Source organism: Nerophis lumbriciformis, linkage group LG33 (genome assembly GCF_033978685.3).
Source record: "Nerophis lumbriciformis linkage group LG33, RoL_Nlum_v2.1, whole genome shotgun sequence".
Taxonomy (NCBI): domain Eukaryota; kingdom Metazoa; phylum Chordata; class Actinopteri; order Syngnathiformes; family Syngnathidae; genus Nerophis; species Nerophis lumbriciformis.
Genome location: NC_084580.2, coordinates 18,471,944 through 18,585,000, shown reverse-complemented (window position 1 = coordinate 18,585,000; position 113,057 = coordinate 18,471,944). Strand labels below are relative to the sequence as shown.

Here is a 113,057-nt window from a genome sequence, read left to right as displayed (position 1 = left end):
TCACTGCACGTAAGCAGCTAAGCCCGTGACCTTCGATCCCTCAGGCTGTACTGCATCAACAAGCGACATCAGTGTGTAAAGGATGTCACCACATGGGCTCAGGAAAACTTCAGAAACCCACTGTCAGTAACTACAGTTGGTCACTACATCTGTAAGTGCAAGTTAGAACTCTCCTATGCAAGGCGAAAACCGTTTATCAACAACACCCAGAAACGCCGTCGGCTTCGCTGGGCCTGAGCTCATCTAAGATGGACTGATACAAAGTGGAAAAGTGTTCTGTGGTCTGACGAGTCCACATTTCAAATTGTTTTTGGAAACTGTGGAGGTCGTGTCCTCCAAAGAGGAAAAGAACCATCCGGATTGTTTTAGGTGCAAAGTTGAAAAGCCAGCATCTGTGATGGTATGGGGGTGTATTAGTGCCCAAGACATGGGTAACTTACACATCTGTGAAGGCGCCATTAATGTTGAAAGGTACATACAGGTTTTGGAGCAACAAATGTTGCCATCCAAGCAACGTTACTATGGACGCCCCTGCTTATTTCAGCAAGACAATGCCAAGCCACGTGTTACATCAACGTGGCTTCATAGTAAAAGAGTGCGGGTACTAGACTGGCCTGCCTGTAGTCCAGACCTGTCTCCCATTGAAAATGTGTGGCGCATTATGAAGCCTAAAATACCACAACAGAGACCCCCGGACTGTTGAACAACTTAAGCTGTACATCAAGCAAGAATGGGAAAGAATTCCACCTGAGAAGATTAAAAAATGTGTCTCCTCAGTTCCCAAACATTTACTGGGTGTTGTTAAAAGGAAAGGCCATGTAACACAGTGGTGAACATGCCCTTTCCCAACTTATTTGGCACGTGTCGCAGCCATGAAATTCTAAGTTAATGATTATTTGCAGAAAAAAAAAAAAAAGTTTATGAGTTTGAACATCAAATATCTTGCCTTTGTAGTGCATTCAATTGAATGTGGGTTGAAAAGGATTTGCAAATCATTGTATTCCGTTTATATTTACATCTAACACAATTTCCCAACTCATATGGAAACGGGGTTTGTACATATTCAAGTGGAAATGTGAGATTTGAAACCTGGCTTATGCTTATCGCTCAATGTATGCTTTGCTCTTTAACATTTTTGATGAATGGGAAATGAAAAACAAACAATTGGTTTATTTGAATTTTATTTTGAGAAAATAAGAAAATAACATTGAAAAACAAAGTGTTTTTTTTAGTGTCAAAAAGCAATAGCCAGATTTGTTTTAAAACTGTTTGATTTTTATTTCATAATTTGTATAACAAAAATAATCAGTCAGTAGAAATGCAGAAACGGACCAAAAACAGATGCTTTTTTTTCATGTTCTGACAGCGGAATCATAAGTTGCTATTCAAGCCAAGACCTGGAACTGGTCCACAGATATGAATACATAGATGCTGCTTCCCACACTGCTGTCCTTTGGAACCATGCATCATCTTGAGCAGGAGTAAGCCCGTCTATTTACTGCATTAGTCAATTGACACACAAGTCTATCAATCATTAAAATCACCTTAACTCAATCAACATTTATTTTCAATAGACCAACATTTTATGTATCGTTTTTATCAGACGCTAGAAAGGTAACTTCCTGTCTGTCTAATGGTACGTCCCTGGGTCTAATCAACACTTTACTTGTCTGTCTAATGGTACGTCCCTGGGTCTGATCAACACTTGACTTGTCTGTCTAATGGTACGTCCCTGGGTCTGATCAACACTACTTGTCTGTCTAATGGTACGTCCCTGGGTCTGATCAACACTTGACTTGTCTGTCTAATGGTACGTCCCTGGGTCTAATCAACACTTTACTTGTCTGTCTAATGGTACGTCCCTGGGTCTGATCAACACTTGACTTGTCTGTCTAATGGTACGTCCCTGGGTCTAATCAACACTTTACTTGTCTGTCTAATGGTACGTCCCTGGGTCTGATCAACACTTGACTTGTCTGTCTAATGGTACGTCCCTGGGTCTAATCAACACTTTACTTGTCTGTCTAATGGTACGTCCCTGGGTCTGATCAACACTTTACTTGTCTGTCTAATGGTACGTCCCTGGGTCTAATCAACACTTTACTTGTCTGTCTAATGGTACGTCCCTGGGTCTGATCAACACTTGACTTGTCTGTCTAATGGTACGTCCCTGGGTCTAATCAACACTTTACTTGTCTGTCTAATGGTACGTCCCTGGGTCTGATCAACACTTTACTTGTCTGTCTAATGGTACGTCCCTGGGTCTAATCAACACTTTACTTGTCTGTCTAATGGTACGTCCCTGGGTCTGATCAACACTTGACTTGTCTGTCTAATGGTACGTCCCTGGGTCTAATCAACACTTGTCTGTCTAATGGTACGTCCCTGGGTCTGATCAACACTTTACTTGTCTGTCTAATGGTACGTGCCTGGGTCTGATCAACACTTGACTTGTCTGTCTAATGGTACGTCCCTGGGTCTGATCAACACTTTACTTGTCTGTCTAATGGTACGTCCCTGGGTCTGATCAACACTTTACTTGTCTATCTAATGGTACGTCCCTGGGTCTGATCAACACATTACTTGTCTGTCTCATGGTACATCCCTGGGTCTGATCAACACTTTACTTGTCTGTCTAATGGTACGTCCCTGGGTCTGATCAACACTTTACTTGTCTGTCTAATGGTACGTCCCTGGGTCTGATCAACACTTGACTTGTCTGTCGAATGGTACGTCCCTGGGTCTGATCAACACTTTACTTGTCTGTCTAATGGTACGTCCCTGGGTCTGATCAACACTTTACTTGTCTGTCTAATGGTACGTCCCTGGGTCTGATCAACACATTACTTGTCTGTCTCATGGTACATCCCTGGGTCTGATCAACACTTTACTTGTCTGTCTAATAGTACGTCCCTGGGTCTGATCAACACTTTACTCGTCTGTCTAATGTTACGTCCCTGGGTCTGATCAACACTTTACTTGTCTGTCTAATGGTACGTCCCTGGGTCAACACTTTACTTGTCTGTCTAATGGTACGTCCCTGGGTCTGATCAACACTTTACTTGTCTGTCTAATAGTACGTCCCTGGGTCTGATCAACACTTTACTTGTCTGTCTAATGGTACGTCCCGGGTCTGATCAACACTTTATTTGTCTGTCTAATAGTACGTCCCTGGGTCAACACTTTACTTGTCTGTCTAATGGTACGTCCCTGGGTCTGATCAACAATTTCTTTGTCTGTCTAATGGTACGTCCCGGGTCTGATCAACACTTTACTTGTCTGTCTAATGGTACGCCCCTGGGTCTGATCAACACTTTACTTGTCTGTCTAATGGTACGTCCCTGGGTCTGATCAACACTTTACTTGTCTGTCTAATGGTACGTCCCTGGGTCTCATCAACACTTTACTTGTCTGTCTAATGGTACGTCCCTGGGTCTGATCAACACTTTACTTGTCTGTCTAATGGTACGCCCCTGGGTCTGATCAACACTTTACTTGTCTGTCTAATGGTACATCCCTGGGTCTGATCAACACTTTACTTGTCTGTGTAATGGTACGTCCCTGGGTCTGATCAACACTTACTTGTCTGTCTAATGGTGCGTCCCTGGGTCTGATCAACACTTTACTTGTCTGTCTAATGGTACGTCCCTGGGTCTGATCAACACTTTACTTGTCTGTCTAATGGTACGTCCCTGGGTCTGATCAACACTTTACACCTAACTTGTCGTCGTGCTGCAAACGTGACTTGTGGTGAGCACGCAAGAGGAGAGCAAACACATATTTTTGCTCAGGAAAATGAGAAAAATAGTAACGCACCGTGACTTTGGATAAGTGACTTTAATCTGATTACTGTTTTGGAATTAGTAACATGTTAGATTACCGGTTTAGTGAGTAAATTAGGCAAGTTCCTCAGTAGCGTGTTACTGGTATGACTGATCAGCAGCATGGGAGGCCCCTTTAGCCCATGAAAAGTCCCCTTGGGAGACACTGATGTGTATTTCTGCTCTTGTCGCCCTCTCCCGGGCAGAAGGGCAACACGGCTGTGCAGCTGGAGCGGTTAGAGTGTCCGCCCTGAGATCGGTAGGTTGTGAGTTCAAAACCCCGGCCGAGTCATACCAAAGACTATAAAAATGGGGGTCATTACCTCCCTGCTTGTCACTCTGCATCAAGGGTTGGAATTGGGGGTAAATCACCAAAAATGATTCCCGGGCGCAGCACCGCTGCTGCCCACTGCTCCCCTCACCTCCCAGGGGGTGAACAAGGGGATGGGTCAAATGCAGAGGACAAATTTCACCACACCGAGTGTGTGTGTGACTATCTTTGCTACTTTAACTTTAACTTTACTGAGCTAAAAATTGCTTTATTACACGCGAGTGTCATTATTCAGGGCTGCAGCACCCAGAGGAGGTCAGGTCAAAAGATGAGGCACTCCTCCCTTGGAGAAGCCAAACCATCAGTTGTATATTCCTACCCCCTGTCTGCATGTGTGTGCTGGGTCAGGAGTGTACATCCTCACCATAAAAGAAGGGTTTGTGTGTAAGTGGCTGAAAAACAATAGTTGCAGATCGTATCTTAGATGTTTACATCAAGCTAAACATTTAGTCCAGGGGTGTCAAGATGGGGGGGCCACATGGAGAAAAATCTACTCCCAAGTGGGCCGGACTGGTAAAATCACGGCACGATAACTTAAAAATAAAGACAACTGCAGATTGTTTTCTTTGTTTAAAAATAGAACAAGCACATTCTGAAAATGTACAAATCATAATGTTGTTGGGGTTTTTTTTACACTTACATGTTGCGGTTAATAGTATTCTATCTTTATTTGTCCTTATTTATACTTTCTGAATAAATTATGTGATAATGTTCATCAGTCAACTCATTGGTGTTCATTTTCAATTTATCAAGATAAAAAAATAATATAAAAATCAATTTACAGGATGTTATTTATGTAGTTTGCTCATTGTCCTTGACTGGTGCAGTAACATGTGGTTTATTTTTTTTTTACATATGTAGCATCATCTACAAGTGGGGTGTCCAAATGTTTTCCACTGAGGGCCGCACACTGACAAATCAAAGCAAGCGGGGGGCCATTTTGATATTTGTTATTTTAAAAACCAATACAATATATGTATAACAAATATACATTTAGGCCTCCACTCAGGCTTGGTTTTGGTCAAAAAAATATTAAAAATGTGTCATTATTCTGTATTATTATTTTTATTATTTTTCAAGTTTTAAATCTCTAGATCAACATTAGGTCTATCTGTCAATATAATGTTTTTAAAGATTTAAGTTTTATGCTCTTTTTGTGAAAGAAAACCCTGTTTTTTATGGAAAAAATACAAAATATGCAATATTTTCACCCAAAACATTTTTTTAAGTGGAATATTTGAGATTATATAATAATTTGAGCCTTAAAAAAGTCAATAACTCATAACACCATTGATTTTAATTCATTATTATTTTTTGAGCAATGACACAAATCACACTAAAATTATTGGGGATCCAAAAGGTTCCAACTCATTAAAATGTTAAAAAAATAAATTATAATTTTTTTTTACTGTTTACATTTAACACAATAATCTCGAGATCAACTTCAGATCCATCCGTCAATTATAAGTTTTATTGCTGTTTATGTTTTTGTTTGTTCGTTTTAGGCCTTTCTTTTTTTTAAAAAACAGCTCAGTTTTTTTATATGACAAACACAAAATATGCTACATTTTCCCCAAAAAATATCTCAAAGTGGAATATTTAACGTGACGTAATTGGAGCCTATAATAGGTCAATAATTCATAACGACATTGATTTTGATTCATTATTATTTTTTAAAGAAAGAAACAGCCTGCATGGCAGCTTTGTGTTATTAAGAGTAAACATTGCAACATTTTCTTGTTACATTTCACCTGTTTGCTCTTTTATACCACTTTTTACATTTAAACATTTTTTAAATCGTATTTTTAAAATGTGCCGTGGGGCCGTTAAAACATGACCTGCGGGCCGCAAATGGCCCCCGGGCCGCACTTTGGACACCCCTGATCTACAAAGATACAAATAATTGCTATTGTGACATCTAGTGCACACATTTAGAACTGCAGTTTATTTCTTACAAAAATTTCGGCTCATTTTTATACTTAGCAAACTCATCCCAGGATAAAACCTGCTTGTGGCCAAACGTTTGACACATCTGATTTAGTCTCTTCTCACGGCTAGGGCCACCATTTTTGGTTGTTATCATCAGTCTTCAACAAATGAGAACAGAGAAATGGATATTGAAACAGTGTAGGTCTGATTTGGTAGGATATGTACAGCAAGTAGTGGACATAGAGAGAGAGATCAGAAGGCATAAGAAAAATATCTGCATTTGATTGTTTACATTTGATTATTAACAATCCGGGGAGGGTTTTAGTTTAGGGTTAAAGTTGCCTGGAGGTGTACTTTTATTGTGGTTTTGAAGGAGGATAGAGATGCCCTTTCTTTTATACCTGTTGGGAGCGCATTCCACATTGATGTGGCATAGAAAGAGAATGAGTTAAGACCTTTGTTAGATCGTAATCTGGGTTTAACGTGGTTAGTGGAGCTCCCCCTGGTGTTGTGGTTATGGCGGTTAAGGAAGTAGTTTGACATGTACTTCGGTATCAGGGAGGTGTAGCAGATTTTATAGACTAGGCTCAGTGCAAGTTGTTTTACTCTGTCGTCCACCCTGAGCCAGCCCACTTTGGAGAAGTGGGTAGGAGTGAGGTGGGATCTGGGGTCGAGGTCTAGAAGTAATCTGACTAGCTTGTTCTGGGATGTTTGGAGTTTAGATTTGAGGGTTTTGGAGGTGCTAGGGTACCAGGAGGTGCATGCGTAATCAAAAAAGTGTTGAACGAGAGTTCCCGCTAGAATCCTCATGGTGCTTTTGTTGACCAGAGAGGAGATTCTATAGAGAAATCTCGTTCGTTGGTTGACCTTTTTGATTACCTTGGTTGCCATTTTATCACAGGAAAGATTAGCCTCTAGAATGGAACCTAGGTAGGTGACCTCATCCTTCCTGGTGATAACAATGTCACCCACTTTTGTAGTGAAGTCATTGACTTTCTTAAGGTTGATGTGGGACCCAAACAGGATGGATTCTGTTTTACCCAAGTGTATGGATAGCTAGATAGAAAGGTGCAGAGAGAGTAGAGAGAGAGTGTAGCCAACAGGGTTTTGGAGTTGGTGTCCAACATGGCCCCCTGTAGTCACGTGAAGGGTTTTTAACCAATCATTTGGGAGAATGTCTGGCCATACTCTCTACAGAGCACCTTGTTAGACACCGACTCCTAACCCGGTTTGGCCAAACTCTCTCTCTACACGACTCTGGAAAGGAGCACACATCAGTGATCTCACGAGGACGACACCAGTGAATACACAACATTGTTACTACGTCTTACATTGTTGTGTTCATATATGTTTATATTGTTCACAAAATGAAAGTCAAAATCATTTAATGATCTTGAAAACTTTCCCTGGGTGGTGTGATCAATACCAACATGTACAGTAACGCCCACAAACACTTGCACTTTGTCAGCAAAGTTCTTGTAAAAAAGAAAAGAAAAGAAGAATGTTGCTGAGCTAATGCCCCGCCTATCCTCCCCCGAGCCACTAACCACTTCATCTGGGACACAAAGGACAAGACAAAAAGTGAAAGACAGCTTTAAGGACTTCAACACAAAATGTATGCATCCTTTCTAACGGCCACTGGGGGGCGGTAGAGGTAACTATTCCAGCAAGGTTTTACAAAGTGTTCTACAAAGTCTGACTCAAATTGCCTACCTGGTCTGTGTGACTACACTCTGCAGGCAACCCATGTTGTCTGATATAGTCCTCAAACATACATTTTGCTGCTGTAAATCCAATCCAATCCACTTTATTTATATAGCACATTTAAACAACAAAAATGTTTCCAAAGTGCGGCATAACAATATTAAAAACAATATTAAAAACAATATTCAAATATTATCCTTAGCTCCACCAATGACTGACTAAAAACAAAAAATAAATATAAAACCAATATAAAAACAATACAAAATAAATATGATTAAAAACGATTTTAAAGGGTAAAACCAATTAAAACAGTAAATAGAAATAAACATGTATAAAAAAACACACACAGGACAACAGAGGACAGAGGACCACACAACTCACGTAGTGTTAAAAGCCAAAGAATAAAAGTGGGTCTTAAGACGAGACTTAAAACACTCCACTTTGGGAGCAGTTTGAACATGGAGGGGCAGAGTGTTCTGGAGCTTAGGGCCGACCACAGAGAAGAGCCTGTCTCCCCTGGATTTAAAGGCACGCTGGAAAAGGTTGACATAGCGTGTAAAGTACTCTATGACCACAAATACACACCTGTTGCCCTGAGATGTAACAGGTAGCTCATTAATATTCATAGCGGCAGATCCTATCATGTTGAAATGTACCATCTTTATCTTTCATGATGGTCACTGCGGTTAAGCGGCTTGGATCAAGCGTCCAGTCAATGTTTGGCTTTACCGTGTCTAATTTCACATTTCACTTTCCTTTTCTTGGATGCTTTGCCACCAGAAGATTCAGCCTCATGCTTTTCCCCTCCTCCCACTTTTAGCACTTTGGCCACAGCGAGTCAATCACATTAATTGTTTCAGCTTTAGTTTTTACTTCCTGATCCAACCCTGGCTTGGAATTGAACCCTGGCTTGGAATCTGACCCATGCGAGGCAGAACTGCCAAATGTGATTAACTATCATTAACAGAAATAAAACTATAAAATGGGTGAAGTCAGCACAAAGCGTCAGATGGACAGAACAACTGTGCCAAGAGCCAAGGTCAAAGATTTTCTTCTGCTTGGAGATGGCACATATCTAACATTAACATACACACCTTGATGAGTTACCCACTAGATTTCTAAAGTCTGTGCTGAGCAGTTTGTCACCACAATTCCTTCATCTAGTTAACGTTTCACTTCAGACTGGAACATTTCCAAAGGTCTTAAAGGGGCTGTTTGCAACATTTACACAGATGTCTAGAGGGCGCTAACTTTCCAATTGATTTCCCACAGCATATCCCTCCTTTCTTTCGGCTTCTAGGCCGTAATGATGTAACTACATACGTACGTAACTCATGCATTAGCTTTGGGTGTTGTTAGCTAATAATAGCGACTTGAATAGTTAGCGTTAGCTGTCATTGAATGTAAATCTTATCTTAACAATAACATTATTGCAAATGGTTTGTTGCCTCTCTCGGACTGCTTTTCTACGTGTGCACCTGCCTCTGCATGTACGTGTTGACGAGACAGGGCGAGTGACCGCCGTAAACACCAATCATTTCATACGGTCAACTTCACGGACAAAATATGGACTTCACAGCATAAAAACAACGGCAGACATGAATTGTAGATGAGACTAATTTTTGTAGCAGGAAATCAACTGCAAACAAACGTATCCTTTTCCTCATTAGCGTCACGATCTCAGCAGCAGAACTATATCCAACTTTGTCTTTCACGGATGAATGTTTAATTAGTGGAGCCCTCAGATGTAAAGACATTGGTGCATCTAATGGTTTCTTCTCTAAATCCTTGTGAGTGTCAAATGAAGTGAGGTCGCAGCGAGCAGTAACATCTTGCTGATGATAAATGCTTTCAATCTTTAAAAACAATATTTTTATTAAGAGTGTAAAAATCCACTCCATCCCATTTTAAATATCTTTTTTTGAATGATCGCTTTTATATTTGCCGCTAAACCTTTCTGCACGGATTCAGGTAAATAAACAGTAGCCTAATGGGACTCTAGACCAGGCCTGGGCAATTATTTTGACTCGGGGGCCACATTTGGAGAAAACAATGTGTCTGGGGGCCGGTATATCTATTTTTAGGAACACTAATACAAAACCTCACAATAATGTCTGATTGAATGCTAAAAACGTTATGACAGACCGCCTTAAAAAACATAATGGAATTTTAATTTTTTCTATGAAGGATAAAACACTGAATATTGACAAAATATGAACGTCACACCCCCTTTCGATCGACATATTTTACAATCAAGTGAAACGCAACAAAAATGCGACAAACAGTGAAATATGAACGCGGAGGGTACAAAATAAACCCACCGACAATCTGATATATCGCTAAGCTTTAGAACTTTGTTGTGAAAATCTCCTTCCGCGTCTGTGGAAACGCTTCCCGCCCACACTGCCTGGTGCCTCGTCTGAGCTGCTGTGACATAGATTACCATAGTAACTAGTTAGATGACCATAGTAACTAGTTAGATGACCATAGTAACTAATTAGATGACCATAGTAACTAATTAGATGACCATAGTAACTAATTAGATTACCATTGTAACTAATTAGACTACCATGGTAACTGGTATATCATCCCAAAGCGCAGATTCCAACCATTGAAATACTTAGTATAGTTGAAGACTTACGGTCATTAGAAAACATGAGTGCACATCATAATGGCAGCAACACTTTACATCTTAAACATCTAAACAAATGATGTGGGAATGTCCGGCGGGCCAGATTGAAAAACTCAAGGGGCCGCATGTGGCCCCCGGGCCTTAATTTGCCCAGATCTGCTCTAGACCATGGTCTGAGCCCGGAAGTGGCCAGATATGTGCCTCTAGGTCACGTGATTGCAAGCCAGCTATAGGACATTTTGTGCTCAAACTCTACACTCACTCTCACTTGTTTTAGTTCTACGCTCCAGCTGCTTGACCATCGTGTCAATTAAGCCACGAAGAAGAACAAACGGTATGACGTCATATGCAACCCGGCTCATGCGAGCTAGATTTTTCATACACAAAAGTCGCTTTCTTCAAGTGAAACCCAATTTCCTACATTAAAATATTAATTAAATCTTGTAAAATGGTAAAAAGTAGAAACAGCCTTAAATTAATGTCTTTATTGGATAAATTAAAGTTGCTTTAAACAAGCCCAATTTTTATTTTATTTTATTTACTTATACACATTTTTATTGTAATCTCATTTGTATTGTGTCTTATTTTTCAAGGTGTGGTTGGTATGAGCATTGTATTTAATTTGATGTATTTAATATTCCTATGTAATTGTTTAACTTGCTATAAAATATTGAATCGTATTGTGTTGAAAGTGCCTTGATATGTGTGTGCATTGTATATGTATGTTCAATTCTTCAGTTATTACAAAAATACAAACAATTAAAAATCAAATAAAAGTGTTAGGTAATTGTTTTTTGTCCTTTTAAAAGAGTGTTTTAAACGCTTAGGCGCTACAATATGACTTATGTAAAATGTTCATCTTGTTCCTATAAAGTTTGTGTGTATTTTAATAAAGCTGCTTCAAAAAACATGACGTCACCTCCGACGCGCCCCTCGCTAGATTCACTTTTATTCTTGTAATGATGATATGACTTTTATTTTGTTAATATTCATGTGTTAGCTGCGTTGCTGTCAAATATTTGTCTCCTCCTCCAGAAAGTTCTTTCAAGTCACGTGATTTCCCCGGAATCCAGCCAGCAGTTAGCATATGTGTGTCTAGCAAACAAGCTTACCTGGTGACAAGTGACGTGTCAAATTCTCATTGGCTCAGGGGAGATTTTATAGAAGCTCGTTTCCGCCTTGGCGTCCATTTCATGTTTACTCGTCAAGCAAGTTGTCGTCGCCGCCTTGCTTTTCTCTGAGGATTAAAACTAGAAACTTTTTTTATTGACTTCGGCACTTGTGACATTTAATGATGAACTTGCTTTTCTTCTTTCTCCTAGTTGTACAAACACACAGCGTGACGCCTGGTAAGTCCACTTTCTTTACAACTTTATACACCTCATTCCTACATGCTCATTTCATCCAAAATACTCTCATTTATTTCTTCTCATTATTATTGACGCTCTTCTCTTTTCACCAACATCAATCAGTGAATAGTTTGCATCTTTATTTGTTGCTCAAACTTTTAATGAGTCAAACTTGTTCAAGTTGTCTCACTTTAACAGTAAAATACATCAAACTTTTTACTTTAGCAATCCTGGAAACGTTGGTTTCACTTGTAAATAGGAAAATACAAATAATTAATCCAGGAAACAATCAGTAGTATCAGTTATAAGATGAGATGTAGATCAGAATAATTTAATGTACACAAAAATAAATGAAATAATGGATATAATTGACCCCGAAAGGGACAAGCGGTAGAAAAAATGGATGGATGAATTATTGTTTATTGAGGATCCCCATTAGCCGACGCACAAACGCCAGGCTAGTCTTCCTGGGGTCCTTTTCAAAAGTTCAAAGTAAAATAATAATGCACAGATCCAGTTACAAATAAAAGAAAGGAAAAAGAAAATTCTCCAAATAATTAAATAAAATAAGAGTACACAGATCCAGTTACAGAACATACGCACATCCAGTTACAATAAAAGAAAGGAAAAAGGGAAAGAGAGAAAGAAAAAAGTTCTCAAACTGATGACATGAAAGATTAACTCTTAAGTCTAAAAAGTGACTTTACATGTTTCTTAAATGCTTTTTTACTGGGAATAGTCCTAATATTTAAATGAAGAGTATTCTAATATTGTTGTTGTATTCCATTGTAAACATTCCATAAGGCGCTGCTATATTTCCATGCTTTGGCAGTGACATCACTAGTTTGAACTTCCCCTCACCTAGAAAAACTACTTTGACTTCTCTGCTAGCAATAATGTCATATATTTATTTGACACTTACGGTTGTAGAAGGAAATAAGTCAAGTTATTCATGTGTGTGGTCTTAAAGTGAGGTATAAATATGAAGTCAAAGACAAACGCTGTTATTGTCTCTTAGAACAGGAAGTGATTGTTTACTGTGAGAAGCAGCAGTGTTTGAAGTTGAAATGAAGACAGCATCATTTCAAATAGGAATTGTTCAACATGAAACTAAAGAATCAAATGTTGTTTTTATGCCTTTTGTCTTTCAGTGATTCATTCACTCAAGTATTTCCACACTGCATCCTCTCAAGTTCCAAACTTCCCAGAGTTTGTGAGTGTTGGTTATGTTGATGAAGTTGAGATTAGTTACTATGACAGCAACATCAGGAAAGCAGAATCCAAACAGGACTGGATGAACAAAATCACAGCAGAGGATCCAAACTACTGGCAGAGACAAACAGATTACTACATTGTTGTTGAACATGTCTTCAAAACCAACATTGAAATAGCCATGAAGCGTTTCAACCAAACTGGAGGTTTGTTTATGTTGAACTTTCTACTATTCTAATATATTTGATATGTTTATACTGTAATAAAAACACACATTACTGCACTGATATACCTTGTCTCTGTCCATCCCATAATAACCTACAACAAAGACATGTTGTGTGTTAGTTTCACTCTGCTTTACAACACTTTGTGTCTCTCAGGTGTTCACATTGTCCAGGTGATGACAGGATGTGAATGGAATGATGAGACTGATGAGGTTAAAGGTTGGAAGCAGATCAGTTATGATGGAGAAGATTTCATATCGTTGGACATGAAGACATGGACATTTACTGCAGCAAAACAACAAGCTTTCCCCTCCAAACTCAAGTGGGACCAAGACATATTTATACTAGACGACCATAAGTATTATTTCACTGAGGAATGTCCTTCTTACTTGAAGAAGTATGTGGAGTATGGGAAGAAGGTCCTAATGAGAACAGGTAGAAGCACACCTTGTACTTTCACCTTTTAACATGTTAGCACTCCCCCTATAGGAACATTACTGACATTACACTCTGTCTCTTTATACTCTTTTCTCTTCACCTCCTTTTCTCTCCATCTTTATCTCCATTCTCTCCTTTTCTTTTCATATTTACCTCCATTCTCTCCTTTTCTCTCCATCTTGACCCCCATTCTCTCATTTTCTCTCCATCTTTACCTCAAATTTCTCCTTTTTTCTGCATCTTTTCCTTCTTTTCTCTCATCTTTCCCTTCATTTTTTCCTTTTCTCTCCATCTTTATCTCCATTCTCTCCTTTTCTCACAATCTTTATCTTTTATTCTCACCTTTTCTTTCCATATTTACCTTCCTTTACTCCATTGTTACTTCATTCTCGCCTTTTCTCTTTCTTTACCTACATTCTCTCCTTTTCTCTCCATCTTGACCTTCATTATCTCCTTTTCTTTTCATATTTACCTTCATTCTCTCCTTTTCTCTCCATCTTTACCTCCAATCTCTCCTTTTCTCTCCATCTTGACCTCCATTATCTCCTTTTCTCTCCACTTTACCTCCATTCTCTCCTTTTCTCTCCATCTTGACCTTCATTCTCTCCTTTTCTCTCCATCTTTACCTCCAATCTCTCATTTTCTCTTCATCTTGACCTCTATTCTCTCCTTTTCTCTCCATTTTACCTCCATTCTCTCCTTTTCTCTCCATCTTGACCTCCATTCTCTCCATCTTTACCTCAATTTTCTTCTTTTTTCTGCATCTTTTCCTTCTTTTCTCTCATCTTTCCCTTCATCTTTTCCTTTTCTCTCCATCTTTACCTCAATTCTCTCCTTTTATCACAATCTTTATCTTTTATTCTCACCTTTTCTTTCCATCTTTACCTTCATCTACTCCATCGTTACTTCATTCTCGCCTTTTCTCTTTCTTTACCTACATTTTCTCCTTTTTTCTCCATCTTTACCTCCATTTTGTCCGTTTATCGCCATCTTTACAATCATTGTCTCCATTTCTCTCCAACTTGAACTTTTATTCTCTCCTTTTCTCTCCATCTTTACCTTCATTCTCTCCTTTTCTCTCCATCTTTACCTCAAATGTTCTCCTTTTTTCTGCATCTTTGCCTTCTTTTCGCTAATCTTTCCCTTCATTTTCTCCTTTTCTCTCCATCTTTACCTCCATTCTCTTCTTTTATCACCATCTTTAAATTTTAATCTCACATTTTCTCTCCATCTTTACCTCCATTCTCTCCATTTCTCTTTATCTTCATTCTCTCCTTCTCTCTCCATCTTTACCTCCTTTCTCTCTATCTTTACCTCCATTCTCTCTTTTTCTCTTCATCTTTATCTTCATTCTCTCCTTTTCGCTCCATCTTTACCTCAATTTTCTCCTTTTTTCTGCATCTTTTCCTTCTTTTCTCTCATCTTTCCCTTCATTTTTTCCTTTTCTCTCCATCTTTATCTCCATTCTCTTCTTTTATCACAATCTTTAATTCTCACCTTTTCTTTCCATCATTACCTTCATTTACTCCATCGTTACTTCATTCTCGCCTTTTCTCTCCATCTTTACCTTCATTTTCTCCTTTTCTCTCCATCTTTACCTCAAATGTTCTCCTTTTTTCTGCATCTTTGCCTTCTTTTCTCTAATCTTTCCCTTCATTTTCTCATTTTCTCTGTATCTTTACCTCCATTCTCTCCTTTTATCACCATTTTTACATTTTATTCTCACATTTTCTCTCCATCTTTACCTTCATTTTCTCCTTTTCTCTCCATCTTTACCTCAAATGTTCTCCTTTTTTCTGCATCTTTGCCTTCTTTTCTCTAATCTTTCCCTTCATTTTCTCATTTTCTCTGTATCTTTACCTCCATTCTCTCCTTTTATCACCATCTTTACCTTTTATTCTCACATTTTCTCTCCATCTTTACATTCATTCTCTCCTCTCTCCACCTTTACCTCCATTCTCTCTTTTTCTCTCTATCTTGACCTTCATTCTCTCCTTTTCTCTTCATCTTTACCTTCATTCTCTCCTTTTCCCTCCATCTTTACCTCAATTTTCTCCTTTTTTCTGCATCTTTGCCTTCTTTTCTCTCATCTTTCCCTTCATTTTCTCCTTTTCCCTTTAATCTTTACCTCCATTCTCTCCTTTTATCACCATATTTACCTTTTATTCTCACCTTTTCTCTCCATCTTTACCTTCATTCTCGCCTTTTCTCTCTCTCTTTACCTACATTTTCTCCTTTTCTTCATATCTTTACCTCCATTTCGTCCATTTATCTCTATCTTTAACTTAATTGTCTCCTTTTCTCTCCATCTTTACCTTTATTCTCTCTCTTTCACTCCATCTTTACCTCCATCTTCTCTCCACGTCATCCTCCATTCACACGTCACTTCCTGTGCAGAGCTTCCAGAGGTGTTCCTCCTCCAGAAGACGCCATCCTCTCCGGTCACCTGCATGGCGACAGGTTTCTACCCCGACCTAGCCGACTTGTTTTGGAGGAAAGACGGCGAGCAGATCTTCGAGGACGTGGAGCACGGAGAGCTGCTCCCCAACCACGACGGAACCTTCCAGATGTCGGTGGAGCTGAAAGTGGAGGTGACGGCCGAGGTGGAGGGCAAGTACGAATGTGTGTTCCAGCTGTCTGGCGTCAAGGAGGACCTGGTCACCAAGCTGGAGAGAAGAAGCATCCTGAGCAACGCAAGCCATGAAGGTGAGAAAGACACATCTAGGACATGTTGAATAGTGTCAATGTAACCACCTGATGTTCCTTCATGTGACTTATGAAGCAGCTGTCAAACAAATAAACCATACCATACCAACAGGCAACGTGAGCGTCACTGCCACGCTGGCGGTCCTCGCTGTGGTGGTCCTCCTGGCGGCCGGCATCTTCATCATCATCTTCATCATCAAGCGTCGCCGAAGCAGACAAGGTGAGGGACACAAATGTTTCCTCTTTCAGGAAGACGCGAAAAAGTCTCTGCCTTCATTCATGAGATGTGAATTTCACCTGCTTTCTCTTTCATTTCAGCCGAATACGATCCAGCTGGTAAGTAAAACATCTTCTCTTTCTTGGAAACCATAACAATAAACAAAGCAGTGGTGAAGCATCACTCACACACTTTGTAAGTTTACCCCCACAAAGATTGAAGTTATTAATATCATTTATTACATATTCATCTTTGTTATACACCTTTATGTCAGGTATATTCCATATAATATTGACTTTCTGTTTCTGTTACCATCAACATTCTGGATTGTTGGTATCTTTGTAAGGGTCAACTTGCAAACTTCCTGTTTTAAGGTGTGATGTAGACACGTGTTACAAGTTCAGCAGGAAAATAAAAGCTTCCCTCCATTAGGAGTAGCTTGATACTCGTGTAAGCGCACGCAATAGAAAGTATCACAGCCAACTTTTGATGAGTCGTCATGATAACGAACATTAAGGGCCTGATCTACTAAAGGTTTGTGTGTATTAAAATATGTGCAAACCTGATCTAATTAATTTGTGTGCAGAGTCTCTGAAATGAGCAAAATAGAGAGCGCAATCCATTAAGCGTGTCTGTCTTCATGTGTGTGCAGAATATATGCTGATTATCAATCCCCCACAATAGTAGGAGGAGGAGATACAAATGTAACTAAATGAGGCAATTCCTGGAGGAATTGCGTGTGAATGCTCCAATGCTGAAGTTGAACTGAAATGCAGACAGAATGTAGTATGAATGTAAGAATAGAAGAAAGTTTGAATGTTGAAGAGTTTGAATTCCCAGGAAAACCGGAATTTGGTTTGAAACTTGGGAAAGTGTTGAAGGTGGAATGGTTTAAATAGGTAGAAAAATGTGGAAACGGTGGGAGTTTGAAAAATGGCCAATTCATTCGGAATGGGAAAAATGTCCCGGAAAATCTGGAATTCTGGGAAATCTGGGAATTTTTGGAATTTGTCAAGAGAAAGCCCGCGATTCCCGAATAGGCTGAACAGTTTGAAGTTGGAACGGTTTGATTCGGGTGAAAAATATGGAAGGTAGAACGCGCCAAAATCTTAACAAGAAGAAGTTTAATAATAAATAGATGAATTTTGGTGTAGAAAACCATATTAGTGAATGTTTGGAGCATTCACACAATTATTTAGCATCTCACACAGAACAGACTCAAGAATAAAGATCAAGAAGCCAGTAAAAAAGAAGAAGATGAAATGGGCAAAGTGAAAGGAAACAGAGGCATGGCACTAAGCTATCCATACACTTGGGTAAAACTGAATCCATCCTGTTTGGGTCCCACATCAACCTTAAGAAAGTCAATGACTTCACTATAAAAGTGGGTGACATTGTTATCACCAGGAAGGATGAGGTCACCTACCTAGGTTCCATTCTAGAGGCTGATCTTTCCTGTGATAAAATGGCAACCAAGGTAATCAAAAAGGTCAACCAACGAACGAGATTTCTCTCTAGAATCTACGACTACCGCAACCTACTAATAAAAGTCTCAATCAATCAATCAATCAATCAATAATGGGACACTTAGGTGACTAAGACACTGGAGGGCTGGTTGCACATGAGCCTTGAAGCCAAGCTTAACCTGTTTGGAGACTTAGTCTTAGACTAGTCAGGAAGTAGAAGAGCAGAATTCTGCTTCTTGATGCTTCTGATTGAATTGACAGCTGCAAAGATGTGATATGAGTGAAGATGCACCTTCTGGATGGACTTCCTTCACCAGAGTGAGGTGTTGGCTCTGCATGAGCAGCGTAATCAGCTCACGGTGCGTTTTGTGCTCCCACAGCTGGTGACGCTGGTAACGAGCTCTCAGAGAGACGTGAAGGCTGAAGGCTGAGTGAGACACAGTGAGGACTTTTCTTTTTCATGCACCTCCAAATGTTCTTCTGACTTTGTGTGAAGATGATGTTCAACTTGGCTCTCACTCTGCCACATGCTAACATCTGCACTTGGATTCACCTGCTTTTGTTGGGAATGTGCTGAGTCATCTTCTTCCTCCAGGATGCTTTGTGCACTGGAACACAGAGAGATGTCTCCATCGCTGAGGGACCTCATCACACTTGGACATTTCTTTCACATCTGCACTAATTGCTCCTCATCTCATCCATCATGTCTTCTTTGGGTGTTTATGGCTGAGAAAACACCTTCAATCTGCATTTGTCAACAATATTTTGCCAGTGAATCATGTTGATGTTGATCTTTGTGTCCATGTAGTTGTGATGTCATCATTTGGGGCTCACGTGTCATCACATTGACAAGGATGTCTTCTTTCCTTTTCAAACCAATAGACAGCTGCTTATCAGTGAATATCACCTTGTGTCACATGTCATCATTATTTTACAAATATTGTGGAACAATAGCACAATTTTTCGATACTTTTTTATGTTAATGTTAATTGTTTGATAATCAATTTTTTGTTGTAACATTTAAGAATGATGATTATGAGAACTGCTGTCCAGTTGTTATATCTTGTTTTCTGGTTACATTAGTCTCCTTTGTAATGCAGTTGCACTTCCAAGACCATTAGATGGCAGCACTGTATAACTATTCATGCTATGTTGTCAAACTAGAAAGTAGCTTTTTTTCAGGAAGATGAGTTTGTTAGGTTGCGCCCTACAAAGTGTCAATACTGTAAGTACTGTCCTCATTGCACAAAACTGTAAAATTCTAATTATATTATTAGTTATCGTTTCCTTTACCAAATCAAAGGTGTTGAAATCGCCATGTAAAATCGCTCATGCTAGTAGTCGCCTGTCTATGGCTAATCCTATGTAAATTAGCATTAAGCTAGCGCATTTTGAAAGGGTGTAGCATTACTTTAGGTTTGAGCGTATTTTTTAGTAAGCACACTTTGTTGGTGTTGAAAATGGCAAGGTGACTTAGAGGGAGTTTGGCTGAGTCCGGCCTGAGTGCTGCTTGAGTGATTGTTTACGTGTTTAGTCTGAAACCAGACATGACCAGTCTGAAACCGGACATGACGTCACATGCAACAAAGGTATCGAACTACGGCACCGTTTGATTTTACGTGAATTGATAGTACCGAGGGAATTCGGTCATTACCTACAAAAGTACTGAATTGGGTAGCCAACCCTACCAGTTAGTGTGACGGAGGGGGACAGTGACACAAGATTTTTATGACAAAGCGTTGTAAAATGTTTATATTTTTTTAAACAATTTGCCGTTTTTTCCTTTCCTTTTTGCTTAGTCATATTTTTGCTTGATTGCCAAACATGCCGAGGATGTCATTTGGGAAGTAAACAAGGTAGGCCGTTCATAATCTCTTGATATTCAGTGTTTTATGTGTACTATGTTTCATGTACATTCTGGGTGTTTTATTCAGTAAAACTTGTCAAATGCAATTCTGTGTTGGAGGTGGTTTGTCATTACACACATGATAACACTTTCAGCTTGCAGTCATGCAAAACAAGTGTCAAATGTCTCAAGTATTCCTGTCAAAAAGACACAAGCACATACAGCAGATTGTGAGACACTTTTACAGATAAAATACGATATTTTTTCCAGCTGTTTGAATTATTTTGTGTGAATTTAGTGTTGCCAACCGTCTCTTGAAAAAACATAATTAGAATGAGAAAAACAAAAGTATGTGTTACGTAATGAGCCTAAAAGGGGCGAACTTTGTCTCGTGTTATTGCCGTTCAGTTTCAGTTCAGTTTATGTGGAACATGCATACGATACATGTAATGCATCACATATTTCCAGTTGTTTCATGACAGCACGTCCGAAAAGGAGTAGGAAGAAGCAGAGCTTACTTAATCCTACCCCTTTTCATATCATAGCAATTGTATCCCATTTCCTTGTTCTCTGTAACAGAACAGTGAATAAATAATTAATATACCATAGTAAGTCAACAAATATTAAATACATAAATAATCCTTATCTAAAAAAAAAAAGGTTGAAGATGTTCATCATATTTGTTCTTCTTTGTACGTTTTGAACAGTTTCTTAAACTGGATCATATTGGTTTCTTATGTTAATCCATTCCATCATTTAATTCCACATACAGATAGATATGCTAAAGGTTTTAAGTGTTATAAGTGCATACAAATGTTTTCAATTAGATTTTTCTCTGAGGTTATATTTCTCCTCTTTTGTAGAGAATACTTGTACATTCTTGGGTAGCAGGTTATAGTTTGCTTTGTACACCATTTTATCTGTTTGCAAATTGCACCAAATCGTTGAATTTCAGTATTTGTGATTCAATAAATAAAGTGTTTGCATGTTCTCTATATCCAACATTATGTATTATTATAACTGATCTTTTTTGGTTACCGTATTTTTCGGACTATGAGTCGCAGTTTTTTTCATAGTTTGCCAGTGCAACTTATATGTTTTTTCCCTTCTTTATTATACATTTTCGGCCGGTGCGACTTATACTCCGAAAAATACGGTACTTTCTTTTGTAATTTTGATTTAAAAAGAGTAAACAAAGTTGTCTGCCAATAAATAGCTTCACACAACCATTAAGTATGAGTGGAAGAAAGGTTTTTGTGTTATCATTCATATTCTCTGAAGAATGGCCAAGAAATATATATATGTATATATATATTTATATATATATATATATATATATATATATATATATATATATATATATAATGTATATATATATATATATATATAATGTATATATACATATATATATATAATGTATATATACATATATATATATATATAATGTATATATACATATATATATAATGTATATATACATATGTATATATATATGTATATATATATATATACATATATACATATGTATATGTATATATACATTATATATATATATATATATATATATATATGTATATATACATTTTATATATATATATATATATATATATATATATATATATATATATATTTTGGCTTTACCCTAACACCTTTTCTAGATCAAACACTCTGAAAAACGTCTTCTAGTCCACAGGTTTATTGACAGTAAAAAGGGTAAAACTGAAAGCATACAAGCAGAAGGATGCTTACATTACAGACATGCACACACAGCCAATTACACACACAAGCATACTACAATAAAACATACATTGTGCTGTGTATTGAACTTAAATGGATAAATAAATGCCACAAAATATGTAATTTAAGTGCTCTACAACAAACTAGCTTACTATGCTAACATTCACTTCACTGTATGAATTACGAAAATTAGCATGACTGACTTTTGGCCATAAAACGTCCCAAATTACATGACAACCAACAAATAATACAACTCCATCAAATATTAGCATACTACTTGACAATACATACCGGTGATACTTTGTTTGGCATGAGATTCGAGCAGATGAAAACGTTTGCAATCGTCACCGAACTAGCTTAAAGTAGACCTGAAAGGAACTCCTTGTTGAGCCCTGTTAACATGGACATTACTGTAAACTAGGCTATGCTGCCTCCTGCTGTCTAAAGGAGGAAATGCACCTCACTGTTGAATTCCAAAGTGAACTTAAACACTGATTTTACATATATTATTAATAAATTCAACAAACAAGACAGAACACTCCCCGCCTGGCGGATTAAGCCGCCACTACCAAACTGTCCCAAAGGATACTTTGGCTTCTCTGGTGCCATAAGCAGGATTGTCTCTGTGACTGGCCGCAGGAACACTTTGGTCCCATCCTTTCTGGAGACTTTTATCTCCACTTTGCGAACTCTGCCATCTTTGCTTGGGAAGACTTGTGTAATTAGTCCTAAAGGCCAATGGTTTCTCTTCAGTTGGTCATCTTTGAGGAGCACTACACTTCCAGGCAGGAGGTTAGGGTGGGGTGAATGCCACTTCCTTTGTGGCTGATGTGTGGCTAGGTATTGCTTCTTCCATTTGTCCCAAAAGGTTTGAGCCAAATGCTGGACTTGACGCCACTGTTGCTGGTGGAGATCTTTCACCCAGTCGCCTACGGGAGCAGTTGAGGGACTGACCTTTTGTGTGAGGAGTGTTGCTGGTGAGAATATTTGGGGGTCATCTGGGTCGGTGGACACTGGTACAAGAGGTCTGGCATTGATGATATAACCAAGAACGACCTTGCTGTCGCTGTAGAAAGTGATGTCAACCTCCATGTCCATCTCTGAGGTGAGGAGCTCGGCAAGCTCAACCGCTAATACTCAGAGGTGTGGACTCGAGTCACATGACTTGGACTCGAGTCAGACTCGAGTCATGAATTTGATGACTTTAGACTCGACTTGACAAAATGTAAAAAGACTTGCAACTCGACTTAGACTTTAACATCAATGACTTGTGACTTCACTTGGACTTGAGCCTTTTGAATTGACATGACTTGACATGACTTGCTACTTTCCCCAAAACCCAAAGATGAAAAAGTTATTCGGGAGCGCTCCGTATTTTTCATTGTGTACTTGTCTATCAGCGTTGCGTGTGTCAGCTGGTGTGCTCTCAGTACAACAGCCAATCAAATTAGATCTACTTTGTTTTCATCACACAGCATTCATCCAATCAAATTGCAGGACAACCAACGAAGAAGACATGTCCAAACCACACGTCAGTGAACAAAAAATGATGCCTAAAATAATTTCGTTTGGGTATAAAAATTACGAGGTGGTCAACACAAAACGGTTTGCAGTATGCAACACATGCGGTTCGAAAATGACTGATGGAGAGGCAACAACTTGCAACTTCGTCCGGCATTTGAAGTTGCACAAAGAAGGGTAAGTTTTGAATGTAAGATAACGTTTATTGGCTAAGTAACGTGACTTTTATTTGCTGTGTAGTTAAATCAGTGAGGCTGTAAACTCACTGCTAACGTTATAACGTTATTGCAAACACGGGAATCTGTTGCAGTTCACTACCTTATTCATACTTTTTGTTCAGTGATTTTTTTTAAGCAGGGTTACGTTAGTCAATATATCACACGTAACGTTAGACGGCGGTCAGCAGCACCGCGTATTTTAGCCACCTAAAAAAAAGACAAAAATAGTAAAATAAAGGTCAGTTAAAATGTATACTATATTATGAATATGTGTACCATTTTAGCTAGCTTTCTGACATACTGTTGGTTGTTTACCTCAGTGGTCCCCAACCACCGGGCCGCGGCCCGGTACTGGTCCGTGGATTGATTGGTATCGGGCCGCACAAGAAATATATATATATATATATATTTTTTTTTTTTTTATTAAATCAACATAAAAAACACAAGATACACTTACAAGTAGTGCACCAACCCAAAAAAACTCTCTCCCCCTTTTGTTCTGGGCATTGAACATGAAGACTCTTCCTTCACTGTTCCGAGTGGCCATGAGAGTCTTGGCAGTGCCTGCCTCCAGTGCTCCAGTGGAGCGAGTTTTCAGCCATGGTGGCATCATACTACGCCCCCATCGTGCACAAATGACTGACAGACTCTTGGCTAATTTGGTCTTTTGCAAATGCAATGCAGCATAGGGCCCTGACATATAAAAAGTACAACTTTTTTGTTATGTTCACGTATATGTCATGTTTTTTCAATGTTAACACTTTTGTACAAATAAGTACATTTGCACTTTATTTTTCAATGTGTTTGTTCTGTAAAGGAATGAGTTAATGTTTAAAATGACTGGTTAATAGTGCTATTATAAAGTGCAATGTCAGCACAATTTTCTTTCCTGCAATTTAAAATGCACTTGTTTTAATAAATAAATACAGCATTTGAAAAGCATACACAATCTGTGTTAATATATTAGTCTGTGGTTAAAAGGACTTGAAAGGACTCGAAACTCAAAATGCAGGACTTAGGACTTGACTTGAGACTTTCCAGTCTTGACTTTGGACTTGACTCGGGGCTTGCCTGTCTTGACTCGGGACTTGACTCGGACTTGAGGGCAAAGACTTGAGACTTACTTGTGACTTGCAAAACAATGACTTGGTCCCACCTCTGCTAATACTGCAGAACAAAGCTCAAGTCTAGGGATAGTTTGTTTTGCCAAGGGTGTAAGCTTGGCCATTCCCATGAGAAATCCCACGTGGTTGGTTCCATTTTTCTCTGTTAGTTTTAAGTGTGCAACTGCTGCAATTGTCTTTGTGGAAGCGTCACAAAAGATGACTATCTCTCTTTTTGACAGCGCTGTAGGAGAGGCCTGTGTGTAAACTCTTGGGATCTGGAGATTGCTGAGATCTTTCAATGAGCATCGCCACATTGACCATGTCTCTTCCATTTCTTGAGGAAGAGGTGCATCCCAATCTCCGTTGTTCTGCATGAACTCACGCAGGATCAGCTTGCCTTGTATGGTGACAGGGGCAAGAAATCCTAGGGGATCATAGATGCTGTTGACAGTTGACAAGACACCTCTGCGGGTGAAAGGCTTTTGCTCATCAGCTACTTGAAAGGTAAATGTGTCTGACATTAGATCCCAGTTAAGTCCCAGACTACGTTGCATGGGCAAGATATCTGAAGTGAAATCCAGGTCCTTTAAGTTGATGGCATGGTCCTGAGATGGGAATGCGTTCATAACTTCTCCTTTTTTTGAGGCGATTTTGTGAAGCCTCAAGTTTGAGTCTGACAGAACCTCTTGGGTCCTCTTGAGCAGCTTCACTGCAGCTTCGACGGAGGGAAGTGACGTTAGCCCGTCATCTACATAAAAGTCGCGGTTGACAAACTGCTTTACAACGGGCTCTGCATTTTTCACTGACTGTCTTAAACAGTAGATGGCCACTGCGGGAGAGGGACCATTTCCAAAGACATGGACCTTCATTCTGTATTGCATGATGTCTTCAGAAGAGTTGTTGTTTCTGAACCATAAAAACCTGAGATAATTGCGGTCCTCTTCTCTGACTAAGAAACAGTGGTACATCTGCTGAACGTCTGCTGTTATGGCTACAGCTTCTTTGCAAAACCTGAGGAGTACCCCTATAAGGGTGTTGTTGAGGTCGGGTCCAGTTAACAGCACGTCATTTAGTGATACACCATAGTATTGGGCGCTGGAGTCAAACACCACACGGATGTTCCCAGGTTTCTTCGGATGGTAGACACCAAAGGCCGGTAAATACCATCTTTCTTCATTAGATGTGAGTGGGGGAGCTATTTCAGCGTGTTCATTTTGAATGATATTTTCCATGAAGTTAAAAAAGTGCTCTTTCATCACTGGTTTTCTTTCGAAGTTGCGTCTCAGAGAGGAAAAAGGATTAGTTTTTGTTGTTGTCAGAAAGCTTGGGCTAGGAGTCTTAAATGACAGCGGAGCTGCCCAGCTGTTGGTTATGTCCTTTTTCAAACCCCTCTCCATGATTTGCAGGAAGGCGATGTCATCAATGAATGGACCGACTTTGTTGTCATCTTTAGTCTGCTGAAACAATGTAGAGCCCACGTCATCTTGCTTACATTTCTTTGTGAAGGTTACCTTTGAGTTTTCAGGGCTTTGAAACTGGCCATGTCTCTCCTTGACTTGAAATACGTTAGGACAAGGTTTAAAGACTGTGGTACGCCTTTGTTCAGTCGTAATGGTGTTGAAGTTATTCACTGTGGTCGGCTTGTGAACATCTACCAAGCCTACATTTCCAACGATCACCCATCCAAGGTCAAGTTTTTGAGCATAGGGACCATCACGTGGCCCATCAACCTGTTTGCACACTTTGTGGACAGGGATGATGTCTCTCCCAAGGAGAAGCATGATGGACGCGTTAGGATCCAGCTACTCTGGGATGAGGTTAGCAACTGATTTGAGGTGAGTATGGTTGGCTGCAGCATTAGGTGTTGAGATTTCTGATCTGTTGTTAGGTAGATCATCACAATCCAGGAGGCTTGGTAAGGAGAGGCACACTTTTCCATCCATGGATTCAATTTTGTAGCCTGAAGCTCTTCTCCCAGTGGTTTCCGTCACTCCAGAGCAGGTTAGGAGTGTGTATGGAGATGAAGGATTTTGAATGTTGAAGATCTCAAAGAACTCTGAACGAGCAAGGGACTTGTTACTCTGCTCGTCGATGATTGCATAAACTTTCAGGGATTTCTCAGGACGGCCGTTAGGATATATTTTAACAAGGCAGATCTTTGAGCAGGATTTGTAGCTTTGATCACACCACATACGTCTGTACATCGAGCACTGACCTCAGTTGAAGGTTCTGAGTCTTGCTCCCCGCCAAGCTTCGTCAAGGGGGTTGGGACCTGGATCCATGGTGCAGGTCCAGGATGAAGTGCAGAAATGTGCTTTGCGCTCTCACACTCAGTGCACTTAGTAATACATTTGCAGTTTTTTGCTATGTGTTGAGTGGATGTGCAACACTTAAAACATATGCCATTCTCTTTCAGGAATTCTTGCTTTGGTCCAACGGCATTGTACGGAAGGCCCGACATTTCTGGAGCATGTGAGGCTTTTTATGAATAGGGCATTGTTTCTCGGGATCATCCTCTTCAAAGTGTTGCTTGTCATTAATAGGAGGGGCAGTAGACTGGAAATCGATTTTATGAACTGAGACTTTTCTATTTTGGATCTGCTTCCATTGGACTTTGTCTGCTTTTGAGGTGTCAATTTGACCTGCAAACTTGAAGCCTGGGTCATTCCTAGTTATAGCTTGTTTTCCAATGAAGTCAACAAAAACATAAAAGGGGGGAAATGTTACATTGTGTTGTAATTTATAGTTTGTGCCAACGTTGAGCCACTTTTCTTGAAGGTTGAATGGTAACTTTTGAACTAATGGGTTTATCCCACGCGCTGTGTCCAAATATGCAAGGCCAGGCAGGTCTCCATCTTCCTTGGCTGCCTCCAATTCTATGAGAAAATCACTCAACTCATGGAGCTTTGAATAGTCTCTGTTGATGGTTTTAGGGAAGCCGTGGATCCGTTCAAACAGTGAATCCCCAACCATTTCAGGTGCGCTGTAACAGGTTTCCAGTCTGTCCCATATCCTTTTTAGGCCTTTGTCTGGGGAGTTGACATGGACAGCCCTGATGCGTTTTGCGTGCTTAGCTGACTCCTTGCCTAGCCACGTGACCAACAAATCCATTTCTTCACTGGACGTTATGTTGAGGCCTCTGACTGTGTTCACAAAGGACTGTTTCCATGCTCTGTAACTGCATGGCTGGTCGCTGAACTTTATCAGGCTCGTTGTGACTAGCTCACGGTGAGCTAGATATCTTGCAAAGTCTGCCACATTCCCTTGATTGTAGACAGGCTGACAAGGTGTACGGCTGGACCTTGGATGCAAAGGAGAACTGTAGCTTGACTTGTAATCTTGGTGATTGTCTCGTATGTTGTTTGAAGATGGACTGGTGACTGATGTGACTTCTGGCCGTGAAGGTGTCGTCCTTTGTTGTAGGGTAGAAACAAAGCCAACTCTGTGTTCATTGTGCTCTGTCTGGAGATGTGAGTGTTGAATGGAGCTCACATCTGGTGGTTTATAATGTTGTGTTTCATTCCATGATGATGGCTGATTGTGTGGTGATTCAACTTTTATTTGACTTTTCTCTTGGGCCTGAGTGGCTATGTGTTCTTTTGTGCGCTCTAATGTGTCAACTGAATGTTCAAACAACTGCTTGATGGGAAAATAGGAGCTGCTTCGATCACTGAATTACGAAAATTAGCATGACTGACTTTTGGCCATAAAACGTCCCAAATTACATCACAGCAAACAAAAAAATACAACTCAAATTAAAAATTAGCATACTACTCAACGATACATACCGATGATACTTTGTTTGGCATGAGATTCGAACAGATGAAAATGTTTGCGATCGTCACCGAACTAGCTTAAAGTAGACTTGAAAGGAACTCCTTGTTGAGCCCTGTTAATGAATGTATGAAAGTGCAGTCGTCCATACCTCATTAGGGAGACCATCACCCATTTATTTTTTCCCATGCTCTCTTAATAGATAGTGCCAACTCAAGCTCTTTACTAAAACAGAATGTAAAATTAGAGAGATTTTTTTGTTCAGAGAAATCAAAAATAATTCCAAGAGAGCATGTCCTTTCTCTTTGGTTTCAAATGAGGGATGTTCTCGCTTACAAAATGTCTAAGTTGCATATATCTGAAAAAATGAGTTAGATAAACTATACTTTTCTTGTAATTGGCCAAAGGAAGCAACATTTCCATCAATTTTGAAATCATGTAGACATTTTAGCCCCTTCCTGTGCCATGCTGCACATGTCTTGTCCAATAATGCTGTGGTAAAGACAAAATTATGGCAGACTGGTGTATGGATCCATATATTTGGAACTTTATAAATGTTTTTTTTATTTGCATTAAGATCCTAAGAGAATTTCTTACAACAAAACTATGACTTACTGACTTGATAGATGAAGCCTGAGTAAAAAATAAAGATGTCAAGGAGGCATATGGCTTTATTAGGGACATCAATTCAAATTGTATTCACAAAGGGACATAGTTGAATAATTCATAGTCTGATGACCACCATTGCCAGTATGCCGATGACCACCATTGCCAGTATGTTAATGACCACCATTGCCAGTATGTCAATGGCCACCATTGCCAGTATGTTAATGACCACCATTGCCAGTATGCCGATGACCACCACTGCCAGTATGCCGATGACCACCATTGCCAGTATGCCAATGACCACCATTGCCAGTATGCCAATGACCACCATTGCCAGTATGTTAATGACCACCATTGCCAGTATGCCAATGACCACCATTGCCAGTATGTTAATGACCACCATTGCCAGTATGCCAATGACCACCATTGCCAGTATGTTAATGACCACCATTGCCAGTATGTCAATGGCCACCATTGCCAGTATGTCAATGACCACCATTGCCAGTATGCCGATGACCACCATTGCCAGTATGCCGATGCCCGAGCATTTGCTGCCCAATAACAATGTTTGAATATCGGAAGACCCAAACCACCACGGGTAGATCTGAATATAGATTTTTTTAGATAATCTATGTTTTTTATACCCCCCAAAAAAATCCAAAATGTTTGTATCTGTTTTCTTAAAGTAATAATTTGATATAAAAATTGGTAGATTTTGGAAGAAGTACGAAAATGTTGGTAGGGATACCATCTTTATGGCATTTACTCATAGATAGTGGTAGGGTTCTCCAGTATTCTATGTTGGATTTCAGTTTGTCTCTGGAAGGTTTAATTTTAACAATGATTTAGGACTTTTAGATATTTTGAGTCCGAGATATATAATATAATACGTTACAATTTTCACTGGACAGTTCTGCAAGTCAATATTTTCACCAATAAAAATAAAATCACTTTTGGCCCAATTTATGGTATAGCCATAAATTTTACCAAAAGAGCTAATATATTGAAAAAGGTTAGGGATGTCCTGCTTGGGATTCATTAGAGTGACAATTAAATCATCTGCGTACAAGCTGGCGAGAGCTTCTGATGCACCAACTGGAATGGCTCTAATACTAGGGTGATTCCTTATTCCTATTGGCTAGGGTTCTAGTGCTATCTTAAATAGCACGGGAGACAGACAGTCTCCTTGACGTACTCCTCGGTGTTGACTAAATGGCCCTGATTTCATGTTATTTGTGATAACAGCGGATTTAGGAGAGTGATAAATCATTTTAATCCAATTTACAAAAGTTTCCCCAATATCAAACCTCCTCATAACTTTAAATAAATATGGCCATTCAATAGAATCAAAGGCTTTCTGGGCGTCCAGTGACAGGACAGCTCCATTGGCATAGTCCCTCTTGTCAGAATACAAAATGTTTACCTAGCGTCACACATTAAAAAAAAGAATGCCTACCAGCTGTAAAGCCAACTTGATCTGCATGAATAATTGTTTCTATGGGTTTGTTTAATCTAGTGGCTAGTACCTTTGTAAAAATGTTGTGGTCAAGGTTGAGCAGAGAGATAGGCCTATATTTAGATGGATTGCTCTATCAATACAACACAGATGTTTGCCTCATAAAGAGACAGTGGAAATGTTTTATTTGTTCTGGAATCATTGATCGTCCTAAGTAATAGAGCCACAAGGGACAACAACCCTTTCCACAGACTACACACACACACACCAAAAACACAAATCTCAGAAGCCTACAACAATATATTTGAAGAAGACTTTAGGATTAAAAGTGAAGATGTGAGGTGAAAAAAGTACAAATGCAGCAACAAAAACAACCAACTCCACTCACGATGGCTCTAAAGTTTAGTTATGTGTTGCTAACTTTAGCCTTTTTCTTCTTTGTTGATGTTTTGCAGTAGTTAACATCCATGATGTAACAATGCTGCTAATCTACCAGAGTCCACATTTTGTTAACCATTTTATTCATTCATACTTTTAATTGGATAATAACATCAATAAAATGCAATCGAAAAAATGTGTGATTTTATAAGACACAATTTAAATAAGATGCCCTCTCTTTAAATAATGAGAAAATAAAATACAATAGTAGCTACATATATAATATTCAATACATGCACACAACTTAAAAAGTAACTACAGGACAACATATAAGACTAGAAGATGAGAAGCACTACATACAACATCAAATATACATTCATATTAAACATGCTGTGTTTTTAAAGTATCATTTAGCACAATCACTGTTTAAGTGTTTTTAAATCCCTGCAGCTTCCATGACTGTTACACACTTGTGTCTACTGACCTGATTCTTAAACCTGAACATCTTATCACACACACAGTGCAACTAAACAGTTTCTGTCCAGTGTGTGTTCTCATGTGTGCGGTCATGGTTTGCTTTGTGGAGAAACTCTTCTTACAAACAGAGCAAGTAAAAGCTTTCTCACCTGTGTGTGTTCTCACGTGCAATATAATTTCCTTCTTAGTGTTGAATCTTTAAGCACAAGCTGAGCAAGCAAAAGGTTTCTCTCAAATGTGTGTTCTCATGTGTCTGATCATGCTTTGCTTTCTGGAGAAACTCTTCTTACAAACAGGGCAAGTAAAAGGTTTCTCACCTGTGTGTGTTCTCATGTGCAATATAATTTCCTGTTTAGTGTTGAATCTTTTAGTACAAGTTGAGCAAGCAAAAGGTTTCTCTCCAGTGTGTGTTCTCATGTGTGTGGTCATGCGTTCCTTTCTGGAGAAACTCTTCTTACAAACAGAGCAAGTAAAAGGTTTCTCACCTGTGTGTGTTCTCATGTGTGTGGTAATGTCATTCTTAGTGTTGAATCTTTTAGCACAAGCTGAGCAAGCAAAAGGTTTCTCTCCAGTGTGTGTTCTCATGTGTGTGGTCATGTCACCCTTTTTGGAAAAACTCTTCTTACAAACGGAGCAAGTAAAAGGTTTCTCTCCAGTGTGTAATCTCATGTGTGTGGTAATGTTACGCTTTCTGGAGAAACTCTTCTTACAAACGGAGCAAGTAAAGGGTTTCTCTCCAGTGTGTGTTCTCATGTGTGTGGTCATGTAATGTTTTGTGGAGAAACTCTTCTTACAAACAGAGCAGGTAAAAGGTTTCTCTCCAGTATGTATTTTCATGTGAACTGTAAAATGACTCTTCCGTCTAAATGATTTCCCACATTCAGAGCAGCCAAAGTGTTTGTTGTTAGTGTGATGTCTCGTATCACTTTTAGAGTCCTTTTTACTCTCCAAAGGTTTTTGGATGTGGTCACTGTGATCAGAAGAGTGTGACATCATGTGGTCCATGTCTGACAGTGGAGCAAAGAGGCTGTCTGGTTCTGACTTTATATCTTCACAATGCTCTCCATCAGCTTCTGTGATGTGTTGACTTACAAGCTCCGCCCCTCTGTTCTCCTCACTTTGACTGTGATGAAGCTGTAAGGACTGAGCTTCATCTTCATCATGAAGCTGCTCCTCTTTAATGTGGGAGGGGGCCTGTAGCTCCTTCTGTCCCACACTGGTGTGCCACTCCTCTTCATGACTCTCCGCTGACAAAATGAAAATTGCAAAAGTCGTACCAATTTATTAGAATGGAGACATAATCAATCAATCAATCAATCAATTCCTTTATTGTCATTGTCATAATAACACTTAAGTCATACACGAACAACAAGATTTTGTTTGAGCTTTACTAACTACAGACCAGTTTCATTACTTCCACCATTCTCCAAAATCATGGAAAAACTATTCCATAGCCGATTAGATATATTTATCAACAAAAGTGGGACGCTCGTGGAGAACCAATATGGATTCCCAGCAAATATCTCAACATCTGGTCAACATATGTAATAACAAGTGTATGTAAGATATTGAAATGAATCAAAACAATGTATGTGTATATATATATATATATAGATAGATAGATAGATAGATAGATAGATAGATAGATAGATAGATAGATAGATACAAACCCCGTTTCCATATGAGTTGGGAAATTGTGTTAGATGTAAATATTAACGGAATACAATCATTTGCAAATCCTTTTCAACCCATATTCAATTGAATGCACTACAAAGACAAGATATTTGATGTTCAAACTCATAAACTTTTTTTTTTTTTTTTGCAAATAATAATTAACTTAGAATTTCATGGCTGCAACACGTGCCAAAGTAGTTGGGAAAGGGCATGTTCACCACTGTGTTACATCACCTTTTCTTTTAACAACACTCAAACGATTGGGAACTGAGGAAAGTAATTGTTGAAGCTTTGAAAGTGGAATTCTTTCCAATTCTTGTTTAATGTAGAGCTTCAGTCGTACAACAGTCCGGGGTTTCCGCTGTCGTATTTTACGCTTCATAATGCGCCACACATTTTCAATGGGAGACAGGTCTGGACTGCAGGCGGGCCAGGAAAGGACCCGCACTCTTTTTTTACGAAGCCACGCTGTTGTAACACGTGCTGAATGAGGCTTGGCATTGTCTTGCTGAAATAAGCAGGGGCGTCCATGAAAAAGACGGCGCTTAGATGGCAGCATATGTTGTTCCAGAACCTGTATGTACCTTTCAGCATTAATGGTGCCTTCACAGATGTGTAAGTTACCCATGCTTTGGGCACTAATGCACCCCCATACCATCACAGATGCTGGCTTTTGAACTTTGCGTCGATAACAGTCTGGATGGTTCGCTTCCCCTTTGGTCCGGATGACACGATGTCGAATATTTCCAAAAACAATTTGAAATGTGGACTCGTCAGACCACAGAACACTTTTCCACTTTGCATGAGTCAATCTTAGATGATCTCGGGCCCAGAGAAGCCGGCGGCATTTCTGGATGTTGTTGATAAATGGCTTTCGCTTTGCATAGTAGAGCTTTAACTTGCACTTACAGATGTAGCGACCAACTGTATTTAGTGACAGTGGTTTTCTGAAGTGTTCCTGAGCCCATGTGGTGATATCCTTTAGAGATTGATGTCGGTTATTGATACAGTGCCGTCTGAGGGATCTAAGGTCACGGTCATTCAGTGTTGGTTTCCGGCCATGCCGCTTACGTGGAGTGATTTCTCCAGATTCTCTGAACCTTTTGATGATATTATGGACTGTAAATTTCTTGCAATTGCACTTTGAGAAACGTTGTTTTTAAACTGTTTGACTATTTGCTCACACAGTTGTGGACAAAGGGGTGTACCTCGCCCCATCCTTTCTTGTGAAAGACTGAGCATTTTTTGGGAAGCTGTTTTTACACCCAATCATGGCACCCACCTGTTCCCAATTAGCCTGCACATCTGTGGGATGTTCCAAATAAGTGTTTGATGAGCATTCCTCAACTTTATCAGTATTTATTGCCACCTTTCCCAACTTCTTTGTCACGTGTTGCTGGCATCAAATTCTAAAGTTAATGATTGTTTGCAAAAAAAAATGTTTATCAGTCTGAACATCAAATATGTTGTCTTTGTAGCATATTCAACTGAATATGGGTTGAAAAGGATTTGCAAATCATTGTATTCCGTTTATATTTACATCTAACACAATTTCCCAACTCATATGGAAACGGGGTTTGTAGATAGATAGATAGAGATAGAGAGAGAGAGAGAGAGAGAGAGAGAGAGAGATCGTAATAACTTGAAGTAAATAATGAAGATTGAAAACCAATTACAAAAAACTAAGTGAGTGTGTGTGTGTGTGTGTGTGTGTGTGTGTGTGTGTGTGTGTGTGTGTGTGTGTGTGTGTGTGTGTGTGTGTGTGTGTGTGTGTGTGTGCCCTAGAAGACACTCTCCCTCCTGAGCGGTCCACACTTCCTCCTCTTCCTCTTTAATGTGGGGGGGCTGTGGATCATCCTCTTCCTCTTTAATGTGAGGGGGCTGCTGGACGTCTGTTGGGTAAATAAGTAAATAAGATAAAGAGAGAATAGAAATAGTTTTGGATTGACACTGTTACCACAATGACATTTATTAACACAATTAATGTTTTGTGTGTTGTGTTAAAAGTGTGTAGCAAAACAACCAATAAAAATGCGGGAAATTCCTTTTGTCCCAGCCACTAAAATTAATTCAAAAGTGAGTACAAAAACAGACTTGGCAATTTGATGGGGGGGCAATTTGAAAAGTTTTTACAAGTACGAGGCAGCATTGATTGAGGCATTCTTAACTTTACACTCACTGATGTAAAGTGTGTAAATATTTTATTCTGTATACGGTCTATGACACCTAAACTTTATCTCTAAACTTAACCATAACCTTTTAATGACATAGTCATTCCCATAACTTCAATATCATGGAAATAAAAAATTTGATTCCAAAATCACTTTTAAATGGTATGTTTTTGTCATCATGCAAAATACTTTTTGTGGTCATTTTGTTGGCTGGGCCAAAAGGAACTTTTACCAAAAACATGTTTTACTATGTGCTGTTTTATGGAGTGTCTCCATCAACAATTTATTTTTAGGAATTGGAGACCATCTACGACACGCTGAAGGAAAGTCAGTCACCTTTATGTGACTGACTAAATCAAGTGTTGACTACTTTGGCTACTGAAAATAAATGTTTACGTTCACTTATTGATGCATGTAAGTCAGAATCAGGAAGTAAAATAACAACCTAAATTAGATTTGATTACAGTATAAAATGTATTTGGTGACTGTGTGAGTTTGGCGATTTGGCGATCTAGTCTGAGACGTCATTTCCGGTTTGTAGCGTTTCTGCGTAATATGGGCTCTTGTGTAAACAGCATTGTGTGCGTTCCTGACTAAAATGTAAGTATACGTCGAATATAGCACGGTTATTAATGCAAAAATGCCTATAATGTGTTAGATGTAGCCTTAAACGAGTGTTTGTTTGCAACAATGTTTCTGCTTGACGACATAATTCGCCAGCTCAACTTTCGCCCTGTTAATACTTCTTCTTACACAGTAGTTACCCTATTCTACCACTAGATGGCGACACAGACCACGTTTAAAGCACTGTCTAAATCAACAGTGCTTATTCCCCATTCATCTCTAATGGACTGCTTTAATAGTCCATGTACATTTGTTTGTATATTAGTTTCATAACACATTGTAGAGTATATTATATTATAGATAATATTATACATATCCTGTTGTTTTATTGCATATTATATTGCCTAAATGTATCCTAATCATTCTTTGTATGTGTTCCCTTTAGACCACACTTCACACACACCTATACTACAATTGTTCAACTTCATCATTAAAGAGTGCCTGAAAGCCTCTCTGTGCCCTACTCTCTGACCAGAGTCCTTGTCCTAAGAAGATATCAGACCAGCATTCCGCATCCAGAGTAACCTACTCTATCACAGGGAATATACAAAGTCTTTTGCTTTTATTTTCCTGCAGTATTGTTGTCTTTTAAATGCTACTTTCTGTATATGTTGTGTTCTATCTGTGTGAGATAAACAAATATTTCAACTGAAACCATCTCAGGCTTTCTTGTAGCAGTGAATGTGTATCGTGATGAAACTGTACCCTTTCCTATGCAAACTTCTCATAACTCCTTCAATCAATCAATCACACATTGTTACAAACTGAGAGGAACATCAACCTCAAACTGTCTCGTTTTCATGAAGAATCTAAATCAAAGCATTGCATCATCCCCACAAGACAAACAATCTTCCTATTGAAGAAAAGTGTTAATAATGAAATATAAAGTTAGTAAAGATGTGAGAGTAAGAAGTAAACAAACCTGTTCTGTGTAACACAACTTGATGTTTCTTGAAAACAGCGTCCAGTAGTTGATGTTGTCGCTCCTTCTCCTCTTTTGTTGGACAAAGTTCCTCCTCATACTTTGCTATCGTTCTTTCGCACATTTTCACACAATCACAACACTTGACACTCACATTTGATCTCTACTTAGCGATGTGTTGATAACGTCCGCGTCTCTTTGTTAGCAGCTAACAAGCTAAGCTAGCTAGCTAAACTAGCGACCACGATAAGCTTCTCACTCACCGAGACGTTTTTTTTTTCCTGAAATAGAGACTCAAATATGTATTTTATACGATGTACATTGTTACAAACTGAAGAACAAATAATAACACTGAATTATTAGCGTCCTTCTCCCTTATTTCTGCGTAATTTCTTCTTCTTTTTTGTTTTTATGGCGGTTGGCAAGCAACCTTGTGGTGTGCATTACCGCCACCTACTGTAATGGAGTGTGGATCGAGGTGGATCCCTACTCTATATTCTTTTATTTAACCCAGTATTTTTTAAATATGTGCATATTGCTTTATAACCTATGTGTTCTGAGTGCATTCCTAATATATCTTCCACTGCTAACCTAATATTCTCTTTCGCTAACTTACTTTCCAGTATTTCCCTTTCTCTATTATATTTCCTACAATGTATTAAAACATGTCCTACACTTTCTAGCTGTTGGCAAGAATCACACAGTCCTGTAGTATGTTTCCCTATCAATTTTAATGAACTATTTAGATATGTATGTCCTAATGTCATTCTAGTAATAATGTCTTCTTCCTTCCTATTTCTATTGCCTCCTCTCATTACACCTACTCTCCTCTGGACTTTGTAATACTCTCTACCTTTTGTTTCCTTATTCCAATTATCCTGCCACTTTTTATTGTGTTCCATCTTAATTATGTTCTTCACTTCCTCTTTACTGTGCTTAATCTCCATGTTGACTTCTGTTTTAGTGGTTGCTTGTTTTGCGTACTTATCCGCTAATTCGTTCCTCTCAACTCCTACATGAGCAGGAACCCAAAGAAATGTTACCACACCTCCCGCTTTATTTATTCTGTAATTTGCCTGAACTATTTTATAAACTAAATCTTGTCTTGTTTCTGATGCTATGTTTTTTATGCTCATCAATGCACTGCTGGAGTCCGAGCACACGACTGCTTTTCTTGCTTTATTTTCTTCTATCCAATGAATTGCCATATAAATTGCTACCAATTCTCCCGTAAAAACAGATAACTTATCACTAATTCTTTTATTTAATACTATGTTTCCTTGTGGGATAACAGCTGCTGCTCCTACCCACTATCATCATAATACAGTCATCACACAAGATAATAATCAGGGTGTATACATTGAATTATTTACAATTCGGGGTGTGGAGGGGGGGCGGGGGGGGTAGGTTTGGTTGTTATCATCAGTCATCAACAATTGAGAACAGAGAAATGGATATTGAATCAGTGTAGGTCTGATTTGGTAGGTTATGTACAGCAAGTAGTGGACATAGAGAGAGAGATCAGAAGGCATAAGAAAAATATCTGTATTTGATTGTTTACATTTGATTATTAACAATCCGGGGAGGGTGTTAGTTTAGGGTTCAAGTTGCCTGGAGGTGTACTTTTATTGTGGTTTTGAAGGAGGATAGAGATGCCCTTTCTTTTATACCTTTTAGGAGCGCATTCCACATTGATGTGGCATAGAAAGAGAATGAGTTAAGACCTTTGTTAGATCGGAATCTGGGTTTAACGTGGTTAGTGGAGCTCCCCCTGGTGTGGTTATGGCGGTCATTTACGTTAAGGAAGTAGTTTGACATGTACTTGGGTATCAGGGAGGTGTAGCGGATTTTATAGACTAGGCTCAGTGCAAGTTGTTTTACTCTGTCCTCCACCCTGAGCCAGCCCACTTTGGAGAAGTGGGTAGGAGTGAGGTGGGATCTGGGGTGGAGGTCTAGAAGTAATCTGACTAGCTTGTTCTGGGATGTTTGGAGTTTAGATTTGAGGGTTTTGGAGGTGCTAGGGTACCAGGAGGTGCATGCGTAATCAAAAAAGGGTTGAACGAGAGTTCCCGCTAGAATCCTCATGGTGCTTTTGTTGACCAGAGAGGAGATTCTATAGAGAAATCTCGTTCGTTGGTTGACCTTTTTGATTACCTTGGTTGCCATTTTATCACAGGAAAGCTCAGCCTCTAGAATGGAACCTAGGTAGGTGACCTCATCCTTCCTGGTGATAACAATGTCACACACTTTTGTAGTGAAGTCATTGACTTTCTTAAGGTTGATGTGGGAACCAAACAGGATGGATTCCGTTTTACCCAAGTGTATGGATAGCTAGATAGAAAGGTGCAGATAGAGTAGAGAGAGAGTATAGCCAACAGGGTTTTGGAGTTGGTGTCCAACATGGCCCCCTGTAGTCACGTGAAGGGTTTTTAACCAATCATTTGGGAGACTGTCTGGCCATACTCTCTACAGAGCACCTTGTTAGACACCGACTCCTAACCCGGTTTGGCCAAACTCTCTCTCTACACGACTCTGGAAAGGAGCACACATCAGTGACCTCTCGAGGAATACACAACATTGTTACTACGTCTTACATTGTTGTGTTCATATATGTTTATATTGTTCACAAAATGAAAGTCAAAATCATTTAATGATCTTGAAAACTTTCCCTGGGTGGTGTGATCAATACCAACATGTACAATAACGCCCACAAACACTTGCACTTTGTCAGCAAAGTTCTTGTAAAAAAGAAAAGAAAAGAAGAATGTTGCTGAGCTAATGCCCCGCCTATCCTCCCCCGAGCCACTAACCACTTCATCTGGGACACAAAGGACAAGACGAAAAGTGAGAGACAGCTTTAAGGACTTCAACACAAAATGTATGCATCCTTTCTAACGGCCACTGGGGGGCAGTAGAGGTAACTATTCCAGCAAGGTTTTACAAAGTGTTCTACAAGGTCTGACTCAAATTGCCTACCTGGTCTGTGTGACTACACTCTGGCAACCCATGTTGTCTGATATAGTCCTCAAACATACATTTTGCTGCTGTAAATCCAATCCAATCCACTTTATTTATATAGCAAATTTAAACAACAAAAATGTTTCCAAAGTGCGGCACAACAATATTAAAAACAATATCAAAAACAATATTAAAAACAATATTCAAATATTATCCTGAGCTCCACCAATGACTGAATAAAAACAAAAAATAAATAAATATAAAACCAATATAAAAACAATACAAAAATAAATATGATTAAAAACGATTTTAAAGGGTAAAACCAATTAAAACAGTAAATAGAAAGAAAAATGTATAAAAAAAACACACAGGACAACAGAGGACAAAGGACCACACAACTCACGTAGTGTTAAAAGTCAAAGAATAAAAGTGGGTCTTAAGACGAGACTTAAAACACTCCACTGTGGGAGCAGTTTGAACATGGAGGGGCAGAGTGTTCTAGAGCTTAGGGCCGACCACAGAGAAGGCCCTGTCTCCCCTGGATTTAAAGGCACGCTGGAAAAGGTTGACATAGCGTGTAAAGTAGTCCATGTCCACAAGTACACACCTGTTGCCCTGAGATGTAACAGGTAGCTCATTAATATTCATAGCGGCAGATCCTATCATGCTGAAATGTACCATCTTTATCTTTCATGATGGTCACTGCGGTTAAGCGGCTTGGATCAAGCGTCCAGTCAATGTTTGGCTTTACCGTGTCTAATTTCACATTTCACTTTCCTTTTCTTGGATGCTTTGCCACCAGAAGATTCAGCCTCATGCTTTTCCCCTCCTCCCACTTTTAGCACTTTGGCCACAGCGAGTCAATCACATGAATTGTTTCAGCTTTAGTTTTTACTTCCTGATCCAACCCTGGCTTGGAATTGAACCCATGCGAGGCAGAACTGCCAAATGTGATCAACTATCATTAACAGAAATAAAACTATAACATCGGTGAAGTCAGCACAAAGCGTCAGATGGACAGAACAACTGTGCCAAGAGCCATAAGGTCAAAGTTTTCTTCTGCTTAGAGACGACACATATCTAACATTAACATACACACCTTGATGAGTTACCCACTAGATTTCTAAAGTCTGTGCTGAGCAGTTTGTCACCACAATTCCTTCATCTAGTTAACGTCTCACTTCAGACTGGAACATTTCCAAAGGTCTTAAAGGGGCTGTTTGCAACATTTACACAGATGTCTAGAGGGCGCTAACTTTCCAATTGATTTCACACAGCATATCCCTCCTTTCTTTCGGCTTCTAGGCCGTAATGATGTAACTACATACGTACGTAACACATGCATTAGCTTTAAGTGTTGTTAGCTAATAATAGCAACTTGAATAGTTAGCGTTAGCTGTCATTGAATGTAAATCCTATCTTAACAATAACATTATTGCAAATTGTTTGTTGCCTCTCTTGGACTGCTTTTGTACGTGTGCACGCCTTCTCTGCACGTACGTGTTGACCAGACAGGGTGAGTGACCGCCGTAAACACCAATCATTTTATACTGGTAACATTTTTTATTGAATTCAATTCAAATGTTATACACTGATATTAATTGTTGAGTAGCTCTAGACTAGATTCATCTACATTTGATGTCAAAAGAGGAATAAGACAAAGCTGTGGAAGATCACCTTTACTATTTATAATGGTGGCAGAAATGTTAGCTATTTTCATGAAGAACTCTTTTATAGAAGGCATTCAAGTGATGGGAAATGAGATATTGATAAGTCAACTTGCTGATGAAGCCACACTTTTTTTTGAAAATCATCATCAAATCCCTTTGGCCCTACAAGCTATTGATTTGTTTTCTAAAGCTTCTGGACTGGACTTCAACATGGACAAGTGTGAAATCCTCACCTTACACCATTGTCCAAGCACAACATTGCACAATATCAAAGTGAAAGATGAGGGTAAATATTTAGGCATTGTTTAATGTCACAAATAAGATCAGAGCAGATAAGGTCAACTTGGAAAAGCGTATATTGATGGCTTTAAATCAATCCTAGACAGGTGGCTTCAGCGGGACTTATCCATCTTTGGAAGAATCTTGCTGACTAAAATGGATAGCATGTCCAGACTTATCTACTCGGCTTGTTCCCTGCCTACTACAACCAAGATTGTCACAACTATTGAGGACGTCAACCTAAAATTCATGTGGAAAAGCAAATGTCATTATATAAGAAAAGCAGCAATGATTAAATGTGTTGAAGAGGGTTTTAATATGATTGACTTGAATCTAATGATTGGAGTCTTAAAAGTAAAATGGTTAAATATTATCTTGTGAATTCACATTCAATATGGTGTATAATTCCAAATGCCGTATTCCAGAGATTGGGAGGTATACGTTTTCTGTTGTGACTTTCATGTAAATTCATTACCACTCAAACTGTTTAATTTCCACCTACAGACCCTACTTTACTGGAAACTATTGTTTAAACACTATTTTTATCCCCTCAATACACCTATATGGAATTAGTGTTACATTCGAGTTCATAGAAAATCCATAAACCTGTAAATAGAAGAATGTAACTCTACAGGAATGTGGGCTATGTCATGTGTGTGTCTGTGTATATATAAATATATATCATTTTTTTATTTGTACATTATATCAATATCTATATATTACATTAATAATAATAAGTCCACCATTGTTTATTCATTTTAATAAGTGGTATGACCGTGTGAGAACTTCTGTAACTAAGACAAATCTACATGTGTGACACGTTAGCCTGGTGAGAATGTTTCTTACCACCCAGCCACCAATGTATGTGACACGGTTGTTAGGTAAGGGACAGTTCTGAGGTGGTGTCCAGTTGGCATAGTCATGCTGGACAAGAACTCTTGGCACCACCTCAAAGGCATCTGGAATGCTGTCCTCCGAGTCCTTCGTCATAGGGAGGATCTTAGTGTTGTCTTGTGCTGTGGCATTTCCAGTTTTGCTGGGTTCAATGCCACAGTGTACAGCCAGCTTGGCCTAGATTGAGTGGAATTGCTGTGTGTTGGCATTGTTGTTGCAATAATAAGAGAAGTTAAGTTAAAGTTAAAGTACCAACAATAGTCACACACACACACTAGGTGTGGGGAAATTTGTCCTCTGCATTTGACCCATCCCCTTGTTCACCCCCTGGGAGGTGAGGGGAGCAGTGAGCAGCAGCGGGAATCATTTTTGGTGGTTTAACCCCCAATTCCAACCCTTGATGCTGAGTGCCAAGCAAGGAGGTAATGGGTCCCATTTTTTAAGTCTTTGGTATGACTCGGCCAGGGTTTGAACTCTCCACCTTCCAGTCTCAGGGCAGACACTCTAACCACAAGGCCACTGAGCAAGTCTAATGACCCGTTTACTGCACACCAAATCTGATTATTTTTCTGCCCTCAAGTGACGAAGATTTGATTTTTTTTGACAGTCCAAACGCGCCAAAGTCCTTCACATCTGATCTTTTGGCATCAGATTGAGGCCACATCAGGAGGTAGTCCTGGATCCCATTGGATTCTTAACTTTTTAAGTGTGACTTCGGTCTAAACGCAATGCGACCTGAATGTGAATTTCTCATCAGCTTTGGACGAGCTACGTCATTCGTGTGCTCCGTAAAAGACTCAGTCACCAGCAGAAGTGGATATTTCAACCACAACATCCGGTTTTGGTGAGCAAAGTCTATTTAAGACCGCCACATTTTTGGTGCATCACTTGTCAGTAGTGCACAAATAATAAGCTATATGTAATATATTATTTACTTGGATTCCAAAGAAATAACAGCTGTTGAAGGAACATAATTCACTTTGTGGTGAGTGGAAAAATAAAGCTCCTGTAGATCCACGCTGATGTTTGTGTCTCCTCTACTTAAAAGCCATTAAAAGATCACAACCCTCCCAAATATATTACACTATATACATCCATTCATACATTATATTACTTTACTTTACTTTCACCTAAAAAAACACTCATTTTAAAGGACTTGTATTTTATTTTGTGGTAGTAGCGACTTCCTCCCGGTCAACTTCACAGACAAAATATGAACTTCACAGCATAAAAACAACGGCAGACATGAATTGCAGATGAGACTAATATTTGTAACAGGAAATCAACTGCAAACAAACTTATCCTTTACTTAAACTTAATGTTTAATTAGGGGAGCCCTCAGATGTAAAGACATTGGTGCATCTAATGGTTTCTTCTCTAAATCCTTGTGAGTGTCAAATGAAGTGAGGTCAGTAACGTCTTGCTGATGATAAATGCTTTCAATCTTTAAAAACTATATTTTTGAAATCCACTCCATCCCATTTTAAATATCTTTTTGTAATGATGGCTTTTATATTTGCTGCTAAATCTTTCTGCAAGGATTCAGGTAAATAAACAGTAGCCTAATGGGACTCTAGACCATGGTCTGAAACCCGGGAGTGGCCAGATGTGCCTCTAGGTCACGTGATTGCAAGCCAGCTATAGGACATTTTGTGCTCAAACTCTACACTCACTCTCACTTGTTTTAGTTCTACGCTCCAGCTGCTTGACCATCGTGTCAATTAAGCCACGAAGAAGAACAAACGGTATGACGTCATATGCAACCCGGCTCATGCGAGCTACATTTTTCATACACAAAAGTCGCTTTCTTAAAGTGAAACCCAATCTCCTACATTAAAATATTAATTACATATTGGAAAATGGTAAGAAGTAAAAACAGCCTTAAATTTAAATATTTATTGGAGAAATTTAAGTTTTTTTAATAAGCCCAATTTTAATTTATTATATTTACTTATATATGTTTTATTTTAATCTCATTTGTATTGTGTCTTATTTTTCAAGGTGTGGTTGGTATGAGCATTGTATTTAATTTGATTTATTTTATATTCCTATGTAATTGTTTAACTTGCTATAACATATTGAATATTGAAAGTGCCTTGATATGTGTGTGCATTGTATATGTATGTTCAATTCTTCAATTATTACACACATACAAACAGTTACAAATAAAATAGTTTTTTGTCCTTTTAAAAGAGTGTTTTAAACGCTTAGACCAGGGGTGTCCAAACTTTTTCCACTCAGGGCCACAGACTGAAAAATCAAAGCATGCGGGGGCCATTTTTATATTTTTCCTTTTTTAAAACCAATACAATATATAGTTTTTTGTTTTTTTTAACCTTTATGGCTTTCCTCAAGTTTGGTCCCGGGTACCCGGAAGGGTCTCAGTCATAAAAAATGTTAGAAATAAGTCATAAATTATTTTTTCATTTAACGCTTGAATCTCGATATCAACCTCAGGTCTGTCTGTCGTTATAACGTTTTTTTAAATGTTGTTTTTATGTTTATGCCCTTTATGTCAAAATCCTTATTTATATGGCAAACACACAAACTATGCAACATTTCCCCCCAAAATATTTCAACGTGGAATATTTGATGTGAAGTAATTGGAACCTTAAATAGGTCAATAATTCATAACAATAAAAAAATAAAAAGAATAAGTGTTGAAAATAAGCCAAATTTCTATTTTTGTTTTTACTTTTAATGCTTAAGTCTGTAGATCTGTTGATTATAAGATTTTATAATTCTTTCAATTGTTGTTTGTTTGTTTGTTTGATGCCCTTTTTGTGAAAGAAAACTATGTTCCTCACAAAATATGCAATATTTTCCCCCCAAAATATTTCAAAGTGGAATTGTTCCAGTGAAGTAATTGGAGCCTTCAATAGGTCAATAACAGTCCACATGGCAGCTTTGTGTTATTAGTGTCAACATTGCCACTTTTTCTTGTTACATTTCACCTGTTTACTCTTTTATTACACTTTTTCATGTTTGACATTTTTATTGTAGTATTTTCAGAATGTGCCGGGGGGGCCGTTAACAAATTAGCTGGGGGCCACAAATGGCCCTCGGGCCGCCCTTTGGACATGCCTGGCTTAGACGCTACAATATGACTTATGTAAAAGGTTCATCTTGTTGTTGTGTATTGTTCCTATAAAGTGTGTGTGTGTATTATAGTAAAGCTGCTTCAAAAAACATGACGTCACCCTCGCTAGAATCACTTGTATTCTTGTAATGATGATATGACTTTTATTTTGTTAATATTCATGTGTTAGCTGCGTTGCTGTCAAATATTTGTCTCCTCCTCCAGAAAGTTCTTTCAAGTCACGTGATTTTATAGAAGCTCGTTTCCGCCTTGGCGTCCATTTCATGTTTACTCGTCAAGCAAGTTGTCGTCGCCTTGCTTTTCTCTGAGGATTAAAACTAGAAACTTTTTTTATTGACTTCGGCACTTGTGACATTTAATGATGAACTTGCTTTTCTTCTTTCTCCTAGTTGTACAAACACACAGCGTGACGCCTGGTAAGTCCACTTTCTTTACAACTTTATACACCTCATTCCTACATGCTCATTTCATAAAAGAAAGGAAAGAGAAAAAGAAAAAAGTTCTCAAACTGATAACATGAAAGATTAACTCTTAAGTCTAAAAAGTGACTTTACATGTTTCTTAAATGCTTTTTCACTGGGAATAGTCCTAATATTTAAATGAAGAGTATTCTAATATTGTTGTTGTATTCCATTGTAAACATTCCATAAGGCGCTGCTATATTTCCATGCTTTGGCAGTGACATCACTAGTTTGAACTTCCCCTCACCTAGAAAAACTACTTTTACTTCTCTGCTAGCAATAATGTCATATATTTATTTGACACTTACGGTTGTAGAAGGAAATAAGTCAAGTTATTCATGTGTGTGGTCTTAAAGTGAGGTATAAATATGAAGTCAAAGACAAACGCTGTTATTGTCTCTTAGAACAGGAAGTGATTGTTTACTGTGAGAAGCAGCAGTGTTTGAAGTTGAAATGAAGACAGCATCATTTCAAATAGGAATTGTTCAACATGAAACTAAAGAATCAAATGTTGTTTTTCTGCCTTTTGTCTTTCAGTGATTCATTCACTCAAGTATTTCCTCACTGCATCCTCTCAAGTTCCAAACTTCCCAGAGTATGTGGAGGTTGGTTATGTTGATGAAGTTGAGATTAGTTACTATGACAGCAACATCAGGAAAGCAGAATCCAAACAGGACTGGATGAACAAAATCACAGCAGAGGATCCAAACTACTGGCAGAGACAAACAGAGTACAATGTTGTTAGAGAACATGTCTTCAAAACCAACATTGAAACACTTAAGAAGCGTTTCAACCAAACTGGAGGTTTGTTTATGTTGAACTTTCTACTATTCTAATATATTTGATATGTTTATACTGTATTAAAAACACACATTACTGCACTGATATACCTTGTCTCTGTCCATCCCATAATAACCTACAACAAAGACATGTTGTGTGTTAGTTTCACTCTGCTTTACAACACTTTGTGTCTCTCAGGTGTTCACACTTTCCAGATGATGACAGGATGTGAATGGAATGATGAGACTGATGAGGTTAAAGGTTGGAAGCAGTTCAGTTATGATGGAGAAGATTTCATATCGTTGGACATGAAGACATGGACATTTACTGCAGCAAAACAACAAGCTTTCCCCTCCAAACTCAAGTTGGACCAAGACATATTTGGACTAGACCATGATAAGTATTATTACACTGAGCATTGTCCTTCTTACTTGAAGAAGTATGTGGAGTATGGGAAGAAGGTCCTAATGAGAACAGGTAGAAGCACACCTTGTACTTTCACCTTTTAACATGTTAGCACTCCCCCTATAGGAACATTACTGACATTACACTCTGTCTCTTTATACTCTTCTTTTCACCTCCTTTTCTCTCCATCTTGACCTCCATTCTCTCCTTTTCTCTCCATCTTTACCTCAAATTTCTCCTTTTTTTTGCATCTTTTCCTTCTTTTCTCTCATCTTTCCCTTCATTTTTTCTTTTTCTCTCCATTCTCTCCTTTTATCACAATCTTAATCTTTTATTCTCACCTTTTCTTTCCATATTTACCTTCATTTACTCCATTGTTACTTCATTCTCGCCTTTTCTCTTTCTTTACCTACATTCTCTCCTTTTCTCTCCATCTTGACCTTCATTCTCTCCTTTTCTCTCCATCTTCACCTTCATTCTCTCCTTTTCTCTCCATCTTGACCTCCATTCTCTCATTTTCTTTTCATCTTGACCTCCATTGTCTCCTTTTCTCTCCATTTCTACCTCCATTCTCCTTTTCTCTCCATTTTGACCTTCATTCTCTCCTATTCTCTCCATCTTTACCTCAATTTTCTCCTTTTTTCTGCATCTTTTCCTTCTTTTCTCTCATCTTTCCCTTCATTTTTTCCTTTTCACTCCATCTTTACCTCAATTCTCTCCTTTTATCACCATCTTTACATTTTAATCTCACATGTTCTCTCCATATTTACCTCCATTCGCTCTATTTCTCTTTATATTCATTCTCTCCTTCTCTCTCCATCTTTACCTTCTTTCTCTCTATCTTTACCTCCATTCTCTTTTTCTCTCCATCTTTATCTTCATCCTCTCCTTTTCGCTCCATCTTTTCCTCAATTTTCTCCTTTTTTCTGCATCTTTTCCTTCTTTTCTCTCATCTTTCCCTTCATTTTTTCCTTTTCTCTCCATCTTTACCTCCATTTTCTCCTTTTATCACAATCTTTATCTTTTATTCTCACCTTTTCTTTCCATCTTTACCTTCATTTACTCCATCGTTACTTCATTCTCGCCTTTTCTCTTTCTTTACCTACATTTTCTCCTTTTTTCTCCATCTTTACCTCCATTTTGTCCGTTTATCGCCATCTTTACCTTCATTGTCTCCATTTCTCTCCAACTTGACCTTTTATTCTCTCCTTTTCTCTCCATCTTTACCTTCATTCTCTCCTTTTCTCTCCATCTTTACCTCAAATGTTCTAATTTTTTCTGCATCTTTGCCTTCTTTTCGCTAATCTTTCCCTTCATTTTCTCCTTTTCTCTCCATCTTTACCTCCATTCTCTCCTTTTATCACCATCTTTACATTTTAATCTCACATTTTCTCTCCATCTTTACCTCCATTCTCTCCCTTTCTCTTTATCTTCATTCTCTCCTTCTCTCTCCATCTTTACCTCCTTTCTCTCCATCTTTACCTCCATTCTCTCTTTTTCTCTCCATCTTTACCTCACTTTTCTCCTTTTTTCTGCATCGTTGCCTTCTTTTCTCTCATCTTCCCCTTCATTTTCTCCTTTTCTCTCAATATTTACCTCCATTCTCTCCTTTTATCACCATATTTACCTTTTATTGTCACCTTTTCTCTCCATCTTTACCTTCATTCTCTCCTTTTCTCTCTCTCTTTACCTACATTTTCTCTTTTTTTTTCTATCTTTACCTCCATTTTGTCCGTTTATCGCCATCTTTACCTTCATTGTCTCCATTTCTCTCCAACTTGACCTTTTATTCTCTCCTTTTCTCTCCATCTTTACCTTCATTCTCTCCTTTTCTCTCCATCTTTACCTCAAATGTTCTAATTTTTTCTGCATCTTTGCCTTCTTTTCGCTAATCTTTCCCTTCATTTTCTCCTTTTCTCTCCATCTTTACCTCCATTCTCTCCTTTTATCACCATCTTTACATTTTAATCTCACATTTTCTCTCCATCTTTACCTCCATTCTCTCCATTTCTCTTTATCTTCATTCTCTCCTTCTCTCTCCGTCTTTACCTCCTTTCTCTCCATCTTTACCTCCATTCTCTTTTTCTCTCCATCTTTACCTTCATTCTCTCCTTTTCCCTTCATCTTTACCTCAATTTTCTCATTTTTCCTGCATCTTTGCCTTCTTTTCTCTCATATTTACCGTTTATTCTCACCTTTTCTCTCCATCTTTACCTTCATTCTCTCCTTTTCTCTCTCTCTCTACCTACATTTTCTCCTTTTTTCTATCTTTACCTCCATTTTGTCCATTTATCTCTATCTTTACCTTAATTGTCTCCTTTTCTCTTCATTTTTACCTTTATTCTCTCTCTCTTTCACTCCATCTTTACCTCCATCTTCTCTCCACGTCATCCTCCATTCACACGTCACTTCCTGTGCAGAGCTTCCAGAGGTGTTCCTCCTCCAGAAGACGCCATCCTCTCCGGTCACCTGCATGGCGACAGGTTTCTACCCCGAACTAGCCGACTTGTTTTGGAGGAAAGACGGTGAGCAGATCTTCGAGGACGTGGAGCACGGAGAGGTGCTCCCCAACCACGACGGAACCTTCCAGATGTCTGTGGACCTGAAAGTGGAGGTGACGGCCGAGGTGGAGGGCAAGTACGAATGTGTGTTCCAGCTGTCTGGCGTCAAGGAGGACCTGGTCACCAAGCTGGAGAGAAGAAGCATCCTGAGCAACGCAAGCCATGAAGGTGAGAAAGACACATCTAGGACATGTTGAATAGTGTCAATGTAACCACCTGATGTTCCTTCATGTGACTTATGAAGCAGCTGTCAAACAAATAAACCATACCATACCAGCAGGCAACGTGAGCGTCACTGCCACGCTGGCGGTCCTCGCTGTGGTGGTCCTCCTGGCGGCCGGCATCTTCATCATCATCTTCATCATCAAGCGTCGCCGAAGCAGACAAGGTGAGGGACACAAATGTTTCCTCTTTCAGGAAGACGCGAAAAAGTCTCTGCCGTCATTCATGAGATGTGAATTTCACCTGCTTTCTCTTTCATTTCAGCCGAATACGATCCAGCTGGTAAGTAAAACATCTTCTCTTTCTTGGAAACCATAACAATAAACAAAGCAGTGGTGAAGCATCACTCACACACTTTCTAAGTTTACCCCCACAAAGATTTAAGTTATTGATATCATTTATTACATATTCATCTTTGTTATACACCTTTATGTCAGGTATATTCCATATAATATTGACTTTCTGTTTCTGTTACCATCAAAATTCTGGATTGTTGGTATCTTTGTAAGGGTCAACTTGCAAACTTCCTGTTTTAAGGTGTGATGTAGACACGTGTTACAAGTTTAGCAGGAAAATAAAAGTGTTAGGATTTGATCACGGTGATCCCAGGATGCAGAGACGAGAGGCAATGTTGAATAATAAAAGGGGAATATTTAATAAGTCCAACAATTGCAACAAAAGGCGATGGGGCAAAAAATGCACACCATGAATAATTAACAAAAACAGGTTCCACAGTGGTCGGCAGGGAGGTAGGCCAGGGCGCACTGAACACAGCAATAAGTCCAACACAAAAATCCTCTTTACCTCAGGGGGGGCTAGGAAGCAAGCACAAAGAGGTGAGGGATTACAGGAATAAGGAGTGGCAACATACCGGGACTGATGAAACGAAGCAGGCACATGCACGTGGGAGGTGCAGGAGACAATAACCGGCGAGGCCAAGCTGACCGTGACGTGCCTATATACCGGAGTGCTAATTGTGAGCAGGTGTGCATCAAGGTCCGCCCCTCGCCGAGGACAAATCACTAGAAGCACAGGTGTAGACAAGAGGAGAAAGCAGGAAAAACACTAAAAACACAACAAAAAGCTTCCCTCCATTAGGAGTAGCTTGATACTCGTGTAAGCGCACGCAATAGAAAGTATCACAGCCAACTTTTGATGAGTCGTCATGATAATGAACATTAAGGGCGGTGGCGGTTAGCGAGGCGCTGGTTGCGTTCTGAGGTGCGTAGTAGTGCAGACCGGGTATTGCGCCAGGCTTGATGTGCACGGTGCAGGTGGGCAGCCACAGAAGGGACAGTGACCTCGGATTCCAGAGAAGGAAAAATGGGAGGTTGGTAACCGTAGGCACAAACAAACGTCCCTGAGGGCAGTTCTTAGGAGAGGGGACGTTCTTGAGTCCCTCCTTAACACGGCCTTCAATGTCCCACTGCAACGCTCCCAGCACTTGTGATGGCGGAATGATCATCTCGGTCTTGACCTCTTCCTCGGGGCAGGAGTGCATCCTCGACAGGGCGTCTGGCTTACCATTCTGGGAGCCGGGGCGGAAGGTCATGGTGAAATTGAATCTGGCTAGGAATAATGCCCACCTTGCTTGTCTGGGATTGAGCCGTCGAGCAGTTCGAATGTAGGCCAGATTCTTATGGTCTGTGAATACCACAAAAGGGGTCTCCGAGCCCTCCAGCCAGTGCCTCCATTCTTGCAGCGCCAACACCACGGCAAGTAGCTCTCTATTGCCGATATCATAATTGCGTTCTGCTGGTGAAAGGCGGCGTGAGAAGAAGGCACAGGGGTGCAGCCTCTGGTCGGAGGTGGAGCGCTGAGAGAGAACAGCCCCCACGCCGGAGTCAGATGCGTCAACCTCGACAAAAAATTGAGAGGAAATGTTAGGGTGGACAAGAACCGGTGCAGAGGTGAACGAAGACTTGAGTTTATCAAAAGCAGACTGAGTCTCTGAGGTCCATAAAAAGGGGAGCTTAGTGGAAGTCAGTCTCGTTAATGGTTCAGCTACTCTACTAAAATTACGGATAAAACGACGATAAAAATTTGAGAAACCTAAAAATCTTTGGAGGTGCTTTCTAGACGTGGGTGTGGGCCAATCAACCACCGCCTGGATCTTGGCTGGATCTGCTCGGAGTTGACCCCTCTCAACAATAAAACCCAAAAAAGGAACAGACTTGGAATGAAAAACACATTTCTCAGCCTTGACATACAGACGATTCTCGAGAAGGCGTTGGAGAACTAAGCGGACGTGCTGAATGTGAAGTTCAGGGGTCGGCGAGAAAACGAGGATATCATCCAAGTAAACTACCACGAAGCGGTCGAGCATGTCACGCAGGACATCATTGATGAGGGCCTGAAAAACGGCAGGAGCATTGGTGAGGCCGAAAGGCATGACCAGGTATTCAAAGTGTCCTAGTGGTGTGTTAAATGCAGTTTTCCATTCATCCCCTTGCTTAATTCTGACTAAGTGGTAAGCATTGCGGAGGTCCAACTTGGTGAAATGTCTAGCAGCGTGTAGTGGGTTGAAAGCTGAGTCGAGAAGCGGAAGAGGATACTTATTTTTAACAGTAATATTATTGAGGGCTCGGTAATCGATGCAGGGGCGGAGTGTCTTATCTTTCTTTTCCACAAAGAAAAAACCGGCGGCTAGAGGAGAGTTGGAGGGACGGATGAGACCAGAAGCGAGCGAAGTGGTGATATATTCCTCTAGTGCATCTCTTTCATGTTTTGAAATGTTATAAAGACAGGATGAAGGGAGTGTGGCACCAGGGAGGAGATTAATGCAACAATCATAGGGACGGTGTGGAGGTAGCGACAACGCGCGGTCCTTGCTAAAGACTTCTTTAAGGTTGTGGTAAGCAGTTGGCACAACCGATAAATCAATGACCTCCTGGGTTACGACGCGTGTGGGAACAGTGCGAGGGCATGCGGACCGCAGACAGTGCGTATGACAAAAAAGACCCCAGTTAATGATAGTGGTCTTGACCCAGTCAATATGGGGATTATGTTTTGCTAGCCAGGTAAGCCCGAGCACAACAGGAGCCGAACGAGAGGGAATGATAAGAAAATTGATTGACTCAAAATGGTTACCAGATAATTTGAGAGATAACGGCTGAGTTTGATGGGTGACGCTCGCCAGGTGGCCTCCGTCGAGGGATCGGACCACTCTAGGTCTGGGTAATTTAGCAACGGGTATAGAAAAATGTTTAACAACAGACTCATCAATAAAATTGTCATCAGAACCTGAGTCAATGAGCGCCCTAATGTCCAATTTCTGGTCCTTATCCCAGGTAAGTATGCCCGTGAGTTGAAGCCTAGATAATGTCTGACCTGTAGATGGCAGTAGAGGAGCAGGGTCGGTCGCTGGAGGAGGTGACGCTTGGATGCGGCGAGGAGGTGACGCTTGGAGGCGGCGAGGAGGTGACGCTTGGATGCGGCGAGGAGGTGACGCTTGGATGCGGCGAGGAGGTGACGCTTGGATGCGGCGAGGAAGTGACGCTTGGAGACGGCGAGGAGGTGACGCTTGGATGCGGCGAGGAGGTGACGCTTGGATGCGGCGAGGAGGTGACGCTTGGATGCGGCGGCGGGCAGGACGAAGAGGACAGTGGGTGATGCGATGCTCAGCCTTGCCGCAATATAAACACAGCTGGAGACGAAGGCGACGATCTCTCTCAGCTGGAGCGAGACGATTTCCTCCGAGCTGCATTGTCTTCTCTTTGTATGATATCGGCGGGGTATCGACACTGGGTATCGGCGCGAATGCAGTTTGACGCGCTCCATGGCCACTCCCATTATATGTTGAAGTGCGGAGTCTCTCTTTTTCCCAGTCAACAAGGCGATTTTCAATCTCCACCGCCAGAGCGACGAGCTCATCAAGGTTGTCGGGAGTTTTAAGCGGGATCATCTGCTTCCGGACTTGGTCAGCCAGACCGAGGGAAAAGACGTCCACCAATGCGGAAGTGGGCCATCCACTATCAGCCGCAAGCCTTCGGAATTCGATGGCGAAGTCCGTGACGCTCCGCTGTCCTTGCTGCAGACGAAGTAATGACCGAGCTGCCTCACGTCCTGGCCTTTCGCGCTGGGAAATGTTCTTCATGGCTTTGGCGAACGCGGCGTATGAAGCACACACGGGAGATTGACGCCCCCATTCCGCGGTGGCCCAGGAGGACGTCCTGCCACTCATATGGGACATGACAAAAGCCACACGAGCTCTTTCGGAGTAAAAAGATGTTGGTAGCAGTTAAAAAAAAATCTCACACTGGGTGAGGAAGGATCGCACGTCACCTGATTCGCCGGAGAATCGCTCGGGCTTGGAGAGTGGAGGACAAGCAGCAGGAGGGATGTCGTTAGGCAGCGGATTATCTGCGGGACGAAGATGGCGCAGTTGGACTGCTGGGTCGGACGAGGGAGAAGTCATTGCCTGCAGCGCGGTGAGTACACTTCCCAGTTGTGTCTCCAGGGCATTTAGGCGAGAGTCTTGGCGTTCCGCCATGGTGTTGACACAAGCCACAAGCAGGCTAAACTGTTCTTCCTGTTGGCGTAGAGTTCTTCTGACCGGTTCGGTCTCTGCGGGATTCATGATGTGGCCGGTTATTATGTTAGGATTTGATCACGGTGATCCCAGGATGCAGAGACGAGAGGCAATGTTGAATAATAAAAGGGGAATATTTAATAAGTCCAACAATTGCAACAAAAGGCGATGGGGCAAAAAATGCACACCATGAATAATCAACAAAAACAGGTTCCACAGTGGTCGGCAGGGAGGTAGGCCAGGGCGCACTGAACACAGCAATAAGTCCAACACAAAAATCCTCTTTACCTCAGGGGGGGCTAGGAAGCAAGCACAAAGAGGTGAGGGATTACAGGAATAAGGAGTGGCAACATACCGGGACTGATGAAACGAAGCAGGCACATGCACGTGGGAGGTGCAGGAGACAATAACCGGCGAGGCCAAGCTGACCGTGACGTGCCTATATACCGGAGTGCTAATTGTGAGCAGGTGTGCATCAAGGTCCGCCCCTCGCCGAGGACAAATCACTAGAAGCACAGGTGTAGACAAGAGGAGAAAGCAGGAAAAACACTAAAAACACAACAAAAAGCTTCCCTCCATTAGGAGTAGCTTGATACTCGTGTAAGCGCACGCAATAGAAAGTATCACAGCCAACTTTTGATGAGTCGTCATGATAATGAACATTAAGGGCCTGATCTACTAAAGGTTTGTGTGTATTAAAATATGTGCAAACCTGATCTAATTAATTTGTGTGCAGAAACTCTGAAATGAGCAAAATAGAGAGCGCAATCCATTAAGCGTGTCTGTCTTCATGTATGTGCAGAATATATGCTGATTATCAATCCCCCACAATAGGAGGAGGAGATACAAATGTAACTAAATGAGGCAATTCCTGAAGGAATGGCGTGTGAATGCTCCAATGCTGAAGTTGAACTGAAATGCAGACAGAATGTAGTATGAATGTAAGAATAGAAGAAAGTTTGAATGTTGAAGAGTTTGAATTCCCAGGAAAACCGGAATTTGGTTTGAAACTTGGGAAAGTGTTAGTTTGAATGTCCAGGATGAGAGGAATGTGTTAATGTTGAAATGCTTTGAATAGATTGAAAAATGTGGGAATTGTGCAACTTGGAAAAATGTCCCTTTCATTTCAATGGGAACTTCCTGGAAAATTGGAAATTGTTTAGGAAATGATTAGGAGCATGAATATCCTGAATGAGCTGAATGTGTTGGTGTTGGAATTGTTTGAATAGGGCAAAAAAAATTAAAATAGTAAATGGTATTTGGCAATTTGTTGGAAAATGGTAAAAAAAAACTTGACTGAGTTGAAATGGATGGTGTTGGAATTTTTCAAATCGGTCGAGAAATGTTGAAATAGTAACATGTTGAATTGAGAAATGGTATTCCTGGAATTAGTTTTTTGTCCTGATTAAGAGGAATGTTTTGACAGTAGAATGGTTGAAATGCGTTGAAAAATGTGAAAGGAGTAGTCGCCAGAAAAAAGGGTGGAAATGGGGCTTTGGAAAACCAGGAATTGTGGAAAATGCTGGAATTTTTTTTAACTTGGAAAAAAGGGAAATTTGAATTTCCAGGATGGTGGAATGTGTTGAAGGTGGAATGGTTTAAATCGGTAGAAAAATGTGAAAACGGTGGAAGTTTGAAAAATGGCCAATTCATTTGGAATGGGAAAAATGTCCCGGAAAATCTGGAATTCTGGGAAATCTTGGAATTTGTCAAGGGAAAGCCCGCGATTCTCGAATAGGCTGAACAGTTTGAAGTTGGAACAATTTGATTCGGGTGAAAAATATGGAAGGTAGAACGCGCCAAAATCTTAACAAGAAGAAGAAGTTTAATAATAAATAGACGAATTTTGGTGTAGAAAACCATATTAGTGAATGTTTGGAGCATTCACACAATTATTTAGCATCTCACACAGAACAGACTCAAGAATAAAGATCAAGAAGCCAGTAAAAAAGAAGAAGATGAAATGGGCAAAGTGAAAGGAAACCGAGGCATGGCACTAAGCTATCCATACACTTGGGTAAAACTGAATCCATCCTGTTTGGGTCCCACATCAACCTTAAGAAAGTCAATGACTTCACTATAAAAGTGGGTGACATTGTTATCACCAGGAAGGATGAGGTCACCTACCTAGGTTCCATTCTAGAGGCTGATCTTTCCTGTGATAAAATGGCAACCAAGGTAATCAAAAAGGTCAACCAACGAACGAGATTTCTCTCTAGAATCTACTACTACCGCAACCTACTAATAAAAGTCTCAATCAATCAATCAATCAATCAATAATGGGACACTTAGGTGACTAAGACACTGGAGGGCTGGTTGCACATGAGCCTTGAAGCCAAGCTTAACCTGTTTGGAGACTTAGTCTTAGACTAGTCAGGAAGTAGAAGAGCAGAATTCTGCTTCTTGATGCTTCTGATTGAATTGACAGCTGCAAAGATGTGATATGAGTGAAGATGCACCTTCTGGATGGACTTCCTTCACCAGAGTGAGGTGTTGGCTCTGCATGAGCAGCGTAACCAGCTCACGGTGCGTTTTGTGCTCCCACAGCTGGTGACGCTGGTAACGAGCTCTCAGAGAGACGTGAAGGCTGAAGGCTGAGTGAGACACAGTGAGGACTTTTCTTTTTCATGCACCTCCAAATGTTCTTCTGACTTTGTGTGAAGATGATGTTCAACTTGGCTCTCACTCTGCCACATGCTAACATCTGCACTTGGATTCACCTGCTTTTGTTGGGAATGTGCTGAGTCATCTTCTTCCTCCAGGATGCTTTGTGCACTGGAACACAGAGAGATGTCTCCATCGCTGAGGGACCTCATCACACTTGGACATTTCTTTCACATCTGCACTAATTGCTCCTCATCTCATCCATCATGTCTTCTTTGGGTGTTTATGGCTGAGAAAACACCTTCAATCTGCATTTTTCAACAATATTTTGCCAGTGAATCATGTTGATGTTGATCTTTGTGTCCATGTAGTTGTGATGTCATCATTTGGGGCTCACGTGTCATCACATTGACAAGGATGTCTTCTTTCCTTTTCAAACCAATAGACAGCTGCTTATCAGTGAATATCACCTTGTGTCACATGTCATCATTATTTTTACAAATATTGTGGAACAATAGCACAATTTTTCGGTATTTTTTTATGTTAATGTTAATTGTTTGATAATCAATTTTTTGTTGTAACATTTAAGAATGATGATTATGAGAACTGCTGTCCAGTTGTTATATCTTGTTTTCTGGTTACATTAGTCTCCTTTGCAATGCAGTTGCATTTCCAAGACCATTAGATGGCAGCACTGTATAACTATTTATGCTATGTTGTCAAACTAGAAAGTAGCTTTTTTTCCAGAAAGATGAATTTGTTAGGTTGCGCCCTACAAAGTGTCAATACTGTAAGTATTGTCCTCATTACACAAAACTGTAAAATTATAATTATAATAATAGTTATTGTTTCCTTTACCAAATCAAAGGTGTTGAAATCGCCATGTAAAATCGCTCATGCTAATAGTCGCCTGTCTATGGCTAATCCTATGTAAATTAGCATTAAGCTAGCGCATTTTGAAAGGGTGTAGCATTACTTTACGTTTAAGCGTATTTTTTATTAAGCACACTTTGTTGGTGTTGAAAATGGCAAGGTGACTTAGAGGGAGTTTGGCTGAGTCCGGCCTGAGTGCTGCTTGAGTGATTGTTTACGTGTTTAGTCTGAAACCAGACATGACCAGTCTGAAACCGGACATGACGTCACATGCAACAAAGGTATCGAACTACGGCACCGTTTGATTTTACGTGAATTGATAGTACCGAGGGAATTCGGTCATTACCTACAAAAGTACTGAATTGGGTAGCCAACCCTACCAGTTAGTGTGACGGAGGGGGACAGTGACACAAGATTTTTATGACAAAGCGTTGCAAAATATATTTATATATTTTTTAAATATTTGCTGTTTTTCCTTTCCTTTTTGCATAGTCATATTTTTGCTTGATTGCCAAACATGCCGAGGATGTCATTTGGGAAGTAAACAAGGTAGGCCGTTCATATACTCTTGATATTCAGTGTTTTATGTGTACTATGTTTCATGTACATTCTGGGTGTTTTATTCAGTAAAAACTTGTCAAATACAATTCTGTGTTGGAGGTGGTTTGTCATTACACACATGATAACACTTTTAGCTTGCAGTCATGCAAAACAAGTGTCAAATGTCTCAAGTATTCCTGTCAAAAAGACACAAGCACATACAGCAGATTGTGAGACACTTTTACAGATAAAACAAGATATTTTTTTCCAGCTGTTTGAATTATTTTGTGTGAATTTAGTGTTGCCAACCGTCTCTTGAAAAAACAGAATTAGAATGAGAAAAACAAAAGTATGTGTTACGTAATGAGCCTAAAAGGGGCGAACTTTGTCTCGTGTTATTGCCGTTCAGTTTCAGTTCAGTTTATGTGGAACATGCATACGATACATGTAATGCATCACATATTTCCAGTTGTTTCATGACAGCACGTCCGAAAAGGAGTAGGAAGAAGCAGAGCTTATTTAATCCTACTCCTTTTCATATCATAGCAATTTTATCCCATTTCCTTGTTCTCTGTAACAGAACAGTGAATAAATAATTAATCTACCATAGTAAGTCAACAAATATTAAATACATAAATAATCCTTATCTAAAAAAAAAAGTTGAAGATGTTCATCATATTTGTTCTTCTTTGTACTTTTTGAACAGTCTCTTAATTTGGATCATATTGGTGCTTTGTTTGGTTTCTTTGGTTAATCCATTCCATCATTTAATTCCACATACAGATATGCTAAAGGTTTTAAGTGTTATAAGTGCATACAAATGTTTTTAATTAGATTTTTCTCTAAGGTTATAGTTCTCCTCTTTTGTAGAGAATACTTGTTGTACATTCTTGGGTAGCAGGTTATAGTTTGCTTTGTACACCATTTTAGCTGTTTGCAAATTGCACCAAATCGTTGAATTTAAATATGTGTGATTCAATAAATAAAGTGTTTGCATGTTCTATCTATATCCAACATTATGTTTTATTATAACTGATCTTTTTTGGGTACCGTATTTTTCGGACTATAAGTCGCAGTTTTTTTCATAGTGCAACTTATGTATGTTTTTTTCCTTCTTTATTATACATTTTCGGCAGGTGCGACTTATACTCCGAAAAATTCTTTCTTTTGTCATTTTGATTTAAAAAAAGTAAACACAGTTGTCTGCCAATAAATAGCTTCACACAACCATTAAGCATGAGTGGAAGAAAGGTTTTTGTGTTATCATTCATATTCTCTGAAGAATGGCCAAGAAATCATAATTTCTCCCAGGGTTTCTAAACTTATGAGCACAACTATATATATATATATATATATATATATATATATATATATATATATATATATATATATATATATATATATATATTGGCAACACTAAATTGGCCCTAGTGTGTGAATGTGAGTGAATGTTGTCTGTCTATCTGTGTTGGCCCTGCGATGAGGTGGCGACTTGTCCAGGGTGTACCCCGCCTTCCGCCCGATTGTAGCTGATATAGAATGGATGGATGGATATATATATATATATATATATATATATATATATATATATATATATATATATATATATATACAGTATATATATTATATATATATATATATATATTAATACATATTATATATATATATATATATATATATATATATATATTAATACATACATATATATATATATATATATATATATATATATATATATTACATATATATATATATATATATATATTTATTAAGTCTTTCATACATACATATATATATATATATATATATATATATATATATATATATATATTATATATATTATATACATATACATTAGCCTATTGTTAAAATAATGAAAAAGCATCATTAAATATATTTGTTTTATTGTATTGTTACATTAATAGCTGTTGTATTATTATAGGATGGCTTGTTAAACATTTCATAGGATTTTCAAAGGGAGGAAAAACCAAGACATTTCATACAAAATGCAAAATGAATAAATACATAAATAACAAAATTAAAGAAAATGGTTAAAAGCCATCGTCCCGGGAAGCATTTCTTTTCGTCCCGTGCTTCTTTTTTATTTTACCGTCCCCGGGACGACGGGACTACATTAATTTCAAGCCCTGGAAATTGCATTTTATTGTTTGCATTATTTGTTTCAGCATTGAAATTTGAAGATGGTCCCTCAGCTCTTTGACAGCTTTGGCTCTTTTTCAGATCAGCAGACGGACTCTTAATTATTTCTTATTTACAGTATATATAAACGTTTCTCATTTCTATTCAGACTTCCATATATATTTAATTTCCTTAACGGCTTGCCATAATATATATATATATAAATATATGATATATAAGCCAAATTATCCCGATCCAGATATTACTTTAATTCAAATAATTAAGTAATATTTCCAGGGCTTGAATTTATAACCATTTTAGTCACATATGTGCCCAAAATGTAATCTGTGCAACTTCAAAATATTTGGGAACAAAAAATTATTGTATTGTGAGCTAAAGTGGTGGCATTAGCCTCAATGTTGTGAAGTAATAACATAGAGGCTAATGCCATGACTTTCATTGTGTTTCAGTGTCTCTTGAAGGATCATGCAAGTAATTGTTTCTTGTTGATGCTGTAAACAAAATGTCACTGTGCAAACCCATGTTTGTTGTTGTACTGAACACAGATTGAAAATAAACCGACCGAAATAATAATAATAACAATGACTCATTTCTAAGTCTTTGTTAGCCGTTTGTGAAGTTTTGTGCTCGTGCGCTACGTTGGCTCACATCCTGTGCATCTCCTTGGGGGCTCATTTGCATTATTGGGTCTGGTGTCTTTCAGCTTCTTCTTCACAATACCCCACAAATTCTCTATGGGGTTCAGGTCAGGGGAGTTGGCAGGCCAATCGAGGACAGTAATGCCATGGTCAGTACACCAGTTACTGGTGGTTTTGGCACTGATCATTAATATATGATCTTGCAGTTATCTACCATAATCTTTTTCCTCTTTTCTATTCCTTCATCATCATTATGTACTCTTTTTGAACTCAACTTTCCTTCATGCCCTCCTCTGCCCTTCTTTCCTCTCTCCCCTCTAGTCCTATCCATGTCCATACCTTCCTCATACATCCCCTCCTTATCCCCTTCCATCTCGATCCACTCACAAATCAGTTTATGCTCAACCGCCAAAAAGATTAAGACACTCTCACTGTCAGCCACCGCTCCTTGGTTCACTTCCGCTTCCGATCCTCCTCCGTCCTTCCAGCTCTTGCTTTTTCCTCCTTCTTCTTCTTTCTATTTCCAGCAGACTAGTAGAACATCTTAGGTGTATTGCTGCCTTCCACAGGCTATTAACAGAATGTCCTCCTTCTGTCCGATGGCCCACACTACAGACTTGGACACAAACAGAACAGAAAGTAAAAAGCAGCTTTAAAGGCCTACTGAAACCCACTACTACCGACCACGCAGTCTGATAGTTTATATATCAATGATGAAATCTTAACATTGCAACACATGCCAATAGGGTTAGCTTCCTAAAGTGCAATTTTAAATTTCGCGCAAAATATCCTGCGGAAAACGTCTCGGTATGATGACGCCGGCGCGTGACGTCACGGATTGTAGAGGACATTTTGGGACAGCATGGTGGCCAGCTAAAATTCCACAATATTCTGGACATCTGTGTTGGTGAATCTATTGCAATTTGTTCAATGAACAATGGAGACAGCAAAGAAGAAAGCTGTAGGTGGGAATCGGTGTATTGCGGCCGACTGCAGCAACACAAACACAGCCGGTGTTTCATTGTTTACATTCCCGGAAGATGAAAGTCAAGCTTTACCATTGGCCTGTGGAGAACTAGGACAACAGAGACTCTTACCAGGAGGACTTTGAGTTGGATGCGCAGACGCGGTACCGTGAGTACGCATGCAGCTGCGGCTTCCAAACATTTGATCGCTTGCCCGTACGTGCGTGCCGCTATGTGCATGTCACGTATGTAACTTTGGGGACTTTGGGGAAATATATGTGCTGTATGAACTTTGGGGAGGTGAACGGTACTTTGGGCTGTGGGATTGAGTGTGGTGTGCAGGTGTTTGAGTTGTATTGGTGGGTTATATGGACGGGAGGGGGGAGGTGTTTGTTATGCGGGATTAATTTGTGGCATATTAAATATAAGCCTGGTTGTGTTGTAGCTAGTAGAGTATATATATATGTCTTTTGTTTATTTACTGTTTTAGTCATTCCCAGCTGAATATCAGGTCCCACCCGCCTCTCACAGCATCTTCCCTATCTGAATCGCTCCCACTGCCCTCTAGTCCTTCACTCTCACTTTCCTCATCCACGAATCTTTCATCCTCGCTCAAATTAATAGGGAAATCGTCGCTTTCTCGGTCCGAATCGCTCTCGCTGCTGGTGGCCATGATTGTAAACAATGTGCGGATGTGAGGAGCTCCACAACCTGTGACGTCACGCTACTCGTCTGCTACTTCCGGTACAGGCAAGGCTTTTTTTATCAGCGACCAAAAGTTGCGAACTTTATCGTCGATGTTCTCTACTAAATCCTTTCAGCAAAAATATGGCAATATCGCGAAATGATCAAGTATGACACATAGAATGGACCTGCTATCCCCGTTTAAATAAGAAAATCTCATTTCAGTAGGCCTTTAAGGACGTCAAAACAAAATGTATGCATTCTTTCCAACGGCCGCTGGGTGGCAGCAGAGGCTCCATGTATTACCTGAAGAAACATTTGACTTCTGACCTTTCCACATTATTTATCTCATCTTTACTGCTGGAGTTCAGCTCACTGAGGATGTAAGCTCCATTTTTGGTCTTCTAATTATCTTTCATTATTCATAAACAGGCATAAAACAAACCATTATTATCATTACTGCCTCATTTTTTCACTCTCTACTAATTCAAACAATTCTAGCACAAAAACATTCAGGATGTTCATACAAACAATATTACACGTCCCTAAACGTACCACTTTATTATGGTATTTATATAATGTATTATTACATTGAATATTCACATGTTTATAACAGTGCTGACAATTGTAATTTCCCCTCGGGGATTAATAAAGTATTTCTGATTCTGATAATTGCATCACTCTCATAAAGCCTTTAAAGCTGAATATGTTTTTTTTTTTACCATAGCTCAGCTTCACAATGTTGGAATATTGACTGCTGATATTAATATTCTTCTCATTCTTCACCTTCATTACCGCTTGATTCAACTCTCATCTTATTTTATCCAGAGAGAACTTGACCATAAAAAGATGGCTGCACATCAATAAACTGTCACTAAACTTTTTTTGGATATTGTAAAAATGTAAAACACAAATTATGATGGATAATATTGAAATGAAAGGTAATCACATTTTTAGGAGTTAATATAGATGATGAAGTAAGCTGGACACTACATGTAAATCATATAAAGAAAACATTTTTTTAAAAATGGAGTGCAATACTAAATAGAATAAAATACATACTTACAAATATTAACTACAATTATTGTACCCAACTTCAGTTGAAGCATACATTGTTTATGGCATAAAGGTCTGGGGACATACATATAAAACAATCACACAACAATATTCATATTACAAAAGAGAGTAATAAAGATAATTAATAGAATAGACTATAGAGATCCAACAAATGATTCATAAAGTCACACATTTTAAATTTGTATAAAAGACAACTGCTCAAATGATGTATAAAGTAAATAATAATATGCTTCCAGAAGTGGTCCAGATGTGAACCAGTAAATATGAACTCAAAAGCAAAGGTATGAATACATGTAAAACAAATATGTACATCATATAAATGAGTTAATCTATGGAATCATCTGCAATTAGAAATTAAAATATGTAACACTTCATTATTTAAAAAAAACTTATATAAATTTTTTTTTATTACCGTAATAAGTATAAAAGTGAATTATGAATATCTACACATACAATATTTATTGTATGTAACATATTTTATGTACTGTTTATTCTCACCTTTTCAGTCAAATTGTTCCGTTCATTTTAAAGTACACAAATGTGTAAATTAACTCATGTACTTGACTGAAATAAAAGCACTAATCTAAAGTGCCTAATCTATAAATGTCAGAATCATATTAACAAGATTGTGTTACACACACAACGATGATGTCACACATGTTATATGTGCTGATGTTGCTAGAAAGTCAAAGTTAAAGTTCCGACACTTTATTTCAAATCCTGCATCTTCATTTGCTGCTGCTCTTCTCACCAGCACACTTGTGTTTCTTACACTGGTACTTAGAAGAGAATCTTTCACCACACACACTGCAACTCAACACTTTCTCTCCTGTGTGTGTTCTCATGTGTACTGTAAGAGTGTTTGGGTGACCAAAGCTTTTGTTGCAGCTTGAACAGGAGTATGGTTTTTCACCAGAGTGCGTTCTCAAGTGGGCTTTTAATTGCTGTCTTTCTTTAAAACTGTAACCACACACTGAACATATAAAAGCTTTTTCTCCAGTGTGTGTTCTCATGTGTATTTTTAAACTTAGATTTAATACAAAACTTTTACCACATTCCGAGCAGGAAAAAGGTTTTTCTCCAGTGTGTATTCTTATGTGTGTTTTCAAATGTTGCCTTTGAGTAAAATCTTTACCGCAGAATGAACATGAAAAAGGTTTTTCTCCGGTGTGTGTTCTCATGTGTTCTTTCAAATTTTGCCTTTTTGTAAAATCTTTACCGCAGATTGAACATAAAAAAGGTTTTTCTCCGGTGTGTATTCTCATGTGTTCTTTCAAATGGTGCCTTAGAGTAAAATCTTTACCGCAGATTGAACATGAAAAAGGTTTTCCTCCAGTGTGTCTTTTCATGTGTCTTTTCATATTGCAGCGGTCTTTAAAAGTTTTGTCACAGAGAGAACATGCGAAGTGAGTGTTGTCAGTGTGACATGTCTTATCATCTTTAGAGTCTTCATCATCAGTGTCAGGAGAGTGTGACATTGTGTCCTCACTATCTGATAGTGGAGCTAAGAGCTTGTCTGCTTGTGATCCTCCACAGTGGTCTCCATCAGCTTCTGTTGTCATGTGTTGTGTTGAGCTGCTGCTTGGAGACTCCGCCTCTCTCTTCTCCTCACTTTCACCTTTGACCTCATCATTTTCACTATTTACAATCACAACAAACACTGGGAACTCCTCCAGTCCTTGAAGATGCTCTCCCTCTTCACTGATGATGCGTTCCTCCTCTTCCTCCTTAATGTGGGAGGGATGTGGTTCCTCCTTCACCATCTTGAAGCCCCACTTCTGTTGCTCAGGGAGAAGATGTTCTTCACAGACGTCTGCAGGACACAAGACGACAAACATGTTTTAGAAACACCCAGCTTTGCTCAGTTCAACCATGCATTCACAACGTTTACATGTACTTAAGCAAAACAAGTTATTGTATGAACTGTCTTGAAATCTCAGTGGCAGACAAACACGCTGCTCTTTACAACTTTACTCACAGGAAAATAAAAACAAGCTACGGCGGGGGAACTTTTTTTTACTAAGGATGGGCCACATCCTACTCATAGACCCATACCCATAGGCCTACTCAGTGGCCTAGTAGGAGATCGGTACATGGTGAGTCATACCAAAGACTATAAAAATGGGACCTATTACCTCCCTGCTTGGCACTCAGCATCAAGGGTTGGAATTAGGGGTTAAATCACCAAAAATGATTCCCGGGCGCGGCCACCGCTGCTGCCCACTGCTCCCCTCAACATCCCAGGGGGTGATCATGGGTGATGGGTCAAATGCAGAGAATAATTTTGCCACACCTAGTGTGTGTGTGTGACAATCATTGGTACTTTTTAACATGGCCTAAAATGTATTGTGCGATGTTATTTAAAGAGGAACATTATCACCAGACCTATTTAAGCGTCAATATATACCTTGATGTTGCAGAAAAAAGACCATATATTTTTTTAACCGATTTCCGAACTCTAAATGGGTGAATTTTGGCGAATTAAATGCCTTTCTAAAATTCACAACGTGACATCACATCGGGAAGCAATCCGCCATTTTCTCATACACCGAGTCAAATCAGCTCTGTTATTTTCCGTTTTTTCGACTGTTTTCCGTACCTTGGAGACATCATGCCTCGTCGGTGTGTTGTCGGAGGGTGTAACAACACGAACAGGGACGGATTCAAGTTGCACCAGTGGCCCAAAGATGCGAAAGTGGCAAGAAATTGGACGTTTGTTCCGCACACTTTACCGACGAAAGCTATGCTACGACAGAGATGGCAAGAATGTGTGGATATCCTGCGACACTCAAAGCAGATGCATTTCCAATGATAAAGTCAAAGAAATCTTCCGCCAGACCCCCATTGAATCTGCCGGAGTGTGTGAGCAATTCAGGGACAAAGGACCTCGATAGCACGGCAAGCAATGGCGGAAGTTTGTTCCCGCAGACGAGCGAGTTAAACCCCCTGGATGTCTTGGCTCACACCGTCCCTTATGCCACCGAAGATGATCAAGAGAAGAATATCGACCCTCGCTTCCCTGGCCTGCTGACATCAACTCCAAAACTGGACGGATCAGCTTTCAGGAAAAGAGCGCGGATGAGGGTATGTCTACAGAATATATTAATTGATGAAAATTGGGCTGTCTGCACTCTCAAAGTGCATGTTGTTGCCAAATGTATTTCATATGCTGTAAACCTAGTTCATAGTTGTTAGTTTCCTTTAATGCCAAACAAACACATACCAATCGTTGGTTAGAAGGCGATCGCCGAATTCGTCCTCGCTTTCTCCCGTGTCGCTGGCTGTCGTGTCGTTTTTGTCGGTTTCGCTTGCATACGGTTCAAACCGATATGGCTCAATAGCTTCAGTTTCTTCTTCAATTTCGTTTTCGCTACCTGCCTCCACACTACAACCATCCGTTTCAATACATGCGTAATCTGTTGAATCGCTTAAGCCGCTGAAATCCGAGTCTGAATCCGAGCTAATGTCGCTATAGCTTGCTGTTCTATGCGCCATGTTTGTTTGTGTTGGCATCACTGTGTGACGTCACAGGAAAATGGACGGGTGTATATAACGATGGTTAAAATCAGGCACTTTGAAGCTTTTTTTTAGGGATATTGCGTGATGGGTAAAATTTTGAAAAAAACTTTGAAAAATAAAATAAGCCACTGGGAACTGATTTTTAATGGTTTTAACCCTTCTGAAATTGTGATAATGTTCCCCTTTAAGGACTTCAACACAAAATGTATGCATCCTTTCTAACAGCCACTGGGAGGCAGTAGAGGTAACTATTCCAGCAAGGTTTTACAAAGTGTTCTACAAGGTCTGACTCAAATTGCCTACCTGGTCTGTGTGACTACACTCTGGCAACCCATGTTGTCTGATATAGTCCTCAAACATACATTTTGCTACTGTAAATCCAATCCAATCCACTTTATTTATATAGCACATTTAAACAACAAAAATGTTTCCAAAGTGCGGCGCAACAATATTAAAAACAATATTAAAAACAATATTAAAAACAATATTAAAAACAATATTCAAATATTATCCTTAGCTCCACCAATGACTGAATAAAAACAAAAAATAAATAAATATAAAACCAATATAAAAACAATACAAAAATAAATATGATTAAAAACGATTTAAAGGGTAAAACCAATTAAAACAGTAAATAGAAATAAAAATGTATTAAAAAAAACACACAAGACAACAGAGGACAGAGGACCACACAACTCACGTAGTGTTAAAAGCCAAAGAATAAAAGTGGGTCTTAAGACGAGACTTAAAACACTCCACTGTGGGAGCAGTTTGAACATGGAGGGGCAGAGTGTTCTAGAGCTTAGGGCCGACCACAGAGAAGGCCCTGTCTCCCCTGGATTTAAAGGCACGCTGGAAAAGGTTGACATAGCGTGTAAAGTAGTCCATGACCACAAGTACACACCTGTTGCCCTGAGATGTAACAGGTAGCTCATTAATATTCATAGTGGCAGATCCTATCATGTTGAAATGTACCATCTTTATCTTTCATGATGGTCACTGCGGTTAAGCGGCTTGGATCAAGCGTCCAGTCAATGTTTGGCTTTACCGTGTCTAATTTCACATTTCACTTTCCTTTTCTTGGATGCTTTGCCACCAGAAGATTCAGCCTCATGCTTTTCCCCTCCTCCCACTTTTAGCACTTTGGCCACAGCGAGTCAATCACATGAATTGTTTCAGCTTTAGTTTTTACTTCCTGATCCAACCCTGGCTTGGAATCTAACCCTGGCTTGGAATCTAACCCATGCGAGGCAGAACTGCCAAATAAGATCAACTATCATTAACAGAAATAAAACTATAAAATGGGTGAAGTCAGCACAAAGCGTCAGATGGACAGAACAACTGTGCCAAGAGCCATAAGGTCAAAGTTTTCTTCTGCTTAGAGACGACACATATCTAACATTAACATACACACCTTGATGAGTTACCCACTAGATTTCTAAAGTCTGTGCTGAGCAGTTTGTCACCACAATTCCTTCATCTAGTTAACGTCTCACTTCAGACTGGAACATTTCCAAAGGCCTTAAAGGGGCTGTTTGCAACATTTACACAGATGTCTAGAGGGCGCTAACTTTCCAATTGATTTCACACAGCATATCCCTCCTTTCTTTCGGCTTCTAGGCCGTAATGATGTAACTACATACGTACGTAACACATGCATTAGCTTTAAGTGTTGTTAGCTAATAATAGTGATTTGGATAGTTAGCGTTAGCTGTCATTGAATGTAAATCTTATCTTAACAATAACATGATTGCAAATCGTTTGTTGCCTCTCTTGGACTGCTTTTGTACGTGTGCACGCCTTCTCTGCACGTACGTGTTGACCAGACAGGGTGAGTGACCGCCGTAAACACCAATCATTTTATACTGGTAACATTTTTTATTGAATTCAATTCAAATGTTATCCACTGATATTAATAGTTGAGTAGCTCTAGACTAGTTTAATCTACATTTGATGTCAAAAGAGGATTAAGACAAAGCTGTGGAAGATCACCTTTACTATTTATAATGGTGGCAGAAATGTTAGCTATTTTCATGAAGAACTCTTTTATAGAAGGCATTCAAGTGATGGGAAATGAGATATTGATAAGTCAACTTGCTGATGAAGCCACACTTTTTTTGAAAATCATCATCAAATCCCTTTGGCCCTACAAGCTATTGATTTGTTTTCTAAAGCTTCTGGACTGGACTTCAACATGGACAAGTGTGAAATCCTCACCTTACACCATTGTCCAAGCACAACATTGCACAATATCAAAGTGAAAGATGAGGGCAAATATTTAGTCATTGTTTAATGTAACAAATAAGATCAGAGCAGATAAGGTCAACTTGGAAAAGCATATATTGATGGCTGTAAATCAATCCTAAACAGGTGGCTTCAGCGGGACTTATCCATCTTTGGAAGAATCTTGCTGACTAAAATGGATAGCATGTCCAGACTTATCTACCCGGCTTGTTCCCTGCCTACTACAACCAAGATTGTCACAACTATTGATGACGTCAACCTAAAATTCATGTGGAAAAGCAAATGTCATTATATAAGAAAGGTAGCAATGATTAAATGTGTTGAAGAGGGTTTTAATATGATTGACTTGAATCTAATGATTGGAGTCTTAAAAGTAAAATGGTTAAATATTATCTTGTGAATTCACATTCAATATGGTGTATAATTCCAAATGCCGTATTCCAGAGATTGGGAGGTATACGTTTTCTGTTGTGACTTTCATGTAAATTCATTACCACTCAAACTGTTTAATTTCCACCCACAGAGAAACTATTGTTTAAACACTATTTTTATCCCCTCAATACACCTATATGGAATTAGTGTTACATTGTAGTTCATAGAAAATCCATAAACCTGTAAATAGAAGAATGTAACTCTACAGGAATGTGGGCTATGTCATGTGTGTGTCTGTGTATATATAAATATATATCATTTTATTATTTGTACATTATATCAATATCTATATATTACATTAATAATAATAAGTCCACCATTGTTTATTCATTTTAATAAGTGGTATGACCGTGTGAGAACTTCTGTAACTAAGACAAATCTACATGTGTGACACGTTAGCCTGGTGAGAATGTTTCTTACCACCCAGCCACCAATGTATGTGACACGGTTGTTAGGTAAGGGACAGTTCTGAGGTGGTTTCCAGTTGGCATAGTCATGCTGGACAAGAACTCTTGGCACCACCTCAAAGGCATCTGGAATGCTGTCCTCCGAGTCCTTCGTCATAGGGAGGATCTTAGTGTTGTCTTGTGCTGTGGCATTTCCAGTTTTGCTGGGTTCAATGCCACAGTGTACAGCCAGCTTGGCCTAGATTGAGTGGAATTGCTGTGTGTTGGCATTGTTGTTGCAATAATAAGAGAAGTTAAGTTAAAGTTAAAGTACCAACAATAGTCACACACACACTAGGTGTGGGGAAATTTGTCCTCTGCATTTGACCCATCCCCTTGTTCACCCCCTGGGAGGTGAGGGGAGCAGTGAGCAGCAGCGGTGCCACGCCCGGGAATCATTTTTGGTGGTTTAACCCCCAATTCCAATCCTTGATGCTGAGTGCCAAGCAGGGAGGTAATGGGTCCCATTTTTTAAGTCTTTGGTATGACTCGGCCAGGGTTTGAACTCTCCACCTTCCAGTCTCAGGGCAGACACTCTAACCACAAGGCCACTGAGCAAGTCTAATGACCCGTTTACTGCACACCAAATCTGATTATTTTTCTGCCCTCAAGTGACAAAGATTTGATTTTTTTTTGACAGTCCAAACGCTCCAAAGTCTTTCACATCTGATCTTTTGGCATCAGATTGAGGCCACATCAGGAGGTAGTCCTGGATCCCATTGGATTCTGATCTTTTTAAGTGTGACTTCGGTCTAAACGCAATGCGACCTGAATGTGAATTTCTCATCAGCTTTGGACGAGCTACGTCATTCGTGTGCTCCGTAAAAGACTCAGTCACCAGCAGAAGTGGATATTTCAACCACAACATCCGGTTTTGGTGAGCAAAGTCTATTTAAGGTCACCACATTTTTGGTGCATCACTTGTCAGTAGTGCACAAATAATAAGCTATATGTAATATATTATTTACTTGGATTCCAAAGAAATAACAATTGTTGAAGGAACATAATTCACTTTGTGGTGAGTGGAAAAATAAAGCTCCTGGAGATCCACGCTGATGTTTGTGTCTCCTCTACTTAAAAGCCATTAAAAGATCACAACCCTCCCAAATATATTACACTATATACATCCATTCATACATTATATTACTTTAGTTTACTTTCACCTAAAAACACACATTTTAAAGGTGTTGCCACTTGTATTTTATTGTGTGGTAGTAGCGACTTCCTCCTGGTCAACTTCACAGACAAATTATGAATTTCACACATAAAAACAACGGCAGACATGAATTGTAGATGAGACTAATATTTGTAGCAGGAAATCAACTGCAAACAAACTTATCCTTAACTTAAACTTAATGTTTAATTAGTGGAGCCCTCAGATGTAAAGACATTGGTGCATCTAATGGTTTCTTCTCTAAATCCTTGTGAGTGTCAAATGAAGTGAGGTCAGTAACGTCTTGCTGATGATAAATGCTTTCAATCTTTAAAAACTATATTTTTAAAATCCACTCCATCCCATTTTAAATATCTTTTTGTAATGATGGCTTTTATATTTGCTGCTAAACCTTTCTGCAAGGATTCAGGTAAATAAACAGTAGCCTAATGGGACTCTAGACCATGGTCTGAAACCCGGGAGTGACCAGATGTGCCTCTAGGTCACGTGATTGCAAGCCAGCTATAGGACATTTTGTGCTCAAACTCTACACTCACTCTCACTTGTTTTAGTTCTACGCTCCAGCTGCTTGACCATCGTGTCAATTAAGCCACGAAGAAGAACAAACGGTATGACGTCATATGCAACCCAGCTCGTGCGAGCTACATTTTTCATACACAAAAGTCGCTTTCTTAAAGTGAAACCCAATCTCCTACATTAAAATATTAATTACATATTGGAAAATGGTAAGAAGTAAAAACAGCCTTAAATTTAAATATTTATTGGAGAAATTTCAGTTGTTTTTAATACGCCCAATTTTAATTTATTGTATTTACTTAAATATGTTTTATTTCATTCTCATTTGTATTGTGTCTTATTTTTCAAGGTGTGGTTCTTATGAGCATTGTATTTAATTTGATTTATTTTATATTCCTATGTAATTGTTTAACTTGCTATAAAATATTGAATATTGAAAGTGTCTTGATATGTGTGTGCATTGTATATGTATGTTCAATTCTTCAATTATTACACACATACAAACAGTTACAAATAAAATGTTTTTTTTTCCTTTTAAAAGAATGTTTTAAACGCTTAGACCAGGGGTGTCCAAACTTTTTTCCACTCAGGGCCACAGACTGAAAAATCAAAGCATGCGGGGGCCATTTTTATATTATTCCTTTTTTTAAACGAATACAATATATAGTTTTTAGTTTTTTTTTAACCTTTATGGCTTTCCTCAAGTTTGGTCCCGGGTACCCGGAAGGGTCTCAGTCATAAAAAATGTTAGAAATAAGTCATAAATTATTTTTTCATTTAACGCTTGAATCTCGATATCAACTTCAGGTCTGTCTGTCGTTATAACGTTTTTTTTAAATGTTGTTTTTATGTTTATGCCCTTTATGTCAAAACCCTTATTTTTATGGCAAACACACAAACTATGCAACATTTCCCCCCAAAATATTTCAACGTGGAATATTTGATGTGAAGTAATTGGAACCTTAAATAGGTCAATAATTCATAACAATAGAAAAATAAAAAGAATAAGTGTTGAAAATAAGCCAAATTTCTATTTTTGTTTTTACTTTTAATGCTTAAGTCTGTAGATCTGTTGATTATAAAATTTTAGAATTTTTTCATTTTTTGTTTGTTTGTTTGTTTGATGCCCTTTTTGTGAAAGAAAACTACGTTTCGCACAAAATATGCAATATTTTCCCCCCAAAATATTTCAAAGTGGAATTGTTCCAGTGAAGTAATTGGAGCCTTCAATAGGTCAATAACAGTCCACATGGCAGCTTTGTGTTATTAGTGTCAACATTGACACTTTTTCTTGTTACATTTCACCTGTTTACTCTTTTATTACACTTTTTCATGTTTTACATTTTTATTGTAGTATTTTCAGAATGTGCCGGGGCCGTTAACAAATTAGCTGGGGGCCACAAATGGCCCTCGGGCCGCCCTTTGGACATGCCTGGCTTAGACGCTACAATATGACTTATGTAAAAGGTTCATCTTGTTGTTGTGTATTGTTCCTATAAAGTGTGTGTGTGTATTATGATAAAGCTGCTTCAAAAAACATGACGTCACCCTCGCTAGATTCACTTTTATTCTTGTAATGATGATATGACTTTTATTTTGTTAATATTCATGTGTTAGCTGCGTTGCTGTCAAATATTTGTCTCCTCCTCCAGAAAGTTCTTTCAAGTCACGTGATTTTATAGAAGCTCGTTTCCGCCTTGGCGTCCATTTCATGTTTACTCGTCAAGCAAGTTGTCGTCGCCTTGCTTTTCTCTGAGGATTAAAACTAGAAACTTTTTTTTATTGACTTCGGCACTTGTGACATTTAATGATGAACTTGCTTTTCTTCTTTCTCCTAGTTGTACAAACACACAGCGTGACGCCTGGTAAGTCCACTTTCTTTACAACTTTATACACCTCATTCCTACATGCTCATTTCATAAAAGAAAGGAAAGAGAAAAAGAAAAAAGTTCTCAAACTGATAACATGAAAGGTAAACTCTTAAGTCTAAAAAGTGACTTTACATGTTTCTTAAATGTTTTTTTTTACTGGGAATAGTCCTAATATTTAAATGAAGAGTATTCTAATATTGTTGTTGTATTCCATTGTAAACATTCCATAAGGCGCTGCTATATTTCCATGCTTTGGCAGTGACATCACTAGTTTGAACTTCCCCTCACCTAGAAAAACTACTTTTACTTCTCTGCTAGCAATAATGTCATATATTTATTTGACACTTACGGTTGTAGAAGGAAATAAGTCAAGTTATTCATGTGTGTGGTCTTAAAGTGAGGTATAAATATGAAGTCAAAGACAAACGCTGTTATTGTCTCTTAGAACAGGAAGTGATTGTTTACTGTGAGAAGCAGCAGTGTTTGAAGTTGAAATGAAGACAGCATCATTTCAAATAGGAATTGTTCAACATGAAACTAAAGAATCAAATGTTGTTTTTCTGCCTTTTGTCTTTCAGTGATTCATTCACTCAAGTATTTCACCACTGCATCCTCTCAAGTTCCAAACTTCCCAGAGTATGTGGAGGTTGGTTATGTTGATGAAGTTGAGATTAGTTACTATGACAGCAACATCAGGAAAGCAGAATCCAAACAGGACTGGATGAACAAAATCACAGCAGAGGATCCAAACTACTGGCAGAGAGAAACAGAGAAGCATTTTGTTAGAGAACATGTCTACAAAACCAACATTGAAATAGCCATGAAGCGTTTCAACCAAACTGGAGGTTTGTTTATGTTGAACTTTCTACTATTCTAATATATTTGATATGTTTATACTGTATTAAAAACACACATTACTGCACTGATATACCTTGTCTCTGTCCATCCCATAATAACCTACAACAAAGACATGTTGTGTGTTAGTTTCACTCTGCTTTACAACACTTTGTGTCTCTCAGGTGTTCACATTGTCCAGATGATGTCAGGATGTGAATGGAATGATGAGACTGATGAGGTTAAAGGTTGGCAGCAGATCAGTTATGATGGAGAAGATTTCATATCGTTGGACATGAAGACATGGACATTTACTGCAGCAAAACAACAAGCTTTCCCCTCCAAACTCAAGTGGGACCAGAACATATTTCTACTAGACGACTATAAGTATTATTTCACTGAGGAATGTCCTTCTTACTTGAAGAAGTATGTGGAGTATGGGAAGAAGGTCCTAATGAGAACAGGTAGAAGCACACCTTGTACTTTCACCTTTTAACATGTTAGCACTCCCCCTATAGGAACATTACTGACATTACACTCTGTCTCTTTATACTCTTTTCTCTTCACCTCCTTTTCTCTCCATCTTTATCTCCATTCTCTCCTTTTCTTTTCATAGTTACCTTCATTCTCTCCATCTTTACCTCCATTATCTCCTTTTCTCTCCATCTTGACCTTCATTCTCTCCTTTTCTCTCCATCTTTACCTCAAATTTCTCCTTTTTTCTGCATCTTTTCCTTCTTATCTCTCATCTTTCCCTTCATTTTTTCTTTTTCTCTCCATCTTTATCTCCATTCTCTCCTTTTATCACAATCTTTATCTTTTATTCTCACCTTTTCTTTCCATATTTACCTTCATTTACTCCATTGTTACTTCATTCTCACCTTTTCTCTTTCTTTACCTACTTTCTCTCCTTTTCTCTCCATCTTGACCTTCATTCTCTCCTTTTCTTTTCATATTTACCTTCATTCTCTCCATCTTTACCTCCAATCTCTACTTTTCTCTCCATCTTCACCTTTATTCTCTCCTTTTCTCTCCATCTTGACCTCCATTCTCTCCTTTTCTCTCCATCTTTACCTCAAATTTCTCCTTTTTTCTGCATCTTTTCCTTCTTTTCTCTCATCTTTCCCTTCATTTTTTCCTTTTCTCTCCATCTTTACCTCAATTCTCTCCATTTCTCTTTATATTCATTCTCTCCTTCTCTCTCCATCTTTACCTCCTTTCTCTCTATCTTTACCTCATTCTCTCCTTTTCTCTCCATCTTTATCTTCATTCTCTCCTTTTCGCTCCATCTTTATCTCCATTCTCTCCTTTTATCACAATCTTTATCTTTTATTCTCACCTTTTCTTTCCATCTTTACCTTCATTTACTCCATCGTTACTTCATTCTCGCCTTTTCTCTTTCTTTACCTACATTTTCTCCTTTTTCTCCATCTTTACCTCCATTTTGTCCGTTTATCGCCATCTTTACCTTCATTCTCTCCTTTTCTCTCCATCTTGACCTTTTTGTTTCTCCTTTTCTCTCCATCTTTACCTCCATTCTCTCCTTTTCTCTCCATCTTGACCTTTTATTCTCTCCATCTTTACCTTCATTCTCTCCTTTTCTCTCCATCTTTACCTCAAATGTTCTCCTTTTTTCTGCATCTTTGCCTTCTTTTCTCTAATCTTTCCCTTCATTTTCTCATTTTCTCTCTATCTTTACCTCCATTCTCTCCTTTGATCACCATTTTTTACCTTTTATTGTCACATTTTCTCTCCATCTTTACCTTCATTCTCTCCTTCTCTCTCCATCTTTACCTCCTTTCTCTACATCTTTACCTTCATTCTCTCCTTCTCTCTCCATCTTTACCTCCTTTCTCTCTATCTTTACCTCATTCTCTCCTTTTCTCTCCATCTTTATCTTCATTCTCTCCTTTTCGCTCCATCTTTACCTCAATTTTCTCCTTTTTTCTGCATCTTTTTCTTCATTTTTTCCTTTTCTCTCCATCTTTATCTCCATTCTCTCCTTTTATCACAATCTTTATCTTTTATTCTCACCTTTTCTTTCCATCTTTACCTTCATGTACTCCATCGTTACTTCATTCTCGCCTTTTCTCTTTCTTTACCTACATTTTCTCCTTTTTCTCCATCTTTACCTCCATTTTGTCCGTTTATCGCCATCTTTACCTTCATTCTCTCCTTTTCTCTCCATCTTGACCTTTTTGTCTCTCCTTTTCTCTCCATCTTTACCTCCATTCTCTCCTTTTCTCTCCATCTTGACCTTTTATTCTCTCCATCTTTACCTTCATTCTCTCCTTTTCTCTCCATCTTTACCTCAAATGTTCTCCTTTTTTCTGCATCTTTGCCTTCTTTTCTCTAATCTTTCCCTTCATTTTCTCATTTTCTCTCTATCTTTACCTCCATTCTCTCCTTTGATCACCATTTTTTACCTTTTATTGTCACATTTTCTCTCCATCTTTACCTTCATTCTCTCCTTCTCTCTCCATCTTTACCTCCTTTCTCTCCATCTTTACCCTCATTCTCTCTATTTCTCTCCATCTTGACCTTCATTCTCTCCTTTTCTCTTCATCTTTACCTTCATTCTCTCCTTTTCCCTCCATCTTTACCTCCTTTCTCTCCATCTTTACCCCCATTCTTGATATTTCTCTCCATCTTGACCTTCATTCTCTCCTTTTCCCTCCATCTTTACCTCAATTTTCTCCTTTTTTCTGTATCTTTGCCTTCTTTTCTCTCATCTTTCCCTTCATTTTCTCCTTTTCTCTCAATTTTTACCTCCATTCTCTCCTTTTATCACCATATTTACCTTTAATTCTCACCTTTTCTCTCCATCTTTACCTTCATTCTCGCCTTTTCTCTCTCTCTTTACCTACATTTTCTCCTTTTTTCATATATTTACCTCCATTTCGTCCATTTATCTCTATCTTTACCTTAATTGTCTCATTTTCTCTCCAACATTACCTTTATTCTCTCTCTTTTACTCCATCTTCTCTCCACGTCATCCTCCATTCACACGTCACTTCCTGTGCAGAGCTTCCAGAGGTGTTCCTCCTCCAGAAGACGCCATCCTCTCCGGTCACCTGCATGGCGACAGGTTTCTACCCCGACCTAGCCGACTTGTTTTGGAGGAAAGACGGCGAGCAGATCTTCGAGGACGTGGAGCACGGAGAGCTGCTCCCCAACCACGACGGAACCTTCCAGATGTCGGTGGACCTGAAAGTGGAGGTGACGGCCGAGGTGGAGGGCAAGTACGAATGTGTGTTCCAGCTGTCTGGCGTCAAGGAGGACCTGGTCACCAAGCTGGAGAGAAGAAGCATCCTGAGCAACGCAAGCCATGAAGGTGAGAAAGACACATCTAGGACATGTTGAATAGTGTCAATGTAACCACCTGATGTTCCTTCATGTGACTTATGAAGCAGCTGTCAAACAAATAAACCATACCATACCAACAGGCAACGTGAGCGTCACTGCCACGCTGGCGGTCCTCGCTGTGGTGCTCCTCCTGGCGGCCGGCATCTTCATCATCATCTTCATCATCAAGCGTCGCCGAAGCAGACAAGGTGAGGGACACAAATGTTTCCTCTTTCAGGAAGACGCGAAAAAGTCTCTGCCTTCATTCATGAGATGTGAATTTCACCTGCTTTCTCTTTCATTTCAGCTGAATACGATCCAGCTGGTAAGTAAAACATCTTCTCTTTCTTGGAAACCATAACAATAAACAAAGCAGTGGTGAAGCATCACTCACACACTTTGTAAGTTTACCCCCACAAAGATTTAAGTTATTAATATCATTTATTACATATTCATCTTTGTTATACACCTTTATGTCAGGTATATTCCATATAATATTGACTTTCTGTTTCTGTTACCACCAAAATTCTGGATTGTTGGTATCTTTGTAAGGGTCAACTTGCAAACTTCCTGTTTTAAGGTGTGATGTAGACACGTGTTACAAGTTCAGCAGGAAAATAAAAGCTTCCCTCCATTAGGAGTAGCTTGATACTCGTGTAAGCGCACGCAATAGAAAGTATCACAGCCAACTTTTGATGAGTCGTCATGATAACGAACATTAAGGGCCTGATCTACTAAAGGTTTGTGTGTATTAAAATATGTGCAAACCTGATCTAATTAATTTGTGTGCAGAGTCTCTGAAATGAGCAAAATAGAGAGCGCAATCCATTAAGCGTGTCTGTCTTCATGTATGTGCAGAATATATGCTGATTATCAATCCCCCACAATAGTAGGAGGAGGAGATACAAATGTAACTAAATGAGGCAATTCCTGAAGGAATTGCGTGTGAATGCTCCAATGCTGAAGTTGAACTGAAATGCTGACAGAATGTAGTATGAATGTAAGAATAGAAGAAAGTTTGAATGTTGAAGAGTTTGAATTCCCAGGAAAACCGGAATTTTGTTTGAAACTTGGGAAAGTGTTAGTTTGAATGTCCAGGATGAGAGGAATGTGTTAATGTTGAAATGCTTTGAATAGATTGAAAAATGTGGGAATTGCGCAACTTGGAAAAATGTCCCATTCATTTCAATGGGAACTTCCTGGAAAATTGGGATTTTTTTAGGAAATGATTAGGAGCATGAATATCCTGAATGAGCTGAATTTGTTGGTGTTGGAATTGTTTGAATTGGGCAAACAATTGAAAAATAGTAAATGGTATTTGGCAATTTGTTGGAAAATGGTAAAAAATCTTGAATGAGTTGAAATGGTTGGTGTTGGAATTTTTCCAAATCGGTCGAGAAATGTTGAAATAGTAACATGTTGAATTGAGAAATGGTATTCCTGGAATTAGTTTTTTGTCCTGATTAAGAGGAATGTTTTGACAGTAGAATGGTTGAAATGCGTTGAAAAATGTGAAAGGAGTAGTCTCCGGAAAAAAAGGGTGGAAATGGGGCTTTGGAAAATCAGGAATTGTGGAAAATCTTGGAATTGTTTTTAACTTGGAAAAAAGGGAAATTTGAATTTCCAGGATGGTGGAATGTGTTGAAGGTGGAATGGTTTAAATAGGTAGAAAAATGTGGAAACGGTGGAAGTTTGAAATGGCCAATTCATTTGGAATGGGAAAAATGTCCTGGGAATTCTGGGAAATCTGGGAATTTTTGGAATTTGTCAAGGGAAAGCCCGCAATTCCCGAATAGGCTGAACAGTTTGAAGTTGGAACGGTTTGATTCGGGTGAAAAATATGGAAGGTAGAACGCACCAAAATCTTAACAAGAAGAAGAAGTTTAATAATAAATAGATGAATTTTGGTGTAGAAAACCATATTAGTGAATGTTTGGAGCATTCACACAATTATTTAGCATCTCACACAGAACAGACTCAAGAATAAAGATCAAGAAGCCAGTAAAAAAGAAGAAGATGAAATGGGCAAAGTGAAAGGAAACAGAGGCATGGCACTAAGCTATCCATACACTTGGGTAAAACTGAATCCATCCTGTTTGGGTCCCACATCAACCTTAAGAAAGTCAATGACTTCACTATAAAAGTGGGTGACGTTGTTATCACCAGGAAGGATGAGGTCACCTACCTAGGTTCCATTCTAGAGGCTGATCTTTCCTGTGATAAAATGGCAACCAAGGTAATCAAAAAGGTCAACCAACGAACGAGATTTCTCTCTAGAATCTACTACTACCGCAACCTACTAATAAAAGTCTCAATCAATCAATCAATCAATCAATCAATAATGGGACACTTAGGTGACTAAGACACTGGAGGGCTGGTTGCACATGAGCCTTGAAGCCAAGCTTAACCTGTTTGGAGACTTAGTCTTAGACTAGTCAGGAAGTAGAAGAGCAGAATTCTGCTTCTTGATGCTTCTGATTGAATTGACAGCTGAAAAGATGTGATATGAGTGAAGATGCACCTTCTGGATGGACTTCCTTCACCAGAGTGAGGTGTTGGCTCTGCATGAGCAGCGTAACCAGCTCACGGTGCGTTTTGTGCTCCCACAGCTGGTGACGCTGGTAACGAGCTCTCAGAGAGACGTGAAGGCTGAAGGCTGAGTGAGACACAGTGAGGACTTTTCTTTTTCATGCACCTCCAAATGTTCTTCTGACTTTGTGTGAAGATGATGTTCAACTTGGCTCTCACTCTGCCACATGCTAACATCTGCACTTGGATTCACCTGCTTTTGTTGGGAATGTGCTGAGTCATCTTCTTCCTCCAGGATGCTTTGTGCACTGGAACACAGAGAGATGTCTCCATCGCTGAGGGACCTCATCACACTTGGACATTTCTTTCACATCTGCACTAATTGCTCCTCATCTCATCCATCATGTCTTCTTTGGGTGTTTATGGCTGAGAAAACACCTTCAATCTGCATTTTTCAACAATATTTTGCCAGTGAATCATGTTGATGTTGATCTTTGTGTCCATGTAGTTGTGATGTCATCATTTGGGGCTCACGTGTCATCACATTGACAAGGATTTCTTCTTTCCTTTTCAAACCAATAGACAGCTGCTTATCAGTGAATATCACCTCGTGTCACATGTCATTATTTTTACAAATATTTTGGAACAATAGCACAATTTTTCGGTATTTTTTTATGTTAATGTTAATTGTTTGATAATCAATTTTTTGTTGTAACATTTAAGAATGATGATTATGAGAACTGCTGTCCAGTTGTTATATCTTGTTTTCTGGTTACATTAGTCTCATTTGCAATGCAGTTGCACTTCCAAGACCATTAGATGGCAGCACTGTATAACTATTTATGCTATGTTGTCAAACTAGAAAGTAGCTTTTTTTCCAGGAAGATGAGTTTGTTAGGTTGCGCCCTACAAAGTGTCAATACTGTATGTATTGTCCTCATTGCACATAACTGTAAAATTCAAATTATAATATTAGTTATCGTTTCCTTTACCAAATCAAAGGTGTTGAAATCGCCATGTAAAATCGCTCATGCTAATAGTCGCCTGTCTATGGCTAATCCTATGTAAATTAGCATTAAGCTAGCGCATTTTGAAAGGGTGTAGCATTACTTTACGTTTGAGCGTATTTTTTATGAAGCACACTTTGTTGGTGTTGAAAATGGCAAGGTGACTTAGAGGGAGTTTGGCTGAGTCCGGCCTGAGTGCTGCTTGAGTGATTGTTTACGTGTTTAGTCTGAAACCAGATATGACCAGTCTGAAACCGGACATGACGTCACATGCAACAAAGGTATCGAACTATGGCACCGTTGGATTTTACGTGAATTGATAGTACCGAGGGAATTCGGTCATTACCTACAAAAGTACTGAATTGGGTAGCCAACCCTACCAGTTAGTGTGACGGAGGGGGACAGTGACACAAGATTTTTATGACAAAGCGTTGCAAAATGTTTATATTTTTTGAAAATATTTGCTGTTTTTCCTTTCCTTTTCATATTTTTGCTTGATTGCCAAACATGCCGAGGATGTCATTTGGGAAGTAAACAAGGTAGGCCGTTCATATACTCTTGATATTCAGTGTTTTATGTGTACTATGTTTCATGTACATTCTGGGTGTTTTATTCAGTAAAAACTTGTCAAATACAATTCTGTGTTGGAGGTGGTTTGTCATTACACACGATAACACTTTTAGCTTGCAGTCATGCAAAACAAGTGTCAAATGTCTCAAGTATTCCTTTCAAAAAGACACAAGCACATACAGCAGATTGTGAGACACTTTTACAGATAAAATAAGATTTGTTTTTCCAGCTGTTTGAATTATTTAGTGTGAATTTAGTGTTGCCAACCGTCTCTTGAAAAACAGAATTAGAACGAGAAAAACAAAAGTACGTGTCAGGTAATGAGCCTAAAAGGGGCAAACTTTTGTCTCGTGTTATTGCCGTTCAGTTTCAGTTCAGTTTATGTGGAACATGCATACGATACATGTAATGCATCACATATTTCCAGTTGTTTCATGACAGCACGTCCGAAAAGGAGTAGGAAGAAGCAGAGCTTACTTAATCCTACCCCTTTTCATATCATAGCAATTGTATCCCATTTCCTTGTTCTCTGTAACAGAACAGTGAATAAATAATTAATCTACCATAGTAAGTCAACAAATATTAAATACATAAATAATCCTTATCTAAAAAAATAGGTTTAAGATGTTCATCATATTTGTTCTTCTTTGTACGTTTTGAACAGTCTCTTAAACTGGATCATATTGGTTTCTTTTGTTAATCCATTCCATCATTTAATTCCACATACAGATAGATATGCTAAAGGTTTTAAGTGTTATAAGTGCATACAAATGTTTTCAATTAGATTTTTCTCTGAGGTTATATTTCTCCTCTTTTGTAGAGAATACTTGTTGTACATTCTTGGGTAGCAGGTTATAGTTTGCTTTGTACACCATTTTAGCTGTTTGCAAATTGCACCAAATCGTTGAATTTCAATATTTGTGATTCAATAAATAAAGTGTTTGCATGTTCTCTATATCCAACATTATGTATTATTATAACTGATCTTTTTTGGGTACCATATTTTTCGGACTATAAGTCGCAGTTTTTTTCATAGTTTGGCCGGGCTCCAGTGCAACTTATATATGTTTTTTTCCTTCTTTATTATACATTTTCGGCAGGTGCGACTTATACTGCGGTGCGACATATACTCCGAAAAATACGGTACTTTCTTTTGTAATTTTGATTTAAAAAGAGTAAACAGTTGTCTGCCAATAAATAGCTTCACACAACCATTAAGCATGAGTGGAAGAAAGGTTTTTGTGTTATCATTCATATTCTCTGAAGAATGGCCAAGAAATATATATATATATATATATATATATATATATATATATATATATATATATATATATATATATATATATACATATGTATATATATATACATATGTATATATACAGTATATATATATATATATATATATATATATATACATATACATATACATATATATATATATGTATGTGCCGCCCTCGATATGTAGAAATATCTTGGCTTTACCCTAACACCTTTTCTTGATCAAACACTCTGAAAAACGTCTTCTTGTCCACAGGTTTATTGACCGTAAAAAGGGTAAAACTGAAAGCATACAAGCAGAAGGATGCTTACATTACCATATTTTCCGCACCATAAGGCGCCCTGGGTTAAAAGCCGCGCCTTCAATGAACGGCATATTTCAAAACTTTGTCCACCTATAAGCCGCCCCGTGTTATAAGCCGCATCTAACTGCGCTAAAGGAATGTCAAAAAAACAGTCAGATAGGTCAGTCAAACTTTAATAATATATTAAAAACCAGCGTTCTAACAACTCTGTTCACTCCCAAAATGTACGCAAATGTGCAATCACAAACATACGTATATCAACATGGACAGAGCTGCGTGAAAAAAGCCACCCGGCCTCTTCGCGTAAACTTAAACTTACCTTAACCACTCGCTCATCTTTTCTTCATCCATCCCTTCGAGTTAGCTTTTATGATGACGCTGGCTGGAAAGGTCTCTTTTGGCAAGGTCTTCCTTTTGAATATCACCATGGGTGGAAGTTTCTGGCCATTAGCATGGCAAGCTAGAACCACAGTGAAGGATGACTTCTCATTCCCTGTGGTGCGAATATTCACCGTACGTGCTCCCGTTCCACAGTGCGGTTCACAGGAATATCAGTTGCTGTGAAATACGGTAGTAATCCGTGTGCGGATGGAGAGATTGCGTCTTTTCATGAACCGGATCCTTGTCGCTTTGTAGGAGCCATTTTGTGGTCTTTACAGATGTAAACACACAAAGGAAATGAAACGTACGGTGATATCCGCGCGCTTTTTCTTCTTCTACGCGGGCGGGTGGTTGCTTACAGTAGAAGAAGAAGCGCTTCCTGTTCTATGGGGGCGGGTGCTTACCTTGGTGGTTGCTTGCGTAGAAGAAGAAGCGCTTCCTGTTCTACCGGGAAAAAAGATGGCGGCTGTTTACCGAAGTTGCGAGACCGAAACTTTATGAAAATGAATCTTAATATTTATCCATATATAAAGCGCACCGGGTTATAAGCCGCACTGTCAGATTTTGAGTAAATTTGTGGTTTTTAGGTGCGGCTAATAGTGCGGAACATACGGTACAGACATGCACACACAGCCTATTAAACACACAAGCATACTACAATAAAACATACATTGTGCTGTGTATTGAACTTAAATGGATAAATAAATGCCACAAAACATGTAATTTAAGTGCTCTACAACAAACTAGCTTACTATGCTAACATTCACTTCACTGTATGAATTACGAAAATTAGCATGACTGACTTTTGGCCATAAAACGTCCCAAATTACATCACAACCAACAAATAATACAACTCAGTCAAATATTAGCATACTACTCAACAATACATACCGATGATACTTTGTTTGGCATGAGATTCGAGCAGATGAAAACGTTTGCAATCGTCACCGAACTAGCTTAAAGTAGACCTGAAAGGAACTCCTTGTTGAGCCCTGTTAACATGGACATTACTGTAAACTAGGCTATGCTGCCTCCTGCTGTCTAAAGGAGGAAGTGCACCTCACTGTTGAATTCCAAAGTGAACTTAAACACTGATTTTACATATATTATTAATAAATTCAACAAACAAGACAGAACACTCCCCGCCTGGCGGACTAAGCCGCCACTACCAAACTGTCCCAAAGGATACTTTGGCTTCTCTGGTGCCATAAGCAGGATTGTCTCTGTGACTGGCCGCAGGAACACTTTGGTCCCATCCTTTCTGGAGACTTTTATCTCCACTTTGCGAACTCTGCCATCTTTGCTTGGGAAGACTTGTGTAATTAGTCCTAAAGGCCAATGGTTTCTCTTCAGCTGGTCATCTTTGAGGAGCACTACACTTCCAGGCAGGAGGTTAGGGTGGGGTGAATGCCACTTCCTTTGTGGCTGATGTGTGGCTAGGTATTGCTTCTTACATTTGTCCCAAAAGGTTTGAGCCAAATGCTGGACTTGACGCCACTGTTGCTGGTGGAGATCTTTCACCCAGTCGCCTACGGGAGCAGTTGAGGGACTGACCTTTTGTGTGAGGAGTGTTGCTGGTGAGAGTATTTGGGGGTCATCTGGGTCGGTGGACACTGGTACAAGAGGTCTGGCATTGATGATATAACCAAGAACGACCTTGCTGTCGCTGTAGAAAGTGATGTCAACCTCCATGTCCATCTCTGAGGTGAGGAGCTCGGCAAGCTCAACCGCTAATACTGCAGAACAAAGCTCAAGTCTAGGGATAGTTTGTTCTGACAAGGGTGTAAGCTTGGCCATTCCCATGAGAAATCCCACGTGGTTGGTTCCATTTTTCTCTGTTAGTTTTAAGTGTGCAACTGCTGCAATTGCCTTTGTGGAAGCGTCACAAAAGATGACTATCTCTCTTTTTGACAGCGCTGTAGGAGAGGCCTGTGTGTAAACTCTTGGGATCTGGAGATTGCTGAGATCTTTCAATGAGCATCGCCACATTGACCATGTCTCTTCCATTTCTTGAGGAAGAGGTGCATCCCAATCTCCGTTGTTCTGCATGAACTCACGCAGGATCAGCTTGCCTTGTATGGTGACAGGGGCAAGAAATCCTAGGGGATCATAGATGCTGTTGACAGTTGACAAGACACCTCTGCGGGTGAAAGGCTTTTGCTCATCAGCTACTTGAAAGGTAAATGTGTCTGACATTAGATCCCAGTTAAGTCCCAGACTACGTTGCATGGGCAAGATATCTGAAGTGAAATCCAGGTCCTTTAAGTTGATGGCATGGTCCTGAGATGGGAATGCGTTCATAACTTCTCCTTTATTTGAGGCGATTTTGTGAAGCCTCAAGTTTGAGTCTGACAGAACCTCTTGGGTCCTCTTGAGCAGCTTCACTGCAGCTTCGACGGAGGGAAGTGACGTTAGCCCGTCATCTACATAAAAGTCGCGGTTGACAAACTGCTTTACAACGGGCTCTGCATTTTTCACTGACTGTGTTAAACAGTAGATGGCCACTGCGGGAGAGGGACCATTTCCAAAGACATGGACCCTCATTCTGTATTCCATGATGTCTTCACATGAGTTGTTGTTTCTGAACCATAACAACCTGAGATAATTGCGGTCATCTTCTCTGACTAAGAAACAGTGGTACATGTGCCGAATGTCTGCTGTTATGGCTACAGCTTCTTTGCGAAACCTGAGGAGTACCCCTATAAGGGTGTTGTTGAGGTCGGGTCCAGTTAACAGCACGTCGTTTAGTGACACACCATAGTATTGGGCGCTGGAGTCAAACACCACACGGATGTTCCCAGGTTTCTTCGGATGGTAGACACCAAAGGCCGGTAAATACCATCTTTCTTCATTAGATGTGAGTGGGGGAGCTATTTCAGCATGTTCATTTTGAAAGATATTTTCCATGAAGCTAAAAAAGTGCTCTTTCATCACTGGTTTTCTTTCGAAGTTGCGTCTCAGAGAGGAAAAAGGATTTGTTTTTGGTGTTGTCAGAAAGCTTGGGCTAGGAGTCTTAAATGGCAGCGGAGCTACCCAGCTGTTGGTTATGTCCTTTTTCAAACCCCTCTCCATGATTTGCAGGAAGGCGATGTCATCAATGAATGGACCGACTTTGTTGTCATCTTTAGTCTGCTGAAACACTGTAGAGCCCACGTCATCTTGCTTACATTTCTTTGTGAAGGTTACCTTTGAGTTTTCAGGGCTTTGAAACTGGCCATGTCTCTCCTTGACTTGAAATACGTTAGGACAAGGTTTAAAGACTGTGGTACGCCTTTGTTCAGTCGTAATGGTGTTGAAGTTATTCACTGTGGTCGGCTTGTGAACATCCCCCAAGCCTACATTTCCAACGATCACCCATCCCAGGTCAAGTTTTTGAGCATAGGGACCATCACGTGGCCCATCAACCTGTTTGCGCACTTTGTGGACAGGGATGATGTCTCTCCCAAGGAGAAGCATGATGGACGCGTTAGGATCCAGCTCTGGGATGAGGTTAGCAACTGATTTGAGGTGAGTATGGTTGGCTGCAGCATTAGGTGTTGGGATTTCTGATCTGTTGTTAGGTAGATCATCACAATCCAGGAGGCTTGGTAAGGAGAGGCACACTTTTCCATCCATGGATTCAATTTTGTAGCCTGAAGCTCTTCTCCCAGTGGTTTCTGTCACTCCAGAGCAGGTTCGGAGTGTGTATGGAGATGAAGGATTTTGAATGTTGAATATCTCAAAGAACTCTGAACGAGCAAGGGACTTGTTACTCTGCTCGTCGATGATTGCATAAACTTTCAGGGATTTCTCAGGACGGCCGTTAGGATATATTTTAACAAGGCAGATCTTTGAGCAGGATTTGTAGCTTTGATCGCACCACATACGTACATCGAACACTGACCTCAGTTGAAGTTTCTGAGTCTTGCTCCCCGCCAAGCTGTGTCAGGGGGGTTGGGACCTGGATCCATGGTGCAGGTCCAGGATGAAGTGCAGAAATGTGCTTTGCGCTCTCACACTCAGTGCACTTAGTAATACATTTACAGTTTGTTGCTATGTGTTGAGTGGATGTGCATCACTTAAAACATATGCCAATCTCTTTCAGGAATTCTTGCTTTGTTCCAACGGCATTGTATGGAAGGCCCGACATTTCTGTAGCATGTGAGGCTTTTTATGAATAGGGCATTGTTTCTCGGGATCATCAGCTTCAAAGTGTTGTCATTATTAGGAGGGGCAGTGGACTGGAAATCGATCTTATGAACTGAGACTTCTCTATTTTGGATCTGCTTCCATTGGACTTTGTCTGCTTTTGAGGTGTCAATTTGACCTGCAAACTCTAAGCCTGGGTCATTCCTAATTATAGCTTGTTTTCCAATGAAGTCAACAAAAACATAAAAGGGGGGAAATGTTACATTGTGTTGTAATTTATAGTTTGTGCCAACGTTGAGCCACTTTTCTTGAAGGTTGAATGGTAACTTTTGAACTAATGGGTTTATCCCACGCGCTGTGTCCAAATATGCAAGGCCAGGCAGGTCTCCATCTTCCTTGGCTGCCTCCAATTCTATGAGAAAATCACTCAACTCATGGAGCTTTGAATAGTCTCTGTTGATGATTTTAGGGAAGCCGTGGATCCGTTCAAACAGGGAATCCTCAACCATTTTGGGTGCGTTGTAACAGGTTTCCAGTCTTTCCCATATCCTTTTTAGGCCTTTGTCTGGGGAGTTGACATGGACAGCCCTGATGCGTTTTGCGTGCTTAGCTGACTCCTTGCCTAGCCACGTGACCAACAAATCCATTTCTTCAAAGGAGAACTGTAGCTTGACTTGTAATCTTGGTGATTGTCTCGTATGTTGTTTGAAGATGGACTGGTGACTGATGTGACTTCTGGCCGTGAAGGTGTCGTCCTTTGTTGTAGGGTAGAAACAAAGCCAACTCTGTGTTCATTGTGCTCTGTCTGGAGATGTGAGTGTTGAATGGAGCTCACATCTGGTGGTTTATAATGTTGTGTTTCATTCCATGATGATGGCTGATTGTGTGGTGATTCAACTTTTATTTGACTTTTCTCTTGGGCCTGAGTGGCTATGTGTTCTTTTATGCGCTCGGTTGTGTCAACTGAATGTTCAAACAACTGCTTGATGGGAAAATAGGAGCTGCTTCGATCACTGAATTACGAAAATTAGCATGACTGACTTTTGGCCATAAAACGTCCCAAATTACATCACAGCCAACAAAAAAATACAACTCAAATCAAAAATTAGCATACTACTCAACGATACATACCGATGATACTTTGTTTGGCATGAGATTCGAGCAGATGAAAATGTTTGCGATCGTCACCGAACTAGCTTAAAGTAGACTTGAAAGGAACTCCTTGTTGAGCCCTGTTAATGAATGTATGAAAGTGCAGTCGTCCATACCTCATTAGGGAGACCATCACCCATTTATTTTTTCCCATGCTCTCTTAATAGATGGTGCCAACTCAAGCTCTTTACTAAAACAGAATGTAAAATTAGAGAGGAGATTTTTTTGTTCGGAGAAATCGAAAATAATTCCAAGAGAGCATGTCCTTTCTCTTTGGTTTCAAATGAGGGATGTTCTCGCTTACAAAATGTCTAAGTTGCATATGTCTGAAAAAATGAGTTAGATAAACTATGCTTTTCTTGCAATTGGCCAAAGGAAGCAACATTTCCATCAATATTGAAATCATGTAGACATCTTAGCCCCTTCCTATGCCATGCTGCACATGTCTTGTCCAATAATGCTGTGGTAAAGACAAGATTATGGCAGACTGGTGTATGGATTCATATATTTGGAACTTTATAAATGTTTTTTATTTGGATTAAGATCCTAAGAGAATTTCTTACAACAAAACTATGACTTACTGACTTGATAGATGAAGCCTGAGTAAAAAGTAAAGATGTCAAGGAGGCATATGGCTTTATTAGGGACATCAATTCAAATTGTATGCACAAAGGGACATAGTTGAATAACTCATAGTCTGATGACCACCATTGCCAGTATGCCGATGACCACCATTGCCAGTATGTTAATGACCACCATTGCCAGTATGCCAATGACCACCATTGCCAGTATGTTAATGACCACCATTGCCAGTATGCCAATGACCACCATTGCCAGTATGTTAATGACCACCATTGCCAGTATGTCAATGACCACCATTGCCAGTATGTTAATGACCACCATTGCCAGTATGCCAATGACCACCATTGCCAGTATGTTAATAACCACCATTGCCAGTATGCCGATGCCCGAGCATTTGCTGCCCAATAACAATGTTTGAATATCGGAAGACCCAAACCACCACGGGTAGATCTGAATATAGGTTTTTTAGATAATCTATGTTTTTTATACCCCCAAACAAAATCCAAAATGTTTGTATCTGTTTTCTTAAAGTAATAATTTGATATAAAAATTGGTAGATTTTGGAAGAGGTACGAAAATGTTGGTAGGGATACCATCTTTATGGCATTCACTCATAGATAGTGGTAGGATTCTCCAGTATTCTATGTTGGATTTCAGTTTGTCTCAGGAAAGTTTAATTTTAACAATGATTTAGGACTTTTAGATATTTTGAGTCCGAGATATATAATATAATACGGTACAATTTTCACTGGACAGTTCTGCAAGTCAATATTTTCACCAATAAAAATAAGATCACTTTTGGCCCAATTTATGGTATAGCCAGAAATTTTACCAAAAGAGCTAATATATTGAAAAAGGTTAGGGATGTCCTGCTTGGGATTCATTGGAGTGACAATTAAATCATCTGCGTACAAGCTGGCGAGAGCTTCTGATGCACCAACTGGAATGGCTCTAATACTAGGGTGATTCCTTATTCCTATTGGCTAGGGTTCTAGTGCTATCTTAAATAGCACGGGAGACAGACAGTCTCCTTGACGTACTCCTCGGTGTTGACTAAATGGCCCTGATTTCATGTTATTTGTGATAACAGCGGATTTAGGAGAGTGATAAATCATTTTAATCCAATTTACAAAAGTTTCCCCAAAATCAAACCTCCTCATAACTTTAAATAAATATGGCCATTCAATAGAATCAAAGGCTTTCTGGGCGTCCAGTGACAGGACAGCTCCATTGGCATAGTCCCTCTTGTCAGAATACAAAATGTTTACCTAGCGTCACACATCAAAAAAAGAATGCCTACCAGGTGTAAAGCCAACTTGATCTGCATGAATAATTGTTTCTATGGGTTTGTTTAATCTAGTGGCTAGTACCTTTGTAAAAATGTTGTGGTCAAGGTTGAGCAGAGAGATAGGCCTATATTTAGATGGATTGCTCTTTCAATACAACACAGATGTTTGCCTCATAAAGAGACAGTGGAAATGTTTTATTTGTTCTGGAATCATTGATCATCCTAAGTAATAGAGCCACAAGGGACAACAACCCTTTCCACAGACTACACACACACACACACACCAAAAACACAAATATCAGAAGCCTACAACAATATATTTGAAGAAGACTTTAGGATTAAAAGTGAAGATGTGAGGTGAAAAAAGTACAAATGCAGCAATAAAAACAACCAACTCCACTCACGATGGCTCTAAAGTTTAGTTATGTGTTGCTAACTTCAGCCTTTTTCTTCTTTGTTGATGTTTTGCAGTAGTTAACATCCATGATGTAACAATGTTGCTAATCTACCAGAGTCCACATTTCGTTAACCATTTTATTCATTCATACTTTTTATTGGATAATAACATCAATAAAATGCAATCGAAAAAATGTGTGATTTTATAAGACACACAAAAAAAAAACAAATTTAATTAAGATGCCCTCTCTTTAAATAATGAGAAAAAAAAATACAATAGTAGCTACATATATAATATTCAATACATGCACACAACTTAAAAAGTAACTACAGGACAACATATAAGACTAGAAGATGAGAAGCACTACACACAACATCAAATATACATTCATATTAAACATGCTGTGTTTTTAAAGTATCATTTAGCACAATCACTGTTTAAGTGTTTTTAAATCCCTGCAGCTTCCATGACTGTTACACACTTGTGTCTACTGACCTGATTCTTAAACCTGAACATCTTATCACACACACAGTGCAACTAAACAGTTTCTGTCCAGTGTGTGTTCTCATGTGTGCGGTCATGGTTTGCTTTGTGGAGAAACTCTTCTTACAAACAGAGCAAGTAAAAGCTTTCTCACCTGTGTGTGTTCTCACGTGCAATATAATTTCCTTCTTAGTGTTGAATCTTTAAGCACAAACTGAGCAAGCAAAATGTTTCTCTCAAGTGTGTGTTCTCATGTGTCTGATCATGCTTTGCTTTCTAGAGAAATTCTTCTTACAAACAGGGCAAGTAAAAGTTTTCTCACCTGTGTGTGTTCTCATGTGCAATATAATTTCCTGTTTAGTGTTGGATCTTTTAGCACAAGTTGAGCAAGCAAAAGGTTTCTCTCCAGTGTGTGTTCTCATGTGTGTGGTCATGTAATGTTTTGTGGAGAAACTCTTCTTACAAACAGAGCAAATAAAAGGTTTCTCACCTGTGTGTGTTCTCATGTGTGTGGTCATGTCATTCTTAGTGTTGAATCTTTTAGCACAAGCTGAGCAAGCAAAAGGTTTCTCTTCAGTGTGTGTTCTCATGTGTGTGGTCATGTCACCCTTTTTGGAAAAACTCTTCTTACAAACGGAGCAAGTAAAAGGTTTCTCTCCAGTGTGTAATCTCATGTGTGTGGTAATGTTACACTTTCTGGAGAAACTCTTCTTAGAAACGGAGCAAGTAAAGGGTTTCTCTCCAGTGTGTGTTCGCATGTGTGTGGTCATGTAATGTTTTGTGGAGAAACTCTTCTTACAAACAGAGCAGGTAAAAGGTTTCTCTCCAGTATGTATTTTCATGTGAACTGTAAAATGACTCTTCCGTCTAAATGATTTCCCACATTCAGAGCAGTCAAAGTGTTTGTTGTTAGTGTGATGTCTCGTATCACCTTTAGAGTCCTTTTTACTCTCCAGAGGTTTTTGGATGTGGTCACTGTGATCAGAAGAGTGTGACATCATGTGGTCCATGTCTGACAGTGGAGCAAAGATGCTGTCTGGTTCTGACTTTATATCTTCACAATGCTCTCCATCAGCTTCTGTGATGTGTTGACTTACAAGCTCCGCCCCTCTGTTCTCCTCACTTTGACTGTGATGAAGCTGTAAGGACTGAGCTTCATCTTCATCATGAAGCTGCTCCTCTTTAATGTGGGAGGGGGCCTGTAGCTCCTTCTGTCCCACACTGGTGTGCCACTCCTCTTCATGACTCTCCGCTGACAAAATGAAAATTGCAAAAGTCGTACCAATTTATTAGAATGGAGACATAATCAATCAATCAATCAATCAATTCCTTTATTGTCATTGTCATAATAACACTTAAGTCATACACGAACAACAAGATTTTGTTTGAGCTTTACTAACTACAGACCAGTTTCATTACTTCCACCATTCTCCAAAATCATGGAAAAACTATTCCATAGCCGATTAGACATATTTATCAACAAAAGTGGGACGCTCGTGGAGAACCAATATGGACTCCCAGCAAATATCTCAACATCTGGTCAACATATGTAATAACAAGTGTATGTAAGATATTGAAATTAATCAAAACAATGTATGTGTATATATATATATATATATATATATATATATATATATATATATATATATATATATATATATATATATATATAGATAGATAGATAGATGGATGGATAGATAGATAGATAGATAGATAGATAGATAGATAGATAGATAGATAGATAGATAGATAGATAGATAGATAGATAGATAGATAGATAGATAGATAGATAGATAGATACAAACCCCGTTTCCATATGAGTTGGGAAATTGTGTTAGATGTAAATATTAACGGAATACAATCATTTTCAAATCCTTTTCAACCCATATTCAATTGAATGCACTACAAAGACAAGATATTTGATGTTCAAACTCATAAACTTTATTTTTTTTTTGCAAATAATAATCAACTTATAATTTCATGGCTGCAACACGTGCCAAAGTATCAATCAATCAATCAATCTTTATTTATATAGCCCTAAATCACAAGTGTCTCAAAGGGCTGCACAAGCCACAACGACATCCTCGGTACAAAGCCCACATACGGGCAAGGAAAAACTCACCCCAGTGGGACGTCGATGTGAATGACTATGAGAAACCTTGGAGAGGACCGCATATGTGGGTAACCCCCCCCCCTCTAGGGGAGACCGAAAGCAATGGATGTCGAGTGGGTCTGACATAATATTGTGAGAGTCCAGTCCATAGTGGATCCAACATAATAGTAAGAGTCCAGTCCATAGTGGGGCCAGCAGGACACCATCCCGAGCGGAGACGGGTCAGCAGCGCAGAGATGTTCCCAGCCGATGCACAGGCGAGCGGTCCACCCCGGGTCCCGACTCTGGACAGCCAGCACTTCATCCATGGCCACCGGACCTGTGCCCCCCCCCCCTCAAGGAAAAGGGGAGCAGAGGAGAAAAGAAAAGAAACGGCAGATCAACTGGTCTAACAGGGGGGCTATTTAAAGGCTAGAGTATACAAATGAGTTTTAAGATGGGACTTAAATGCTTCTACTGAGGTAGCATCTCTAATTGTTACCGGGAGGGCATTCCATAGTACTGGAGCCCGAATAGAAAACGCTCTATAGCCCGCAGACTTTTTTTGGGCTCTGGGAATCACTAATAAGCCGGAGTTCTTTGAACGCAGATTTCTTGCCGGGACATATGGTACAATGCAATCGACAAGATAGGACGGAGCTAGACCGTGTAGTATTTTATACGTAAGTAGTAAAACCTTAAAGTCACATCTTAAGTGCACAGGAAGCCAGTGCAGGTGAGCCAGTGTAGGCGTAATATGATCAAACTTTCTTGTTCTTGTCAAAAGTCTAGCAGCCGCATTTTGTACCAATTGTAATTTTTTAATGCTAGACATAGGGAGACCCGAAAATAATACGTTACAGTAGTCGAGACGAGACGTAACGAACGCATGAATAATGATCTCAGCGTCGCTAGTGGATAAAATAGAACGAATTTTAGCGATATTACGGAGATGAAAGAAGGCCGTTTTAGTAACACTCTTAATGTGTGATTCAAACGAGAGAGTTGGGTCGAAGATAATACCCAGATTCTTTACTGATTCGCCTTGTGTAATTGTTTGGTTGTCAAATGTTAAGGTGGTATTATTAAATAAATGTCGGTGTTTAGCAGGACCGATAATCAGCATTTCCGTTTTCTTGGCGTTGAGTTGCAAGAAGTTAGCGGACATCCATTGTTTAATTTCATTAAGACACGCCTCCTAAAGTAGTTGGGAAAGGGCATGTTCACCACTGTGTTATATCACCTTTTCTTTTAACAACACTCAATAAACGATTGGGAACTGAGGAAACTAATTGTTGAAGCTTTGAAAGTGGAATTCTTTCCCATTCTTGTTTTATGTAGAGCTTCAGTCGTTCAACAGTCCGGGGTTTCCGCTGTCGTATTTTACGCTTCATAATGCGCCACACATTTTCAATGGGAGACAGGTCTGGACTGCAGGTGGGCCAGGAAAGGACCCGCACTCTTTTTTTACGAAGCCACGCTGTTGTAACACGTGCTGAATGAGGCTTGGCATTGTCTTGCTGAAATAAGCAGGGGCGTCCATGAAAAAGACGGCGCTTAGATGGCAGCATATGTTGTTCCAAAACCTGTATGTACCTTTCAGCATTAATGGTGCCTTCACAGATGTGCAAGTTACCCATGCCTTGGGCACTAATACACCCCCATACCATCACAGATGCTGGCTTTTGAACTTTGCGTCGATAACAGTCTGGATGGTTCGCTTCCCCTTTGGTCCGAATGACACGATGTCGAATATTTCCAAAAACAATTTGAAATGTGGACTCGTCAGACCACAGAACACTTTTCCACTTTGCATGAGTCCATCTTAGATGATCTCGGGCCCAGAGAAGCCGGCGGCATTTCTGGATGTTGTTGATAATTGGCTTTCGCTTTGCATAGTAAAGATTTAACTTGCACTTACAGATGTAGCGACCAACTGTATTTAGTGACAGTGGTTTTCTGAAGTGTTCCTGAGCCCATGTGGTGATATCCTTTAGAGATTGATGTCGGTTTTTGATACAGTGCCGTCTGAGGGATCGAAGGTCACGGTCATTCAGTGTTGGTTTCCGGCCATGCCGCTTACGTGGAGTGATTTCTCCAGATTCTCTGAACCTTTTGATGATATTATGGACTGTAAATTTCTTGCAATTGCACTTTGAGAAACGTTGTTTTTAAACTGTTTGACTATTTGCTCACGCAGTTGTGGACAAAGGGGTGTACCTCGCCCCATCCTTTCTTGTGAAAGACTGAGCATTTTTTGGGAAGCTGTTTTTATACCCAATCATGGCACCCACCTGTTCCCAATTAGCCTGCACATCTGTGGGATGTTCCAAATAAGTGTTTGATGAGCATTCCTCAACTTTATCAGTATTTATTGCCACCTTTCCCAACTTCTTTGTCACGTGTTGCTGGCATCAAATTCTAAAGTTAATGATTATTTGCAAAAAAAAAAAGTTTATCAGTTTGAACATCAAATATGTTGTCTTTGTAGCATATTCAACTGAATATGGGTTGAAAATGATTTGAAAATCATTGTATTCCGTTTATATTTACATCTAACACAATTTCCCAACTCATATGGAAACGGGGTTTGTAGATAGATAGATAGAGAGAGAGAGAGAGAGAGAGAGAGAGAGAGAGAGAGAGAGAGAGAGAGATCGTAATAACTTGAAGTAAATAATGAAGATTGAAAACCAATTACAAAAAACTAAGTGAGTGTGTGTGTGTGTGTGTGTGTGTGTGTGTGTGTGTGTGTGTGTGTGTGTGTGTGCCCTAGAAGACACTCTCCCTCCTGAGTGATCCACACTTCCTCCTCTTCCTCTTTAATGTGAGGGGGCTGTGGATCCTCCTCTTCCTCTTTAATGTGAGGGGGCTGCTGGACGTCTGTTGGGTAAATAAGTAAATAAGATAAAGAGAGAATATAAATAGTTTTGGATTGACACTGTTAACATAATGACATTTATTAACACAATTAATGTTTTGTGGGTTGTGTTAAAAGTGTGTAGCAAAACAACCAATAAAAATGCGGGAAATACTTCCTTTTGTCCCAGCCACTAAAATTAATTCAAAAGTGAGTACAAAAACAGACTTGGCAATTTGATGGGGGGCAATTTGAAAAGTTTTTACAAGTACGAGGCAGCATTGATTGAGGCATTCTTAACTTTACACTCACTGATGTAAAGTGTGTAAATATTTTATTCTGTATACGGTCTATCAAACCTAAAATTGATCTCTAAACTTAACCATAATCTTTTAATTACATAGTCATTCCCATAACTTCAATATCATGGAAATAAAAAATGTAATTCCAAAATCACTTTTAAATGGTATGTTTTTGTCATCATGCAAAATACTTTTTGTGGTCATTTTGTTGGCTGGGCCAAAAGGAACTTTTACCAAAAACATGTTTTACTATGTGCTGTTTTATGGAGTATCTCCATCAACAATTTATTTTTAGGAATTGGAGACCATCTACGACACGCTGAAGGAAAGTCAGTCACCTTTATGTTCTTTTAATAAATCAAGTGTTGACTACTTTGGCTACTGAAAATAAATGTTTACGTTCACTTATTGATGCATGTAAGTCAGAATCAGGAAGTAAAATAACAACCTAAATTAGATTTGATTACAGTATAAAATGTATTTGGTGACTGTGTGAGTTTGGCGATTTGGCGATCTAGTCTGAGACGTCATTTCCTGTTTGTAGCGTTTCTGCGTAATATGGGCTCTTGTGTAAACAGCATTGTGTGCGTTCCTGACTAAAATGTAAGTATACGTCGAATATAGCACGGTTATTAATGCTAAAATGCCTATAATGTGTTAGATGTAGCCTTAAACGAGTGTTTGTTTGCAACAATGTTTGTGCTTGACGACATAATTCGCCAGCTCAACTTTCGCCCTGTTAATACTTCTTCTTACACAGTAGTTACCCTATTCTACCACTAGATGGCGACACAGACCACGTTTAAAGCACTGTCTAAATCAACAGTGCTTATTCCCCATTCATCTCTAATGGACTGCTTTAATAGTCCATGTACATTTGTTTGTATATTAGTTTTATAACACATTGTAGAGTACATTATATTATGCATAATATTATATATATCCTGTTGTTTTATTGCATATTATATTGCCTAAATGTATCCTAATCATTATTTGTATGTGTTCCCTTTAGACCACACATCACACACACCTATACTACAATTGTTCAACTTCATCATTAAAGAGTGCCTGAAAGCCTCTCTGTGCCCTACTCTCTGACCGGAGTCCTTGTCCTAAGAAGATATCAGACCAGCATTCCGCATCCAGAGTAACCTACTCTATCACAGGGAATATACAAAGTCTTTTGCTTTTATTTTCCTGCAGTATTGTTGTCTTTTAAATGCTACTTTCTGTATATGTTGTGTTCTATCTGTGTGAGATAAACAAATATTTCAACTGAAACCATCTCAGGCTTTCTTGTAGCAGTGAATGTGTACCGTGATGAAACTGTACCCTTTCCTATGCAAACTTCTCTTAACTCCTTCAATCAATCAATCACACATTGTTACAAACTGAGAGGAACATCAACCTCAAACTGTCTCGTTTTCATGAAGAATCTAAATCAAAGCATTGCATCATCCCCACAAGACAAACAATCTTCCTATTGAAGAAAAGTGTTAATAATGAAATATAAAGTTAGTAAAGATGTGAGAGTAAGAAGAAAACAAACATTGAATCAATTATAATGAAAAATGAGGTAAAAGGCAACGTGAATGTTAAACTAAGCTCCTGCCTCTCGCCTACACGTCAATTTATCGTGCAGGAGCCAAAAGTCACCAGCAGATGGCAGTACTGTATTGTAATGTCCTACATATAGTACCATTGAAATGTTGCTGGTCATACAAATAAAACACACAATCCTCTGTTTTTGTCAAAATACCTCTAGTAGTGATACAAATGTGCTCCGAAAAAATCAATCCATCAGTGTTTATTTGTATAGCCCTAAATCACAAGTGTCTCAAAGGGCTGCACAAGCCACAACGACATCCTCGGTACAGAGCCCACATAAGGGCAAGGAAAAACTCACCCCAGTGGGACGTCGATGTGAATGACTATGAGAAACCTTGGAGAGGACCGCATATGTGGGTAACCCCCCCCACCCCCCCCTCTAGGGGAGACCGAATGCAATGGCTGTCGAGTGGGTCTGACATAATATTGTGAGAGTACAGTCCATAGTGGATCCAACATAATAGTAAGAGTCCAGTCCATAGTGGGGTCAGCAGGAAACCATCCCGAGCGGAGACGGGTCTGCAGCGCAGAGATGTTCCCAACCGATACACAGGCGAGCGGTCCACCCCGGGTCCCGACTCTGGACAGCCAGCACTTCATCCATGGCCACCGGACCTGTGTGTCTCCCTCTCCACAAGGGATAGGGGGAGCAGAGGAGAAAGGAAAAGAAATGGCAGATCAACTGCTCGAAAAAGGGGGTCTATTTAAAGGCTAGACTATACAAATGAGTTTTAAGATGGAACTTAAATGCTTCTACTGAGGTAGCATCTCTAACTGTTACCGGGAGGGCATTCCATAGTACTGGAGCCCCAATAGAAAACGCTCTATAGTCCGCAGACTTTTTTTGGGCTCTGGGAATCACTAGAAAGCCAGAGTTCTTTGAACGCAGATTTCTTGCCGGGACATATGGCACAATACAATCGGCAAGATAGGATGGAGCTAGACCGTGTAGTATTTTATACGTAAGTAGTAAAACCTTAAAGTCACATCTTAAGTGCACAGGAAGCCAGTGCAGGTGAGCCAGTATAGGCGTAATATGATCAAACTTTCTTGTTCTTGTCAAAAGTCTAGCAGCCGCATTTTATACCAACTGTAATCTTTTAATGCTAGACATAGGGAGACCCGAAAATAATACGTTACAGTAATCGAGACGAGACGTAACAAACGCATGATAAATGATCTCAGCGTCGCTAGTGGACAAAATGGAACACATTTTAGCGATATTACGGAGATGAAAGAAGGCCGTTTTAGTAACACTCTTAAAGGAGAGAGTTGGGTCGAAGATAATACCCAGATTCATTGCCGAGTCGCTTTGTGTAATTGTTTGGTTGTCAAATGTTAAGGTGGTATTATTAAATAAATGTCGGTGTCTAGCAGGACCGATAATCAGCATTTCCGTTTTCTTGGCGTTGAGTTGCAAGAAGTTAGTGGACATCCATTGTTTAATATCATTTAGACACGCCTCTAGCTGACTACAATCCGGCGTGTTGGTCAGCTTTAAGGGCATGTAGAGTTGGGTGTCATCAGCATAACAATGAAAGCTAACACCGTATTTGCGTATGATGTCGCCTAGCGGCAGCATGTAGATACTAAAGAGTGCAGGGCCAAGAACCGAACCCTGAGGAACTCCGCACGTTACCTTAACATAGTCCGAGGTCACATTATTATGGGAGACACATTGCATCCTGTCAGTAAGATAAGAGTTAAACCACGACAAAGCTAAGTCTGACATACCAATACGTGTTTTGATACGCTCTAATAAAATATTTTGATCGACGGTATCGAAAGCAGCGCTAAGATCAAGAAGCAGCAACATAGATGACGCATCAGAATCCATCGTTAGCAATAGATCATTAGTCATTTTTGCGAGGGCTGTCTCCGTAGAGTGATTTGCCCTGAAACCGGATTGAAAAGGTTCACAGAGATTGTTAGACACTAAGTGTTGATGTAGCTGCTGTGCAACAATTTTTTCGACGATTTTTGAAATAAACAGAAGGTGGGACACCGGTCGGTAGTTTACCATGAGGTCAGGATCGAGGTTAGGTCTTTTGAGCAGAGGATGAATAACCGCTTTCTTGAATGCTAGGGGAACAGTGCCGGAGGAAAGTGATACATTTATAATATTTAGCACTGATGGACCTAATAATACAAAAAGCTCCTTGATAAGTTTCCCAGGAAGTGGGTCAAGTAAACATGTTGTTTGTTTTATCCCACTTACACGCCGTAATAGTTCCTCTAATGTTATTTCATCAAAAAGAGAGAGACTATTTTGTATTGCAGTATCCGTCGTATATACAGTCGTATCTGTGTTAATAGAACCCAGTTGTAGCTGAGATGCGTTATCTTTAATCTCCTTTCTAATGAGTTCAATTTTCTTATTAAAGAAATTCATAAAGTCATCTGCCGAGTGGGTGGAGCTATTGGGAGGAGTCTCTTGTTGGGTTAGCGATGCTACTGTACTAAACAAAAATTTAGGGTCGTTTTTGTTGAGGCGGATGAGATTTGAGTAATATTTAGCTTTAGCTAAGGTAAGCATGCGTTTATACGATATTAAACTATCACTCCATGCTTGATGGAAAACTTCAAGCTTGGTCGCGCGCCATTTGCGTTCCAACTTTCTACATGATAATTTATGGGCTCTGGTTTCTTCTGTAAACCATGGGGTGCGCCTTTTAGGGGCCCTTTTTTGTTTTAGCGGTGCTATACTATCAATGGTTTCGCGCAGGGTATTGTCAAAGTTGTTAGTTAGGTTATCAATAGAGCCGACATAATTTGGGAATGGTGCCATTACCGAAGGCAGTAGGTCAGCAAGAGTCATCGTTGTGGCAGCATTAATGTTGCGGCTGCTATAGCAGTTATTATTATTATTAGTTTGTTGACAATGAGTCAGAACTTCGAATTTTATAAGGTAATGATCGGACATTACTTTTGTATACGGGAGTACCATAACTTTGGAGGTGGTGACACCCCTGACCAGCACTAGATCTATCGTATTACCGTTGCGATGCGTAGGTTCATTTATTATTTGTGTAAGACCACAGCTATCAATTATAGTCTGGAGCGCCACGCACTGAGGGTCCGATGGGGTATTCATATGGATATTAAAGTCCCCCATTATGATTATATTGTCTGCGTGCGTCACTAGATCAGCAACGAACTCTGAGAATTCATTGATAAAGTCCGAGTAGGGCCCTGGGGAGCGGTAGATAACAGCCATATCGAGAGGCAGCGGTGCGACAGACCTCATAGTAAGCACCTCAAACGATTTGTATTTATTTTTTAGGTTAGGGGTAAGGTTAAAGTTTTCATTGTATATTAGTGCGGCCCCCCGCCCCCACCCCTTTTGAGGGGACGGGCAATATGCGCATTCATATAGTTAGGAGGAGATGCCTCATTTAGCGCAAAAAAATCGTCTGGTTTGAGCCAGGTTTCGCTAAGACCAATGACGTTAAGATTGTTGTCTCTAATGACCTCATTAACTAATAACGTTTTGGGAGACAATGATCTTATGTTTAAAAAGCCCATATTATAAGTATTGGGCTGTTTTGACGAGTTTTTGTTTAAATTATCCGTGGTAGCAATATTAATAATGTTGCGTTTATTATACGTAGTGCACTTTAAGTAGTTTCGACCATATCTAGGAATTGATGCGATAATAAAAGTGGGTCTTAAGACGAGACTTAAAACACTCCACTGTGGGAGCAGTTTGAACATGGAGGGGCAGAGTGTTCTAGAGCTTAGGGCCGACCACAGAGAAGGCCCTGTCTCCCCTGGATTTAAAGGCACGCTGGAAAAAGGTTGACATACCGTGTAAAGTAGTCCATGACCACAAGTACACACCTGTTGCCCTGAGATGTAACAGGTAGCTCATTAATATTCATAGCGGCAGATCCTATCATGTTGAAATGTACCATCTTTATCTTTCATGATGGTCACTGCGGTTAAGCGACTTGGATCAAGCGTCCAGTCAATGTTTGGCTTTACCGTGTCTAATTTCACATTTCACTTTCCTTTTCTTGGATGCTTTGCCACCAGAAGATTCAGCCTCATGCTTTTCCCCTCCTCCCACTTTTAGCACTTTGGCCACAGCGAGTCAATCACATGAATTGTTTCAGCTTTAGTTTTTACTTTCTGATCCAACCCTGGCTTGGAATTGAACCCTGGCTTGGAATCTAACCCATGCGAGGCAGAACTGCCAAATGTGATTAACTATCATTAACAGAAATAAAACTATAACATCGGTGAAGTCAGCACAAAGCGTCAGATGGACAGAACAACTGTGCCAAGAGCCGAGGTCAAAGATTTTCTTCTGCTTGGAGATGGCACATATCTAACATTAACATACACACCTTGATGAGTTACCCACTAGATTTCTAAAGTCTGTGCTGAGCAGTTTGTCACCACAATTCCTTCATCTAGTTAACGTCTCACTTCAGACTGGAACATTTCCAAAGGCCTTAAAGGGGCTGTTTGCAACATTTACACAGATGTCTAGAGGGCGCTAACTTTCCAATTGATTTCACACAGCTTTTGAAAATCCCTTTGGCCCTACAAGCTATTGATTTGTTTTCTAAAGCTTCTGGACTGGACTTCAACATGGACAAGTGTGAAATCCTCACCTTACACCATTGTCCAAGCACAACATTGCACAATATCAAAGTGAAAGATGAGGGCAAATATTTAGGCATTGTTTAATGTAACAAATAAGATCAGAGCAGATAAGGTCAACTTGGAAAAGCGTATATTGATGGCTGTAAATCAATCCTAAACAGGTGGCTTCAGCGGGACTTATCCATCTTTGGAAGAATCTTGCTGACTAAAATGGATAGCATGTCCAGACTTATCTACCCGGCTTGTTCCCTGCCTACTACAACCAAGATTGTCACAACTATTGATGACGTCAACCTAAAATTCATGTGGAAAAGCAAATGTCATTATATAAGAAAAGTAGCAATGATTAAATGTGTTGAAGAGGGTTTTAATATGATTGACTTGAATCTAATGATTGGAGTCTTCAAAGTAAAATGGTTAAATATTATCTTGTGAATTCACATTCAATATGGTGTATAATTACAAATGCCGTATTTATGAGATTGGGAGGTATACGTTTTCTGTTGTGACTTTCATGTAAATTCATTACCACTCAAACTGTTTAATTTCCACCCACAGAGAAACTATTGTTTAAACACTATTTTTATCCCCTCAATACACCTATATGGAATTAGTGTTACATTCTAGTTCATAGAAAATCCATAAACCTGTAAATAGAAGAATGTAACTCTACAGGAATGTGGGCTATGTCATGTGTGTGTCTGTGTATATATAAATATATATCATTTTATTATTTGTACATTATATCAATATCTATATATTACATTAATAATAATAAGTCCACCATTGTTTATTCATTTTAATAAGTGGTATGACCGTGTGAGAACTTCTGTAACTAAGACAAATCTACATGTGTGACACGTTAGCCTAGTGAGAATGTTTCTTACCACCCAGCCACCAATGTATGTGACACGGTTGTTAGGTAAGGGACAGTTCTGAGGTGGTGTCCAGTTGGCATAGTCATGCTGGACAAGAACTCTTGGCACCACCTCAAAGGCATCTGGAATGCTGTCCTCCGAGTCCTTCGTCATAGGGAGGATCTTAGTGTTGTCTTGTGCTGTGGCATTTCCAGTTTTGCTGGGTTCAATGCCACAGTGCACAGCCAGCTTGGCCTAGATTGAGTGGAATTGCTGTGTGTTGGCATTGTTGTTGCAATAATAAGAGAAGTTAAGTTAAAGTGAAAGTACCAACAATAGTCACACACACACTAGGTGTGGGGAAATTTGTCCTCTGCATTTGACCCATCCCCTTGTTCACCCCCTGGGAAGTGAGGGGAGCAGTGAGCAGCAGCGGTGCCACGCCCGGGAATCATTTTTGGTGGTTTAACCCCCAATTCCAACCCTTGATTCTGAGTGCCAAGCAGGGAGGTAATGGGTCCCATTGGTCTTTGGTATGACTCGGCCAGGGTTTGAACTCTCCACCTTCCAGTCTCAGGGCAGACACTCTAACCACAAGGCCACTGAGCAAGTCTAATGACCCGTTTACTGCACACCAAATCTGATTATTTTTCTGCCCTCAAGTGATAAAGATTTGATTTTTTTTGACAGTCCAAACGCTCCAAAGTCCTTCACATCTGATCTTTTGGCATCAGTTTGAGGCCACATCAGGAGGTAGTCCTGATGTGGCCTGATGATTGTGATTCTGATCTTTTTATAGGACATTTTGTGCTCAAACTCTACACTCACTCTCACTTGTTTTAGTTCTACGCTCCAGCTGCTTGACCATCGTGTCAATTAAGCCACGAAGAAGAACAAACGGTATGACGTCATATGCAACTCAGCTCGTGCGAGCTACATTTTTCATACACAAAAGTCGCTTTCTTAAAGTGAAACCCAATCTCCTACATTAAAATATTAATTACATATTGGAAAATGGTAAGAAGTAAAAACAGCCTTAAATTTAAATATTTATTGGAGAAATGTAAGTTGTTTTTAATAAGCCCAATTTTAATTTATTATATTTACTTATATATGTTTTATTTTAATCTAATTTGTATTGTGTCTTATTTTTCAAGGTGTGGTTGGTATGAGCATTGTATTTAATTTGATTTATTTTATATTCCTATGTAATTGTTTAACTTGCTATAAAATATTGAATATTGAAAGTGCCTTGATATGTGTGTGCATTGTATATGTATGTTCAATTCTTCAATTATTACACACATACAAACAGTTACAAATAAAATAGTTTTTTGTCCTTTTAAAAGAGTGTTTTAAACGCTTAGACCAGGGGTGTCCAAACTTTTTCCACTCAGGGCCACAGACTGAAAAATCAAAGCATGCGGGGGCCATTTTTATATTTTTCCTTTTTTAAAACCAATACAATATATAGTTTTTTTTTTTCCTAACCTTTATGGCTTTCCTCAAGTTTGGTCCCGGGTACCCGGAAGGGTCTCAGTCATAAAAAATGTTAGAAATAAGTCATAAATTATTTTTTCATTTAACGCTTGAATCTCGATATCAACTTCAGGTCTGTCTGTCGTTATAACGTTTTTTTAAATGTTGTTTTTATGTTTATGCCCTTTATGTCAAAACCCTTATTTATATGGCAAACACACAAACTATGCAACATTTCCCCCCAAAATATTTCAACGTGGAATATTTGATGTGAAGTAATTGGAACCTTAAATAGGTCAATAATTCATAACAATAACAAAATAAAAAGAATAAGTGTTGAAAATAAGCCAAATTTCTATTTTTTTTTTTTTTTTTACTTTTAACGCTTAAGTCTGTAGATCTGTTGATTATAAGATTTTATAATTTTTTCATTTTTTGTTTGTTTGTTTGTTTGATGCCCTTTTTGTGAAAGAAAACTATGTTTCGCACAAAATATGCAATATTTTCCCCCCAAAATATTTCAAAGTGGAATTGTTCCAGTGAAGTAATTGGAGCCTTCAATAGGTCAATAACAGTCCACATGGCAGCTTTGTGTTATTAGTGTCAACATTGCCACTTTTTCTTGTTACATTTCACCTGTTTACTCTTTTATTACACTTTTTCATGTTTTACATTTTTATTGTAGTATTTTCAGAATGTGCCGGGGGCCGTTAACAAATTAGCTGGGGGCCACGAATGGCCCTCGGGCCGCCCTTTGGACATGCATGGCTTAGACGCTACAATATGACTTATGTAAAAGGTTCATCTTGTTGTTGTGTATTGTTCCTATAAAGTGTGTGTGTGTGTATTATAATAAAGCTGCGTCAAAAAACATGACGTCACCCTCGCTAGATTCACTTTTATTCTTGATATGACTTTTATTTTGTTAATATTCATGTGTTAGCTGCGTTGCTGTCAAATATTTGTCTCCTCCTCCAGAAAGTTCTTTCAAGTCACGTGATTTTATACAATCTCGTTTCCGCCTTGGCGTCCATTTCATGTTTACTCGTCAAGCAAGTTGTCGTCGCCTTGCTTTTCTCTGAGGATTAAAACTAGAAACTTTTTTTATTGACTTCGGCACTTGTGACATTTAATGATGAACTTGCTTTTCTTCTTTCTCCTAGTTGTACAAACACACAGCGTGACGCCTGGTAAGTCCACTTTCTTTACAACTTTATACACCTCATTCCTACATGCTCATTTCATAAAAGAAAGGAAAGAGAAAAAGAAAATAGTTCTCAAACTGATAACATGAAAGATTAACTCTTAAGTCTAAAAAGTGACTTTAAATGTTTCTTAAATGCTTTTTTTACTGGGAATAGTCCTAATATTTAAATGAAGAGTATTCTAATATTGTTGTTGTATTCCATTGTAAACATTCCATAAGGCGCTGCTATATTTCCATGCTTTGGCAGTGACATCACTAGTTTGAACTTCCCCTCACCTACAAAAACTACTTTTACTTCTCTGCTAGCAATAATGTCATATATTTATTTGACACTTACGGTTGTAGAAGGAAATAAGTCAAGTTATTCATGTGTGTGGTCTTAAAGTGAGGTATAAATATGAAGTCAAAGACAAACGCTGTTATTGTCTCTTAGAACAGGAAGTGATTGTTTACTGTGAGAAGCAGCAGTGTTTGAAGTTGAAATGAAGACAGCATCATTTCAAATAGGAATTGTTCAACATGAAACTAAAGAATCAAATGTTGTTTTTCTGCCTTTTGTCTTTCAGTGATTCATTCACTCAAGTATTTCCGCACTGCATCCTCTCAAGTTCCAAACTTCCCAGAGTATGTGAGTGTTGGTTATGTTGATGGAGTTGAGATTATTTACTATGACAGCAACATCAGGAAAGCAGAATCCAAACAGGACTGGATGAACAAAATCACAGCAGAGGATCCAAACTACTGGCAGAGAGTAACAGAGAGGAATGTTGTTAGAGAACATGTCTACAAATACAACATTGAAACACTTAAGAAGCGTTTCAACCAAACTGGAGGTTTGTTTATGTTGAACTTTCTACTATTCTAATATATTTGATATGTTTATACTGTATTAAAAACACACATTACTGCACTGATATACCTTGTCTCTGTCCATCCCATAATAACCTACAACAAAGACATGTTGTGTGTTAGTTTCACTCTGCTTTACAACACTTTGTGTCTCTCAGGTGTTCACACTTTCCAGAAGATGTCAGGATGTGAATGGAATGATGAGACTGATGAGGTTAAAGGTTGGGAGCAGATCAGTTATGATGGAGAAGATTTCATATCGTTGGACATGAAGACATGGACATTTACTGCAGCAAAACAACAAGCTTTCCCCACCAAACTCAAGTGGGACCAGAACATACTTGATCTAGACGACACTAAGTATTATTACACTGAGGAATGTCCTTCTTACTTGAAGAAGTATGTGGAGTATGGGAAGAAGGTCCTAATGAGAACAGGTAGAAGCACACCTTGTACTTTCACCTTTTAACATGTTAGCACTCCCCCTATAGGAACATTACTGACATTACACTCTGTCTCTTTATACTCTTTTCTCTTCACCTCCTTTTCTCTCCATCTTTATCTCCATTCTCTCCTTTTCTCTCCATCTTTACCTTCATTATCTCCTTTTCTCTCCATCTTTACCTTCATTTACTCCATCGTTACTTCATTCTCGCCTTTTCTATTTCTTTACCTCCATTTTGTCCGTTTCTCTCCATCTTGACCTCCATTCTCTCCTTTTCTCTTCATCTTTACCTCAATTTTCTCCTTTTTTCTGCATCTTTTCCTTCTTTTCTCTCATCTTTCCCTTCATTTTTTCCTTTTCTCTCCATCTTTACCTCCATTCTCTCCTTTTATCACAATCTTTATCTTTTATTCTCACCTTTTCTTTCCATCTTTACCTTCATTTACTCCATCGTTACTTCATTCTTGCCTTTTCTCTTTCTTTACCTACATTTTCTCCTTTTTTCTCCATCTTTACCTCCATTTTGTCCGTTTATCGCCATCTTTACCTTCATTGTCTCCATTTCTCTCCAACTTGACCTTTTATTCTCTCATTTTCTCCATCTTTACCTTCATTCTCTCCATCTTTACCTCAAATGTTCTTCTTGTTTCTGCATCTTTGCCTTCTTTTCGCTAATCTTTCCCTTCATTTTCTCCTTTTCTCTCCATCTTCACCTCCATTCTCTCCTTTAATCACCATCTTTACATTTTAATCTCACATTTTCTCTCCATCTTTACCTCCATTCTCTCCATTTCTCTTTATCTTCATTCTCTCCTTCTCTCTCCATCTTTACCTCCTTTCTCTCCATCTTTACCTCCATTCTCTCTTTTTCTCTCCATCTTTATCTTCATTCTCTCCTTTTCGCTCCATCTTTTCCTCAATTTTCTCCTTTTTTCTGCATCTTTTCCTTCTTTTCTCTCATCTTTCCCTTCATTTTTTCCTTTTCTCTCCATCTTCATCTCCATTCTCTCCTTTTATCACAATCTTTATCTTTTATTCTCACCTTTTCTTTCCATCTTTACCTTCATTTACTCCATCGTTACTTCATTCTCGCCTTTTCTCTTTCTTTACCTACATTCTCTCCTTTTCTCTCTATCTTGACCTTCATTCTCTCCTTTTCTTTTCATATTTACCTTCATTCTCTCCTTTTCTCTTCATCTTTACCTCCAATCTCTACTTTTCTCTCCATCTTCACCTTCATTCTCTCCTTTTCTCTCCATCTTGACCTCCATTGTCTCCTTTTCTCTCCATTTTTACCTCCATGCTCTCCTTTTTTCTCCATCTTGACCTTCATTCTCTCCTTTTCTCTCCATCTTTACCTCAATTTTCTCCTTTTTTCTGCATCTTTTCCTTCTTTTCTCTCATCTTTCCCTTCATTTTTTCCTTTTCTCTCCATCTTTACCTCAATTCTCTCCTTTTATCATCATCTTTACATTTTAATCTCACATTTTCTCTCCATCTTTACCTCCATTCTCTCCATTTCTCTTTATATTCATTCTCTCCTTCTCTTTATATTCATTCTCTCCTTCTCTTTCCATCTGTACCTCCTTTCTCTCTATCTTTACCTCATTCTCTCCTTTTCTCTCCATCTTTATCTACATTATCTCCTTTTCGCTCCATCTTTACCTCAATTTTCTCCCCCCCCTTTTTCTGCATCTTTTCCTTTTCTCTCATCTTTCCCTTCATTTTTTCCTTTTCTCTCCATCTTTATCTCCATTCTCTTCTTTTATCACAATCTTTATCTTTTATTCTCACCTTTTCTTTCCATCTTTATCTTCATTTACTCCATCGTTACTTCATTCTCGCCTTTTCTCTTTCTTTACCTACATTTTCTCCTTTTTTCTCCTTCTTTACCTCCATTTTGTCCGTTTATCTCCATCTTTACCTTCATTCTCTCCTTTTCTCTCCATCTTGACCTTTTATTCTCTCCTTTTCTCTCCATCTTTACCTTCATTCTCTCCTTTTCTCTCCATCTTTACCTCAAATGTTCTCCTTTTTTCTGCATCTTTGCCTTCTTTTCTCTAATCTTTCCCTTCATTTTCTCCTTTTCTCTCTATCTTTACCTCCATTCTCTCCTTTTATCACCATCTTTACATTTTATTCTCACATTTTCTCTCCATCTGTACCTTCATTCTCTCCTTCTCTCTCCATCTTTACCTCCTTTCTCTCCATCTTTACCCCCATTCTCTCTATTTCTCTCCATCTTGACCTTCATTCTCTCCTTTTCTCTCCATCTTTAGCTTCATTCTCTCCTTTTCCCTCCATCTTTACCTCAATTTTCTCCTTTTTTCTGCATCTTTGCCTTCTTTTCTCTCATCTTTCCCTTCATTGTCTCCTTTTCTCTCAATCTTTACCTACATTATCTCCTTTTATCACCATATTTACCTTTTATTCTCACCTTTTCTCTCCATCTTTACCTTCATTCTCTCCTTTTCTCTCTCTCTTTACCTACATTTTCTCCTTTTTTTCTATCTTTACCTCCATTTTGTCCATTTATCTCTATCTTTACCTTTATTGTCTCCTTTTCTCTCCATCTTTACCTTTATTCTCTCTCTTTCACTCCATCTTCTCTCCACGTCATCCTCCATTCACACGTCACTTCCTGTGCAGAGCTTCCAGAGGTGTTCCTCCTCCAGAAGACGCCATCCTCTCCGGTCACCTGCATGGCGACAGGTTTCTACCCCGACCTAGCCGACTTGTTTTGGAGGAAAGACGGCGAGCAGATCTTCGAGGACGTGGAGCACGGAGAGCTGCTCCCCAACCACGACGGAACCTTCCAGATGTCGGTGGACCTGAAAGTGGAGGTGACGGCCGAGGTGGAGGGCAAGTACGAATGTGTGTTCCAGCTGTCTGGCGTCAAAGAGGACCTGGTCACCAAGCTGGAGAGAAGAAGCATCCTGAGCAACGCAAGCCATGAAGGTGAGAAAGACACATGTAGGACATGTTGAATAGTGTCAATGTAACCACCTGATGTTCCTTCATGTGACTTATGAAGCAGCTGTCAAACAAATAAACCATACCATACCAACAGGCAACGTGAGCGTCACTGCCACGCTGGCGGTCCTCGCTGTGGTGGTCCTTCTGGCGGCCGGCATCTTCATCATCATCTTCATCATCAAGCGTCGCCGAAGCAGACAAGGTGAGGGACACAAATGTTTCCTCTTTCAGGAAGACGCGAAAAAGTCTCTGCCTTCATTCATGAGATGTGAATTTCACCTGCTTTCTCTTTCATTTCAGCCGAATACGATCCAGCTGGTAAGTAAAACATCTTCTCTTTCTTGGAAACCATAACAATAAACAAAGCAGTGGTGAAGCATCACTCACACACTTTGTAAGTTTACCCCCACAAAGATTGAAGTTATTAATATCATTTATTACATATTCATCTTTGTTATACACCTTTATGTCAGGTATATTCCATATAATATTGACTTTTTGTTTCTGTTACCACCAAAATTCTGGATTGTTGGCATCTTTGTAAGGGTCAACTTGCAAACTTCCTGTTTTAAGGTGTGATGTAGACACGTGTTACAAGTTCAGCAGGAAAATAAAAGCTTCCCTCCATTAGGAGTAGCTTGATACTCGTGTAAGCGCACGCAATAGAAAGTATCACAGCCAACTTTTGATGAGTCGTCATGATAACGAACATTAAGGGCCTGATCTACTAAAGGTTTGTGTGTATTAAAATATGTGCAAACCTGATCTAATTAATTTGTGTGCAGAGTCTCTGAAATGAGCAAAATAGAGAGCGCAATCCATTAAGCGTGTCTGTCTTCATGTATGTGCAGAATATATGCTGATTATCAATCCCCCACAATAGTAGGAGGAGGAGATACAAATGTAACTAAATGAGGCAATTCCTGAAGGAATTGCGTGTGAATGCTCCAATGCTGAAGTTGAACTGAAATGCTGACAGAATGTAGTATGAATGTAAGAATAGAAGAAAGTTTGAATGTTGAAGAGTTTGAATTCCCAGGAAAACCGGAATTTGGTTTGAAACTTGGGAAAGTGTTAATTTTAATGTCCAGGATGAGAGGAATGTGTTAATGTTGAAATGCTTTGAATAGATTGAAAAATGTGGGAATTGCGCAACTTGGAAAAATGTCCCATTCATTTCAATGGGAACTTCCTGGAAAATTGGGAATTTTTTAGAAAATGATTAGGAGCATGAATATCCTGAATGAGCTGAATTTGTTGGTGTTGGAATTGTTTGAATAGGGCAAAAAAATTTGAAAAATAGTAAATGGTATTTGGCAATTTGTTGGAAAATGGTAAAAAAAATCTTG

At 39.2% G+C, this 113,057-nt stretch overlaps 6 protein-coding genes and 1 pseudogene across 9 annotated transcripts; 4 read left to right on the top strand and 3 right to left on the bottom strand.

The window, feature by feature from the left end:
• Positions 1 to 11,613: 11,613 nt before the first annotated feature.
• LOC133575545 (major histocompatibility complex class I-related gene protein-like) lies at positions 11,614 to 18,935 on the top strand. The gene is made up of 7 exons (XM_061928208.2): positions 11,614 to 11,766; positions 12,918 to 13,184; positions 13,359 to 13,637; positions 16,038 to 16,346; positions 16,459 to 16,566; positions 16,665 to 16,682; positions 18,410 to 18,935. Exons 1-7 carry the CDS (start codon positions 11,709 to 11,711, stop codon positions 18,451 to 18,453), a joined length of 1,083 nt encoding a protein of 360 aa, XP_061784192.1. The 5' UTR covers positions 11,614 to 11,708; the 3' UTR covers positions 18,454 to 18,935.
• Positions 18,936 to 30,996: 12,061 nt separating this feature from the next.
• LOC140677507 (uncharacterized) lies at positions 30,997 to 32,016 on the bottom strand. Its single transcript, XM_072912189.1, has 2 exons — positions 31,398 to 32,016; positions 30,997 to 31,313 (listed from the first exon to the last, which is right to left on the bottom strand). Exons 1-2 carry the CDS (start codon positions 31,983 to 31,985, stop codon positions 31,134 to 31,136), a joined length of 768 nt encoding a protein of 255 aa, XP_072768290.1. The 5' UTR covers positions 31,986 to 32,016; the 3' UTR covers positions 30,997 to 31,133.
• A 13,664-nt stretch (positions 32,017 to 45,680) lies between these two features.
• Positions 45,681 to 58,524, top strand: LOC133575541 (major histocompatibility complex class I-related gene protein-like). 3 transcript variants are annotated; one of them, XM_061928200.1, is made up of 7 exons: positions 45,681 to 45,856; positions 46,439 to 46,705; positions 46,880 to 47,158; positions 49,507 to 49,815; positions 49,925 to 50,035; positions 50,134 to 50,151; positions 53,206 to 58,524. In XM_061928200.1, the coding sequence occupies exons 1-7, from the start codon at positions 45,799 to 45,801 to the stop codon at positions 53,637 to 53,639; spliced, it is 1,476 nt and encodes a 491-aa protein (XP_061784184.1). In that variant the 5' UTR covers positions 45,681 to 45,798; the 3' UTR covers positions 53,640 to 58,524. The 3 variants fall into 3 exon arrangements, with proteins under 3 accessions (XP_061784184.1, XP_061784182.1, XP_061784181.1); XM_061928198.1 differs by lacking the exons at positions 45,681 to 45,856; positions 46,439 to 46,705; positions 46,880 to 47,158 and having other exon boundaries at positions 47,187 to 49,815; positions 49,928 to 50,035; XM_061928197.1 differs by lacking the exons at positions 45,681 to 45,856; positions 46,439 to 46,705; positions 46,880 to 47,158 and having other exon boundaries at positions 47,187 to 49,815.
• Positions 58,525 to 64,433: 5,909 nt separating this feature from the next.
• Positions 64,434 to 72,332, bottom strand: LOC133575606 (uncharacterized). Its single transcript, XM_061928297.1, has 2 exons — positions 72,299 to 72,332; positions 64,434 to 65,754 (listed from the first exon to the last, which is right to left on the bottom strand). Exons 1-2 carry the CDS (start codon positions 72,330 to 72,332, stop codon positions 64,670 to 64,672), a joined length of 1,119 nt encoding a protein of 372 aa, XP_061784281.1. The 3' UTR covers positions 64,434 to 64,669.
• Positions 72,333 to 73,979: 1,647 nt separating this feature from the next.
• LOC133575542 (major histocompatibility complex class I-related gene protein-like) lies at positions 73,980 to 82,510 on the top strand. Its single transcript, XM_061928202.2, has 7 exons — positions 73,980 to 74,137; positions 74,722 to 74,988; positions 75,163 to 75,441; positions 78,003 to 78,311; positions 78,424 to 78,531; positions 78,630 to 78,647; positions 80,932 to 82,510. Exons 1-7 carry the CDS (start codon positions 74,080 to 74,082, stop codon positions 80,973 to 80,975), a joined length of 1,083 nt encoding a protein of 360 aa, XP_061784186.1. The 5' UTR covers positions 73,980 to 74,079; the 3' UTR covers positions 80,976 to 82,510.
• Positions 82,511 to 92,248: 9,738 nt separating this feature from the next.
• On the bottom strand, positions 92,249 to 105,620 carry LOC140677494 (uncharacterized; annotated as a pseudogene).
• A 1,594-nt stretch (positions 105,621 to 107,214) lies between these two features.
• LOC133575544 (major histocompatibility complex class I-related gene protein-like) lies at positions 107,215 to 112,195 on the top strand. Of its 2 annotated transcripts, XM_061928206.2 has the most exons (6): positions 107,215 to 107,421; positions 108,005 to 108,271; positions 108,446 to 108,724; positions 111,382 to 111,690; positions 111,803 to 111,910; positions 112,009 to 112,161. In XM_061928206.2, exons 1-6 carry the CDS (start codon positions 107,364 to 107,366, stop codon positions 112,032 to 112,034), a joined length of 1,047 nt encoding a protein of 348 aa, XP_061784190.1. In that variant the 5' UTR covers positions 107,215 to 107,363; the 3' UTR covers positions 112,035 to 112,161. The 2 variants fall into 2 exon arrangements, with proteins under 2 accessions (XP_061784190.1, XP_061784189.1); XM_061928205.1 differs by having other exon boundaries at positions 111,803 to 112,195.
• The last annotated feature ends 862 nt before the right edge of the window (positions 112,196 to 113,057 follow it).

Coding starts and splice junctions, on each gene's coding strand:
- LOC133575545 (XM_061928208.2), top strand. CDS start 11,709: ATGATGAACTTGCTTTTCTTCTTTCTCCTAGTTGTACAAACACACAGC. Junction 11,767..12,917: donor AACACACAGCGTGACGCCTG/GTAAGTCCACTT, acceptor TTTGTCTTTCAG/TGATTCATTCACTCAAGTAT. Junction 13,185..13,358: donor GCGTTTCAACCAAACTGGAG/GTTTGTTTATGT, acceptor TGTGTCTCTCAG/GTGTTCACATTGTCCAGGTG.
- LOC140677507 (XM_072912189.1), bottom strand. CDS start 31,985: ATGAAAATACATACTGGAGAGAAACCTTTTACCTGCTCTGTTTGTAAG. Junction 31,314..31,397: donor AGCAAAGCATGATCAGACAC/ATGAGAACACAC, acceptor ATTATATTGCAC/GTGAGAACACACACAGGTGA.
- LOC133575541 (XM_061928197.1), top strand. CDS start 47,838: ATGTTCTCTCCATATTTACCTCCATTCGCTCTATTTCTCTTTATATTC. Junction 49,816..49,924: donor GAGCAACGCAAGCCATGAAG/GTGAGAAAGACA, acceptor ATACCATACCAG/CAGGCAACGTGAGCGTCACT.
- LOC133575606 (XM_061928297.1), bottom strand. CDS start 72,332: ATGGTCAAGCAGCTGGAGCGTAGAACTAAAACAA. Junction 65,755..72,298: donor GGAGCGTAGAACTAAAACAA/GTGAGAGTGAGT, acceptor TGTGTCCTGCAG/ACGTCTGTGAAGAACATCTT.
- LOC133575542 (XM_061928202.2), top strand. CDS start 74,080: ATGATGAACTTGCTTTTCTTCTTTCTCCTAGTTGTACAAACACACAGC. Junction 74,138..74,721: donor AACACACAGCGTGACGCCTG/GTAAGTCCACTT, acceptor TTTGTCTTTCAG/TGATTCATTCACTCAAGTAT. Junction 75,442..78,002: donor GAAGGTCCTAATGAGAACAG/GTAGAAGCACAC, acceptor CTTCCTGTGCAG/AGCTTCCAGAGGTGTTCCTC.
- LOC133575544 (XM_061928205.1), top strand. CDS start 107,364: ATGATGAACTTGCTTTTCTTCTTTCTCCTAGTTGTACAAACACACAGC. Junction 108,272..108,445: donor GCGTTTCAACCAAACTGGAG/GTTTGTTTATGT, acceptor TGTGTCTCTCAG/GTGTTCACACTTTCCAGAAG. Junction 111,691..111,802: donor GAGCAACGCAAGCCATGAAG/GTGAGAAAGACA, acceptor CCATACCAACAG/GCAACGTGAGCGTCACTGCC.